This window comes from Vombatus ursinus, unplaced genomic scaffold, assembly GCF_900497805.2.
Source record: "Vombatus ursinus unplaced genomic scaffold, bare-nosed wombat genome assembly UNPS02014778.1, whole genome shotgun sequence".
In the NCBI taxonomy this organism is placed as follows: domain Eukaryota; kingdom Metazoa; phylum Chordata; class Mammalia; order Diprotodontia; family Vombatidae; genus Vombatus; species Vombatus ursinus.
Window position 1 is genome coordinate 23,409,737 of NW_020954556.1, and position 136,248 is coordinate 23,545,984.

At 36.9% G+C, this 136,248-nt stretch overlaps 1 long non-coding RNA gene and 1 pseudogene across 1 annotated transcript; one reads left to right on the top strand and one right to left on the bottom strand.

The window, feature by feature from the left end:
* Nucleotides 1-25,910: 25,910 nt before the first annotated feature.
* LOC114045435 lies at nt 25,911-86,107 on the bottom strand. The gene is made up of 3 exons (XR_003569373.1): nt 85,819-86,107; nt 31,391-31,473; nt 25,911-26,470 (listed from the first exon to the last, which is right to left on the bottom strand). It is a non-coding gene; the product is annotated as an uncharacterized LOC114045435 (long non-coding RNA).
* An 8,270-nt stretch (nt 86,108-94,377) lies between these two features.
* LOC114045143 lies at nt 94,378-112,236 on the top strand (annotated as a pseudogene).
* The last annotated feature ends 24,012 nt before the right edge of the window (nt 112,237-136,248 follow it).

The window sequence follows — 136,248 nt, forward strand, 5'->3', positions numbered from 1 at the left end:
GGAGAAAATTTGGAATCCAAAGTTTTAAAAACACATGTTTAAAAAAATGTTTTCACATGCAACTGGGAAATAAGAAATACAGGAAATGGGGTACAGAAATCCATCCTGCCCTACAGGAAAATTGAAGGGGAAGGGGACAAGAGAAGGGTGGGAGAGATAGAAGGGAAGGCAGACTAGGGGAAGGGGTATTCAAAATGCATGCCATCTTGTGCTGGGGGGAGGGGTGAGATGGGGTGAAAATTTGGAACTCAAAATCTTGTGGAAGTAAATGTTGAAAACTAGAAATAAATTTATTTAAAAAATTTAAAAAATATTACATTTGATAGACAGAAGCAGATAATGGTGATCAGTCAAAATGGTGGATAGAAGCAAAAAATATGGAATCCTTAATCTCACTGCATGAAATGTAATAAGTCTTTTTGACTTCATCTGTTATATCTGAGGATTGGACTACATGGTCTTCAGAGTCCCATGCAGTTATATATCTATTATTCCATTCTAAGTATCAAGATTGTTTGCAAAGCTGGCTACTGAGTGTTTGAAAGCAACATGCTCATGCAACAGCCCAAAGCTTCACAGAAACTGCTTTCCTTTAAACTCCTCTTATAGCTCTCTGAGTCTCCTGCTTCATTTTTTTGCAGATACATAAATACCCGATTGCTTTAACTTTATGCAAAAGTTGCTACTAAAAGTATTCAGAGTTGATTTCTGAAGAGAATGAGATTTTAGAACCCTCTGAAATAACAATAATGAATAGCCAGTACTTATATCAAACTTTAAGAGCTTTTGGAAAAAGAATTTTACATATGTTATCTCATTGGATCCTCACAGCAACCCTGTGAGGTAGGTGCTATTATTATCCCCATTTTACAGATGAGGAAACTAAGACTGAAAGAGGTTCAATGATTTGTGCAAGGTCACACAACTAGCAAGTGACTATGGCAGGATTTTAACTCATCTCTTTCTGATTCTAAGCCTAGAACATTTAGTGATAATATAAATAAGAGACTGAAAAGGAAACAATACATAGAGTAAGGGAGAAGAGAATCTTGTTTCCATTTTGGAAAAAAAATGTTATAACTTTTGCCTGATTCCCACAGAAGTCCTTCATTACCAAATATTAAATACATTTGCCATCTGTTTTGATGAGTTAAACAATAGTGTCTCTCTCATGGAGGGTATGGATGAGTTATGACATACACCTTTAGAAACAGTATCCATTTCAGCAAGATCACACACACACACACATGTATACACACATATGTACATATATATTGAAGTATCATGAACATCACATTATTATTACTACTTTATGATCATTAATTCTTGGTTAATTATTAATATAGTATTAACATTTTATAATATTAGTATTGATACTATTGCCATAACTAGCATTGTTAACTATTATTAATCATTATTACTGTCTTCACCATAACATTTTTTATCTTCATGTCAGAAATGGTAAAGAGACAAGTCACTAATCTACTATAATTCTTTATATACCTAGTGCTTTGCCCATCTTTTGTAAGGTCATTGAAAGCCTCCTGGACTTCAGTGACTCTGAAAGAGAGAGTGAGGCTGATGACTTTGCACAACTCAGCCTCATTTAAATCCAATTCAAATGCAAGTCAAGATATCACCCTGTGAGGTCATCACTCCTCTTTGAAAATGAATGAAAAACAACAAGAAGAACAGTTTTCTTTGTACAACTTCAGTAACAGGAAGGAAAAGAGAGCTCATATGCATCTCATCCTATTCTCACAGGATTCTGATTGCTTCTGCTGGGTCTCTATATTTTGAAAATATTTCATTTCATGTAGTATAGATATTGTGAATGTTTGGTATAGCATCACCTGTCAAAGAAGTGTTCTTAAATTCATATGGATCAATTTTATGTCCAGGAGATTGTGAACAGCAGTTGTTTGTGATAATGGTCAGTTTTCAGTGCTGTTTATTGGTTAAACAAAGGATACTTAGAGATCTGAATTTGTACTGTGATTTGTTGTCTCTTTATCTAAGAAAGATAGAGAGCTTTGGATGTATAATTCTAGTTACTAGTTCATGTCAAGCTAAGTGTTCAGGAGGTAACAATTTTTTATAGCTTTCTGTAATCGGTATCACAGTGTCTACCATTTCTTTGCATAATCTATGACATTCACTAAGTTTGAGATCCTTAAAAATAACCTTCCTGCAGTTTCTGGTAGTAATGACCTAATGTTGAATTGTCATCATAAAACCTCCCATTTCCCCTAAGAAATTTGTATGACTCAGTATGTAGTCAATATCACTTTTTCTTACTTCATCTTATATCACCAGTGGAGGGCCTTTTGATTCTCATTCTTGGATATTAGATATTTTATTACTTTCATCTAGAAGGAAATCACTTTTTGATCATATTTGACAAATCTGAATATAACCAGTAGTCAATGTTCTGTTTTGGGCCTTGATTATTGTTTGATGAAGTGATGTATATTTGTTCCAAAATTGTTTCTGTAGGTTTTTCGCCTACTTACATGCCCTTGAATATCTTCTTCATCCTTTCTGATGAGAAAGTATTAACTTTCGTCCAGCTATCTTAGAATAATGGGCCCTGTATTTAATTAATATCACTTATTTTGTGAGAATATTTTCCAAATCAGTTATGGTCCATTTTACAATTCCTAGAGTGTACATTAGACTAGTATTGCATAGGTGTCAATTGCTTTTAGCATGTTTTCCCATTGAGCTTTGACTTCAGCATGCCAAAATTACCTTGTAATATCCAGCCCAAGCATTCTTCTTGTTAGCTTTATGTTCTGTGGGTCTTGCCTAGAGGTAACTAAGGTATTTATAATTTTTGCCTTCATTCATTAGTTTAATTTGACATCTAGACTTAAGTCTGAAGACTTCATTCTATCTTTCTTTGCATAAATTAATAATTTTATTCTTATCAGTTCAAAATGGCATTTTATGTTACTAGAGAAAGATTCCATGAGATAAAGGAGCTATTTAATGTGTTTTTTAGCAGAGCCATATAGATTGATGTCATCCATGTACATCAAATGATTAATAAGATGTTTTGGTCCAGCTCTCTCTTTAACTTGGAAGCCACATTTATTTCTATTTTAGAGAGGTGATAACATATTTAAGGCTAGGCAGAAGCATAATGGGCTTAAACAGTCTCCCTGGAAAACACCGTCTATCATATAAATTATTCTTGACAATATGTCATTGGTGGCATGTTTAAAATAGAGGGCAGTTTTCTTGTGGACATCAAATAGACAGGGTGATAATATTCCTGAGCCTTTTTTCATATTTGCAGTAAATGAATAAGCCATAGATGTGGAATTGAGTCAAAGGCTTTGTGATAATCAATAAAAACTTTGTGATACTATCATGCTTCTAGGCCCCTTGTTCAGTAATTACTGAATCAACAATAAGTTGTTTATTACATCACTTGAATTTCTGGCATATCTTTCAAAGGGTATGTTTTTGGAGCAAAAACAGGGTTTTACATAATGTATATGAATATGAAACTGACTTACATTTGAAAAGGTCACTAGTATTTTCATCTTTGTGTAGTAGATATATGATGTGTTCTTTTAAAACAAGTGGGCTTCAACTTATGTCTGAGAGGCTGGTAAAATGTTTTGCTAATAATTGATGAACTGATACAACTCATTTGAGCTAATAAATATGAACCTGATACAGCTTTGCCACTTCTCCAGTTCTATAAAGAAATTAGAGTTTGATTCACCTCTCTTGATATAACTATTCTGTCATTCATTCTAATAAGTGTTCATATTTTCTGTTTCTTGTTTAATTCAAACTGCATTCTTCTTGTTTTGGACTTTTGTGGTTGTATAGAAGATCAGAAATTTCTCTATCAACTTTGTTGAGACATTCTCTCCTTCTTCCAACTCCTTTGCTTCTAAAGTCTTTGTAGTAAAGTTGTTGTTACTGTTATTGGGGGTTTTCTTTAATGGTGTTGAATAATTTGTTTGTGCTGCTTTGATTCACATTGCCTCAATTTTTTTTTTCATTTTTAATTTCTGTTGAAGTTTATCTAGAATTTTTCTTGATGTTTTTTCCAGATTGTGTTCTACTTTTTTTTTATTGTTGTCATTGGAGCCTTTAATTAGACAATATCTCACTCAGGTTTTACACTCTGTTTACCAGGTAAATATTGACATAATATTCCAGTGCCTTTCTGTAGGGCTTCAATAAATAGTCTCAGGCTGCTTCTCCCATTGTGGTATTTTGTATTAGGTATGCTTTATTAGAGGTATATTTTGATAGGTCTCCCTTTTCCATTCTATTTCTTACCATAGCAGGTGCTGTCATATATATGTGCATGTCTCGAAATGTTTTCTCACTTTCTGTAAAGTGTTATGGGAAAAGATATTTGTTCATAATGGTTATTACAAATGCCATCTTTTTGTATTATTATGTTTTAATATAATTGCTCTTCTAATTGAATTCACGCCGCCCAACTCATAAAAAAGGTTTTTCAATATTCCATTCAAAGTATCCCTATCTACTTTTCAATTTCTTTTGCAATCTGTTTCATTTTTAGGTAGCATTTACAGAGTTTGCATTAAATGAAGTTTTTCACTGACCTCATGTTAATCAACTTTTACTCTTTAGATTTTAACAATGGTCCTGAATTCATCTTATAAGATTAAGGATGAAGTTTTTTCCCCCTTATATTTGCTCTCCATTGGTTAGCAATATATTGTTATGTGACTGCAAGCAGAAGATACCATTGCCTATAACTAGCAAGACTTGTTTCCTTTTTTATGACATAATACCTGCCTGAAATGTAAATATTTGCATCTTTAGTCCATTTCATGTACTTTCATAGTTTTACTACTGTAGAAGTCAACATCATCTGTACTAAAGCATTTCCAAGAGTATTTGTATTTCTTTTTTGTTCTAATTTACCTTGCCTTTATCAGGGCACAAAAAAGTACAACCTACTCCACTATCATTTATCTTTCATTTAGCTGATCATCATGACAGTATCGAATTAAGTCCATCAAGCAACCTCATGCCACCTTGTCTATTTCTTTTACTTTTAGGAAGAGTTTCCTACTACTATTATACTAACCAGGATGCTAATCCAAACAGTGGTATCACCAAAGTACAATTTGACAGTGTTTCAAGTCTCCTACCACTTAGTCAATAAACATTTATTAAGTGTCTACTATGTGCCAGTCACTGTGCTAAGTGCAAGGGATAGGATAAAGAAATCAAAACACAGTCCTTGCTCTCAAGGAGCTCGTAGTATAATGGCAAAGATGACATATAAGCAACTTTGTACAAACAAGATGTATACAGGATAAATTGGAGGTAATCAGCAGAGGCAAACTAGTTATCATAACAGTCTCAGGTCACAAGTCCATGATGTACATCACATTAGCTGACATTTCCCTACTTTGCTGCTGTTTCCTTTAATGTGCACATGCATGCAAACAGAAACACACACATACAGCCAAGGTGGTTAGTTGGATTTCTAAGGGTTATTATTAATAATAGTAGTCTTTGGTTACTCTTCTACGTCTAGGATATTTCTGTAGATCACCTGGAATAATTTAGAAACTTAGAAAACATAGATTATCTCATAGTATTGTGTATTGATTGAAATGCTGACATTGATCCAACCATCCCCTTCTCCCCTCCTCTTTTTTCACTCATCATATAGAAATCCTTTTTAGTCCTTGTTGATAGCATCATTACTGAACTTACTTTTCCTCTTACATGATAATGAATTTCCCATCTAATAGCCCAAACAATGAAGCAATCTACACTCTTGTGTTCAAGATAAAAACTGGAATAGAACATTTCTAGGTTACTCAACCCATTATCTGATTTCTAAACAGATTATGATATCCTGCTTCTTTTGTCTTCTCTATGTGCCTAACACAATGCTGAACATACAGAAGGCACTCTGTGATTTCTTGTCAATTGCTTTGCTCATTCGCAACAGTATTGATCTCTTCTAAACAGAAATGACAGCCCTTTGAGATAAAGTGAATCACCAAGGTTTCCATTCCATCTTATCTCTTAAGATAGAAAAGAGACATGATAGAGCCTACATACATCAACTGAATGGAGAGAAGTTAGTTGCAGAGAAATTTGCCAGAACTCAGTCCAATGCCTGGCATACAATAGGCCCATAATAAATGCTTGTTAAGTGACTGATTGACTGACAGCATGGTTGAGTGGAAAGAACACTAACCTGGGAGTCAGGAAACTTGGATTCTAGGCTTGACGCCCACACTGTGCTGCTATGGGAGCTTGAGAAAATCATGATCTTCCCCTCTCTCTCTCAGCTTTACCATCTTTTAAATGTCTCATGCTAAAAGGATCAAAAGGGACAACATGCGTGAAAATATTTCAAAAAGAATGAAGTGCTATATAAATATAATGTATTAGCATGAAGTTTCTGTGTTACAGACAGCAATTCAGACCATTCAAGCTTTAATGTGTAGTTTTCTTTGGCCTTAGGAAATCCATTTTGGCTCTTTACACTTGCATTCCTCAGAAAAATACCAACAACTTCCTTGCCATCTGACAATGTGGGCACTACCAGAGTAAGATGTTCAACATTGGCCTTCAGCTCATGTCCTATTTGTCTTTTTGTCCAATCTAGAAACTAATGAACATGGTGAAGAATTATTGAAAATAGATCTTAGCCTCTTATTCTCTGAGCTCTTGTCCTTTCTGATGGAGCATTTCTAACCTGTCAGTTCTTTGCTGCTGGCTTCCCTGCTCAACTTTCCTCCCTACATGGCAGTACATTTCCCACCTATTAGTCCAAGAAGTGAAGTGATCCATGTCTATGTCTTCATGATTACACTCTCTAAAAGAGCACTTTTTGGAAGAAAAATCCCAGCCCCAGGATAGGCCCCATTTCTCCCGGACTTGAAAAAACTAATATAGAGGGTGAGTGCTGCAGTGATATGAACTCAGAAGAGGAACTTTTTAATGGCCCCACATACCTGCTTCTACAGAAAGGACATTTTTTTTAAATATTCACTACTATTTGCTTGACATAAACATGGTAACACACTACCACCACTACACAAACATACACACACACACACACACACATTCACATATCAATTAATATACAGTTCATCAGGTTTGAGAATGGGGAGGTGTCCGTAAAATTTTAAAAGCAGAATTCATGATTTTTAAAGAGATTAAATTAACAAGGTCACAGTTCTGGACCTAGAAGGACTCTTAGAGAGGATCTAGTGTGAATCCCTCATTTTATAGATAAGGAAAGAAACCAAGACCCAGAGAGTTTAAGAGACTTATCCAAAATCATACTTGTAAGTGGCAAAGCTAGGATTTGAACCCAGGTCCTCTCCTCCAAATACCATGCTCTTTCCATCATACCATGCAGCTCAGAGAAAATTTATGAGGAATCAATTATGTTCAAGACATTGTATTAGTGGAAAGGAACACAAAGATAGATACAGATCCTACCACAAAGTCACACAAACCTTGCTTCTAAGAAGCTCAAAAACTAATGGCAGAGGAAAATACATTTAGTTGTTGTTATTGATATATACATTCATTTATATATATTTATATATATACATTAATTTGCATTTTATGTACACATACATATATATGTGTGTGCATGTATACATGTGTCTATAGATAGATATGGATGTAGATATTTAGCTATACACACAATTACACATACATCTATAACTAGAATATATGGTAGAATGTGATATAATAACAATAATAACAGTACTTTAAGGTTTAAAGGCACTTCAAATGTACTAGCTCATTTGACCCTCACAATCACCCTCTGATATAGGTTCTATTGCTATCTACTTCTTTGTAAATGAAGAAACTGAGGCTTAAAGAGATTCAGTCACTTGCCCAGGATCACATAGCTAGTAAATGTCTGAGGTTGGATTTGAACTCAGATGTTAGTGATTCTAAATTCAGCACTCTACCATGATGCCACTTGGCTATGCTCCTAAAGATAAAAAAGGATGCAGCTCTTCATTCAGTCTTATTTCTCTTCATGGTTTTTCAGAATGCACATGAACCAAATACCTTTCATAGAGTATAGACAACCAATGGGAGAATATAAGTAGTGGGCATCTTGCTATTACAATAAACACTGTTTTACCTTCAATAATAAAATATGTTCTATGACCAGAAAACCACCCAAGGGGCATTAAACCTGGCTCATTAAGAATCACCCATGTGTAAAAATGTGGCCATGTTTTACCTAGAACATAGTGATTTCCCCTCTGGCTGAGTCAGAATCTTTGTTAGTTTATGGACCACCATCCACACACATGCATACCCACCCTCCTCAGTGGGACTTAATTTACACAAAGGTGAAAAGAGTTTTATTGAAGAGCAAAGAAAAAAAACAACAACTTATGAGTAATGTCTGCAAAGGAGTTGACATAAATGGGCGTGCAGAATTCTTAATGAATACAGCTCATGAGGTTTTAAGGTGAGAGGATTTTTTTTAAAATTTATATTTATATGGGGAATAAGTAAATGACTTGCTTATAAACTACTCTGTTGGTTGTTATACCACTTCTGAAAATATCACTTGGGAATGACTGGACCTCTTATGTTAAACTGTATTTCATTCTTTTCTCCTTTCAGCGTGGCCATGCAAAATAACCTCATATTTATGAAAGATGTGTTGATACTTAGTCGCTGATGATATGCAGAGACCTCAGATCATGGATTAGATTCTCCATAACACCCAATCCACAGTTTTAGTAAAAGAGATGCATGTCATCACAGAGAGTGTTAGCCAATCAAGAAAAACGAAGAAAGGAGAAGAAGCCTTTTTGGGGACAGAGTCATGCTAGGAAATCTGGTCAAAGGAGAAGAAGGAAGGATTGAATCTGCATGTCCAGAAAAAGGAAGTCCAGGGACAATAAGCAGAACTAGAACCAGGAAATCCAGGCAGGGAGGAGTCTGTCACAGTATGGAATCCAGTGCCTGGTCAGGCTATCCAATACAGAGAATCCAGAAAGTGGTAATGAGAATCAAGGCCAAGACCTAAGACTACAAGGAATCATTCATCTTACATTTAAAGAGGTAGATTCTAGAATAACTGGAGGCCTAATTTGCACATCGAACATGTTATTGTCTACTTGAAGTTATTATGCCCAAGAACTACCCAACAGACTCCACAATTCATTTATATACACACATGTATTCACACATACACACATATAAACACACACACATACACACACATACCTGGACTAATGATGAGGCCTGGACAAAGATTACAATTAAATTCTTCTCCTAAAGAATACTGGCAAGAGAGTGGAGGGATGATAGAAGAAAGGGCAGATTGGAAGAGGGGGTGATCAGAAGCAAACACTTCTGAGGAGGGACTAGGTCAAAAGAGAGAATAGAATAAACAGGGGGCGGGATAGGATGAAGGGAAATATAGTTAGTTTTTCACAACATGACTACTATGGACATGTTTTGCATGACTACACATGTATAATCTGTATTGAGTTGCTTGCCTTCTCAATTAGGGTGGGTAGGGAGGGAGGGAGAAAATTTAGAACCCAAAATTTTAAAAATGAATGTTAAAAAATTGTTTTCACGTGCAACTGGGAAATACGATATATAGGCAATGGCGTATATAAATCTATCCTGTCCTACAGGAAAATAGAAGGGGAAGGAGATAAGAGGAGGGAGGTGGTGATAGAAAGGAGGGAAAATTAGGGGCAGGGATATTCAGAATGTATGCCATCTTGGCATGTGGGGAGGGGCAAGATGGGGAGAAAATTTGGAACTCAAAACATTGTGGAAGTGAATGTTGAAAACTAAAAATAAATAAATTAATAAATGTTTAATAAAAAATAATACTGGCTAGTGGGAAAAGGGGGAAAATCTGTTTGCTTGTTTTTTTAAATGAAAATGTCAAGTTTTTATCTAGTACCACTTCTGGGTCTCACTCTCCTAACTAGGCATTTTTATTTATAAATTAGGGTCCCCAGAAGGCAATTGGTACCTCAGATTTCTAGGGGCTATCTCAGACATCTAGGAGCTGGAGGGGCAGACTGAGAGATCAGTGGGTTGTCCCTTTTATTAACAGGTCTTCAGGCTCTGTAGCCAATTAAAAGACTTTTTGTTATGACAGTACCAGCCCCTCAGTCCTGCATAACACAAAACAATCTTCAAAACAAAGTTCCATGTTTTGGATTGGAACCACACACTTGGAACCAGAGACTATTCAAATATACTTTGCTTCATCCAGCCTGAAAAGTAGATTTAATTATCTTTTAAGGACTGTATCCTCTTGACTAATCTTCCCACTGCACTTAAAAATATGGACTGGAGAAAGTACTAAAGGTGCCATTTATTTTTGGATGGAGGAAAGTCTAAAAGAAAGAATTGGAGAGGTGCTAGGCTAAGGGAGAAAATGCCCAACAACTGAACTGGATGGTAGCAATGGTAGTATCTGTAAATAGTTTATGAGACATGGTAAACATGTTCCAGGCAAAAATCTCCATCCTCCCCCTCTGTGATAATATACCATTTTTCTTTCATAGGATCTTCATGGAAATGTCACATAGTGCTTCTTTGAAAAGCAAGGGAAAGAGGCAGCGAGATGGTGCAGTAGATAGAGTACCAGCCCTGGAGTCAGGAGGACCTGAGTTCAAATGCAATCTCAGACCAGACACTTGACACTTACTAGCTGTGTGACCCTGAGCAAGTCACTTAACCCCAATTGCCTGACCAAAAAGAAAAAGAAAGAAACTATAGTTCAACAATATTTTCTTTTCTTCTATACCAAAGCAACCTGCAGAGTAGAACTTCTTCCCACCCCCTCTCTGGTTGAAATGAGAATATTTTGAAAAAGAGTACAAAGTTTGGGGCAGCATAAGGCAAATTGTACCAAAAGGGGAAAAATGCCCAGAAAACATACCCATCAGCAAGCTAAATAACCAAGCCACAAACCCCTTCACAAGTTAAAACAGAAGAGGGCTCCCCAATGAATGCAAAAATCTCTCTCACACAGATGTGCAAATGAGGAGAGAAATACAAAAGAGCATTGATCATTAAATATATTGCCCTCTAGTAAAGGTTCCTAAGGTTCATGATTTTTATGGAACCCCTTTATAATCCCCAAAGGCCACAGAGCCAGATTCTTCAGTCCCAAGTACCATCCTAGGCTATTCCAGAGCATCAATACCTTTCCTACTGCTGGAAGGGCTGGGGGTGGGGGAGTTTTTTCCCTTTCCTTTCTCTTCCTTCAATGACATTATTTTGCAATGAGTACTCAAGAAAAATTCCCTTATGGAAATATGTTTGGTCAACAAGAGCTGTGTCCAAGCTCAAATATTAAACATTTAAGCAGCTTTATTGTATTTTCCTACCTTCTGCTTTCCTTCCACCCCCACCCCCACACATAAAAGTAGACATATTTTATACAAACTAACTAGCAGAATTCTAGAGCCGTAGTGTATTTAATGAATGTCTTATGCAAGAGGTAGGAGAAAATAGAAGTGTCAAGTAAGAAGTGATCAGTGATCGCCTATGTACACACACTGACAGAAACTGTGTGTTCTTTTCATGGTGCTTTTATCCAGTGGAACAGGGCTTGAGGTCTTTGTTATTACCAACGTAACAGAGATATCGCCTCCAATATTATAAGGAAATTTTATCTAATTTTGAGCATAGGGTGAAGAACAAGGAGGAGGAGGAGGAGGAGAGAAGACAATCTTGAATAATGTTAAAAGAAATATTTCTTGAAAACAAACTGTGATTGTGGAGTTTTTATAATGATACTTTTCAGCTCAAGAATATAAAACATTTTTCTATAAGGTTTATTCCAAATTCCTCAGCTTAGCATTCTAGGCCCCATGTAATCACCTTAATTCAACAGACATTTAAGTTCCTACCGTGTGTATCGAGGACATAAAGACAAAAACAACCGAGTATCCACCCTCAAGGAACTTACTGGGCCCCATATTCATTCTCAACCTTTAATCACACCTCAAATCTCTCCAAACATCTCCCACTACTCTCCAATGTAGATAGTTCCTGTTCTAATCATTCTTCTTCCTGTCCAATACCCATTATTCATTCCCATTGTTTTTCTCTTTCTCTTCTTATCTTCCCCAATGGCAAAGTTTTCCATCTCTACTCTCTTCTACCTATTCCTTAAAAACCAATGTCAAGTTCCCGCTCCTCCAGGAAACCTTGTCCTACTCTCCCAATGAACAATGAGTTTCCTTCCTGAACTCCTATGGTACTTATCCCCTGTGCATTTGTTGAGCACTTAGATAGTCCTTGCAAAGCAGACAGTTTAGCATTTCATTAAATTGTCCTCTTTTGTTCCAAATTGTTTCATGTTTATCAATATTGTCTCCAACTCTAATGGCGCTGTAATTTTGATTTAAATTGACTGCAAAGTCCAAATTAGGAGATTAATCTCTAACTATATTTCTTAGTATTATTGTCTAAGTATGTTTATCTTGGCATTGCTAAGAAGGAAATAGCTGAGATTTTTTTTCCCCTTAATCTCCACGTCAGTCAGTCAATAATCATTTACCTACTTTGTTCTTTAAACAGATCCTAATGTTGTGAAAAATCATCCTACTTGCCAGAACTTCACACATGGAACCTTCATTCTGCTCTTCAGAGCCACGTCCCCTGTCCCTGTTTGGTACAACTAAGTCTCAAGTTTCTTACTGCTAAGATAGTTTCTTAAATCACAGCATCCATGGAGGAAGAATTCATGAATACCAAGAGAAATGCAGAAAAAGATAGAGCTATGAAATCCAACCAAAACAGAAATCAGTGGAAGGTAGATTTAGAGGTGAAAGAAAGCTTAGAAGTCATCTAGAATAACACCTTCATTTTATAAATAAGGAAACTGAAACATAAAGAGTTTCAGTAACTCAAGCAGGATCACAGAGACAGCAAGTGACAGAGATATTTAGAGTTGGAAGGAACCTTAGAGATCCATCCATACAGGAAAACATAAATGGATGAAAAATGCCCATTACATATATATACATATACGTGTGTGTATATATATATATATATACACACGTATATGTATATATATGTATATGTGTATGTATGTATACATATGAATGTGTGTATTTATATGTGCTCATACATATACATGGGTGCATAACACAGGCATTATAGACAGAAGATGAAGTGTACCCAAAACTGAACAGGGAGAAAACAATGGACTAGATTGCACCCGGGAAATTGTGCCATATACTCAATGAACTTGAGCTGATTCAACACACAGAAGTAATCTTTTCTCATAGGAATGTCGTCACAATAACACTCAATGGCAGTGAATCATGAAATATCACACTCTAAGTAGAATTAAAATTGTGTGTGGTCCAAAGAACATTGGAGATATGAGTAACGAGTGAAAGCAGGTGATGAAATGTTACCAAAGATGGCTCTTGTAATAAGAAGAGGCATAAAGGGTAATATGCGGCAAATGTATTATTAGAAAAAGAGGAGTCCTGAAGCAAAAGAGAACAGATATGCCACCTGAGCCTTGCACCGGCATCCACAAATTGTTCAGAGATTTGGCATAAGTCCTCCAGAATAGGAAGAGAAGCTGTGGGTGTGTTGAAGAATGCATTAATAGAGGGACAGGCCCTTTCATGGGATCACAGAGACTTTGAAGTGCATAGGTATTGAAATATATCATGAATGATCAATGAAAAGATCATCCATACACAGCCCATATGCAAAAGGCTTAATTGTGGAAATAAATATAGACTACTATGTCTTCACAATATAAACTATTAATCAAAAACTTCAATTTCTGGCACCAAATCATCACAAAGTTTAAAAACAATCCAAGTAAATGAAGGCATTTATATAGTCAGTTAGTCAATAAACATTTATTAAACTCCTAACGTATGCCAGAAATTGTGCTAAGCTCTAGGAATTTAAACAAAGGAAAAAGCATGGTCCCTACCCTTAAGGAGCTCAGAGTCTAGTGGGGAAAAGGACATGTAAACGACCACATGTGAAAAAAAGGGAGGACAGCTAGTTGGTGCAGTGAATAGAATGCCAGGCCTGGAGTTAGGATGACTCCTCTTTCTGACTTCAAATCTGGCCTCAGACATGAGTTGTGTGACCCTAAGCAAGTCACTTAACTCTGTTTGCCTGTTTCCTCATCCACAAAATGAGCTAGAGAAGGAAATAGCAAACCACTATAGTATCTTTGCCAAGAAAATGACCCCAAATGGGGTCAGGAAGAGTCAGACATGACTGAAATGATAACAGCAACAATAAATAAACATATGTCTATATATTCATGTATCTATAGATAGATAGGGTATTGGAGATGGTAAAAGCAAGGCATTACGTACAGGTACATATGTATGCATATGTGTGTGTATATAGTGCCTTTATAAAACATATAGCACCTTTAAAAGTATATTTTATGTATGTATATGTGTGTGTATGTTTTCCTACAAGGTCATATTTTCATTACTGAAGAAGAAAAAAAAAAAACAGCAATCATCTAATGAACACTGAACATAGTTTCCGCACAAACCATTTCTACGTGTAGCAACAAATACAACCTTGTGTTGCAGCTGCTGTTTGGGCGCATTGGGTTAGATTGCAGTTTCAAGAACCCTCCCCACTCCTGTTCAGTCCAACAGAACAGTGTGGCTGACCCTTGATGGTTCTTGCCTTTCATGGGTGCACTACAAGGCATTTCTTTGGAGTTAACAGTGGAAGAGACTGAGCAGGAGTCGAGGCTGCACTCAAACTAGCAAAAGGTCACAGCTCATTTTTATCAATTGCAGCTCATGTGGATGAGCCAGCACTTCTACCTCAATTGCTTACCATTTCTTTGAGAAATCAGTGCCAAGGGAGAGAGGAAAGTGATACTGGATAAATCGGGAGACTAATTGGAGGAGAGCAAGGCCAAAGGAGCAGATTTATTTGTTTTGTGAATTATCAGCAAAATCCCAAGGGACCCAACTGATAAAATGATACAGATAACAATGTTATGGACAGAGAATGACTTGTGGATACACATAGTTCTTAGGATACGTTATGAATATTAGTACTTAAGTTAACAGCACTTTAAATGTGCCTTCCTTAGTATTCAAACCAAGGCAAAGAACAAATCTTTAGGATGGGCTTGAATAGTCTTTCTATTCAATCTTAACCTTTTAAATGTTACCAAATTGCTCTCTGCAGGGACATGACAGCAAGATATGAACTTTAAATTGGGCTTACCCTAGAAAACAGGGTTTTGGGTAGAAAGAAGAGAAGTTCTTATTCAGGAAGGAGCTCCATATTCCAGTCCCTTTCCCTTGTCATTATCTAAATAAATACAAAGTGCTAGTTCAGAGATCATGGATCATAAGAACCCTCCTCCTGGCTTTGGGGAGAGAACTACAAAAGTTCATTCTTTCATTTCATTCAACAATATTTATTGAACATCTACTATGTGCAAGATATAAAGCCAAATGCCATGGAAAGCAGAGGGGAACAAATGACTAAAATGGTCCCTGCCCTCAAGGGGATTGTAATGTAATAAGAGACATAGAAAACTGGCAAAATGCAAGATAGACTTGAACTGTTTTATAAGAGAGTTATGGGTGTTCAAGGGAGGTCAGCATGCCATATAGTGGCAGCTAGGTGGCACAGAGGATGTGATGAGGGTCCTAGAGTTCAAAGAACCTGAGTTCAAATCTGGCCTTACTAGCTGTGTGAACCTAGGCAAGTCATTTAATCCTGTTTACCTTAGTTTCCTCATTTATAAAATGAACTGGAGAAAGAAATGACAAACCACTCCAGTATCTTTGCCAAGAGAACCTCAAATGGGGTCACAAAGAGTTGGAAGTCACTCAACCACCATAACAAGGCATGCCATGTGGGAAGGAGAAGAAGCAATCAGAAAAGACTTCATGGAGGAGGTGCCATTTGAATGGGGCCTCGACAGATAAGAAGTTTACAGATGGAGATGTTAAGGAAAGAAATCTAAATGGAGGGAATCGCATGAACAGAGGGCAGGAAATTGGGAGAAAGTCCTGAGTATGAAGGGGACAGCTCAGTGGCACAGATAATAGAGTACTGGGCTTGAAACCAGGAAGACTCATCTTCCTGATTTCAAATCTGGCATCAGAGACTTACTAACTATGGGACCCTGGGCAAATCACTTAGTCCAGTTTGCCTCAGTTTCCTCATTTGTAAAATGAACTGGAGAAGGAAATGGCAAACCACTCCAATATCTTTGCCAAGAAAGCCCCAAAATGGCACCCCAAAGAGTCAGACTTTATTGAAACAACTCAACAACAACAAAGCCAAGTATGAAGACTGCTACAATTTGTCTGGAGTATAAAGTACCTGTAAAGAAATAGCCACAGGTAAGCCTTAAAAAAAGTAGCCTTGGAGTGGTGAGTGGGGCAGGTAGTGATTCTAATGTGGCAGTAGCATGAAGGATGGATTGGAGAAAGAAGAAAATTAAGTCAAGAAAGCCAATTAGAAGGCTATTATAATAGTCCAAGACATCATTAAAGGAGTAGGATTAGGGAACAATGGAAATGGAAAAGAAGAATAGATGATTTTTTTTTTCTTTAAAGACTGAATAATTCTAAATTCACCCAGAATGGAATCACATGGGATACTCATGGGTCAAATCCCACAATTGATTATGATGGGATCAAATGAGATGCTATTTATAAATCCTTAGCGTAGTGTCTAGCACATAATAGGCACTTAATAAATGCTTATTCCCTTACCCCTTCCCTTGATCTCCTTATTTCCAACACCAGGCAGGTTTGTCCCTCTATAGACAACCTGACTGAGGCCTCCCCACTTTTGAGGACTCATCATATTGATGCCAAACTTAGAGTGGTCCCCCGACTGGTCTAGCACACTACGGCTTGGAACCCTCAAGCTCAAGAAATCTGACATCCTTAGTCTTCTTGTGAGCTGGTATGTGCCATCATGCCTAGATCGGATGATTATCTTAAAAGCAAAATACTGGCTGCATCTACCTTAAACAGACTTCTTTTTATTTTCATTTCTTATTATTCCATTATCTTAATCTAGAAAATGTTTCAGTGAACATTAAGTTTTCCTTCAATCGTTCATTTCAGATAAACCTGCCTTAGTATATAAGCATTGTCTTCTCCCTCAAACCCTTGACCATTACTACAAGATGTTTCATAGTCTTTTTTCTTTTGGTTGGGGGTTAGAGTTGGGGTGGGAAGATTACCATGAGCAAAACCTATGAGAAAAGTGGAGCTCCTTCAGTGAGGCTTTGTGATCTCAAAAGCAGACTTTCTTAGTAAAAAAAAAAAATGTCCAATAAAAAAAATTGCAAGTTACTTCCTAAACACCTCTTGAAATCTGTAATTTAGTTCACAATATCTTAACAGATTAAGTTAATGCAAATAGCAGATGTATTTTGTAGCAACAAGACAAATGTTCAGCAGAATTAAAGTTATTCATGTGTAGTCACACTGGGAATATTTGCATGATATTTTGCTAATTGCTCCAAAATCTGACTCGTAGCAAATAAACAAATGGGGGAGAAAATAAACCAGCAAAAATTAGCCCCAGGCCTCTCTGTTTCTCTTTTAAACTTCCAATGTCTTTCTTCAACCACTCAACTTTTTTCTTGGGAAGCTCGATGTTATTTCCCAATCTCCCAATCACTCTTCTCAGGCCCATTATCCTTCTGCAGACACTCACAGTTTTCCCCTGGTAACCAGATTTCTTCCAAAAGCACTTGATTTTTTTTCTCTCTTGGAGTCCCAATGCCTTTCTTCAGACTTCAAATCTGTCTGCTGCAGTTTCCCAACGAAAGGCATTTATTGAGAAGTTGTGTCTGCACTCCTTGAGAACAATTTAGGTTTGTCAGATTTTCTTAAAACATGTTCAAAAAAAATCCTTTGCTGCTCTAGACATGTCGGAAGTTCAATTCTTGTTTGGTGTGGTATTCTACACAATATAAAATAGAAAGCAAAGTAACTGAATGCAAGAGACCTAGATAAGATGAGGAATAGAGAGAGATGTACAAATCTGTCTTTGGGATTTCAAGTCACCAGAGATAAAATATATCACTAATAGATGGAAAAGGAGCTTTAAAAGAGAAATGAGAGTCATGGAAATGTGTTCATTCTAGTGGAACTCACCAAAAAGGGACTCAATTTAATTCAGTAAACCAGCATTTATCAAATACTTCTCATACACCAGACACTGTTCTAGGTGCTGCTAAATGGGAAGCAATGTACCTAGGGACAACAATCCCATTTCTTCAATAAGGGATTTTATGCACAGCTTGCTGGTCAGCTAGTCAACTAAATGGACAGCATGGGATACAGAATTAGCAAAAAAGAGACCAGGATTGCTGCTTGACATGTCATTAATTAGCTTGTAGTAGCCTTTGGCAAATGACAACTTCTCTTTGCCTAAATTTGCTCATCTGACAAATAGAAAGCATAGCTGTCCTACCTATTTCACAGAATTATCATTGGGTTTAAATGAAATACTGTATATGAAAGTGCTTTGAAATATATAAAACACTGTAAGACCTCAGGAGCATAGTTTTCAAATGTGAAAAGGACTAAAAGATCACCTGTCTCCAACCCACCAACATTTTAAGACCTCCCAAACCCCATTTATGTTCTTCACTGCCCTAACCATTTGAATGAGATGGGAGTCATCAACTCTCTTCCATCTAGTGAGATGGAGCACCATTAGACCTTACCATCAGCTCTCTTTCTATATGCACCAGATACCCAGAAATTATAATCTGACCTACATATGAAACCTAAGGATCTCTGGGCCCTGCCACTGTACTCTTCCTACTTCTAGACCTTTCCACCCACCCTACAGCTGAATTTACTTTCCTTTATATATTGTCTCCCTCAATGACTGTGAGCTACAAGTGTTTTTGATTCGTCCATTCAAGGAGAGGAATAGGCACCAGAGATACAAAGATTTTTATAAAACAGCCTCTCCCCTCAAAAAGGTAACATTCCACTTTGTTGTTCAGTTACTTTTCAGTTGTGTCCAACTCTTCGTGACCCCATTTGGGTTTTTCTTAGCAGAGATACTGGAGTAGTTTGCCATTTCCTTCTCCAGCTCACTTTATGGATGAGGAAACTGAGGTAAACAGGGTTAAGTGACTTGTCCAAGGTCACACGGATAATAAGTTCCCAAGGCCAGATTCAAACTCAGGAAGAGGAGTCTTCCTGACTCCAGGGCTGGCACTCTATCCACTGTGCCACCTAACTGCCCATCCATTGAAGGAATACAAGATATGTGCAGGCAAATATGATACAAGATAAGGAACAAAAAGGACAGAAGTAGGATCCAGTCAAATTGCACTAGCAATATTTGAGGAGGCAGGGAAGGTTGATAAGGTTGTCCCTTCCTTCTAATTTCCTATCTCTCCTCCATTAATTTCACCCAGGGGATCAAAAACTTTCATCAGTAACACAATGAGGCTCTCCTACAGATGATATCTTTGTGCATACAAATGAGAACACTGGCCTCTTACCTTGTCCTTATCACCAATACCATTCACCAAGCTAACTTTGTCTGCCTTAGTGTCCACCTTCCCACTCATAGCAGACATTTTGTCCCTTAGTCACTTGTCTTTCTCTGTTCTCATACTGCTGGACATTCTCCAAAGTATCACCATTTCTCTTTGATCCTCTTCCTCATCCTCTCTTCCAAGTACCAGTTAACATTATGTGATGGAAAGCTCAGAATCTGAAACTTGAAGAATTCCTCTTTAGCCTGGAGAAGAAGAGACTGAGGGGGGACATGATGGTTTTATTTAGGTATGCAAACATACAAGGAGAAAAAGGATAAGGCATGTTATGTTTAACTAAAGGGAGCAGAAAAAGGTGCAAGGGGTAAAAATCGTCCTCACAATTACAGCTATATAAAGGGGTAGTGGGCTACCTTGGGAGCTTGCTCCTAGTTTCCCCCCACCATTGGAAATCTTCCTGCAGAGATTTGATGTCCATTTATCAGTGTGGTAGAAAGCATTCATCTTGTGACAATTAAAAAGTTTCAAAAGACATGGTTTTTGAATTTAATCATTTTATTAATAAAGCCAGTAGTTTATTAATAAAAGGATGGTCACTTGGCTGTCTCTCTTAGACCAGAGCCCCTAATGGTGGTGGGGTCACAGTTCATATGCTCTTTGAAGAGGAGGTATTCCTGAGAGACACCTAATCACCTCTGATTGGTTAACACAATGGGAGGTGAGCAATCTTGGGGTACATGACTTAGGTCACTCAAATCTTAGTCAAAGAGATATCAATTTCCATATCACCTGTCTTGATAATAGTGAGAATTAACCTTTTCCCAGGCCTGTCTGAGCAAACAAAATGAACAGGAATATGCCCATTGACCCAAACTTAGAATTTCTTTTACTGTCTGATTAGATCTTGACCTGGGTAAAATTCTAAGAGATATTTCCCACACTCATTGGTTCCTGGATGAGGAAGTAGAAAATGGAAAAACCTTGGTCCTAATGCAATAATTAGTTATTAAAGATAAGAGAGGAATATTCATTTCTCACAATGTTCAGGTATGGTTTGAACTAAATGGTTTCTAGGGTCCCATACAGAGCTACAATCCTATGACCTAGGTTCAAAACCTGGCCCTTCTACATACCACTCCTGTCTCTTTCTGTGACCCTTCTGGACACATCATTTCTCTGAACTTGTTTCCTCATCTACATCAAATGGGGGTTAACCTAGATGATCTCTGAGGCACCTTCCCTCTCAAATTTCTATGAATTGACAAATTTCCATTTTACCACAAAAATGAGCTCTCATTCATTGCTGAAATACTATTAGAAATCTCACCTTCTCCCTGAAGTCTTGTTGAATCGATCAAATAAGAGCTGGCAAAATCTTTTCACCCTCTGCATAGCATTTCCAAACCTATAGTCCCCAGATATGTGCTTTCTTGTGTTTTACAAAACATGCTTACATTTTACCTATACATAAAAGCATTATTTTCTATCCATACCCTGGCTCGATGTTTATTTCTGCTGATTTTAATGTACTTCCTAATGAGAGCCACCATGTTATAGTAAAGAGAAAACCAACCTCAGATTCAGGAATAGCTGTGTTCAAGCCCCACTTCTGACACACACCAGCTGTTTGGCCTTTGGCAAATCATTTAAACTCTCAGGACCCCCAAGCAATTCTTTTAAGAATATAAGTTGCAGAACAGTTTTGATACGATTTGAAAGAGGAAGTTTCCTTGCCAAGAGTTCCCTCCACCAATTAACTCATAGATCTACACCCCTACCCCTACTCCCTAAAAATGTTCCATCCATGAGTCTGTGAAAAATGCTCTTCATATTACATTGAATGGGTGGACTTGTGTTCATCATGGGTCATTTTAATATGGTATTTAGTACACAACCATAGACAATTATGTACTTTTGAAATACTTTTTTTATTGCAATGGTGATGAAACTCTTGAAGCCTTTGGGTTACCCCATTAGTTGTGAGAAAACTTAAGTATACATTCTTGATGGAGAAAGAAAGAGAGTTGAAGGGGTATTAGAAATGCTTTTGGTCCAGTACAGCTATAACTTCATAAATTGTATGTTCCCTATCTAACTTCTATTGCTAAAAGTGGACAGTTTTCTTCCGTGACATTTTGTTGAGTCCACCTCTCTTCTAAAGTCAAATACTGTCAACTGAGACAGTACTTCATTATAAGTCTTCTGAATAGTAATGAATTCCCACTGGAAATCTTGGGTTTTGCCTGGACAATATTTCCTTTCCACTTTCCACTGACATTACAATATCATCGAAAAGGGAAGGTTTCATTCAAACTAATGATGGTAGGACTAGCCTGGCCAGCAAATAACATTCCTGAAGCCAAGTCACAGTATTGAACACGCAGAGAGCTACTTTTTTTTTCTTTTTGGAAAAGAACCCAAAGTAGTATTCTTTCAGGAAGCATAAATTGTATTGCTGGAAGTAATAGCAATCTCTTTAACAATATCCCTAAGGAATTACTCCCATCTATTTTGTTAAGTGCTGTTTTTATGGAGCTGTACAGTGTACCTATTCCCAGACAACATGGACTGGAGCTCTCCAATTGCAGAGAGGTCAGTCATGCACAGCTGGTGGAAGTGAAGACCCTAATAAGGAAAAGCTCCTTTTTGTCATCGTGGCTATGTGGCCCCAATGCCATTATCAGGAAACATCATTTTATTGGCCTGTCTTTCCTAACAAAAGAATTAATTGTAATAACTGCATTCTCTGAGCGGTTTCTACTCATGGTCTTCAACTCACTTCAATTAAACAAGAGTTTAAAAGTGTTTATGAAGATCTTACTATGTACTATGCTATGCACTAAAGGAGAAACAACGTGTGAATAGTGGAATAAGTCAGCCTGGATTTAGAGTCAGGAACTTGAGTTCAAATCTCACATCTCACAATCCCCTGGGACTTAATTTCTTCATCTGTAAAATGAGGAGGTCGTACATGATCTTCTCTAATGCTCCTCGCAGCACTAAATCCATGATTCTAGATTGCAACCCCAGTGCCAAAGCCTATTGTATGCACTCTCTCCTAATTGGTTAAGATCAGTGTCCCACACCTGCTTGAGAGGCAGGCCAGAGTTGGCAGGAACAAGAGAAAGCTTCAGGCTCTTCAGTCTTCTTTGAGTTCTCTTCAAGTTTCCAGTCTGTCCAAAGGAACTGAAGAGCTCTCCTTTTTCCTACTCTCCTTAACTCTCCCTCACCCCTCAAGTATGCCTGGGAGATTGATCTCTACCAATAAGGAGAGAGTTCAATCCCAGTGGGCTTTGGAACTGGTGTTACACTATTATCCTGAGAAACATTGCCTACTATCTGATTCTCAAATGGTCATTAGAAAGTGAAAGAAAAGACCCTAGTCAATTGTTTTGAATTATTATTAGACCAGTTCTACTTGGAAATATTAGAGCAGAGTAGAATTTGGGAACATTGTGGGTAACATACTGGTCATTGGTCATCACAGATGGAAGAAATTAACATGTGGAGAAAATAGAGCTAACAGAATAAGGTTAAACAGTAAATCAGCCAAAAAATATTTTTCAAGTAAATACTATGTGCCAAGCACTGTGCTAAAAACTAGGGGTACAAAGAAAGGCAAAAGACAGTTCCTGTCTTCAAAGAGCTCACAATCTAATGAGGAAATACCATGTAAACAAGCATGTACAAACAAGATATAGATATATAGATACAAATATAGAAAGATAAACAGGAAATAATCAGCAGAAGGAAGGCACTAGAATTAAGAGAGATTGAGAAAGACTTCCTATAGAAGGTGGGATGTTAGCTGGGACTTGAAGGAAGCCAGGAGGTGGAGATGAAAGGGGAGCATTCCACCCGTGAAGAACAGCCAGTGAAAATGTACTGGGGGTAGGGTTGGGAGTAGAAGGTACAAGAATATAGGAAAGGTGGAGCAAGGGACTAGGTTATGAAAGGCTTCAAATACCAACCAGGAGGTAATTGGGAGATGCTAGAGTTTGTAGAGTAGGAGGCATGACATGGTCAAACCTGTGCCTTAGGAAAATCACTTTGACAGCTGAGTAGAGGATAGACTTGTAATGAGGAGAGATTTGTGGCAGGCAGACCAACCAGCAGACTACTGCAATAAGCCACACATGCAGAGATAAGGGTCTGCACCAGGGTAGTGGCAGTATCAGAAGAAAGAAGGCGGCATGTTCAAAAGATTTTATAAAGGCAAAATCAACATGGTTGGCAACAGGAAATGGAGAGGGTGAGAAAGAAAGAGGACTAGATTTCAAACCTAGGATACTAATAAAATGGTGGTACCCTCAAGAGTAATAGGGAAGTTTGGAAGGCAGTGGGGAGGGAGGGAAAAAGCATTATATAGAATGCCTAATATTTTTCATTATTCATATTTCATTATTCATTATTCACAGTGTCAGGCACTGTGCTAATTGATTTTTAAAATATTTCATTTGATCTTCATAAACTGTGAGGTAGCTGTTCTTGTTATTCCTGTTTTACATTTGAGGAAACTGAGGTAAACAGAAGTTAAGCCTCTTGCCTAGGATTACACAGCTAGTAAGTAAGTGTCTGAGGCCATATTTGAACTTGGGTTTCCTTGACACCAGGTCCAGAATTCTATGCAGTATACTACCAGCTGCATCCAAATGTTTTGAAGAATACTAGGGGGAAATATGTTCAGTTTAAGATGTTTATAGGACGTAGAGTTCTAGATGTCTATTAGGCAATTAGGATGTAAGCTCCTTGAGGGCAAGGACAGCTTTTTGGTTTGCTGATTTGTTTTGACTTTTTTTATGTCCTCAGTGCTTAGCACAGTGTCTGGCGTATTTAGTAGGTGCTTAATAAATGTTCATTGACTGACAGATGAGAGACTGGAGATTAGCAGAGAGGATAGGGAGGTAGAAATATGCCTTCTAGAAAGAAAGATAAGCTAATAAACTAGGATTTTCTGACAAAACCACAGAGTTGTCAGAAAGCTGTCTTCCAGCATTTGAAGTAATGTCATTGAAAAGGGAATTAGATCAACTTGACTCCAGAAGGAAGATTTCATAGTAATGAGTGAAAGCAGCAAATTTACGCTTGAAATCAAGGGGAAAAGAAGCTTGTGAACAATTAGAGCTGTCCAAAAGTAGAATGGTTTGCCTCTGGGAGGTGATGTGTTCCCCTTCTTTGGAGGTCTCTAAGCAAAGGCTAGATGGTCACTTCAGATGAATTGTAAAGAAGATTCTTAATCCCATATGGATTAGCCTATGTGGTCTCTGGGGTCTCACATCTTTGGGATTTCATGATTCTGCAATACCCTTATCTAGCTTCCATCTTCTACCAAACCATTTCGTGGTACAGATTATATATAAACATTATATACCAAAGAGGTCCTAGCCAGCAATATCATATTAATAATTAAAAGATTAGCAGATTTTTAATGGAGAGAATGAAAAGATTGACTGACTGATTAGTACTAGGGTGGGAAGAGATTAGAATTGGAGATTTACATTTACTTACTGAGATAGTCATTTTTTCTGAGGAAATCATCTGCCAAGGAAGAAGATGCAGGTTAAATGAAAAGGGAGATCAAGTCCTATGAAACTGCTGATTAAAGCATCAGTTGAAAGATGACTGGTGTGATACTCTGAATTCCAGTCCAGGGTGTGTAAGCTAGAGTTGCTACAGGAATTGCAACTGATGACTCAGTTGGGAGTAGGATTAGCCAACTGACAATAAATAAAAAGGAGGTCTTGACAATGTGCAGAATGCTAAGCCTCTTTCAAGTCAGTTCAATCCAAATTCAACAAAAAATGTATCAAGGACCTACTATGCACAAGACACTATTCTGGGCAATAGGGGAAAAAATGCAAAACAATCCCTTCTTTGTAGGAATATACAAGAATTCCTCTCCTCTCCTTTTTTAATCAAGGATCCAGCATGTCCAGTAATAAGCATAACCTAGGTAATATGGAAAAGAAGACAGAAATAACAACTGGAAGAATCATGGATAGCCACAAATTGACTACATCAGGATGTTTTGGCTGAGGGAAATGCAGTTATAAACAGAATGAAGCCATCCAAATGGACTAAATTTTCAACATACCTTAGACTTTTTTGATCATGAAAAATATATCAGATGCATATATACACGTTAGCCAAAAAGACATTTCCTAGTGCTTTGTGTCGGGGGCCTTCAAAAAAGGCACATCTTATCTTGAATTAACTCTCAGAATATTCAATAAAGCAATGGCTTTTTCTCCTCTTCTCATTCCCATCCCCTGCCCCCAGTAGAAGTGTCTTAGGTAAAAATAATGCAAAACCAAAAGTCCAAAGATTGCTTTTTTTACTTCTACAACAGACTGGTAAGCACTACAGGTAATGGCCTGACATGCAACCAATCCACACTTCTCATCTTATGTGATATTTGTCCACATTTTCCTATAAATCTTCCATATCCTACTCCCCCAACTTAGGTGCTAAGGGTCTTCCTCTGAATTCCTTGAAATTGTGTAGATATTGATAGAATATAAAGACTGTCTGTCAAGCATCTCTCATTCTCACTTCATGATTGGCTCATCACTTTTTCCTGAGGATTGTCCTTCTGATAATATCCTTTTATTCACTTCTCCCCAGTTGCAACCTCCTTCCACCCATGTGCCTCTCCATTTCCCTCTGCAACTTTAATTCTTCAGAGACTGTAGCATTCTTCGACTCAAGGGCAGACATCATCACCAGATGAATCTTGGTATTAAAAACATAAAAACTTTGTTTTCTATGGAAACTTGGGGTCTTGAATAGCACTGTACAATTTCCAAAGGCAAACCAGTCCATCTTTCTCCTCCAATTCTGTTTTGGGCCAAGTTCACTGTCCTTTAATTGTGACTGTCCAGTATATATGGGGTGTCCATTCAACTTCACCTCAGTCTAGGCAACACGCATGTTTGATCCACTTGGTTTTAGCTGTGTGGATAGTTAGGGTTAGAGTTGTAACTTCCTTTTGTCTTCTGGTTTGATTATTTCTTTTTAGTTTTATTGATATGTTTTTATATTGCTAACATAATTACCAAGTTTAATTTTTACATTATTGACATTTACAAATTACTCTTATACTCCCAATTTATGAAAGATCAATTGTAATGATGTTAAAACAGTTAAGTAAAACTAATAATGCACTGACCATTTGAAAGTACATACATCATTTCACATTTATAAGACCCTCCCATCTCTCTTTTTTAATGAAAAATCTATTTTCTCTCCCACCACCAGCTCCCCTGAGGGAAAAAAAAGAAAAAGAAATTTCTTTTAACGAATATGAATAGTCAAGCAAAACAAATTCCCTCAATACCTTATATAAAAATATTTATGTCTCATTCTACACCCTAAATCTGTCATGTTTCAGTAATGGATCACATGTTACATCACTGGTCCTCTGCAATCAAGAATGGTCAATGTATTTATCAGAAGTTTTACAACTTTAGAAGTTGTTTTTTTTTTTACATTGCTGTCTTATTGTATAAATTATTCTCTTGTTTCTGGTCATTTCATTATTCATCAGTTTATCAAAGTCCTTAAAACTGTCCATTTATATAGTATTAATGTTATAGTAGAAATTGTTCTATCTCTGCTCACTTCTCTCTGTATCAGTTCTCTCCATATCAGAAGTAGTTCCAAAGAGTTGAAATGATCCCTTTCCTCCTTTCTTACAGGACAATAGTCCTCATGCTATTAAATATTTAACACCAAGCTCTCTGAACTTTTAATTTTAATCTTCACTATTATATTTTTCCATAATTTTATTAAGTCTAGACAACCATCAAACATCCAAGGTATTAGTAACCACACTGAAAATTTAACAACAAGCTTCAGCAGACACCTGGAGGTACAGTTAAGATATTGAATGAATCAGGATACAAAAATATTTGAACAGACAGATTAGATAGATAGATGGATAGATAGATTGATAGATAGATGGATAGATATAGATATGTGTATGTAAACATATATTTTTAACCTTGGATTACAAAATATGAGGAAAAAAAGATGATAGAGACATGGATATCTGAAAAATCACTGGAGATTTAGTGAACTGTAAGGTTATTATAAGTAATCAATGTGATATGGCAATTGAATAAGCTAATACAAACTTGGGTTGCATTAAGAACAGCACAGTAGGCAAGATTAGGGAAGTGATGGTCTGGCTTTAATCTGTTTTGGCCTGACCATATCTGAAGTTGGAGGTTCATTCAATTCTGAGTGCCACATTTTAGGAAGATTATTAATAAACAGAAAAGGAACCTGAAGATGGTGGCAAAGATGATGAAGTGAGTTTAGATCAATCATACCAGGCCAATTGAAGGAACTAGGGATGTTTAACTCAATGAAGAGATAACTAGTGAAGTTTGGGAGGCTCTTAAGGAAAATATTAGAGATAAAAGGTCTCTTCGGCTTTCTACCAAACTGAAGGTCTACAGAGCCATTATGCTGACCTCAGTGTTCTATATCTGTGAAACCCAGACAGTATACTAGCACCATGCCAGGAAACTGACTTGCTTCCATTTGAATTGTCTTAGGAAGATTCTGAAGATCACTCTCAAGGTCTCTCTAAAGAACTTTGGAATCAATGGTGAAACAAGGGAGACACTGGCACAGGATCGCCCATCATGGTACGCCCGCATCAAGGAAGGCTCTGTACTTTATGAACAAAGCAGAATTGCAATAGCTCAAAAGAAATTTAAGATGCACAAATTTAGAGACATCTCCACCCTAAATGTTCATGTGGACTATTTGCGCCTGACCTGTGGTGAGCCTTCTGAGCTCGTATTGGTCTAATCAGCCACAGTTTGTCACACTGGACCTTGACCCCAACATAGTGATGTCATTTTGGTCTTCTTAGAGAACAAAAGACAACCACCAGACTATCAGAACCAGTGGGGTGAATGATATCTGTTCATTTGAAAGTCTATCACATGCAAGAGATATCAGACTTGTTCAGCTTTGCCAGAACAGGTGTAATGAGGAGTAATGGGTGGAAGATGAAAAGCAAATTTAGATTTAATATTTTAAAAAAACTTCTTAATAGAGCTACCCAAAATTTTAACAGGCTATTACGGGGATGGGGAACCTGTGGCCCTCTAGGTCCTCAAGTGTGGCCTTTGACTGAATCCAAGGCCACACTTGAGGACCTAGGGCCACAGGTGGCCTCGGGGCCACAAGTTCCCCACCCCTGGGCCTATATAAATTTAGATAATTCATTCAGGAACAAAAACCGTTATTTAACCTTATTACTCAGCTGTTCCTTTTCAATCATAAACATTTTAGCACTCCATTAATGTCCTGCTCTGATGGCTCAGCATGGCATAGAGATGACCTTGGATTCTTCAAGATCATTCCAACAAAACAAGCTGGAAAGGTTTTGAGTGTGAGTCCAGTTGATGGACTGTGTCTGAAATCAAGGACAAGTCTAATTAAGTTTGGAGAACTTTATCAGTAGGACATTGGGCCTCTTGGTAACAAATCTTTAGGCCATGGAAATTCATAAAGACTGAGGTATGGAGCAGGTGGGATGTGATTCTGTGGGATCAATATGCACACCAGTGAAATCATAGTAATTTTGATGTACTGAATTATGAGAATCTGAACCCTGAATCTTGTTGTACCTGTGCATTGAAGCTCGCTCTCTTTCCACCTGTATATTGAATCTTGCATATTTAGAGATGGTGCTGTTGACTATGATTCTCTAAGTCTATGAAAGAGTGGCTCAGGTATTAGACACTGCTCAGACAATCTATCACTGTTGGGATCAATCCCTCTTTCATGTCAAGCTGTCCAGTTTCATCACTGAAGATTGAATCACTTCATTTCTGATTTACTGGGGAGCAATACAGCAAAGAAGACAACGTGGCTTATGGCAGTCAACGACTCCCTGGAATCCTCAGAATTCTGACTCATCAGCGAAGTCAAGACCAGCTCTAGATTTTAATGGAAGTAGTAGGAACTCATAGAACAAAGCAATTGTTTCTGAGCATATATCTAGTAAATGTGCTACTTTGTTAATGAAATTTCTCATTTGGTTTATAACATACTCTAGAAAGGGAACTAGGAGTAGGCAAAGTAGGCGATTACTTAGGAAGCAACATGCAGACGGAGACAGATAAGAGTAGGAGCACCAAGGATCATTTTAATAACAACATCTTTAATGTTAGAGAGCCTACCTATTTCGCACTCTATCGCTGGCTATTATTATCGTGAAGTTTCAAAGCCTCCAATTGACAGAAATATACAGCAGATGTCATTTTGAAACTTTTCCTGGAATGCTTAGAGGCCATTTATGCTGAGTCTGGGATGCAAAGAGATTTCTATGCCTGACAAACACTTATGGCAATATCTCTGCTGAGAAAGGTAGCATGTATAATGGGGAATGCACTGGCCCAATTTCATTTTTGTCATCTGTAAAATCTGAGGATTGGATAAAATTATCTAAAAATTCCCTTCTAACTCTAAATTTCAATATAGAATTGATACATAGAAAGTTCCCAAATATCATACTGTATTTTTTTAATGATTTAGAGATACATCACAGTTCCCCTTATTAGATACGAGTCATGGTAGTATTATACTTAGAAGAATGATTCAAAGATCATCTTGCCAAGTTCCACACGTCCAGGCAGCACTAAAATCTGCCTCCACAATGGAACCCAAGAAGAGCAGAAAAATAGGAAGGTGCTGAATACATCCTAGTGTCTACTCAGGTGGTGTCTACCAGCTGTGACCTGAATGAGAAAAAGGCTCTAGTCAACTGACTTTTCTTTTTCTTCCTATGAAAGCTAAACAGATAACTGGATATAAAACAAGGTGGAGGCTACTGACTCCTACAGCAGGACAATGAAAAGAAGTGAACAGTATATGAACTCTTACAAAAGAGAAGCCCAGCTTCCAAGTGCTTGTGGTTTCCATTGGCCCTAATACCCTTTCTCGATCAGAGCCCTTTACTCTCACTCACTGTTTTTTTCATGGCCCACTTCCCATTGGACAAATCACCATTTCCCCAGTATTCTAACCACTTACTAGCCCATATAAACAGAAGTGAGGAGGGTGAGACAGTAGTCTCTTTCCCACAGTTCTACCAGTCACATGTGTTTAGTGTATCCACTCTCTCCATAATGGAAAAGGCCATTTCTATCAGAACCATGGGTTAATGTATTTCCTTCCTTCAGTCCCCACCCCCACACACTAACCAGCCCCTCTGGGGGAAAAGCTTTCATCTTATCAGAGCCCCATACTTTTTGGATAATGCAGCGATGTTTTATTGTTGTTGCTAATATGCACATATGGCCATAGATGGCACAACAGCAATAGAGCTGCAACGGGTCTACCCTCTCAGACACATGTATGTTGCCCAGAGTAAACAGCATCTTCCTCTAAGCAGCTGCAAAAGAAAAGGTCTGGAATGCTGCTTCTAGTTCCAAGAGAAGGAAGTTGAAAGACATTTGCTTCTGCTGTAAAATATTTTGTTTTAAGTCTTCTTTAAAGTCCACTGTGGCTAAAATGACTACATCCCAACAGTTTGCCAGAAACCTGAGATGAGTTTCAGTCATTCTGAGTTTAAGAAGGTGACAAACTGTTAACAAATGAAAAGTAAAGGCTTAATAATGAGTCCCCAGTAGGATTAGCATGGAAAATATGTTTTTCTGGTTAAATCTTTGTCTCAGCTACTCCTCCACTCATGTCAACTGTGCCTCATAGTACAAAAACTTTGACCAGAGCACTAATCCATATTTATTCTATACTCTTAAGTTGTGTTGAAAGCAACTCAATTTACTAATCACTTGTTACACTCCTCCAGGCCTAATACCACTTTCCTCACACAGCCAGAACACTTACTTTGAGGGGCTCTGAATCAGAGTTAGACAGTCTCACAAACCATCCATTTCTATCCATCCCTTCAAATGTTTCCTTTCTTGGTCCTGTGTCAAAGAGAGAGAAAGACAAAATGAATAGACCATGTAGAATGTAACCTCTTTGCATATGAATGTTATTTTTAAATCGTTAAGTTTACCACCTTGCCAAACATTGACTTTATCCTCTTCAGTCATGAAAATATTTCATTGCACAAAAGTAGAACATTCTGATTGTTGAGAATTAACAGCTATTTTGAAAACACAGTGGAAAAATCTAAACGGGATGACAAAGTATACTTTAGACAGATTTTCCAAAGAGCCAAATAAATTCAGTTCTTTCAAATAAACTAGAAAAATCTTATAGCGCAGTGACTTGCCAAAGTTATCAAGGTTGCTTCCTACTACCCAGAGGGTTGGGCAGAAGGAAGTGGCAAAGGGGTGAAAGGAGATGCCATTTAACTGCAGAGACAATAGGACATGGGGGGGGGAGCAAAAAGACCTAACAATTGAATCCCCTGCCAACCTCCAAAGGTGATATTACACCTTTCTGTAGAGATAATGATGTCCCTTAGATTACTACACTGTGAGCAAAACATTTCTGTTATACTTTAATGAGGTAAACCAACAATGCTGATTCTTTGGCATTCCCAGCAAGCATGCTTATGGTTTCTTGTCTGTAAACTAAAAGTGTTTCCAAAAGGAATTTTATCGTCCAAAGTATCAGGTCATACCATATCTCAAGTTGTGGGTATGAAGCAAAACCCATTCATTATCTTCAAGGGGCCAAGAAAAGAAAATATTATAGGTAGGAACTTTGAAAGATGAATGTGAAAAGCTTAAGTGTCATAAATTTGCTCCATGTGCCAGAAGAGTCTGAACTCTCCATTTTGACTAAATCATATCTAATGCAAGCAGATTTAGTCTTTTCTTGTTCCTCATATTCCAATCAAACCATTTCAATAGAAATTAAATCTTGCACCAGCCCCGTTACCTCCTCTGGCAGCTCATATTAAAACAACAAAACATTGAATGACGGATATGTACAAGAAGCATGAATATGAATAGAATGATGTCATCTGGAAAAGCTACTGCCCCCCGCCCCCCAATGAAGCTAAGCTTACATACCAGGAGATTTAATTATTGCTTTTTTTCCCTGGCATCTCTAAACCTGGAAATATTGACAATAATATGGGTTCACCTTTTAGTAGTGGAAATTACTATCAGGAATCCTGTGCCTCTCTGCATCTTGGTGAGAACTGGTTTATCAGATGCTCTCTTCTCTTTGATGAACAATAACAAACTGACTATCCAGGAATAAAAATGAGAGAGCTAATATCACTGTAGCATATTATATGTCACTGAAAAAAATTGAGTTCCTTCACCAATTCCCACTTTTCTCCTCCTCCTCATCTCATACCATTCAGATGCCTTCTGACACTCTCTCCTTCATTCCTGTGTCACAAGAAGGTGGCCCTTCTCCTTGCCAGGACAAATCCTTCCAGATGGACAAATTACTTAATTCCATCTAGATTTCTCCAAGAGATTACCTGCATTCTCTATCATCCCCACTCTCTCTGGATTCGGTGCTCACCTATTTTTAGTTTTTCTCCTTCTACTGGCTACTTACCTATTGACTTTAAAGATGTTCATATCTCCCCTGCCCTCAAAAATCCGTCACTTGACCCATCCATTCCTGTTAGTTCTCACCTTGCCTTCCTCCTCCCTTTTGTGACTATGTTCCTTGAGAAAGCTGACTCTAATAAATGTCTCAACTTATTTTCCTCTCATTCTTTTCTTAACTCTATACAGTCTGCCTTCCAATACAGTCTGCCTTCCAACCTTATCTTTATACCAAAACTCATCCCTCCAAAATTACTAATGACTTCTTACAGGCCAAATTTAGTGGCCTTTTCTCAATCCTCATTCTTCTTGACCTCTTTGCAAACTTTGATACTATTGATCACTCTCATCTCCCTGATGTTCTCTTTCCTGCTACTCTATCCTAATTCTCCTCCTACCTGACTGTTCCCTCTCAGTCTCAGTACCCTTCAATGGATCTTTATCTAGGTCATGCTTTCTGATGGTGGATATCTTCCCAGGGCTCAGTTCTTGGCCATCTTCTCCTCTCCTGCTATATTCTCTCCCTTGATGATTTCAGCTCTTCCCATGGATTCAATTAGCATATCTAAGCAGATGATTCTCAAATCGATGTATCCAGTCCTAACCAGTTCAACATCTCCAACTGCCTATTGGGCATTTACAATTAGATGACACAAGAATCTTATAGGGAAGTTAGGAAATGGAAACAATTTTGGGGAGGGGGAAAGACAATGAGTTCAGTTTCAGATGTATTAAGTTTTACTTTCAATGGTACCACCTCCCAGTCATCCAGGCTTGCAACCTAAATGTCATTCTTGACACCTGACTCCTTCTCCATCCTATTGTCAAGTTCATCATCACATCTCTCCTAAGTGCACTTTTCTTTCCTCTGACACTGACACTACATTTTCATTGCTGTAGGGAACCCCAAAGTGAGGACACTTTACCCATGCAGGTCAGCACCCTCTCTGTACAGTTGTGTTTTAGGATTGCCTAGAGCATGAGAGGATAAATGACTTGCCCAGGGTCACACAACCGGTATGTGTCAGAGAAGAGGCTGAGTTTGAAGCCAGGTCTTCCTGGCTTTGAGCAGGGAGGTAGTTCAAGTATTACTAGCCCCATTTTACAGATTGGAAAACTGAGGCTTGGAGAAGTTAAGTCATTTATCCCTGGTCAAAGGAGCCAAGTTTGAATCTCAAATCTGCTACTCTATTACCTTTGACAATTTTATTGTAATATTAGTATTACAATATAATATACTATAAAGTATCCTGGATTTGGAGTCAGAAGACCTGGGGTTGGCTCTTTTTTTCTTCCATTTACTATCTGGGTGACTTTGAGCAAGTAACTTAACCCCTCTTGGACTCAGTTTCTTCATTTGTAAAATGAAGGGGTTTGATTAGATGACCTCCAAGGTTTTTTTCCAGCTCCAGATCTATAATCTTTTAAATTCACATCCACAGTCATACCCACACCCATACCCATAGCCCCCCATATATACCCCCCACACCCATACTTACCTCCCCACACACATACACACAGGACTGAGAGTTAATGCTCAGCCATTTCATTTCATGGAAGAAGAGTCAGATAGGGATACACACAGTGCCTGGCACATAGGTACTTGATAAATATGTTTTATTATTTGTTCATATTCAGGTAGGGTGCTCTGTAAGGGTTTCTCTCCTCTGCCCCTCTCACCACGTAGAAAGAGAAGAGAGAGAGACAGAATTAGATAATTTTTCATAGAAATAACCAATAATAAGTCAAGAGGTGTTTCCACAAGGCTAACAAGTGACTTTTGAATTTTTGTCTCTGTCCTGGCCTTGTGTTCCATTCAACAAAAGTCTACCTTCAGTTTTTGTAAATATTATCACCAAAGTGCAAATTCCATTACTTAAATTTGACCTTAAAACCTGACGCTTAGCTTCTGCAACATAAAACCAGAGACATTTAGCAAACCCATATTGCATATTCTTCACTTTAAGGGCAAGGGCCAGATTTCACTTTTCTTTTTTAATTTCTTATAATGCAGCACACATAGTGTGTGCTTGATAAATATTGATTGATTAATTGAGTTCAATTCATTTAAACAAATAACTGTTAAATACCTAAAATATGCAGAACACTCTTAATTAGTGGGGAACATATAATTTAGGTACGATAAGAGTACCCTTATATATCTTATAATAGAATAGAAGGGTATCATAGTAATACAAATAATTATTATAATAAAATAATGCCTAATTATATTTGCCATACAGATGCAAGAATAGAACCATGTGAAGTCCATAGCAGAAAAAGTCATATAGGAGTTCATTTACCTGGTGGCTTCCACCCAAAGAATAAGAATTAGATATGCTTGATAACTGAAAAAAATAAACTTATCTAATTTTTTTAAAGCAAAAAAACCAACATCATAAATACAGGTGTTAATATATGGTCCTTCTTCTAGGGGCCATTATTTATTTTATGCCTTTCTATGATCTAAGAAACATAAGCTAATAAATCATAGAAACTTGCCACTGGATGAGATCCTAAAATCAACCTCTACCTAAAAAGGGAACCCTAGGCAAAATTTTCAACAAGGGTTTATTCAACCTCTTAGTAAAGATAAACCCACTATGTCTTATATGAGCTCATTGAAGTTTGAAGCAGTTCTACTTGTTAGGAAGTTTTTCATTATTTGCAGATGAAATCTGTCTCCCTGAAATATGAGACCTCTTCCTTCTGGGATATGGCCACCAGTCTGATTCCTCTCCCACTGGACAGTCCTTCAGATCCATAAAGTCAAATATCATGTTCCCCTAAAGTCTACTCATTCCCAATTCTTTCAACCAATCCCTACATTGCATAGTTTCAAGTCATCTCACCATATTTGTCACCCTCTTCTAGGAATCCTCCAGTTAGTCAAATCTTTCCTAAAATACAGCAGTCCCAAATAACCACATTGGATCATAATTTAGAGCGGGAGGTTGGATCATTAATTTAGAGCTGGAGGTTGATACCTTAGAGAATATCTAGTCCTGTTCCTTAATCTATCAGCTGAGGAAAGTCAAAAGAAATGAATCATTTATCTAAGTTGATAGAATAAATAGCACAGCTAAGATGGAAGTTCACTTTCTCTGAGTACAAATTGATGATTTCCATTATGCCATGCTTCCTCTCAAATAATATTATGGGTGTGGTCTATCCAGTTAGGAATAAAGCATCAGTATCAACTCTCTGGTTCTGGACCCTATGTCCCCATTAATGCAGCCTAAGACAGAATTAGCTTTTTTTGGCTGCCAAATCACATGGTTGTTTCATTGCAAGCTTATGGTCTTCTCAAATCCCTGGATCTTTTGTTACGTAAGCTATTGTCTCACAAGATCTCTCCCTTCTTGTGCTTGTACAGTTTTGGGTTTGTTTGGTTTTTTTTTAACCTACATGTAGAAATTCATATTTGCCTACATTAAATTCATCTAATTCAGCTTGCTGAAATTTTAAGGATCTTGATACATTCATCAAAGATAGGTTAGATCCTGCAATGGTGCCTATGTTTAGTTGTCTAAACTGCTCACAAATGATTGAGAACATCCATTTGGGTGCCATACTTTAAGAAAACCTTGGGTAGAGTAAACCATCTCTGTGTATAGTTTCACCCAAACCCATCAGTGTCAGCATATTTTACTTATATAATGTAAATATAATATATAAGTAATATAAATATATATATAAGTATAATAAACTAAAATTTTAATAATAATAATAGCAAGGTATCACCTTAAAGAATAATGACATCTTTCAGTCAACTACAGACTTAGAATTGGAAGGGACCTCAGAAGTCACTTAATTCCCCTCACTACCCAAGCCATAAATTCTATTTTCATTATCCTGTACAAATGGTCATCTAACAGTCTGCTTGAAGACCTTTAGCAACAAGGAACTCATCACTCCTTAATGTAATCCATTCCATTTTGAAATAGTTTTTGTTACTAGGAAATTTTTCTTTAAAGGGTTGAAATGAAATTGACTTTACTATAACGTCTGTATTAGAGTTATCAGAAGTCTTAAGGCAAGGGTGGAGAACCCAACAACAGCAGCTTCTGAAACATGACCCAGACTTGTCAAATAATAAATAAAGCATCAATGAGAGCCAACCTCCACCTGCCCTGTGTAGCTTCACCAAAACTCATTAGCAGCTGGCAATGGCACAAGCCTGAGGTGCCAGCAATGGATCAACTGTGGAAACAATGAAGCTTTTTCTTTCAGGTCAGGAAGACACAACTAAATTGCCATTGCGAACGAACTTGCTTCCTAAACCACAAAGTCATATCAGGAAATACTGAGGCATTGCAACCAATGGCAGCCAAGTCTAGCATAAGTCAGACTTATGTCACTTGTGATTTTTGTCCCTGTGAATAGCAGCTGCCTAGTTTATTATAACAGCCTCTTAATAATTCTTTCTGCCTCCATTCTTCCCCCTGTTCCCTCTATATAATCCATCTTTCACATGGATTGAGTAGACTAGTTTTCCTTATGTATGGATCTGACCATGCCATCCCTCTATTAGAATCCTTCAATGGCTTAATCATGCTGTCCAGACATCTTAATTGAAGGCTTCCACAAACTGATGTCACCCTACTTTTCCAAACTTATCTCAAATTACCCCTCTCTACATGTTGATTCCATAGTACAACCAAACTCATATATCCACTGTCCCCTATAAATGGTCTTTCATTTTGTTGTTTCTGTTTCTTTCCTTTTCCCATGCTGTCACATAGGTCTGGAATGCACTTCTCACACCTGCTCCCAAAGCTGCTGAGTTCTTACCCATCATTTACAGTCTGAGTCAAATGTTACTTCCTCCATAAAATCTTCCCTAATTTTCTAGCTGGAAATGATGTCCTTCCAATCTCACCTGACCCTCAAACTTCATGTTGTTCTGTATTGTTTGTAGTACTTTGTACTATGAATTACTCTGTGTTTATATATACCTCATATCTCCTACTAGACAACAGAGTTTATGTAGATAAAATCCAGATTCTACCTAAGCTTTGTACCTTTCTGTATGCTTAGCACAATTTACTGTGTATGTAAGTACCTAATAAACATTTATTGTTCATTTTAAGTAGTTTAACAAATTAATTAAATATCCCGGTGTCATTGTGACCTCATACTTTTTCATGGGGCTCAAGACTTATTACTATTGCTCTCCTGGCACAGGGAAATGCCACAGCATTAATACAGTTGGGCCAGTTTGCTCAGGAAGGGTAGACAGTAAAGGTGGCATGGCCTGGGGCATAACTGGGCCATAGATATAACATGGAAAAGAAGAGATACTTAAGTGGGAAGTAGGGGAACTGACTTCCATATACTCTTCAATCAGGTAACATTGACCTCCTTGTTGTTTCATGAACAAGGCACTCCATCTCTTGGCTCCAGGAATTTTCTCCAGCTGTCCTCCATAACTGAAATGCTCTCCCTCCCCATCTCTACTTCCTGCTTCCCTGGATTCCCTCAAATGCCAACTAAAATTCCACCTTCAATAGGAAATCTTTCCTAATCCCTCTTAATTTTATTGTCTTCCATTTATTGATTATTTCCAATTTATCCAAATACCTTGAGAATCATTGTGAGCTCCTACTTTGTAAAGTGATGCAAAGTGCATCCCCAAGGTATTCCTTTCCAGAAGTGTTTGGAAGTTCTACAGTCACATTACTCCACACAGGAAGTATGTTTTTTTTCTTCTTATGGCCATATACTGGAACAGATACAGGGTATTGTTTGGGAGGAGACATGGGGCTCCTTCTCTTCCCATAAGCCCTGCTGCTGCTCTACCATGTACTTCTCAGCAAGACATGTGGCCACCATAACTCCAGTACAATGTGTGTGTACATATATATGTATGTGTTTACATATATATACATACACACACATGCATACATATATACATATATGTATATGCACACATATAGTAGGTTCAATAACTGTTTATTAAGGAGTTGATTGATTTTAAGAAATTATTCAGAAATTATATTAATGTATATCCCATAGCCACATACAAATGTATATACAAATAAAATATATATAATACGCAATAAATATATGTAATACATATGCTGTACTGTGTTTTTATAGTTTTTTAAAGCTACATTAATATTATATATATAGAAAAACATAAATAATTTGTACCTCAAAACTTTTTGTTCACATTAAAGAGAGACTAGACTTTCTCCGCACGGCTCCAGAGGGCAAAACTAGGAATGGTAGGTGGAAATTGCAAAAAGGCATATTTAGACTTGATATGAGGAAAAACTTCTTAACAATTAGAGCTATTCCAAAGTGGTATGGGCTATCTCAGGAAGTGCCCCCCCCATCTCTTTATCAAAGGTCTTCCAGCCAAGGTACAATGACTATTTGTCAGGTAGGTTGGGGAGGAGGAAGTGCTGTGATATGCGTGGAAGTCGATGGCCCCTGAGGTGATTTCTTATTCCAAGATTCTGGGAAATCCCTTAAAAAAATTGGGCCTCAATTTTCTCATTTCCAGATTGAGAGAAGGGTTTGGATGGGAAGACCTGTGATATCACTTCCAGTTCTAAATCCACATCCAAATGTACATTTTATGGTCCCTAGAAATCCTTTTTTTTTTTTTTCCCTGGAAATCCTTTAGAGCCAAGTGTTAAGGATATGATCTTCCTGTGATGTCCAAGTACTGTATGTGAATCCAGAAACCTACTTTTCCCGATCATGGTCCCTGATCTACTGGAAAAACATAAAAGCCTTTGAAATGGGATAATTTCAGCTTCAAATGCAGTATAAACTGCCTGTGTGTATTTACTAATAAGTGCCCCTCCAGCCCTCAATTTTCTGTTTTCACAAAACTACGTACTAGTTTCTGTGAGCAATTTTTGTTTTTCACCAGACTGCACATTTTTATTTAAAGCTTTTGTCTGGATTAAACTCCAGAAAACTATCTGCAGTAGTTGAAATCTACCAAAAGACTGGATTTGATACATTTTAGAAAAACATGCCATCATGTTGTTAGAGCAAACATATATTTCTGAGCTTATTATCTGATTAAGGGATGGAAACCAAGTAAGATGTCAGGTAAACTTTGTATTGTGATTATTTGGAACACCTGATCCCATCCACCACCCTGAGCACCTTTAGGTTATTCAACGGGTGCAGAATTGGATGACTCTTTGGCACTTTCTGCTTTCTGTGGCAGAGCATCCTATGTTCCAAACCAGTCACATTTCCCCAGAGGTTTCTCCACAGAACCATTTAGATTTACATTAAAAGTGGTTTAGCTTATGTACACTATATTGTTTGACAAGAAAGATTGATGTTCAATTATAATTAAGTTTCTCTGTAAATGACATCATTCAAAGAGGCATGAGAGCTTCCATATAAGCTTTCTGCTGTTTCTTTTATAAGATAGTCTAGGTTATATGCAGATTCAGGTGATTTTTCTTTGGGCTCTTTTTAATGGAAAGATTGGTATTCTTTGGATGCAACTCAAGTACATCTGAAATCCTCTGTATAAGTGGAGGGCAAGTTGGGGGAGGAAAAGAGTAGTTGTTATTTAACTCCCCAGCTAGCTCTGGTGATTTCCGTTTGGGGGATAGTTAGAGTACATGAAGATATCCAAGGTGAGCAAGCTGAGGTAGAGAATATTAAAGTTAGCAAGCTGTATAATTTTCTCAGTTCTTTTGGTCGTTCTCCATTAGGATAGAGCATGCCTTGAACATGAGCTACATAGCATGTTGGGCCTGGAACCAGGAAGATCTGGGTTCAAATGCTGCCTCAGGCAGGTATTGATTAGCTGTGTAACTCTGGCAGTCAGCTAACCTCACTAAGTTTCAGTATGCTCATCTGGAAAGTGAAGAATGAAAGAACTGATCCTGGCAATCTCTTGAGGTCTGTCCAACTCTAATTCTGTGATCTGTGATGTATAGTCCACACCTTCATCCTTCTTTCGCCAGATTTCGCAAGGATTCAATTCAATTCAATATTTATTAACTGCCTATTGTCTGTTAAGTATGATTCTAGGGACTATGACTACAAAGACAAAATAAAACAATCCCTTTTTGTCCTCAAAGGGCTTGTATTCTATTAGGAGGAAATGACAAGTACAGAGAAAATTGGTGCAGACTTACTATAAATGATATAATAGCTCATATATGTAATTTACACCATATATAAATAACATAATAGTCACACTTTAGTTTATATGTCCCTTTTATTTTTTCTTTTGCATACTTTATTCTCCCCAATTAAATTGTAGAGTATGTCTCTTCCACCGTTTTTCATTCAACATTAACTCAAAGATATTACATACTACATATAAGTATTGTAATCACTGTCCCAAGGGATTCAAAAAAGTATAAGATGGCTTCCCTTGTCCCTGAGAAGAAGAAGAATAGGGAGAAGACAAGAATATATAAAGTTCCAAAAGGCAATGTGGTGTAGTAGAAAGTGTGTAGGATCAGAAAACACAAGGTTTGAATCATGGGTTTGAATTCTGACTCTTACACTTATATTCTTTGAGAGCTCCAATTTTCTCATCTATAAAATGAGAACAATGACATAATTTCGACCATTGCTAACAAATAACATTTATTCATTTTAGCTTCATTATCTTTGTGTGAAATAGACCAGTATTATTACCTCTATTTTAGATTGGAATAACATAACCAAAGGAAAAAAATATCAACATGATTACAAATAAACCTACAGATAGTTGCAAGCATGTTTGACAGACATCTGTTGATTGAATTTAACATATATTGAACTCAGCAAACATGCCTTAAGTGCCTGCCTTATGAGAGGAAGTATAGAAAGGAAAGTCAGGAAGACCTGTCTTAAGAAATGCCTTTGATGCTAAGACATGTGACCACAGACAAAGCTCTTAACCTGTCTGAGACTCCAGCAACTCTCTAGAGTTATATCTAAATGCACAAATGGGCACATATATATAGATATATCTTTATGTACATGAATATACACATGCATATAGAGATAGATATACGCATATAGATATAGATATATATTTATGTGCATACATATATACATGCATATAGATATAGATATATGCATATATGTGTATATGTGTATGTGTGTGTATATATATATACATGTGTGTATATATATATATATACGTGTGTGTGTGTGTGTGTGTGTATATATATATATATATATATATATATATATATATATATATACACACACATATTTGAAAAAGAGCTATTCTAGAATTGACATCCTGCAGTGGTCAAAGGATATGAATAAGTCATTTTCAAAAGAGGAAATGCAAACTATCAACAACTATCTGAAAGAATGTCCAAAATCACTAATAAAGAGGAATGTAAATTAATATAACTATGAGGTTTTACCTTGTGCCATCAGATTGGCAAAGATCAAAAAAGACAAAAATGATAAATGTTGAAGGAATGGTAGGAAAAATAAGTATGCTAATACATTGATGGTAGAGTTATAAAATTTTACTATTCTAGACTAATACTAAAAATAGCAGCAATAATACACACTCCTTAAAGGCTTCATATCTCAAATATATGGAGAACTTTGTCATATTTATTAAAAAAATGAGCCATTCTTCAATTGATAAATGGTCAAAGGATATAAACAGGCAGTTTTGGGAAGAAATCAAAGCTATACATATAGTCATATGACAAAATGCTCTAAATCATTAGACTAGAAAAATGCAAATTAAAACTATTCTACGGAACCATCTCACACTTATCAGATTGACAAAAATATTAGAAGAAAATGACAAATATTGGAGGGGATATGGAAAAATTGGAACACTAATACCCTGTTGGTGGAAGTTTAAACTGATCCAATCATGTTGGAGAGCAATTTGGAATTATGCCCAAAGAGTTATAAAGCTGTGTGTACCCTTTGACCCAGTAATACCATTATTAGGTCCTTTTCCCAAGGTGATCAGGGAAAAAGGAAAAGAATCTATATGTTCTAAAATATTTATAGCAATTCTCTTTGTGGCGGCAAAAAAAACTAGAAATAAAGAGGATGCCCATCAATTGGTAAATGGCTGAACAAGTTGTGATATGTGATTGTGATGGAATACTATTATGCTGTAAGAAATGATGAGGAGGTTGATTTTAGAAAAAGAAATGGAAAGATTCACATGAAATAATGCAGAGTGAAACAAGCAAAACCAAGAAAATATTGTATACAGCAATAGCAATATTGTTCAAAGAGTAACTGTGAATGACTAAGCTATTCTGAGTAATATGATCATTCATATCAACTATGAAGGACTTATGAAGGAAAATGTGATCTACCTCCACAGAAAGAACTGGTATGTGGAACTATGCATTGTGTGGTTCCACAAATATATCTATATCAAATGATGGCCTTCTTTAACACAGGATTGGGAGGGAGGGAGGAAGACAAGGCAAAACTCAAAATGTACCAAAAAAATAAAATATTTTTTCAAAAAAACAAAAAATAAGCATGCTAATTCATTGCTGAGTTATGGAATATTATTTTAGAATAATGCTAAAAATGTCAGTAATTATTTACACCCTTTAACTTAGACCTACTGATGCATTTGCTTTTTTCTTTTGTTCTCTAGAAATTACATATATGCATAGATGTACACATATGTAATAAATATGCACACATACACATACCTATATATCAAACATGTGCATTGTTGTATGTGTTGCATACATGTACTCATGTGTATACTATATACCATAAAATTGTACATACTAATTACATTATGTATTATGTGTACATGTATAATAATAATAATATATTAATCTGAATAAATCTGTGATTCATGGATGTAGGAGGTTCCTTATAAGGAACTTCATTGATCCCTGCAGGCTGGCACTTTCTCCACAACGTACAGTGACAAAACCACAAACCTGTGGCTCTGGAAGATTAAATCACTTGCCCAGGGCCACGTAGCCAGTAAGTGGCACAGTCAGAATTCAATCCCAGGACTTCATGACTCTGAAATCAACTCTGTGTCATCACACCACGCTGCCCCCCTCCAAAAAATATTAAGTGCCTTCATTTTTAATTAATTTAAAAAGAAGTCCGTCTTCTGAAATTTCAGAGTTCAGAGAAGTCTGAACTGTACAATTTATCTAATATTCACTATTACTTCACTAGAGACTTCATTTTAACTTGAACTTGAAAGACCAACATCGTCAAAGAAAATCAAGGAGAGAGAAGGAGGAAACGTTTTCCCTCATTAAAAAAAGGAAATAATTTTAATGGGATTCCAAATTGGTTTGTACACATACTTAATTTATTTCCCTAAAGATTCTAATATTTTCTTCTAATCCTGATGAGCTTCCTAGGAGGGCAAAAATGCACATTTGATTTCCAATAATAATTCATTTAATTCTGCTGGTTTTTTTTCCTAGACTCTATGTCCTCTGTTCCTTATGACCTACACTATTTACGTGTATCCAAACAGCAGATACTGCTATGAGATGATGCTCAAAACCCAGTTCATCTGTCATTTTGCATGAATCATAATGTATTCTTGGAACTTTGGGGTGCCTTTTTTACATATTTTTAACTTTTGCTTTGCACATCAGGAGTAATATGTCCCCACGGAAGTATTTTACATCTCTCTGGCTATTACAGATGAGAGTATGTGTTTAATCCAAGTTTCGAACTCTCTAAAACGCCATAGGTTTAGAGTTTCAAACCAGCTTGAGTCTTTTGGTGTTAGGCTTTGTTTGTTCTTGGCAAGGCTCAAAAAGCTTGAAAGTGCTCAAAAGATTTCTTGGACATAGCGCTTAAGAAGAAAAAAAGTTTTGATGAGTAAAGCAGAAATGAACCAGAAACATGTGGATTAAATTTCCCTCAAAATGCACATGGGTTTAACAATTAATGGAAAAAGTGCTTCAAACATGCACTTTGGGTTTTATCAAACCCCAAATATTTGAAAACGAGTTTAATATGTTGAGGGAACCCAAACTCTCACTTGCCTCACCCACTCAAATCTCTATTGATATTGAATCAGAAGCAGGACGATTTAGGTACGCAAATGGAAAATAGAACCAGAACGCTTTCAAAATTATGTGAATGTATGAGAACAACATAATAAAGTTCATCTCTGTTCATATTTGTTTTCTTAAATTCTTCTATTGAGAATTTCTAACAATATCTTAACTATGTTCTAACTCAGGATGTTAACAGTTTTGAATGAATTTATTGATTGTGGCTGAAAAAATGAAAAAAAAAATAAATGAAATCCCTTGAGATGCATGTATGTCATGAGCTTTCCTAAGTTATTTGCAAGTGTTTCTGCCAGTATCAATAAATCTTTGAAATTTCAGGATGGACTTCACTAATTAAGGAATGGTTCTGTGAATTAAAAAGTTCTTGGAAGGTATGTCTTTTAGTTCATGGTATTTTTGCTGTATTCCTGAGCAAAATTTCTAATTTAGAAGTCTTCTACCAACAGAGCTTATAGAAATTCAAACTAATTTTAATAATTTCCTTAGCATATCCCTTATAATGAACATTTAGTATGAATATTTAGTGTGTTTGTATCCATTCCTTTTATACATATCCACCCCAAATTCAACCACACATCTAATATGTTTATTTCATTGGATACTTGAATCCTCTCTAAACCTTGAAACTATTAAAAGTAAAAATAGCATTGCAATATCTTTACTTATTCTTGTGAGCTACCTTAGAAAGAAGGACAGCCATGTGGCACAGTGGCTAGAGCACCAGCCCCAGAGTTAGGATGATGTGAATTTAAATCCAGCCTTAGACACTTCCTAGCTGTGTGACCCTGGGCAAGTCATTTAAGGCTGTTTGCCTCAGCTTCCGCATCTGTAAAATGAGCCAAAAGAAAATGTGAAACCACTTCAGTATCTTTGCCAAGAAAACCCAAAATGGGGCCATGAAGTCAGACATGACTGGAACAACTGAAGAACAACAAATCCATAAAAAGAAGTGAGAGGTAGGTGGAGCTGGGGATTGGATATGCAGCTTATTTTTCAGAAAGTAGAGAGAAATGAGATATAGAATTTGGTGAAGCATTATTAGAGCAAAGTTGAGTCAACGACATGAAATCAGAAGAAAAATCCTCTTAAAGTTAGTTTTTGGCATTTGCAAATCCATGTAGTTGACTTTTGCTCATATGGTTTCAACTTGGTATCAAAGGGGAAAGATTTCTCATCAGCCACGCTCATCTTTTAACAACAACAGCAACAACAACAACAACATTAACAACAAATAACAATAAAAGACATAGAGAAGAACCTTTAACTTTGTCAAAATTAATCTTACAGGAAGAATTTTCTGAAGACAAAGCCTTATAGGCATGAGAGAAGAAAAAAAAGATAGAGGAGAGGCCTTCTCAACAGGCATCACTATCATTTACCCTAAAGTCGCAATGTTGGTTGAAAGTAGAGTGCTGGCATGTGAGGTCTGCTCCATCTCTGACCTATGGGCTATAATGTCAACTTCCATAAAACCACAGAGAGCATCCTCAGTATGTTTACATGGGTATTGGATCAGTGACTGAAGTCCTTGCAAGGGCACAGATGGGCTCTCCGTGTAGTTGCATGATCCCTGCTCTACCCTGATCACAGAGTGGTTTGCACACACCAAGAGGTGCATTAGAACTAGAAAGATTGTAAGATCTTAAGATTATAAGTTCTAAGTGGCACCTATGCCCACTGCCAGCAACCCACTTCTCCCCAAAATCTATGTATAGACTTGGTTCTAAAAGAGGATATCAGAGTGGCCTCCTCCCTCCAGTTCATTCAGAGAGACCTCCAATTGGCATGGAAAAAAAAAGTAGAATTAATGCCATATTGGATGGCAGAAAATGTTTTGATTAGGATTTATTTATGTTTAGTGAAGTATGTTGTTGAAAATTTGATCATTCATTTGTTCTTTTAAAATAATATTTTCCATGTATTTATATATTTATTATTTTATATTGTATAATATATTCCAAACATTCCATGTAACCCCAATATATTGATTTTTCTCTATCCAGGTTTAAAGAAACAAATTTAATGAAAAAATAAAAAAGGAAAGAAAGTCTAGTTCACAGAAATGCACATGTCAGTCATCAAGACAAAACTTTGATTTCAGGGTTAGTCTAATGTTCCATGTGTATGTGTGTGTATGTGTGTGTGTGTGTCTGTGTGTGTGTGTGTGTGTGTGTGTGTGTGTGTGTAAATAGACAGTGAAACATACCGCAGGTATTCAATTCACATGTGAGGGAGAATCATAACAGTAAAGAAAAGTCTAAGTCTTCCAACCCCTGAAGAAACATAATCCTGAGTTTATATCAGATGGTTTATGGGAGTTTATTGGAATATACAACAGGGTTCATGTAGTGTGTCACAAGGTGAAGCCTGTTCACTGGTGATTTACAAGCCGCATGTGCCGGTGTTACGGTAATTTATAGAACACAGATGGTCGTGGAGTGCCCCTGCTGACTTGGAGCTGAATAGGAACCTAAACCCCGGGTGTCATCTGCTGTGGGTACCTCAGGTTCACTTCTCCAAATTACACACTGACATATTTCTCTTCTGATCTGGAAGATTCCAAAAACCCTTACCTTATGACAAATAGAGTCCTGAAACTGTTCTACTTTGGCAGAGCAGCCAAAGTGCCAAATGATTCAGACTAAGAAAAGGCAAAATTTTTACCCTACCCAAAAGTGAAGTGACTGACATTCTAAAAAGAGATGGGTTTCATAAATACTTGAAATATAAAGCAAAAAACAAAATGCCAGTCTCTTCTACATATTCTATAAAAGGATTCTATTGAATCTTACATTTCAAAATATACATACATCTCTGCTAAGAGTGCTTCCTTAAAATAAAATTATTATAATCAATGTTTATATTATATAATTTTTATAATAATTATATTGTGTTATCTAAAAATAACAATATAATAATAATAAAATCTTAATGATTTCAAAGCACACCCTTCATTTAGTTCCTAAATCACTTCATTGACTAGCTTCTGATATCGAGTTCCAGGAATAGTTTCTGATATAAAGTTCCCTGGCCATCTTCAACTGTGTTATCTAACTGCCTCTTTATTACAAAACCTCTTGATAACACTCAAAGGGCTGGCTAAATTCAGAAAGATGGCATAATAATGGAAGATGAATGTTTACAGACTTTTTAAATTTTTTTATTAATGCAAATGGACTTTTTTCCCCAAAAACATTAGCCTACCAGTGCTTTTTAATTCACAAATTAAGGCGCCCATATTAGTTTTGATGTAGCTTTCAATACAGCTGTTTGAAGTGCCTAGCACTCCTCCCTCTGGCACTAACTTATTTCATAGTATGTCTGAAGTGCTGTTGGGCAGAGAGCAGCAAGGGAAGAAAGAATCCTTAAAGTTCAAAAAGTATGGCTCAAGGATCTCCTTTCAATTCCTTTCCTAAGAAATAGACTTGAACAATCAGGCAATTGCAAACACATGCAGTAATAACACATTCCAGTGCCCATCAACTGGCTATTTCAATACCCACCACATTCTCCAATCCAATCCAACAAACATGTATTAAATCTACTCTGTAGCCAGGCATGGTGGTGCTAAGAGCCTACTATGTGCCCAGGTGTGGTAACAATCACCTGTTGTTTTTCTTGCTGCTGGGGGAGGCAGAGGCTAATCCTGATAGATTGCTTGAGATCCAAGGTCCTCAGTGTGGCAGAGCTAAAGTTGATGAGGATGTCAACACTAAGTCCAGCATCAATACAGTGACAGCCCCTCCCTTCACTGCCGGTGCAGAGGGACACCAAGCTAACTAAACAGGAATGAACCAGCTCAGGCTGGAAAAACATAGCATGTCACAGCTTCCCTGCCAATCAGTAGTGAGACTGGGCCACTCAGTGGCTATGGCACTTCCAGCTTGGGTGAAATTGGGTGACCCAGCCTAAAAATAAATAAATAAATAAACAAATGAATAAATGAATGAATGAATGAGCAAAAAACTAAATGAATGGATGGTTAGATAGATTTTGAAAAAAAAAGCTTACTATGTTCAAAACAGTGTGCTAAGCACTTGCAAGACTAAGAGGAAATCAATGCCTTTCCTCAAGGAGCTCATATTCTTGGGAGGAGGGGTTCAGGGAAGAGATACTAGATGAAGGAGAGAACACTAGCAACTAGAGAAATCAGGAAAGGCTTCCTGAAAGAGGTGACTCATGAGTTGAGCCTGGGAAATCTGGGAAGAGGAAGTACATTCTACACATGAGACTGAGTCTATGCAGACTCAGTATGGTACCTTTTTTGCCCCTGCCACAAAGATGGGGAGGTAGACAGAAGAAGCTGATGAAAAAATAAAAAAAGAGAGAGAGAAGGAGAGAGAGAGATTGTATCCCTGACATGCCATGGCTCACAACACACACACACACACACACACACACACACACACACACACCTCTTAGCCTTTATTATTCTTTTCTCTCTTCTCCCGAGAATGAACGAACTCAAAAAATTCTGGGATTGGGAGAGTTAAAGACCACAGTGACAAAGTTAACTTTTCCCTTAAATGGTTTATGTTAAATTTTAAAAATAAATAAATAAAATAAGTTGTTTTCTTATTAAGCAAAGGGGAAAAAATCTGAGAGGAGAACCAGAAGGAGAGCTGTAATGGAAATAAAATTGACAGCCTCTCAAAACTCAGGTGGCACTTTCCTTTTCCAGTTAATTACGGTTTTAATTACACGGCTTCTTGTGACTCCTTGATACCTAATAAACCAGACTCAGTGGGGCAGCCAAGTTGGGTTTTGCTTGAACTGCAGGTGTAAGACTCAGCATGGAAACATAAATCAACTTCTTAAACATGTTCCCAGGGTGTGTTCAAGCTTTTTCTTCCTGTTTGCTTGTAAAATCACATCTTTTCACCATTGTTGGTACAGAAATGATTGAAGCGGCTATGTGTTGAATAATAGCTTTGGGTCTTTGGCTCGCTTGGCCTGGTATAAAGCATTTTGCCTCCAATGAAATAGAATAGCAGAACACAAGATGTTTTTCCTTAGGTCTTATGAATAATATATGCTTCTAGATATTGACCATTTCATTTAGGAAAATAAATACCTGTTAGGGAACACAAAAATGAAGGCTCTGGGAATACACTCAGATTTCTGGCCTGAGCATTTTGAAATCTTAAGAATATGGGAGCTACATTTATTCCCCACAAGTCTTGTGTGAGGTCGAGCCAGTTCAAACGTGGTAGAATGTATGCCGACTTTGCCCACATGGTGGCAAGGGGGATGGGGGGGGCTGTTTCGATAGAAGGAAGGCAAGGGAAAATGCATTCCCAGGGTCCTCATTGGCTGAAAAGCCAGAAGCCTCTGGTGGCCTTATGAGCAGCTTGTAACTCAGACTCAGCCACAGGAAAATCTGCAGTTGATCAACTCTGCCATAATCAGTAAGTGTCACTATGGTAAATGCGGCTTTCAATAGAAGGTTTTGCAGTGCGCAGTGATAATTCTGCTGGTTCTGCCTCCCCACCTCCTCGCATCTATAAAGAGAAAGTCCCACATATGGCATTTGCATGTTATCACAAAATATGAGATATCGGGTAAAATAAATTACGTGTGAAGGGGGTTTTGCCCATAATTTCTGGTAATTTCAAAAACATGAAAATAGCTTTTGAAGTAATAAAGAGAGCCTCTGTCCCTTACGGAGACTTCAAAACCCGTCACTCGCCGTATAAACAGAAATGTCGTTATCTTGCATGTGCCCTTCCTCATTTTTCCTGAAACCCCAGCTAATTGCCAGCAATAGTTGCGTTCTAACAGGAGGTTTCTTTTTCAAAGCTCAGTGATTTGCATTCCTGCTCATTAAAAGTAAAATTTTGTTTAAGGAGGAAGGTGGGGGTAAGCATGTGGGAGAGATTGAGAGAGCAGGTCACAGATTATGAACCTTGGTTGACATTTTTCCCAAAAGAAGATCTGGAGGGTTTGTTTGGTTTTGGTTTTGGTTTTTTGTTTGTTTGTTTGTTTGTTTGTTTGTTTTTGGTGATCTATTCTTCTTTTCTGACACCCCGTTAGCAAAACTGGTCATTAATGGGAGAAATGTGGATTCTCATTTCCCTTTTATTTTTCTCCTCCTCTTGACATCTCATACTACTCAGCCCATTCTTGCAGGATCCTCAAGGATCAGGCCCATTGGTCTGGAATAGAATTTATAGAATGGAATGGAATTTGTGGAAAACCAAATGGTATGTGGTAAATAGATGAACATCCTGGCTCCTCCCTTCCCGGCTTCCAAATAATTCAGAAATAGATATTTAGAATGGTAAGGATGGACTTCTCAAACTTCTGGCCATATGGACGAGTTTTATTTTGTTTTCTTTGAAAGTATTAACAATCGATAAACGGAGATCATCTGTCCTAACACTCCCCCAAAAGAAAAGCATTACTTCTTTCCTCATGTGAAAGCAGTTTAAAAGGCAATGATGGCAAGGTTTTGAACAAATGGTGTAGTCCAACTCTGTTTAATCTAACAAGATAAAAGCACTAGAGTCAGTACCTCCATTCTTTCCTACTTATGTGGCCTTAGGCAAGGTGTTTACCTTCTCTGGGGATACACTTTCCTCATTTCTAAAATGAAAGGATTAGACAAGATGGCTTCAGGGGTACTTTCCAGCACTACCTCTTTGTTGCTGTTATACTTCCATGGGTTCCATGGCTGGAGTAAGAAATGGTGGAAATTTCAGGTACCACAGGAGGTGGGTGGGGGAGAGATTGGGAGGCAGCAGGGCCTGTCTGGGTTAAATTATACCATCTAGCTGGCAGCCGTAGTTACTGCATTCAGAGCTTTTGAACACTAGAATATTAAAATTCACCTTTTCATGCAGTGAAAAAAATCTCTTCAAACTTATGAAAAATCTAGAACTATCCTAAAGAAATGGAAAATAACTAACTATAGATAAGGCATATTTGTGTAGCTTTAAGATAACAGAAGTAACCTTTGTTAAAGCTAAGCACATAAACAATAGAAGAAATCAGCTGAATTTGGTTTTCATTTATTGGGTTTCTTCATATTTATTTAATTGGTTTAGATTTCTAATTGCAGCTCACTCTTCCATTTTTTGATCTTTTCATCTATTTGGCTCATAACTTAAATTTTTCTGAACAATTTGGCCCCTTTTTCTGATTTGTGTTTTCTTTTCATGATACCTAAAAAAAAAAAAAGCATGTTAGCACCAAAGGTGGGGAGTTAAGTCCAACATACTTTTCAGTATAAAAAATAAAGTTGCAGTTATACTTAGGAGACTTGGTTAGCTGCAACTATTTAAGCTAAATAATTTTATTCTAACTAAAGTATTTCAGAAGAATCTTGCCGGCAATTAATTGATTGATTGATCAATTAATTGTGCAATGAAAATTGAAAATAATAATTCAGCTTCTCATTCATCCATGAATGTTTAAAGCCATAATTTTATAAGTAAATTTTTGTTGAGTAACTTTCTCAGATATTTCAAGGACAAGAAAAAATATTTATTAGTATACTTTAAGGTAGATTATAAGGAAAAATTAAAAGGCAAATTATTGCCCAACTTGAACTCTTGAGTAAAATGAAAGTCATAGTCTGGACTGGTCCTAAATATGTATGTGCAAATGAATAATTGAAGTGGAAAAATATATATATTATATATGTATAAATGAACATATATACATACATATATTATGAAATACAGGCATGTGTGTACATGTGTCTGTATATGCCTATGTATAGACACATACATATTAAATATAGACATGTGTGCATATACATGTATATATGTATGTATAAATGTATATATATTTAACACTCATTAAATGAAAAGTGCTGTAAAATGAACTATTCATAATTGCAGTGAAGTAGTGGGAACTTGACCAGGGTAAACAACAGAAGAAATTGAGCCAGTTAAACAAATGCAGGAGGTACAGAGCTCGAGACTTTTAAAAAGAGCTTGAGGAACATAATGTTGTGGAAGATATTGGGGAAAAGGATTAAAGTCCAGGGAAAAGCCTATAAAAAATATTATATGATGAGCACGTGGAAACACCATGAAAGTTTGCTCATGGTAACATGAAAAAAGGATGAAAAGTTTTGGGATTAGGAGAAGAAAAAAAGATTTATTTTCCTGAACAAACCAGAATAAACCTGTTTCAGTCCAAAAAGAAGAATCTCATTATACGAAAGTAAGAAGAAGTTCTAAAAGATTAAAAGCCAACTCCCTCTCTAACATTTGTATAGTGCCTACTACATGCCAGACACTGCACTAAATAATTTATAATTATGATCTCATTTGATCCTCATTACAACCTTGAAAAGTAGGTGCTATGATTATACCCATTTTACAGATGAAGAAACTGAGATAAACATGTTAAGTGAATTGCCCAAGGTCCCACAGCTAGTAAATGTGAGGCCAGATTTGAATTCAAGTACTCCTGACTCCGGTCTTGGCTCTCTATCCACTGAGCCATCTAGCTACCTCCTCTGCCTGCCTTCTTTCATTTGAGCCTCATAACAATCCTGAGAAGTAGATGCAATAGCTATTACTATCTCCATTTTACATAGGAGGAAACTGAAGGTGAGATTATTTGTCCATAATTACCTTGTCAGTAAATGTAGGAGGCCAGATTTGAACCTGTGCCTTCCAGGCTCTAAGCCCAGGACCCTCCTTACTATTCTATTGAAGCTTAAAAGGGCCTATCCTTCAAGAGATTCTGTTTTAGAGACAAAGTAGTATCAGTCAGTCAACAAGCATTTATTAAGCACCAACTATATGCCAGGTATTTTGCCAGAAGCCCTGAGTTCTATCGCTGGCTTTTGAAAGTAGTAGATGTGGGACTGTAGAACCAAGTAACGCATCGATAAAATGGGGTGGGGGGGAGGGGATCCTTGTGCTCCCAACTTCATAATATCCTCATTAGCATCAAATGAGATCATGACTTTAAACACTGCTAAGTGAAGCAGTGTAAGGTTTCACTATTGGTGATGATAAAAAAAGGACAGGAGGAAAAGACCTTGGCTTCACCTGAGGGGGGAACTTAGTATGTTACTAAACTTGTGCATGGAACGATCTTCGAATATTCCTAAATATGTTGTATAATAGCTTCATGTTTTCTTTTCCTTTCAAGTTTACTATTTAATTTTGTCCTGTATTCCCTCATACACACTCCCAGGACCTGGAGAAAAGGAGCAACGAGATCTTAAAGTCAGAAAAAGGTAATTGCCTAGTAGTAGTCTTCGTACACCTAAATGGCAGCAGGAAAGGTAGATCTAAACAGATTTAGCTCTCAACTTCTGAATCTTCAAAAGCTTTAATGTTTCAAGGGGCCGGTAGTCCAAAATTCCAGTCCAGACGTGAATTATTTTGCTTCCTGGCCAGGGTTGGGTGCTCTCACCCTCACAGTTTTCTACTTTCCATATAGCAAAGCAGGAAATGGAAAGATGTAGAGAAAATCTAAAGAACAAATCACAACAGAAATATCCTTCTTCTGCTACTATAGATTTCTACAATAAAATCCTATCAAATGACGTTATAGATATAAACTTTTTGCACAACTTAAAAAAGTGCAAACATCAGCTATTGTTGTTGTTGTTGTAGAAGCTTGAACAGATTTTTTTTTCATTTATCTACAAATACAGAGAGGGTATTTGTATGTATTCTCTCTCTCTCCTACTGCTTTATAAGCTTCATCAGGAGTCATGTTTTACGTCTCCCAAAACAGTGTATTGCACAAGGCAAGAGCAAAAATGTTGGTGAATTGAATTGACTCAAGCACCCCTGCAGAATAGATCAGAGTCAGTATTACTCAGATTATTACCATTCTGCAGATATGAAAACCGAAGTGGAAAATGGAAAGGACATAGTGCAAATTATGAGCAGATATGACTAGGAACAAAGACTCGTGTTTCCTAATTCACCAGCCTATGGTTCTAACTGCTAGATTGCTTCATCCGTAAAGGAGCACAGTAACAGTGTCTAGAAGAAGGAGCTATATCCCACTAGTAGCAAATTAATATGTCCCAAAAGTATGTGGATATAGTATAAAGACAAGTGATAACCGAGAACAGATCATAGAATAATAACCCTAAAAAATTAGAAACTAAAGCTGTGCACATCAACTAGGTAATGACTGAACAAATTGTGATATTTGAATGTAATGGAATACTATTTTATTCATTTTGGGCAGCTAAGTGGCACAGTGGATAAAGCACTGGGCCTAGAGTCAGAAAGACCTGAATTCAAATTCAGCCTCAAACACTTACTAGCTGTGTAACCCTGGGCAAGTCACTTAACCTATGTTTGTCTTAGTTTCCTCATCTGTAAAATGAGTTGGAGAAGGAAATGGCAAACCACTCCAGTATCTTTGCCAAGAAAACCTCAAATGAGGTCACAAAGATTTGGACATGACTGAAAAATGACTGAACAACAATAAAAAATGAAGAAGGGGATAGTTTCAGAGAAACCTGAGAAGACTAGTTTGAATTGAAGAAGACTGAGGTGAAAAGAATCAAGAAAATGATCTATACAATAACAACATTGTGAAAACAAACCAGTTTGAGAAACTTTTAAAATTCTGATAAATACAATGACTAACCACAATTCCAGAGGCTCTATGATGAAACATGCTTCCTGCCTCTTGACATTGAGATGATGAACTCAAGCTTCAGAGTGAGATTTTTTTTTATATATGGTCAATGACCTTCTTTTGCATATTTATTTCAAGGGTTTGTTTTTCTTTTCCCAACGGGGAGAGGATTCAGGGAAAGTACATTAAAAATAAAATGTAAAAGAATAATAGTAGCTCATACTCATATAATACTCAAAAAAGTGCTTTCCTCACAAAAATCATATGAGTCAGAGTGAGCAATTATAATTATCCCGTTTTTACAGATGAAGAACATGAGTCTTAGACCTGGTAAATAATTCCTCTAGGATTATCATGCATAAAGTTGAATTTGAATCCTGGTTTCCTGACTGCCACTCCAGTATTTTTCATGAAAACAAATTAATTCACACTTAATTTTTTTTTCATTTTATTTTCATTTTTACACTTCAGGCTTATATCCTACTATTCACTAGCAACTTGTCAGAATTCTATTTCAATTAAATTATTGATTTAGAAGTTTATGTAAACTGGAGAGCTTGATGTTGATTCCTGGGCAAGAAGACACCAGATCACAACCACATCTAACAGCCCCAAACTATGACCGACATAAAGGTTTCACTCCTTTGTTTCAGAGGCAGTTAGTTCTAAGTGCCTTCCTCTTTGGTTAAATTACCACCCCACCAGTCACACACTCCAGAGCAGTGTCCCCAAATTATCCTTCCTGGAGCCAACTTTGAGCCCAACAAAACAAATGTACTTTACCTATTTTAGAAGGAGTTATGAAGAGGTATTATAGCTTCTTTTAAAAAAAAAGCATATTAGAACAATTAACTAAACACCAATAGATTGGGGACTTGGAACGCTTCAAGATCTAAAGGATAAAGAAAACCAGATCTCTGCAGAGATTTTGTTACTATGTATAGTAGTAATACCACTGCTTAAAAATAAGGAAAGTATTTACAGTAAAGACAAGGAAGGGAAAAGATCTAAAGAATTTGGCAGACATTGATAACAATCATTTTGAAAAAGCCCTGGAACATTTAAAGAGAATTATAAAGGATTTTGTCAGAATCAAAGGGAGAAAAAACTCCATAGTTGGAGATGTATTTGGGGGATCTACAAACCAATTACATCAGATTGAACGGAACAGCCTTGGTCGGGCAATCCGAGGGAAAGAAAAGAATTGGTCCATTTAAGGCCATTTTTCCTCTCATCCTTCTGTCTGCTTTCATCAGTTACTCTGAAAGCTTGGTAGCAAAGGAAATCATTTGGTGCCACAAAGCATGAAGTGCTTAGAGATCCTCTCAGATGTGCAGCATCCAAATGGAAACAGAGACAAGTGCCAAGGAAACCTAAAAGTTTCAATGCTTTGCTGAATACACTGAAGTCATCAGGGTTGGAGAACAGGAAAGAAGTAAAGGAACATTTATGCCTCCAGTGAAACTTGATGACTTTTTCACGATCTATTACAGAACAGCTGATTAGCAACATGCCATGACAATATACTGGGCTGGAACCTTACTGCTCCTGTCTTATAATAGTCAAAAAAAGAAATATGGAGGAAACTGAGGTTATGTATTTTATTTGACAAAGCAAGAGTTTGGAGGGGCAGGATTTTTTATTTTCAGCAATAGCTCAACCAAGGATTTATTTCCTATTCTTTACTAACATTATATTTTCAAAATTTAAAAGAAGTTTTTTGTGCTGTGGTTTGACCTGGTGCAATTTAAGAGACAGGTTGCAATTGCAAGGCTAATGAGAGGAAAAATGCCCCATTGACTTTACTCCGTTCACAACATGGCAATCTGTCCATGAAGCAAATCTTTGTTCGACTCCTGCCCCATGTTTGATTCATAGTAATTCTACTGTTGAGGTTATTTTAGAAAGAACTTAATGGATGTATTGAAACCTGGAGAAACTGTACTAAACTGTTTGGCTCAGGACCCAGGGTGAAAGAGGTACTCAAGGAGGTGGGTTTTGAAATGCTAAAGGGTCTGCCACTGTAGGATAGTGCTGGAGCAAGTTAGAACCCATTTATTCAACCTGATTTCTACAATATTCACAAACACAGAGCACACTGCTTCTGTAGCACAGAAGGTACATATAAATATATTATGTTACAATAAATAAGTAATATAATTAAGAGTAATCTTTTCCATATCCCAAATTCAGCACTAAAATTAAACAAGCCCTCACACATTCCAGAGACAATAACTGAGGAAGGGAGAGGGAGAAACAGATGAAAACAATATAAAAGACATGCAAAACTGCTATTAGCTTGGGATAGATAAAAGAATTTCAAAATTATAGCTTTTGGTAATGTTTAAGTTGAGAGTCTAGTAATCTGGGTGCAAATTGTACTTGAGGGCTTTTGTTCTTTGTGAAAGAAAATAGATTGGAGAGGGGGGAAATTGGAGTTATTAAGTCTGCCACCAGGAAAACAAATCTTCAGAGGCCAAGTCCAGCCTTTAAAGATGCATTCATATATACAATCATGTAGCCGCACATTGACCATCACACCTAGCACAGTGTCCTACATGTAGTCGGCGTTCAACATATGTTTGAAGATGTCAATGATATGGAGGAAATTGAGAATAGCATAACTGCCTTTTACAGGGAAGGATACTCATAAGAAACACCTCTCTTTCTGTATATTTTCAAGACGTATTTCTCTGTCAAAAGTAGGATCGTCTAATGGCCTTGAAGCCAGTGAGACTTGAGTTATCATTCTATTTCAGACACATACTGACTGTGTGACTCAAGATAAGCAACTTGACTTCTCAGTGTTTTAGACTCAATGTGAAATACCATACCCATTGCAATTGGGAAATATTTAATAAAATAAATAAAAATAAAATGGAATATAGAAGATGTTAATGTGTGGTTTTCTTAGTCAAGATGTGGCCACTGGGATCCTACTATCTGGTTTACTGCTTCCATTTCAGTCTGACAGCTGCTGCCATAGACAAAACTCTAAAAAAGATTGTAACCTGCCTAGGTACAGGAAGTTTCCAGACCCCAGAGTTCCTTATAGCAAGGAAATCAAAGACCCCAATTGCTATACCCTACTTAACTCTCAGAAACTTCATTGTCATGGAGAAGAATAATGCAGGAGGTATGAAGGTACATTCAAAGATTTTATTCCTTTTCCCAAATATAGCTCATGGAGTCACTTCCTCACTCTCTCCCCCTTCAGCCTAAGCCTGCTGGTAGTTCTCCAGCCCACTCAGAATATATGAGACTTTTAGAAAGGAGGATGCCTTCCAATGGCATAAGGAAGTACAAAAAATGATTTCAGCAGCTTCTACTAGCCTTGGAATACTAGAGTAGGGGGACTGTTTAAGCAAGAGAAAAAGCTAGATAGTATGTACCCTTTTTTAATCAATAAGCCAAAAAGTCTTTGCTAAGGAACTACTGGGTTATACTATGCTTTAGGAACACATAGACAAAAATGGAATTTCTCCTGCCCTCATGGAGGTTGAATTCTCTAGGGGGTTATATGATGAACATGGATATTATATGCTTCATACGAAAACACACAAAATGAAATTGCCGTTGTTTTTACAGTTGTAGCAGTCACGCCTTACTTTTTGTGACCCCATTTGGGCTTTTCTTAGCAAAGATACTAATTTACCATTTCCTTCTCCAGCTCATTTTACAGATGAGGCAACTGAGGCAAACAAAGATTCAGTAACTTGCCCAGTGTCACACAGCTTAAGGGCCTGAGGCTGGATTTGAAATCAGGATTTCCTAACTCTTGGCCCAGTGCTCTACCCACTGCACTACCTAGCTGACGAAGACTCACAGACCATAAATGGCTTACCCAAGGTAACATAGGTAGTAAGTGGTAGAACCAGAATTTGAACCAAGGCCTTCTGACCCAAAATCTGCTCCTCTTTCTACTTTATCATGAGATGTAACAATTGCATTTCCAATTGGACCCAGAGTCCATCACCAAGAGTCTATAATTAAGACAGGATCACAGATTCTTCTACAGCCATTGCCACCCTTGGCCCAGTGCTGAGAAGAAGCTAACCTTCATTCAGCTAACTTTCCCCTTTACAGAGCCCAACTTTGTGAAGATAAGCTTCAGTCCCAGATGATCTGTTAATTGCATTGTAACCTTGTATTAACCTGAACCCTTACTTATTTTAAAGGTATATGACTGCATAATGTAATTGGGAGAAAAAAGTTATACACCAGAAAGGAGTGATGAATGGTGTATACTTTCATCTACTTTGCCCAGGAAAGTTTGGTAAATCTGAATTTCAAAGTAGTATCATCAAGTTTGCTGGGTGAACAAAGGGAATAGAGTTTGGATCCTCAAACCTTACCTTCGCAGGAAGTCCTCCCTCCCTGGCATCTTTTAGAGTTGGCCAATAGAGGACCAAATGCACACCCACATGTACACATACGCAAGTCTCCTTAAAGGACAGAGGTATTTAATGAGAAACAGTACAAGCAAGTTCATGGACTTTGGGAAAAATTTCTCACTCAATATAAATATTAAAATGTTATTTTAACAATTTACAACTCTAATTTTTCAACACTAACGCTCAAAGTCCATGAGGTTACAATAGACCATCTCTCACCCAAATCCATTATCAGATGACAGGTATAGGAATGCTGAGTCATGCCAGTGGCCAAAAGAAAGAATTCAGGAGAGTGTACAAGAAGGCTTCCAGGCTTCTTGTTCTCCAGGAGCCACCAGAAGGAAAAGAATAGTCACAAAGAACAGAGCCTCTAGGACAAAAAATGTCCCAGGGGCCACTGGGTTCTCTGTCCCTGAGGTTGCTCTAGAATTTTCCCACTAGAGGTAAGTCCAACAACATTTAACATATCTTTACTAATGTCTCTATAACAGGTTCATGTGTTCTGCTACTCATAGAGTTAATGGATCACGATTTTCCCTTTTGGACCAACTACATTTGCAAAAGTTAATGTAATTTCAGGAAGTTCTTGCCCTCTCTGGAAATAATCTCTTCAATCTAACTGCATGTTGTGTGCCCTTTTCTCTGTTACACTTTTCTGCTAGAAGCAGAATTTATAGTAACCTTAGTGATCAATAGAGGTCCAAGAAAGGTTCAATAATACCATATTGCCATATATTGAAATAAATAAGCATTCAAACAGAGCAACAGAGTTGTACTATATGTAACATATTGGAGGCATAGCAGACTTGGACTCCTAGCCCAACATAGACTGCTAGTCATTTATAGTCCCTGTCCATACTAGCCATATTTTCAGCCTGAATTTTTTTTTTATCAGCCCTAGTGATTTTAAAATGGGAACTCTATCTTGAATCTTCCCCAAATCTATGGGTCTGCTCTATAGCAAAAGAGCTCAATGTCCCTTGATTTTTTGGTCCCAAGGTGCAGTCTTTAGTTAGAACAGTAGTTCTCAAACTTTTTGGTCTTTAAGATCCCTTTATGTCCTTGAAAATTATTGAGGATGCCCCCAAAGAACTTTTGTTTATGTAGGTTATATCTATTGATATCCATGTTATATTTTGGAAAGTCTCAGTACTATTATGAGAATACTTCTCATTTCTCAGACACTCTGAAAGGACCTCCAGGACTCCCAAGGGTCCTGGATCACAATTTGAGAACCACTGAGTTAAAAGGTAACAAGGAATCACTCTTCCTTGATGGGGTGGGGATCAGAAAAAGGCTCTGCATTAGGGTTCCTAAGATATAAGTCAAAGACTCTGAGGCATCAACCTGTTTTTATCTGCATTGGCCATGATATATAAAGTCAATGGAAGTTATTGGAACAATAATGTAGGAAAGGAGGAAAATGCGATTGATTACTCTAGAGGAAAAAGTGGAGAGTCTGGTTTGACATGTCCAAATTCTTAGAGATGACTACTCAGTTCCATTTTACTTTGCACATGTAGAACCAAGTTCTATGGAAGTTTTTCACTGGAACAGAAGACAAAAACCCTTCTTTTAGTAATGGTGAACTTATGTTCATTAACATTTACAGATATGGTACTTTTTAAAAATTATAATCTAGAAATCCTCTTTCAGCCTTTTAAATAAGTTTAAGTGACTGCTTTCCTCTCCCAAGCATATTTCTTAGAAAAATTAGATAATTAATTACAGAAATATTACAAATTAGCTTATTTTCTAATTTTGCCCTTATTTTCTTGATTGTAATGGTTTTTAAAAATATGAAAGATGCACCTTTTAATTTATAACTACATAGTCATATAGCCAAGTAATCATAGCATACTACATTAAAATAAGTACTTTAAAATTCACTTGTTTTTACAAAGCAATCAACAAAGAATAGGGAATGTGCATACAAAGTTAAAATTTAATCTTTAATGTGCTGCCAACCCACTGAAAATCATATGACAGAAATATGATGATTTCCAGGTCCCTCACTCTCATGGTCCTTCCCTGGAATCACTTTAGTTTGTCAATATCATTAAAATATAGCATGAAAAATGAAACAATATTCTAGGTGTGCTCTTATCACATAGTATATCTATCTAAACACTCTACCTCTATTCATGCAGTCTATGTTTGTGACAGCTTTCCTAGCATTAAATTTTTGAGTACTTGTTGAGATTGTGGTGAACTAAAAGCCCTGAGTTTTTTTCCCATGCAATGGGAACTCAAGCCTATGAAATCAAACCAGATTTACTCAATGTATACATGTGAATGTATTTGTTTTTCATTCAAAATGCAGGACTCTACCTTTATCCCCACTATATTTTATCTTGTTGGATTCAACTCATTATTGTAGCATGTCATTCATTTTGAATTTTGAATCTGTCAAGCTAATACATCATATTAGTATTCCTCCCAGCTCTGTGTCATCTACAAATTTAATAAGCCCACCTACTATATCTTCATCCAATTCATCAATAAAAAAAATGAACAGGTCAAATACCTGATATGCCATTAAGTGACCTCCCCTAGGTTGACATCAATCTATTACAATTGTTCAAATTCACATAACTATATTATCATCCAGATCTCATTCTTATATCTTATCCACATGACTATCAAGAAACACTCTCTCAAATACAGGGCTGAAGTCAAAGAAGATATATTATATCAACATATGACATTGTCTCATTTAGCAAGAGTAACTCTCATACAAGGAAGAAATTAAAATTTAGATTGACAAGCAAGCTACATATATTTGAAAAAATGCACAAGAGTGCCACCAAGTAAATTTTTTAATATAGTTTTGAGTGCAGTACCTTAAAATGGAAAGAGCATTGGACTTAGATTTGAAAAGCTTGGGTATGGTGTGGCTTTTATGCTGGGCTTTTTGTAGATTGCTGAATCTATGTCCAGTCTTTCCTTAGACCCCAATACAGAAATTATCTTGTGCTATTCTCAGGACGATGATAAAAAGATGGGAAATCCTAAACCCTCCAGACTCTTCAAAGCTCACAAGGTATTCCTTCTACCAAGGGGCAGGTAGGCTCAGGCTAAGCAGGATGTACTCTTTTCCTCCCCCTACCCTAAACAAGGCAACACAAAGCAACAAGCCTTATTAAGCAATTACTATGTGCCATTTACTATTCTAAGTGCTGGAGATACAAATAACATGCAAAAAGAAAGATAGTACTTGAATTCAAGGAGCTTACATTTTTATGAGGAAGACAATGCAAAAAACAAGAACTGAGCAACAGCTACAAGAGTGGAAGGTACATTAAGGGGGCACAGTCGTGAAGTCCAGAGAGGCAGAAGCACAAACGGGAAAGGAATGAAGCATGGCAGACAAGGAGTCATAGTGGTGAAGTCTAGAAAATCAGAAAAACCGCCAGAAGGGCAGGGAAGCACAATTGTCCTGAGCCCATTCCTAGAACTGAGGTCCTAGAAGGAGCTTACCTAGAGGAGAATGGGATCAGCAAGGGGAGGGTTGTTCCAGAGTGAAAAAAAGAGCTGGGTCATGGTGGAAAAGTCCAGAGTCAGAAGTATAGTTGTGAAAGAATGAAAGGAAAATCTTGGAATTGGGAGAGGGGGAGAGGGATTCCCAATCAGTGTAAAGGCACGGGAGTAGAAGATGCAGCATGTGAGAGAAATGGCAAGTAGGCCAGTATGACTGGACAGTAGAGTGCATGGGGGGGAGTTGTGTGTTGAGAGACTCAAAAGACAGAAAGAGGCCATGTTAAGAAGAACTTAAATGCCAATCAGAGGAGTTTATATTTGATACTAGAGGTAATAGTGTTTTTTCTCTTTGGTCTTTGTGCAAGACATCCTTCAAAATAGTGGTGAACCCATTTGGTGAACATATTCAGACACTTACTAGTGTCTTTGATTCTTTGCTTGATGTCATTTTCATTGGATCATTGAACAAAATTATTTCTGATTTAATATGTCATAAATATTGTATAATCCCAACAAACACAGGAGAAATCATGATGGAAGAAAACTTTTTAAATTTCTATTCATTGGGGCAGCTAAGTGGTGCAGTGACTAGAGCACCGGCCCTGGAGTTAGGAGGACCTGAATTCAAATCCAGACTCAGACACTTGACACTTCCTCACTGTGTGACCCTGGGCAAGTCACTTATCCCCATTGCTTGGCAAAAAAAAAAAATTTATTTTAAATTTATGGAATAAATCAAGCATTTCGGTATCATAGTATAATAAAAAAATGATTGCACATGAAACTGTAAATCTATTTCATACAACTTGCTATTCCCTTTAAATATATAATAAAGTTATCATGCAGATTCCTTTTTTCCTTTTTTCTCTCCCCTCCCCCACCCTAGAGATAGCTACCATTAGACAAAAGTATATGTGTATGTATGTGTGTTTGTATGTGTATATATGTAAAATTATTCTATACATACTTATCCAATTTATTCTCTGGTAGATAGAGATAATACGTGTGTACTTTGATATATGCACGCATGCTTATGCATATGTTTGCATGTACATGTATACATGTATGATATGTTTATATGTTTATTTATATGTATAAGTCAACAAATGGAGATGCAGAAGAATTTCATATTCTCTATATTTGTTCATTAATTGTGTTCAATATCATAGCTGAATAAACACTTACTAAGTGCCTACTCTATGCCAGTCACTGTGATAGATAGTAAATAAATGAAGATAAGAACAAAGTAGTTCCTGCTTTAAAGGAACTTACAATCTATTTTTTGGGAGTGGGGAGGAAGTACCATGTACACAGGTCAATAAATGTAAGATATACAGTTCAGGTAAGTGGCACAGTGGCACTGGGCATCTTCAAGTTCAGCTTCAGACACTTACGAGGTATGCAACCCTGGGCAACCCTTAATCACTATTCTCCCCAGTTTCCTATATCAGTAAAGTGGGGAAAGTAAAAGCACCTACCTCCTAGAGTTATTATGAGGATCAAATGAAATAATATTTGTAAAATACTTAGCATAGTGCCTGGCATATATTAGATCTTTATAAATATTAGTTCCTATTACTACCACCACCATCACCACCACTACTACTACTACTACTATTACTCCTTTGGAGTTGCCTTCTCTTTGTGATATCTTGAAAATCAATCCCTCCATGCCTGTACAATTGTGCCATTGTCAACATGACTTTCTTTTCTGTGTCAACTATACTTGCTCTTCCCAATTTCACATTCTTAAGTGCTATGGTTATTTCCTCATGTATCAGTCTTGAGTACTTTGGTACTGGCATTCAAATTAGGTGATTCCACCAGTGTTGAAGGTGAGACTCAATTGCTTTTGGAATGTTGGAAAATGTTCCATTTCACATGTGTCTGGTGTTCTTCCAGGTCCATTTACAAAACTTTTCTTGTTGATCTGGCTTAATTGAATCTCAGGCCAAACAAACTGCAGTCTTATTTTCCCCTCAACTACAGTTATAGTTGTTGCTGTTCTTATTTTGTTTTATGAAGGGTTCTTTTTTTTGCTATGAATAAAATGAAATGAATGAGTAAGCTCTTGCAATGTACCAAAAACTGTGCTAGGCACTGGAATTTAAATGCAAAAGCAAAGATGATGTGTCTTTAAGGAGTTTGCATCCTACTGGGGGAAACATTCCATCCAGAAGCAATGGTAGAGTTAATTTGACCATGCTTCATGGTTCTACAATTGGAGGAGTAGAAGAGGAAGAAAAGATTCACATGGCAGTAGCAAGTCTATGCAAGAACTGGTTAAAGAATAGAGTGTCTACTGAAGCATGATGTCTGGAGCTTTCCTGAAGTAACGGTCCCAGAGAGCCAGTCATCAATCAGGACAGTGGAGTAACAGGGCAGAAGTTCCTTGACAAAAGGTCTCTGGTGTGGGCAACAAGGCAAATGTTGAGACTATGAAGGAGATGGCCAACTATTAATTGTTGTTTGTCCTTCATTCTCAAAGAGGACCATGACATCAAGAACGTAATGCCATGACATGCAAGTGAATTGGATTTAAGAGAGGGTTTTACTGGGGCGTGACTTTTGTACATTCTATGGCTTCTTGGAATCTACATAGATTAGCCTAAATGCAAAGTCATCAGGCTCACTCTTTCCTCTGGAGCCATCTGGGTCCAGTGGCAAGATATAGATCAAGACAACTGGAGATGGCTAGTGATTCAATGCGATACCTTGACCTTTTTAAACTAAGGTCTTTCCCAGTTCTCAGCTTGACTGAGGCAACAGCTATTTGGTGATTAAGGCTAGGTAAGAAACGAGGCAAAGAATGGCCTCTTTTACCTAGTCCAAAAAACACAAAACAAAACAAAATCAGTCTGGGAGGGGAAGATCTTCAGGGTTTCTGGCCAAAGCAGAGATAATTGCTATTTAACACTTGCTCTGAGCTATCATAGGCCAAAAAATGCCCAAGTGAGGCATGGGCTGGGACCTATTTTCAGCCACTCATGGCTAAGTAGCGGGCTTATATCAAACCCTACCTCTCTTATGAAGTTTTCTTTGAAGATGATAACCCATGATGATTTCTACTTTTTAAATAATAATAATAACTTACCTTTATAAGATGATTTTAACTTTAAGATAGCACTTTCCTCATAGCCACCCAATAAATTAGTAGTACAATTACAATTAGTCCCACTTCACAGATGAGGAAATTAAGGTTTAGAAAGATTAAAAGACTTGCCTTTCGTAACACAATCTGAGCCAGGAATTAGAGCAAGAATTTGAAAAAAAATCCCCCAATCCTTGAGGGCTCTCTCAAGAGCCTCAAGAGAATATCATAGTCGTGGTCCAGGGACCTAGCTCATTCATGAGAGTGAGAGCTCAAAAAACAACTTCAAAGTACGTGCAATGAAAATCTTCTACATAGAAAAAGAAAATAGGTAAGTGATGCACATTACCCAGATTGCCATCTTTCTTCTACCAGGAAAGGTACTCTTTTCCCCATTGCTCAGGATCAAATAGTTAATAGTTGATGGGTTGGCAACAAAAACTCTGTAGGTCAGTGCTCCCTCAGTTTCACCATACCCTCTCTCAACAAAGGGAAGTTTATTGAATAACTGCAAAACAACCTAACTAGTTCTCCTTTCAGGTATACAAGAAAATGAAAAGCTCTATTCCAACTTGCACATATAAAAATTTTCTATGTTTTTCCTTTTGGAAATAATATAGAATGATCCTATTCCTCCAATCAATAGACAAAAGGAAATGATTCATTTTAAGAATGGAAATATTTTAGGAAATTGCTTTAAGCATTCTATTGAAAGCAAATGCCAAAACAGGTCATCTCTCCTACTTATGGTCTAGAATGTTGACTGACTCAATGCCTTTACTAACTTAAAGAGGAGTGAGCCCTCCCTGGCCTGTTGCTGCCTATTCCTGACCCAGTCATGATGGACGAGTTTAAAAAATGGAGTGGTAACCAGAAGTCAGGGGAATGCGTTTCTAGGGAAAAGGAGAACTAAGGGCAAAAATATAAAGTGGGACCACTTGGAAGTTAGAAACAATGAGGAATATCTCACCCCTGAAAAAAGGAAGGTGAAGACATTTACAAAATGGAACAGCACCCAAGGAAGGTGGATTTGTCCATAAGATTTAAAGATAGATAAGTATTTGTACTTGGGATGTGTTTATCCTCTTGGTCTGAATGGGAGGCTGTAAGCCTTCTTTTTTTCACACCATATGGGAATTTTTAAATTTGGGGAGTCGTGTTCCATTGTTCTCATCATTTTCAGAATCATAATTGGAAGTTAAAAATAGTAAAAGAAGTACAAGTAATGACTTATGCAGGAATACAGAAGCTTAAAATAGGCAATTCCAATACACAGTAAGGCTTGAATTTAATTTATATATGTTTTATAAATATTTATGTATAATATAAGTATGTGTATACCTATATACATACATGCTGAATGATTTTTGCTTATTATAGAAGTGATCATTTTGGTAGGTCAATTAAAAGAATAAGTCTCTTATTAATGTTTCAAAACTGCTAATGATTTTTTACTTGTAAGAATTGTGATTTTGTTAGGTTGTTGAACTCTAGATTTTCGTGATTCATCCTTCCTTTTTGAAGAAGACCAATAACATCACAAATAGTGTCTTAACTTGCTTATGAATTGGATTTAAGTGAGGCAGAATTGCACAAATTATCAGCCTCTCTCTCTGAAGTCTAAAGTCCAATGGCAAGACAAAAGTCAAGACAACTGGCAATGGCCGAGGATGCAGTGGATGACCTTGGCATCTTCGATGTCTGACCAAGCTCTAAGCGCCCCACAGTGCCTGCTTCAGTTGCTTTCATAGCCATCAGAACAAATTGTTCTCATCTGCCTATTCCACCGGGAAAAGTCTTAACATTCTTGGAGTTGCATCCACCTAACTTACCCATAGGTTTGAGGCCTGTCAGTTACCCTCAACCTTGTTTAGCCCATTTACTGAGAGGGTTTTACTGGGGTGTGACTGTTGTACATGCTATGGATTCTTGGAATCTACATAGAACATAGCAGGAAATGGATTTATTTGGTTTGGCCCAAGCTCAGTTTGCAACGGTTACAGCCTGTTCTATCCTTCTTCATTTGCTATATTTTTCTAATCTATTGCACATGCAACTAGAGCCTCAGCAATGAGAGCACTGCAAAAATCAAAACAAATAATAAACTTGAGCTACATGATACTCTATAAATGATGTAGCTCACAAAACAATGCTTTGAAAAGTGATGGTGAAATTATTAGATCTCTGTGGTCACAAAACAACTGATTTTAAGTTTTTGGTTCAATTCAGTATTGAGCACCTATGATTAATACATATGGGAGCAACTTGGCATAGTAGGTAGAGTTCTGTGCCTGAAGTTAGGAGACAATGGGTTCAAATCCCAGAAATTACATTTATTAGGTAGGTGACCTTAAGCATCACTTAGCTTTTATGTGCCCCCAGACAATTCCCTAGGATTTACTTACTAAGTTGAAGATGCGATGAGTATGGGAGAACTTTCTTATAATCACAGATTCTTCTACTATTTGCATATGAACAAATAATAATAACTCATATTTATACTATGCTTCAGAATTAAAAAAATATTTTATGCAGTAATACTATCAAGTAGTCAGTGCATCATTGTACCCATTTTACAAATAGAGAAGCTATAAGATGAGAGATTAAGTGATTTCCCCTAATCAATTCACTAATAAGTAGAACAACTGGGACTTGAACCCAATTTTTCATTATCTTAATCCAAAGCTCTTTCCATTACAACATTCCATCTTAAATTTCCATCTCCAACAGATTTCATTACAATATTCCATCCTAAAATAACAAGTAAAAAAATCAATGGCACTTTTTGAAACATTTACTGATGTTACTTTTATTTGATTTGATTTAATTAAATGTTACTTTTAATTGATCCCCAAAAATAATTTAAATAAGAAGCAAAAAATGTATCAAATAATTCAAAATATTGCCCATTTTACACTTCTTAAGTTATGCTCATACCCCATCTAAAATGATAGAGTTATAGATAATATGCAACATGGACACTTCAAAAGTATGGTTTATTGTTTAAATAAACAGTCAGTCAATAAATATTTATTAAGCACCTGCTATGTACCAGGCACTATGCTAAGTGCTAAGGATACAAAAAGAAGCAAAAGACAGTGCACATTTATAAACAGCTCTGCACAGTGGTCCAATATGAGGGAGACAGAGTAAAGTATTATGTATTCATACACACACACATATATGTGTATATATATATATATATATACTTACATGTTTCATGTGTGTATAGGACTTCACTCTGCCCCCACATATGTGTATGTATTTGCATATGTGTGTATGCATGTGTGTGTTTGTGTATACATATATGCATATATATTTCATTTTTCCCTCAAATTTTGCTTTCTACTGATATGACATTGGGGTTGTAATAAATTCCTTAATTGAAATTGAACAAATTGACTAAAAAGACACTCGACTGTACTACCCATCATGTGGTCATGTAGACATATGTTACATATGAGACAACTATTTGACAGGCTGACATTTTTGTCTTCAAATGATTATATTCACATTGTGTAGACAGCCTATTTTTTCCAGATTCCATTATCCTAAGGGCATACTTAAGAATGAACATGGATCTCCTTAACATGGCTGCTTTCTCTACTAGCACGAATTATGATGCCTCCATACCTTTCTACCTTAGGAAATTTTATCCATATGCTTTCCATAAATTTTCCCCAAAGGATCCACCCAACAGACTAGCAATCATCTTTTTTTTCCTTTTCTTTTCTTTTTTAAAAACTATCGCCAGGATACTAATGTAGCACTTTGGCAGTCTGGTGTTTCTCTTTCTTGCTATGGAATCAGCTTCTCTCCTTTGGTGAGCACACATATTCTTTTATTGCTTTGACTAATTTTCTACTGTATTTGGCTAAAAGTCTAGATGGGGTGGGGAATGTGTAAGTAGATCTTTCATCTCTACATTTGACAACTTGGAGTGCCAACTTCCAGATCAGCACAAATCTAGGAAGATTTGTGGAGAATTTTGTACTTAATACAATTTTAAATATGATTTCTGAAAGAACACAGAAGATAGCTTAGTGACCTTGTTCTGGGCAACATAAGAATAAGCTCCTTGAGGGCTCATTCAAGGAAAGAAGGGGAGAAAAGAATATGTAGAAAAATTAGAAGTATTATAGGACAAAGCAGATTGTTAGATGGAAGTTAGGGTGAATATGGAGAAAATGAATTTATTACAAGGGTTCAAAAAGAGGACAACAAGAGATGAACATGACTGATTGCATAAATAGGTCATCTTGTATTCATTGAAGGGAAATGAGATTGAAACAAGTTTATTGTGTCCATCTTCTTTAGTAGTCTGAAAATTAGGGGGCTTTAAAGTATTAATGCAAAGAGATTAGTCCTACTCAGTACTTTACTACCAAAAAAATTCCTGACCGACTTTAAATAACTAACCCTAACTAGCCTAAATTGAGCTAATTCATTGGCTTATCTGTACTTCCTCCATGGTTTATTTGTTTTTTGCCCTTCTTTGGTCTGAGGAAGCTAGAGTGACATAGTGGGTGAAGAAATGGACAGTCAGAAAGCCCTGAATTCAAATCCTTCCTTCCACACTTATTACCTATGTGACCTTGGGCAAGTCCTTTGACTTCTTCCAGCCTTACTTTCCTACTCTGAAAAATGGGGATAATAATAGCATTTTACCCAGAAGGTTGCTGGGAGAATCAAATGAGATACTCTATGTAAAGCACTTTGCAAACCTTAAAGTGCCATGTAAATGTTAGCTATTATAGTCTGGCCAAGATTAAAAACCCAAACTCTACCAAAAGGGCATGTTGAACCTAGTCAAATAATAAGGTTCTACATGATGAAATTTCAAGACATTAAATACTAAATTATTGCGAGCATATTTTTGTGTAAGCTAACTTTTGAAAAATTATGTAAACCTGGGCTCCATCAAATGAAATTCACTATTAGTCTTTAATGCTGTTTGGGAAAGATTTTGTGTTCTCAAACCAATGGCTAGATTCTGTTCATTTACATAAAAAGAATGATGAGGAGAGTCTTAGAATAATAGATTTAGAGCTGGAAGGAACCTACAACACCTTCTAGTCCAACTCTCTCAACTTACAAATGAGGAAACAGAGACCCAGAAAGTTGCCCAGGGTCACACAGGAAGAAAGTAGCAGTGATAAGACATAAGCCTCACTTCACTTTCATATGCAGTATTCTTTCCACTGTACCATGATACTACCTCATATTGAGAGTATAGCAACTGGGGACAAATAGATGGCCATGAAGATTTCCAAAACAGGGATAATCGGAGGAAAGCCAACATGAGCCAAAATTCAGACCCTTTGAAAAGTCCCAGCCCTGATACCCACTTTGGGGTTTAATTTGAAGCTGCATATTGTTCAACTTTCATTCTGTGGTAGTTCTAAACACAGAGTCATAATTACAAACTTTAAAGACAATAAAAGAATAATCAATAAAAGTCTGAAAATATTGAAAACAAATTCCTCTAGTATTTATATAGCACTTTTAAGTTTTATAAAGCACTATATGAATATAATCACATTTTATCCTTTCTGGGAGGTAGGTGCTATTATCTTCATTTTATAATTGAGGAAACTGAGGCAAACAGAGTCTAAGTGACATGACCAGTATTACTGAGTTAGCAAATGTCTGAGGCATTATTTCAGCTCAGATTTTCCTGATTCCATGTCCAACACTTTCTCCATTATGCCATCTCACTGCCTGTAAATACCATTAAACATCATTGTTTACTAGCTCTGTTGTTGTTATTGTTATTTCATATAACCAATTTGTCCATTCAATAACTGAAATGTGAACATGTTGAGACATAGATGATTTTAATGAGTTTATAACTCCTTGGTATCTAGCAATTTTCATGACAACTCCAAACAAACCAATCACAGTCATTTTTTTCAAAAACAAGAAAAAAAATGATTTATTGACCTTAAGCTCCAAAATGAAAAAAATTCAGTGTTGAAGTACTAAAATGAGTCAAGGCTGCCAAACTAGTTCACCATGATGTAATTGGGACCAGCGGGCTTAACCAATAATGCCTCACATTTTCTATTTCAGCAATGTAGTGGTAAATTTCATTTGTCTATCTCTTTATTAGGACTATAGTGTTTAAATATCAACATTCAGAATACTTGAAATTATCCTTAGAAAACTCAACTTTTCAAATTATTTCATTAATAATTCAGTCAAAATTTGTCTTACAAAGTTGCTTAAATAGGTAACACATACTACGAAAATCATAGCCCCTATAAAAGATTTAAATGGAGAACATGGAGAAGAGTTGCATAGGATGGGCAGAAATGGATGAGCTATGATCTTCATCACTGGCAGAAGTACCTGCAATGATGAGCCCACAGAGCTATCAAAACATTCACTTGGGAAATTGTAAGTGAACTTTTAAGTCATAGAATTTTAAACCTAGAAGGGACTTAAAGATCATTTAAATGACTTTATTTTGCATTGGGATTCAAAAAGATTTATTTTACAGTTCAAGATAAGGGAGGCGTGTTTAGACATCAGTTTGCCTAAAAAATGTCTGGGGATTAGTGAACTGCCAGCTCAGTAGGAGCCAATGGTGTGAATCCAAGAAAGTGATCTTAACCTGCATTTTAAGACACATAGCTTGTAGGACCAAGAGGTGAAGGAAATTATGATGTTTTGTATTCAGTTATAGCCATCACACTTTAGGAAGGACATTTTTAAGCTATACATGTCCAAAGGAGAGCAACAAGAATTGTGAAATAACTTGAGTTCATGCCGTATAATAATAATTATGATAATAATTAACATGTATATATGGCTTTAAGTTTTACAAAGTGTTTTACAAGTATTATCTTATTTTATCCCCACCACAACTCTGGGAGGTAGGTGCTATTATTATTCCCATTTTACAGATGAGGAAATGAAGGTAGGCACAGGTTAAGTGACTTCATCAGGTTCACATAGCTAGTAAATATATGAGGTTGGATATGAACTCAGGTCTTCCTGACTCCAGGTCTACAGCTCTACTTACTGTACCAGCTAGCTGCCTACGAGGATCAGTTAAAGTGACTGGGAATGTTTAACCTAAAGAAATGAAGACATGAGGGGAAGATGTCTTCAAGGACTGGGAGAGCCTTCATGTAGAAAGGCAATTGGATTTGTTCCATTTGCCTTCAAAGGGCAGAAGCAGGAACCACAGACAAAAGCTGTGAAAAAGCAAATTTAGGTCAATCAGCAAAAAGATTTCTAACAATTAGAACTACCCCAAATGGTAATGAGCTGCCTTGTGAGGTGGTGGGTTTCCCCACATTGGAGGCTTCCAAGGCCTCAGATGACCATTTTTCTGGTATATCATCATGAGAATTCTTTAGGGAATTTGGTTGGACTAAAAGACTATTTTAGGTTCCTTCTAACTCTGAATTTCTATGATTCTGTGCAAACAAAGCCCAGAGAGAGAAAACAACTTGCCCAAGATTGCTCAATTAGCCAAAGTCTATAAGATTCCACCCTTTAACCTTATTATGTAAAGGTATACCAACTTTAGGATCTCAGCCTGGCAAAAAGAATATTTCATAGATCAAGGTTGGAAAAAAAATTTCAATTCTACCCTCCGTGTATACTATAGACATTTGATTTCTACTCACTTCATATCTTCTACAGAAGGAGGAACAAGCCTGAAAAAAACTGACCCAAACATAAAATATCAGAGCTGAAAGGGACTTTGCAGGTCAGCTAATCTAATTCTTACTAGGCAGATAAAGAAACTAAGGCCCGGAGAAATTAATTGATAGATGCAAGGTTGGGATTGTATTAGTTCCATCTAGTTAGATAGACCTTGGAACCAGCCATCCTGTCCAATGGCCAAATTATGCATTTGAGCTTTATACCCCTCATAGAAGATGTCACCTCCATAAAGTTTTCATATTTTTTTCAATTCAAGAAGAGAGGGTCTTTGAAAAAGCATTTATTAAAGGTTTACTATGCTCCGGTGAATTAATAAGCATTAATTAGTAATTAATAATTAATTAATTAATAAGCATTTATTAAGATTTAATACCATGCACTATTCTAAGTACTGAGGATATAAAGAAAGATAAAAATGGTCCTTGCCTTCAAGAAGTTTCCATTCTAATAAGGGAGACAACAGGTAAATAACTAGGTACCTTATAATATATACACAGGATAAATAGAAAGCTATCTCAGAGGAAAAGGCACTAGTACCTGGAAACATCAATAAAGGCTTCCTACAGAAAATGGATTTGAATCAAGTCTGGAAAGAAGCCAGAGAAATTAAGAGGTGAAGAAGACCATTCCTTGTATGAAGAACAACCAGCGCAAAAGCATAGAGACAGAAGATGAAAGGCCTATATAAAGAACAGTAGGTAGACCAATGGTAGCCACATCATGGAGGGCATAGAAGAGAGCAAAGTAGAAGAAAGCTAGAAAGGGAGGAAGGGAGGATGCTATGAAGAGCTTAAATGCCAACCAGAGGATTTTATATTTGATCCTGGAGATAACAGGGAGCCACTGATGGCATGATCTGATCTACATATTAGAAAAATCACAATGGCAACTAATTGGAAGATGGACTGGAATGGAGGCAGGGAAAACAACTAGAAGGCTCTTGCAATTATCCAGGCAAGGTGATGAAGGCTCGCACAACGGTGGTGGCTGTATGAATGGAGATATACCTGTTCATCTATCTATCTATCTATCTATCTATCTATCTATCTATCTATCTATCTATCATCTATCTAGTTATATATCTATATAAACATATGTGTATGTGTATGTATAGGTAGGTATATATAATATGTGTGTGTATGTATGTATATGTACATATATATATATATATATATATATATACACACACATAGTGGAAAGATTTGGAAATGAACTGGACATGTGTAGTGGGTGACAATGGTGAGCTGAAAATTATACCAAGGTTTTAGCACTGAGTAGCTAGAAGGATGGTGGTGCCCTTGACAGTAATAATCACTGTGCTAAGCCTCAGGTACACAAATACAAAAATGGAAGTTACCAACTAAGATGCATACTTGTAAGCATGACAAGATTTCTATGAAGCATAATTGGGTGATAAGGGTCAGCCTAGATATGGTGAGCTCTTACCAATTAGGACAACAGAGCCACAGGACAGGAGCTTGTTGATTGATTGATGGGTAGGAGGAAAATCAGGAAGGACCAGTATCATGGCAGTAGAGGAAAAGAGCACCTAGGTGGACAGGGTGGTCAATAATATCAAAAGCTACAAAGAGAAAAGACAATCCAATTTAGAAGTTAAAAGATCATTGTTAACCTTGGAAAAGGTAGTTTGCATCTTGTGGTGAAGTTGGAGGCCAAAGTGTTAAGAGTTAAGAGTTCCAAAGAGTTAAAAGGTAAGGAAGTAGGGATGGTGGTAGACAACTTTTTCTAAGAATCTGATCATTAAAGAGAGAAATATATAGGATCATTTGAGGGGGGATGATAGGTTCAAGTGAAGGCTTTTTAAGGATGAAGGTGAGTTGAGTGTGTTTGTAGACTGAAGGGTAGAAGCTAGTAGAGAAGGAGAGAGTAAAGTTGTGAGAGAGAGGAACATTCAGAGGGTCAAACTGCCAAGGAGAAAAGAGAAAATAGGATGGCACAAGGGGAAAGGAGTACAATGGGTACAATGGGAAGATCATTGGATTTGGAGTTAGGACTTGGATTTCAATCTAATTTCTGCTTCTTCTAATCTATGTGATTCACCTTGGGTGAATCTGGGCCTTAGTTTTCTCATTTCTTTTTTTTTAAGACAATTGGGGTTAAGTGACTTGCCCAGGGTCACACAGCTAGTAAGTATCAAGTGTTTGGTCTGAGGCCGTACTTGAACTCAGGTCCTCCTGACTTCAGGTCCAGTGCTCTATCCACTATGCCACCTAGCTGTCCCTAGTTTTCTCATTTCTAAAATGAAGAGGCTAGATTAGATGATATCTCATCATGTCTAGTCTGTTGTAGTCTAAGCATCTTCCAATTCTAAATCTATACTTTCTGTGATCACCAAGATCACTATGGTGCTATCTTTGCCTCTTCCTTCTCCCTAAGCTCTCACATTCAAACAGTTTTTAAGTGTTGATACACTCTCTCTAATCTCTCTCATATCCTGACTTTCCCTCTGCCACCACCCTAGTAGGGTCTTTTGTTACCACTCTTCAGAGTATTTCTATTCTCTCCTCATGGGGTTTCTTGCTTCCATTCTCTTTTCAATCTGAGAAGTCCTTCATGCCATTGTCGGATCAAGCTTGTATATACTGCATGGAGAATTTGTCAAGTAATTCCTTTGTTCAAAGATTTTTCAGTGGCTGCTGGGTAAAGCCTTAGCATTTAAGACTTTCCATAATTTGTTGCCATTCTATCATTTCAGCTTTATTTTGCATCATCCAATTTACTACTGTACCCCACTCAAACTGGACTTCTCTCCACTCCTCTATCTGTACCCTCAACTGTTCTATATTTTCTCATTTCTGGGACATTTCTACTATTCTCTATGCCTGGAATACACTCCCTTTCCTTTAGCCTATTGAATTCCTCTTTCACACCTCAACTCAAATACCATCCCTTCTGTGAAATCTTCCCATTGCTTAGCATAGGGTTTAGCACACTGTAGGTGCTTAATAAATGCATAATGCCTTATTGGTCCTTCTAACTGATGACACCTCTTCTCCTTTCAGACCTCACTGAGAACCTTTGTAAAGCCCTTATTACATCTAACTCTTATTATTGTTTTCTGTGTATGTATAATAGCTCACTATTAGATTATTAAATCCAAGAGGGCAGAGAGTAAGTTTTACATTAAATTTCTATCTACCCAGTACCTAGCCTAATGTTCTGCATATTGTAGATGTTTAATAAATGTTTGTGGAATAAAATTTCATTTTAAATTGTAATTGTTTGCAAAAAATGTCTCACATTTCCTATTGCCTTATAAACCCTGAGTCCATAAAACTCCTTGAAGGCAAGAAGTTTTTTTTTCAGACATCTTTGTATCTCAGCATCTAGCTTATCCTTTGTCCATAGTAGGCACTTAATAAATGTGTGCTGCTGGGTTAATAGGCACTTAATAGATGCTTGTCAGATTTAATAGGCTTATAAACTGTGCCCTTTCTTAAACCTTTGCATCTCTCTTGGCACTATATAGTATAGATTTTGTGCATAGAAGAGACATAATAAACATGGAAGGGTTGTTTGTTTGTTTTTAATGCTGGATTATGCTCAGCATTAGCAATGGTCAGTTCATCCAGGAAGGATTTCTGTTCAGAGCTTACAAAGGTTCCTAAATTCAGTGGGTCCCAAAGATGAAAAGGGGGCAGCAGAATAAATACAATTCACAGTGCCTGAAAGTTATACAATGATCTATCATTTTGCCATCCCCAACTCCTACATCAATATTTTTCTTTGAAAATTGTCATGGTGACCAACAGCAAGGTTATTTAAGCAAAGACCTTGGAATTGAGTAACTATAACGGAGAACTCCTGGTACAGTGACTCTAGTTCAGACACATATACACACAGGTCAAGGAAGAAATACATATAAGATAGAAAAATACTATGTTTGAACCAAATAGCATTTTATTGTTTATTTTTACTGTTTCTAAATAATAACATATTAAGCAATGATCAATACGTAAGCAAGATTTTTAAAGGAAAGGGAGAGCCAATTGCAGCCTCATCCGTGAGAAACAAAGAAAGAGGTTTACAAGACAAGAGATCCTTTTCCTTCCCAACAAGATTTCTTGGCTTTCTCATTTTGTTTCTGAGAACATGGCTGCTCTGCCACAGACTCTGCTTGTTCATGCTCCTCCCCCACCCTTACCTCCACCCTACCCTACCCCCTCTCGACATTGCTTATCTGAATATATAAGCTTGCCCTTTGCTCAGATTTATGGGTTGGGGCAGTGCTATGTGTATTTACAGTCTTCTGACCCGAAGACCTAGAACTGAACAGAAAAAGAGGCAGCCAGGACCCATTCCATAAACAGAGACAGATATGAGAGGACTGTAGAAGGCATCGCTTGCACTTAACGTTTTTAACTATTTGGCCAAGCTAAGGAATTACTGATTAGATTAAAGTAAAAGAAATATAAGGGACATGGTCGAAGATTTGGGGGGTCGAGTCTGTATATTTGCTTTCACTGTCTGCAGGTTCTGAGTTTGGGGCTGGAGTAGGTAGGGGTGAGGGGTTAAATTTAATGTGTAAATTTCTCAAGAGAGAAAATTGATAAGTGAGTTACAGAGGGAGCTGTAAAATGCTTTCTGAAGGCAGAGGGTCTTGGAGGATGAGGATATAAAAAACATTTAATAAGTCAGAAATGTGTTCCAGCCACAACTGTAAGCTTGCTGGTGTGGATCAGGACTACTTGCAATTTTTAAAATGTAATCTGTTATGAGAAGAAAAGTCTCCTAATAAAGAACATACTGCTTCAGATTAAATAAACTCCATTTGGTCATAAGTCATTTTTCTTAGGGACATTTCAAAGTAGTCATATTTTCAAACAAGGATGTTTCTTAACAGGCCACCCTTTGCATAGGTATTAGTCAACAGAGTTCATGCATCGAGTTCAGTGGAGAAGTAAAGCGCAGTTGAATCATGAGCTGTGCCTGGTACGGGCAAACCGGACCACATTTCCCAAGGGCCTTAGCATCGTATACAGGCAAAATGGGAAAATGTAGCTTACTACTTGGCTCCTATCTGCATCTTGCAGGGTCCCACTCATCTGGACGAATGTCAGTGTGGGGCAAACAAATTTGCACATAGATATTTGATGTGTTTGGAAAAAATAAAACAAAATATGATGTGTAGGAATAAATTCAGCATGAAAAGTCACAATATTCTTTAGAGAACTCACCAACATAAAAACTGAACATCAAATAGTAACCAAGCCACTCCAGCTCAATTCACAATAGAACAGAGCAAGGAACTTTTTGGAGGGAACACTTCGAGTATGGAGATATGTTGATGGAAAGAGCTCTGGCCTTGGAGTCAGGGAACCTGAATGCAAATCCTACCCCTAACACTGACTCTGTGAATGTCCAAATCATGTAATAGCTTCCCCGGGACCCATTTCCTCATCAGTTGGAGATGACAGCCTCTGAGGTCACTCCCCACTCGAGATCCAATGATTCTATGACACAAGTTACCTATTAGACCTTCAGCGATGGTGCTGTTTCCTTAACTGCTCATATTCTAAGCAAACCTATAATGTGGATAATTCACTGAAAAATTCTTGTCCATTTTAAGACTGGTCATTTCAGTTAGTGTGGCTAGTGTGCATTACTAATAATATATGAGTTGGCATGCAAATTAGAAATAAAATTGATAATACCGCTCAATTCAATAGTGCAAAATTCAGATTGAGGCTTTTTTTTCTCTTCCATCCATTTTTTGCAATTTGAAGCTCTCAATTAATTAAGGAATTTAGTAGTAAAAGAGCTAAGGCAAAGACAAGATTGTCCCATCAATATAAACTGATTATAGAATAGTAAAAACTGACACTAAGGGGATGAATGGGAAAGTGCTGTTACAACAGGGCTGGCTGCATTTCTAAATAAATAACGTCATATTCTAGAAAACAAAATTTTTGTCGGCATCATTCAGAACTTTTTTTTAATTCCAAAATAATGGAACTTCCACTACTGCAAAATAAATAAAGCATGCCCCAAATACGTGTAGCCAGTAGAACATATTTAGAAGAATGGGGAGGAGGAAGGGTAGGGCCATGGCGTGGCTGCTAAAATGTTTTTCTTTATTGCTTCGGCTGAGCTCCATTTGCCAATCAAATAATTTTATTTTCTAATATGTTGCAGTTCATAGCAACAGTGGGTTCGGATGTAACCATTTCGAATCAGAGGCCTAGATCAGTCTGCCAGGGGGGAAAAAAGGCACCACAAAGAACATTGAGATGAATGGCTCTATTTTATGAGCCATAAAAGTTTTATTCATCTTGACACTGAAACAGGTTTAGGCAGTGAGTTGACACGCCTTAAATAAATAAGTGGAATTAATTCCCCAGCTCTTGAAACAATAGAAGCATGCATGTAGCACGGAGAAATGCCCCCATTGTTTCCTGTTGCGGCTTGATATTGATATTATTTGTGTTTTTCTGTGCATCCTCCTCAGGGGCCTGGTTGATCCACTTCAGATTCACCCTCTGTTTTATTAGAGGTTGAAAAAGGTTCAGGACCTGGTTGTACCATTGCTCCCACCGACAGCTAAGGAACCAGTTTGGCGTCTGGTTTGTCTGTTGTTTTACTGCTGACCTTCAAATCAACTTTAACCCCTGACCCTTGGAGGCATCTATCATGACAAGAGGCTGTTTAACACAAATGGTGCCCATTTATAGGGGAAGAGAGTCAGAAGATTTCCTTTTTATGAAGAATTTGGTTTTTCACCCCTCTTTTCTCAGTCACCACAGGTGAAATCCCTCTTAGCAGCTGGCTTATGAAATAATGTGAGGGGAGGCCTTAATGAGCTGAAAGCACCCTCAGCTGGAGATAAATAGATGCAAATGAGATGCACAAACAAAGGAGCTTGGACAGAGAAATATCTGCAATTCCAGCAAAATGCTGCCTGCAGCTCGGGCTCGAAGATGAAGAGCTTTGATAAAATGGTAACAAAAAGTACCTTTTTATCCTCGGGTTTGTTTTACATTGCAATAGACCATTGTCATTGTAACCCATTGGAGCATGCAGAGGGTTTTCTGCACTGTCTCAGAAAACTGTTCAAACATTTGTTTTAAGGCATTCATGAAATATAATCAATGTGTAGTTTCTGGGCTGGGGGAATTTTTGTTGTTGTTATTGCTGTTTGTTGTGTTTGTGTTTTTCCTCTTGTGAGTGTTTTCGGTTTGGCTGTCATCGTTTTTACCTGTTGGTCTTTCTTTGCATTGTTAATGACATCCTTCCCCAACCCCCCTTCCCTGTACTATTTCTCTGTGCGAGGACAGTGTTGGGGAGGGGGGAGTTTTCCAGAGACTACATTTTTTTTAAAGATTTTAAAGAGAGAAAATATAAGCCGAGAACTAGTCAGAATCAGCGTTGAGCGAAGGCTGGAACCAACATGGAGCAGCACCCAAACAGCCCGTTTTAATGAAGGCAATCAAGTCAGTAGAGCTAATTCAAAGACAGACATGTAACATGCTGATTTTAATAAGCTTTTAAAAGGCAATCTCTAACTTTTAAAAGTCTCTTTTTAATTTAATTGTCCTTGGTTCATATGATGCCCAAACAAACAAACAAAACCATTAAAATATGTTTTCGATATGTGACACTTCTTGGACAGTGTTTTAAACTCATCTTGTATCTGTAAAAATACCATTTCAATGCCTTTTTTTTAAAATCCGGAAAACAGAAATCACCAGCCAAATGACTCATTTGTTTTTGTTTTTTTTTCTTACAAAGATGAATTAAACCTAACTCAGAAACTTTAACAGTTGTAGGCTTGTGTCATGACACTTAAATTGGTACATTTAAACACGTGCATCATGGGCTGATAACCAAAGCCCATATGGAGAAACACTAGATTAGACCCTTTCAGTGTATCAGCATTTTTAGCTTCTCACAGCTTAGCTACTTAGGACTATTTAAAATTTTTAAGACAATTCTAGCTTTCCGAGTTGAGATATACACTGATCATTACAATGATTTTATCATGGCCCCTGCCTAAATTATTTCATCCTTGTAGTAGATATTTGGGGTGGAGTCTTGTTTTATGAGAACTGTATATAGCCTTCACACTTTATATGCATTTCTTCAAACTAATGTTTTATTTGCTTATAACAAGGCAATGTTCTCCAATTTCAATATACCACTCCTGTTGCATTGGAGGATTAGAAATTTAGGCATAAGGGAGGGCAGATTAGGAGAAGGGGTATTCAGAATGCATGCCATCTTGGGGTGGGGGGAGGGACGAGATGGGAAGAAAATTTGGAACTCAAACTCTTGTGGAAGTGAATGTGGAAAACTAAAAATAAATTAATTAATTAAAAAAAAAGAAACAGACATAAATGCTCTCTGGCCATGCAGGGGGTGAGGAATGAACTTTGGACTTTAAGACAACACATACCTGTTTATGTCAATGCCTGAATCAGAGCATCATTAAATTCAGAATTTTAAGGGTTAATAGAAACTTGGTTATACTGGGGAGGTTTTTTTTTTTTTTTTTTTTTCCTAGCCCAGGTTTGGAGCAGCATAATTACGTTCAACTGCTGTTGTTTGGAAAGGGCAAACAGCATCTTAGGCACAGAACAATGAAATTACAGCTGAGATTTAGGTTAGCAAAAGCCGTCTTCTCTAGGCTTTTATGATTCATTATTTCCCATTAAATACAGTATTAGAAGTGTACACTAGATAGCTCATGGTTGCTGCTCTCCGAGCACATTATCTATATTACACAGGTCTGGGGAGCAGAATTAGAAAACTTTGGGGGAATGAGCAATATGTGTTTGCTGATAGAAGTACCATATGGCTCATCTTCTTCAATTGCTTTCATTGCGACTCTGATGCTGGAGAAATTAAAGTTTTATTTGATGTGGCACAGCTTAATGAACTGTCTTCTGTTAGGAAAATTGAATATGTTTCCTGTTATTTGAGCACAGAGCCTCCATGGTTTTGGCTGATGAGGGATGCATTATGTATTGTTTATTTAGCATTTTGAAAACAAAAGCAAGATATTGAGGGTAAAATTGATTACTGCTGGATTGTATTATATAATCAAATCTCTCTTTAAATTTCCTTTTCTAATATTTTGTGATGTTTTAATATAGGAATATTCCAGATCATTTTGGAAGACTCAGAGATCTTGTTTTTGGGTTTGTTTGTTATTTTATCAAGACACCTATATGGGCAAACAAGCTACATCACAACTCCAAAGCCATCATTGTTCTATTTGTAAAGTTCAAAGGATCATATCTGGGAAGAAAATAAATTTCCATTTGCATTCTTCTATTCATAGAACTTCTAGTGGGCCTCCTTAACAGCTTTGGGAGAATGCTACAATATTTGGATAGCTGAAAAAGGGTTGTCTTTTTTTTTTCTTTGTTTGAATTGGACCACTCAAGAAAATGCTGGGGCAGGGACAGGAGGGAAAGAAAATACATTGAATAAATAGGAATACAAACCTTTAAAGGTCCATTTAAAGATTAAGTTTTGAGCTAACTTTTGGTGTGTAAAAAAAAAGAGTTCCACTTGAAGATTTTTTTTAAATCAAGTCTATATTCCATGAATTTATTTTAAGGTTATATAATGGTGATGATTTAAAAAAGGAACATACCATAAAATGCATATTTGTAATGAATAAAATAAAGCTTTGATCCATGGCATGTACATTCTCTTTACTACCTACAAAAATTGAAGGGAGAGAGAGAAAAAACTTTTATTTAATTTCATTCTTTTAGTTTGATCCTCTCTGATTTTAGAAATTTGAAAGAAAAACCTGAATAATCTCAAAAGCCTTTGAAAGTTATGCCTTTACCTTTCTAACCACTCAATTTCTCTTTCTCTCCCTCTTTTTTTTTCCAGCTTACAATACTCTTGGAAAGTGCTAATGATACAGGCATAATGATCCTCAACAAGCCACTATGATACAGCATAGTTTAGATGAACCAACTTCATTTTCTAAAATACAAGCAACTCAAACAAAAAAAAAAGTCATTTATCTTCTGGGTCCTGTGATGTTTTGAGAATTCTGGCAAAGATGGCAGTTAAACAAACCTTTCTTTTAATCTAAATACTGCCTGTTAGAGAGAGGCTTCCATTCAATATGTTTATAGATTTTAAGTAAAGAAGGAGTAAAAAAAAAATGCTTGTATTTCACCAAGAAAGTGCTCTTGAAAATGTCCCAAAACAAAGTGCTTAAGCAAAACTTCCAATATAAATATTTTCCATGGTCCATTCTCCTTCTAAATTATTCACAGAATTTTAATACACAAACACCTTACACCCTTTTTTGGGGGGGGGCGGAATTAACCCACACACGACAAGTCAATCTGCATCAATGACCAAGCCACACAAACTTATTTAGCCAGAGTTCCATTTCCTTGAGAAGAGAGCATCACATTTTTATGAAACACTGTTTCATGACAGGGGACTCCACTGAGGAACACCATTATGCATTGTTATCAGCATGGTGTAATTTGACTGTTGACAAAGTATCTGTGGCAGTGAGAATGAAAGCAGTTAGAAGTGTGGCGGATTGTAATCAAGAAGATGCTTAGCTGTGCAACACTGCATCTTGAACAGATTTGAATCAACATTGCCTTAAGGGGACACACACATACAAAAAAAAAAGTCCATTAATTTTTAGTGGGAAAATTAGAGTGGCACTTGATGAAGTGAAATTTGACATGCGTTAATTGCTCTGCAGCTCTCCTAATTAGAGATTTTCAAATTCTTTTACTGCTGTCAGGCTGATGGCCCGTTGTCTTTCTGGACAAATACTAAAATTGCAAATTGGTTTGATCGGGAAGTTTCACTTGGGGAGGCCAGGACCGTGTGGTGGGGTCCACTGTCAAAAGGTAGAAACCTAGTTAGTGAAGAGGGTTTTTGTCTCTCCCTTCACATTAAATAGGAACAGTTCTTTTTGTTGTTCTTGTTCTTGCTGATATGTAAGACATAATGCAAAGGACAGTAGCAGGTGCAGATGGGACTTTCTTAGACAGAAGTAAATGTTTCCTAGAAGAAAAGAGTTCTACTCCACATTAAAGAATTACAAAAAAAAAAGAAAGAAAGAAAGAAAAGAAAAGAAAAAAGAAAAGAAAAGAAAAAAATCCAATTAAGAGCTACAGAATGCACATGTTCTCATACCTCCAGATATATCCCACACAAATTGGAGAAGGCAGGTTTGGTACTCTACATCACATTTTCACCAGGTCTGAAGTGTAAAATAGCAACACTCCATGTCCCCCGCTTCGTATCAAAAAGCAATTATAGTGCTGTAACAACTACCATCCCAGCACTGAATATGAAACAATCATAATTTGGGCTCTCCTTCCTCTCCCCTCTTGTCTAGCCCTTGAACCCTCTTAATTCATTAACATATTGAATTTTTTCAATTTTCCATTTTCTTGCAATAACAATATTAATGCCAGGGTGAAGGCTTGATTGGAGCTAAATTACGTGTTACCTGCTGGCATTTATTTATATGGCATTGAATTATAAAGCTTTGCTATTATCATGCCTTGGGCGAATTGTTTATGACACCAGTAATAGGAGTAATTGTTATTGTTGAAATTACCTGTCAGCTACCCATAGCAGTGGCCCTTGTCCCACTGACAAATAGTGACAAGGGAGAGGGATCCTCCATGCGTCCTCCTGATGACTTCTCCTCTGATAATAAGAAGTGCAGGGCCTCTGATAATTTGCCTGTCACTGTTGAGCGCAGCTCAGAGAGAGTTGGCCAAATTGTTGTCATTCACTTTGACAAAGACAGCAAAATGCTCCAGTGTTGGAGGAGGATTATCAAAATAAATGAAATCGCTTACACATCCTTTGTTTGTTTGGCTCAGAAATTGCCTGGCTTTGTATGAGAGTTGTAAAATTGGAATACATTTCTTATCAGTATTACGACCTATGTTCTCTTTAAAGGTGGGTATAGAGGAGGGAGAAAAGGAAAGAGAGAAAGAACAGGCAGAGAGAGAGAGAGAGAGAGAGAGAGAGAGAGAGGTTTAAGGTTGTTTTTTTTTTTCAATTTGCATTTGGTTGGTAAAACTAATAGAGAAATATGAAAGAAATCCAATGATTGTGAACATCTATGATTATAACAAGGGGAAGGAAGCCTGTAAGTGTTTTGGAATAAATTAGTTTCAACACTCATCCTTATACTTCAGCCTTTCCTTTTTATTTGTGTGGTTTTTTTATCTTACAAAGGTAAAACAAACATTCAGAAACATAATGATCTCTCCTAATGTTGGGGGGGAAGGGGCTGGATTCTTCATTATATCAATAAAATCATTTCTCCAAGTCCTACCACTTTATATTGCTTAAAAAATTGTCCTAATAGTTCAGAGTGCTGATTGTTTCCCAAATCTATATAGGCACTTCATTGTTTGAAGAGAAAACCTCAATGTGTTTCTAGGTGTGGATTAACAATCATCACAAGGTTTCAGAAGAATCCAAAAATAGCCTCATTATTTGCCAGAGCTCAAACATAAACATATTTTTAAAATTCAGTACCTGTGTCCAGTAACCTTTTTGACTAGATGGGAGAAACGCCTTTTCATACCTGAAAGAGGTAGACGTTAACCAATCAGATGCTTGCATATCTGAGAACCGTCATCACTCTACCCTTTCCACAACAGGCATTGCCACGTGTTGGAAAAATTCTCAACCGAAGATGCCTGTGAAGGCATTCCAAAGAGATCATCTTAACAAACATTTGTTGTTCTCCAAAGCTTTTAAAAACTATGATATAATGTAAAATATTGACTCCTAATAGACTAACGTCTATTAGTCCCTACTAATCAGATATTGACCAACTCCAGTGTGAAGGGCCATCATTGTTGCCTAGGGCCCTTCCCTCTAAGAGTCAGTCATTATCTTATTGGGAGGGCCTCCAAAGAAGTCACCATTGCATAATTTGATTGGTTTTAACAGCACAGGTTGGTTGACAGGAAGAACTACATAGGGGGTTAGACAAACATCACTGGAAAATTATTTCATTTACCTCATTTCATGATTTCAGAAAAACACATGTCCAGACCCTCATGACTTCTCAGTAAGTAAATAAATCACCTAAAACTGGTTCAAATAGGAGCAGAGGTAAAAACCAACAACAGGCTACAGTATGTCAGCTGTAGCAATTAGCAACATTATCCAATATATTTTGACCCTTTCCTTAGGTGAGTGCCGTGTAATGTTTTAAAAGCAGATAAATAAATTTATAGAAGGGCTGAACTAATTAATGCAATAATATGAAGATAGAAAAAAAAAAACCCTGATGTTTCTAATCACTGATAACTATATATTCTTTTAAAGGCACCCACTTTATGGTTAACTGTTGAATGTCCCTGATTAACAAGTGGAAGGCAGTGACATAATTAAGAGGTTATCTTCAGTAATAAAAATGCTCCAACATGTCTTGGAATGTGATCTCCTTCACAGATAATTTTTAAGAATGTAGCGTGTCCCTGCTTTGTCTGTAGAAACCCAAGTTAGTGGTCCCAGGAGGAAAAATAAACATACGTTTTAAAATGGAGATATTTAAAATGTACCTCATATTTCAATGTGTTGCCATAACCTGGTATTTTTTATGTTCGTCCTATAAAACCTAAATTAAGCCTCTTAGGAGTGGTTTTGCTGCTGGTTTCATCTAAAAACACAATGGATTTTAAATGGTTACAGTAACTTGAGTGCACTTTAACATGTAGTCACAATTGGCTGTTTTCCCTCCTCCCTTCCAAACACAGCCCGGGTAAACGGGTGAAGTCGCTTCACAATTTTAGCTTCATTTAGAAACGTAAACTTTTAACAAATAGTAATTGCTCCCGTAGCTGAATTGCTGAAGTGACTGGCAGCAAATCTCTCTCCCCACCCCGCCCGCCCCCGTAACATTTTGAACTACCCATCAGCGTCAAAGGAAACTGCACAAGTCTCTGTTGCCACTCTAAATAAGGTACAGCAATGTTAAGAAAAATGTCAGAAAATCTCAGTGGATTAAAATAACATTCCTGCATCATGTCAGCGTGGACAGCTTGCTTTACTGTTTTGCATAATTTTGAAGGATATTTTTTGTAAAATGGTCTCCCTGTAAACAGAATGAGATGCTATTTGGAGAGATTTAAGACCACATTTGATCGTTTGCAGCATTTAATTGTTTTTCTAAATCCTGTTATTCTTTAAAATACATTGGATGGATGTTGGTTTTTAGAGAATACCAGGCAGACTTTTTTTGGTGAGCCAACTCTTCCACTCACTGGCAATGTGGAAATAAAGAAGGCAATTTCAGGGTCTTCTGTGCATTTCTTGCTCTGAAATTTCTGAGCTATTAATTTGGTGATATAAAGGGAAAAACCTTTTTCTTTTTTGGCTCTCAAACATATAAATTCAAACACAGTGAATTAATCTGTCCTCCCACTCTCTTTTAAAATGAATAAAATAAGCATACAACTTTTAAAATGTTGAACATCAGGTTAATTGACTAAAAATTTAACTAGAGGACATTTGTAATTTATGTGTTCATATATTACAATTACTATGGTTTTCTTTAGTTTTCTAAGGAATGTTAAATAAACACAAAATCTATTAATGTCATTAAAAGGTCCAGTAGCATTTTAAATATTTATTATAAACTTTATGGGCAAAATAAGAAATAGCTTACGAATGTAATACTATCAAAAAAATGGTCAGATTACCATTAAAAAGTTAGGTGAGTCTCAACCGATTTTACAGTGGGGAACTTTCTCAAAACAGGTTTTGAAAAAAGATGAATTTAGACAAATTTGTCTCTTAACCTTTAAAGATTTCCTGCCCATTTCTGTATGTCCTTTATTATATTAATTTTTTATTTAAATTACACCATTAACTGGATATGAATTTATCAAGAATACATATATTGATTTATAAAACAGTATCATTAATTATTATAATAGCTAGATGTAGCTGATATTACAAAGCCATTTAAAGGTTTTTAATATAACTTGGACATACATAGATAGATAGACATTATGGACAAGACTACAATTTAAACTGGCTACCAGCAGTTAATGAAATCCTTGATTTATATTCTAGTTTAAAGATTGATTATATTGTTGCTTTGTAAAACTACTTATATTATGTCATTTTTCAAAGGATGTCTCAATAAAAAAAGCGAAATAAAATATTCAGTCAATTCCCCAAGCAGATTTTGTTTTCTATATTTTAAGTGCTAGTGAAAATAATTGATTGTATGGGTTCTGAGATTTGTCATTTCCATCCCAGGGCTGCTTTTCCTAATGGGAGCTTTGTTTGCATATGCACAATTCTACACCATCCTCCTCATCCGCTGAAAAGAAACACCTTCATTTTATTTCATTGTTCACAGCCACACCCCTGGATATTTCAGAACACCCCCAAATCAGGCCACGGAAGCCCTTTTGGCAACTGTTATGTTAGGCATTTCTTTAAGGTTGTGCAAAATTGGGACTTACCACAAAGCCGCAAAGCAGGCAATCACGAAGAATATTTTGGTTAAAATGCAATCTGAAGAGGAGAAGAAGAGAAACATGAGGAAGAATATAAGCAAATAACAGTTAACACTTTCAAATGACTTTTCAAATGGTAATTAGTCAACAAATAGATTGCAAGTTAAATTCTTTTCACATTGTACTTGGGTTAGGTCTCCTAGGCTCTTTATTTATATCACTTATCCTTGTCTGGCAACATATGTTACCGATTTATTATAGGATTTTTACTGTTAGCAGACAAATCTAAGGGCTAGCTGAGAAGGCTAGTTTCATCTGATGAGTTTAACAACAACTGCAGGGCATCCTTTAGGGTTAGCCAATAGGCTCTTTTGAAGCTATAATACTCACTATTAACCATTTTGATGCTGAAATATTTATTGCTAACAGTCAGTTCTCTTATTGGAGGGCCTTAGAGTATTATATGTACAAATGTTAAATGTAAATGATTTGTTTTGTAAATATTTCAATAGACTTCCAAGCACTTTATTCCATGTGTCTTAAGTTCTCTGAAAGCCATATGCATTCGACGGCGCACTCGCACGCGCACACACACACACACACACACTCATTTCTGTCTTTCTTTCCATCTCTTAAAGAATACTTAAATCTGTAGAACACATTTGAATAAACAGTTATCAAGCTTCAAGTCAAATTGCGAGTTGACCCTCCCCCTTGCCTCCACCATGACATTAATTCTCTGCTATGCTACTAAAACAAACAAATATCCTTTAGAGTTTAAATGATAGCATTTCTTAGATATAGGTGAAGCCTAGAAAAGAAAAGTTCAGAGGTTTTTTTTCTCCCCAAGAATTTGACATTTTTTTCCAAGTTGTAGATACCGGTCAATTCAGATAAGTTTAAAAAGATGCAATGTCAGACGTGTGTGTGTGTGTGTGTGTGTGTGTGTGTGTGTGTGTGTGTGTGTATGTGTGTGTGTATTTCTTCAAAATTATTATTGATGCTAAATGACTAAAACTGTCCATGAGAAAATCCAAAAATGTTTTCAATTTTGATTCTGTTCACCTGGGATTCAACATAGACCTAAATACATGCCCATTATAAAATAAATATTTATCCCCTTTCAAATTCCCATCAGGAGTCCTTTTGACCAATTTGGAAGGACATTTTTTTTATCAAGTTTGCTTTGCAAATCCAAGTCTTAAAAATCAAGGTACAAAATCTCAAATTGTTGAAGTCAATTTGATATGTGAAACTACTTGCTTGAGAGTAGTTATAATTTTGACATTAAGACCTCAGCTTCTAAAAGGCTGATGCTAAAACTAACAAGGAGCAAGTGAAAATTACCTATGATCAGAAAATGGAACTTTAAAGGTTTTCGGTAACTTGTGAGAGCCAACAGGTTTCAGACCTCTGTTCAAATCCATTTAGCAACAGTAGATTGCATCTGGAAATCCTAATACTAAGATACCAAGTAGTTAAATTATCCCTGGACTTTGACATTAGACATATGAAGGAAAGAAAGGTCATCACTGTTCCTAAAGTCGACAATAATATATAGAGAAAAAAATATTTCCCTTGACAGACTTATAATTTTCACTCTGATCTTATTTTATGTTAAAAGTAGTAAGTTCTCATTCATCATCTCCATATTAAACCTTTCCCTATAAACAGGTATGTACTGCCATCCCATTTTAATTAGGACAAACAATTAATCAAATTGTTTTTGTGTGTTATGTATTCAAATTATATTAACACATAATATATATGTAGAGAAAACTACCAGTAAGTCCATAAGATGGTTTAAAAAGAAGACTTTGCACTTCGGAGAATAAAGAAATCTTTTTTTAAAGGCTAATTGCATGGGAATCCTATAAATAATGATTCAGGGAGTAATAGAAAACAATTACAAAGAAAGTTTTGGCTTTGTGTTAGGGAATTGCTTTCCAATTCCCAAGTGCCTAGAATATAGATCTCTCATTCCTAAAATGTGTTAGTCTCTGCTCAGTATTAATTATTTAATCGACAAAATTTTTATTCATTTTTATTAGTGTCTTCTTTGAATACTAGTAGAGAAAGTAGCATTGTAAACACAATGATTCTAGGGATTTTTTCTGAAAAAAAGTATTGAAGTTAAATTAATTCTCTGGTTCAGCTTTATTCCCAAGTTTCAATGTCATAGAAGTCTTTCAAACTGGGTTCAAAGTAGTTGTAAAATTGGCTTCTACCCTCCGAAAAGCCTGCTAGGCCTTCAGTTATGCTGGCAGTGTATGCTGTATTCTAACAGGGATAAGGTCTTGAATTTTTCCTCTTTTAGTGTCATTTAAAGGATTGAGTCCAAAGACATGGGTTCTGTTGGGTTCTCAGAGCTTTGTCATTACCAGTTTTTTGATATATTTAAATGGGCTTTTATGGCCACCTCTCTGATATTCAACTGGAAAGGTTGTGCTCTATTTTTCTCCTCCCTCCCCTTCTTTTTCTGTTTTGTCCATCACCTTGGTTTCTTTTCCCCCATTTTTGACCTGCACTTTTTCTGGATCAGACACAGGCAGGTTGAGACGTAATGAGAACCAGATGGACATAGTACAGAAATTGCCCAAATGGGTATGAGAATGTGGGGAGCTGTCAGGCATGGAGAGAAGCTGGAATTTTTCAGCAATAAAATGGGATTTATCGCCACTCTACCACAGTCATTGCCGACAACCGTTTACCTTGACAGAAACCCTATTCCAATAGGCCACGCCGATGCAGATTTTTTTTTTCCCAAAGAGTGATGATTGGTATTTGTTCTAAGGCTCAAATGGCCTGCACTAAAGGTGAAGCATTAGGCCAAAGTCCTGTATTCCCCACTGAGGCAAATGAACCTGCTAAAATAAGTTCCTTCCACAATAGCTGTGTAATTGAAACCAGAAAGTGAGAGAATTTGATAAATTGCTTGACCCTGAAGGAATGTTAAGGTCATAAATTTTCATTGCATTTTTTTCTCTTTTTGTATTTTTATATATTGATTATATTTAGTATTTGTCTCAGAAATTTAACAAGCTTACAGATCATCAGTTATGGCCTGAGGGAAAGCACAGTAAATCAGCAATTAAGAAGGCAGGGGGGATTCACCCCTTATATTCAATCCAGTGATGCACACCTCTACTCCAAGGACAGCAATGGAGTGCCTTACATCTCAGAAATACCCCAACTTGGCACACAACTTGTCCTGAAATAGACAAAGTGGAATCTATTAAAAAGATTTTTTTTCCTTAGAGGGACTGCTTCTGTACTTCCTCTATTGTTTATGAATGATGAACTGCTAAAAGACTGGAAATCCATTTGCAAACACCACCAACCCAGAGCTGATTTTTCCTATAGCCTCAGAACTAGAACAGTATTTTACCTGAAAATGGGCGATCCTACTTTTATTAAATAAAATGTATACATAGCTGTGAGAGTGAGTTTGTATATTGGCTTTAGGTGTGTTTATTTTTAAATAGTTCAAAATTCATTTTTTTCTGGATGATCTTGGTTTGGAAATAGAAAATGTCCCACAAAAAAAAAAAATACAGTCCAATACAGACAAGCTTTCCTTCACATTCAAAACAATGTAAAAATGGGCTAATACATTACATTGTGCCATATTAGAAAATTCTTGATCATTATGCTGCTGGGATAAGATGGCCTTTTTCATAGTGAATGAAAATAATTTATCAGTATTTTAAGCATAATCACACAATAGGACTTTCTAACTTATCCCACACTCTATCATCACATACACATATTCATATATATACATATGTGTATATATGTGTATGTAGATACACATATACATGTATATATGTGTGTATATACATATCTGTATATATGCATACTTAACAAGCAACAAGATAAAAAATAATTTGCTAACAACAACTTCTTATCCTTTAAAACTTAAATGAATACGCCCATCTCCCTTGTCTTCCGTGTACATGTGTGCTATGTGTTTGTCTTGTTTGGTACCATTAAAGAATGAAGTCAGAGACATTTTATCAGTAGTAGATCATTTTTATTTGGGGCACTGCAAAATTAAAGAGACACAAAATGGAGTATTGGATGCCATTTCTGAACAGTTATCTGGATCTATCCCACTAATTTAAAATTCATTCTGATTTATTTTCAATTACAATTCACCAGTTTTGATGTGGAAACTAGTACTAGCACTAGGATGCAAAAGTATTTGTAAGCCAAGTAATCTGGGGAAGTTTTCCCACCCAAAACATCTAAGCTGTAAAGAGAGAAATGTTTCATGCTGCATTTCATAAAGCATTATCAGCTGTAGCAAAGCTGAGTCATTTTTATTCCTATACCCTTCCCCCCATCTTAGAAGTAAGCAATGACAAATTTCTCAGTAGGCATAGTTCCCCCACCTCTTTGAAATTTATTTTTGGAAGGAAGGGTAAGTGACAGGGAATGGAGGGGGTGGGGGTGTCCTCCACCAGGAAAAAAAAATATCACCAAACAATTGTGATTGGTACAAAGTAGTAAGTAGTACCAGTCCTGTTAAAATTAGGGGTAAAGTCTTGGAATGTGTCACCAAAGTGCAGAGGAAGATGATATTTTTCATATGTTCTTGCTTACATGTGTGTAAATATTTTAATAACAATTCTGCAACAATATGCCTTCATCTTTAAGAAAGGGCATCTCGTGACATGCACGTGATGATCTATAGTTCTGGTTTGACTTTTTCAGGGTTAAAAATGTGACTTCCTTCTTCTGGCACTCAGGAATTTTTGTTGCAGGGCTGTTTCAAACAAAAAAAAAGGTATAAATCTCCTATAAACATAAATAAAATATGAACAGAAAATGGCTTTAATCACTAATATTTTTGCAAACTAATGTTCAGCTGATGCAACTCAATTTTATTTTGCATCACATTAGTGCCATAATGGTAATGACTGGCCTTCATTCACTAACAGTTTGAGTCAGCACTTTGAGACGTTTTCAAATTAGGTCATACTGCACATTTGTGGCTGATACAAAGGTTGATTAAGAGAGCGTCACCGTTTTAAAGTGATGTTGTATGAGTGGAATTAAGTTCTCTGTGATTGTTCCGGGAAAATGTGAGCCACCATAACTAAGCAGAATTAATGTATGGGCTATAGGGGAAGAATATATTTCCACAGAGTGCTTGAGTATTAACTCATTTACAATTTAACAAAGTCCTCTCTATGTTATGGAAGAATTGTATGATGAGTCTTAGAAACAAGCAATGAATTACATTAAGGACACTAGATATGTGGTCCCCACTTTTGTTTCAGGGAAAACCACATTTTGCTGTCATGTCCCCTTTTGGGCTTTGCAATCAAGAAACCCTCCTCTTTTTTTGAGAGAGAGAAAGAGACTGTCTCTTACTTCTTTTTCTAAAGTAAAACTGATCTCATGTCACAATCAAGTCATTACCCAAGATGTAACAATTCTTAGGGAAGGCTAAAATGCTATGCAAGCCAGACCAGGATGAATTTTTTTTTTTAAATTAAGAGTATTTAAAGGGATATTATATTGTCAAATCTAAAATCTCATTGAAAAATTGAAGACAATAGAATGTATTTTAAATCCACCCAGCATTTGAAAAACACATTAATGACTCATATGGCACAGTATACATTTTGATAAATTTTAGTGGAAAAAAAACTAAGCTTGCTACTTGACTAGTTCATTTGAAAAGGCAAAGATAACTGCTACCCCTAATATTATATTCACATTATGCTTGACACTCCAGAGAATAAAAGAAATGAAACCATAAGGAGCTTTCCTACATTTTTTATTGTGAAAATGCCATAAGGGCCCGAGAAAACTGAAGGGGGACATGAATATTCTGTGTGCTGAGCTGAACAAAAAGTTCTTAGGCTCAGGAGTTTGACCTTGAAGACTGAAAGAGTTTTCACATTCTTTTTCTTGCCTGTTTTTGGTTTCTTTATATTGACATCCCTGAACTTCTATTCCTAATGTGAGCAATTGACTTTTTATTTCATGTTTTTGATGTTGTGCCACCCACAGCCCTTTTCTGCCCTCCATCTATATTTCTGGATTCAGTCACTGCACCCACAGGCCTCTGACAGAACACCACCCTCACAGCTCCAGCCTGGCTAAGTCCACTTTATTCTCAGTCTCTTTCAATTTACATTGAATGTGTCCCAGAAGTTTTGAATGAATGTGATTCCTAGGATAAAAATGGCTAGGGAAAAAGTTATGCAGGTTACTCAGAAAAAGGTGATCCAGGATAGCCATGGTTCATGTGTGAAATTTTGTTTTAAATCACCAAATTAGAAACATAAAGTTGTAATAGCCATAATTGTTTGTAATATTTCTAAGCATGTTTATACTTCGGACTCCTTAAGGGTTTCATTGGGATGAAAGAAAAATGGCCTTTAAGTCTTGAAAGGAACATAAACAATAACAGTTTTAAAACAAAAATAAAAGATTGATTTCTGACCTATCACAACAAATATCCCTTAATGAGCAAACCATCCCTGGCTGCTGTCTCTTTCTATCTTTTAGCTTTGCTGTGATACAACCCAATAGTGATAAACAGAAATGGTACCTTTTGTTACAGTTAGCTTTCTTCTGATTGTTCCTTTCTATAGCCCCATGGAAGAAATTTTGTTTTATTTTCTTTTTCCAAATAATTCAGTAATTACAGAAATCTGCTCAACAAGGAAGACCCTCGTCCATGGTGAACAGTAGGGGTCACTTCTTGGATAGATTGGCCTGAACTGTGTTCACAAAACATAAAAGCAAAAGCCTTATACATATGCTCAAAATGATGACTGTGTCAATCAGGTCAAAGAAACATCTATCCTTAGATAGACATTCTGCCGATGTGATAAGTGGAGGAATTGTCAGAAACCTTTTCTCTTTAAGTGTGCACTCAGTCTCTTTAAATCAAAAAAAAAAAGTTTCATCTCCTCCATTCCCCCAGTGTTTGGACTGACTTCATTTACATTTCTGAAAGGTCACTTAGGCTGTTATATAAGATTGGTTGTTGATTCCACTTGCAGTACACTTGGTTTATTTTTAAGTACGCTAATTTGAACACTATAGAGAAGCTTCTTTCCTGCTACTGCAATGACTTAAATTTAAATCAGTCAAAATATCATGTTGAGTAGGTGAAAGTATTTGGACTATTTTGTTAGGCAATTATAGGGATACTCAAATTTCTCCATCAGTTTAATTTAGGACATAAGAACTGCATCTAGTTAGCTAAATTTATTAATGCGTAGGTTGCTTTTTTGTTTGTTTTTTTTTTTTCCTAGAGTGGCTACAGCTACATTACAGAGGTGAAACATGACTTTTGATGATCAAGCATGCAGTGATTAAATAAGGTTAATCCTCATTTTATATGCTAATAGGATATTTATAATCTCAACAGCATATCCAATTTAGAGATTTTATTCTCTGTTGTTAAGAAAGTATTTCTTATTAGTGAAAGAGAATACCCCTACATTCACCACAGATGCTATTTTAATTGGACTCAAGTGTATTGTGGATAATTAGTCCACTTCTTTAATATTTCATCTATAATTACACAATGAACAATGTGCTTAAATTTCAGAAAGTTGGTGGGTTCAAAAGAGAAACTTCCAAAAAAAAGAAGAAGAAGAAGAAGCAACTTTATATCCATGCTTTCCCACACCCTGTAGGAACCTAAAAAGTTTAGAATCCAGGACAATGGGATAGATTAATCAGAAAAAAGCATTTCTTAAACACCTACTTTGCATCAGTCACTATGCTGTGCACTAGGAATTCAAAGAATGAAACAATTCCTACTCTCAGAGAGCTTACTCTCTCATACGAATCCCAAAGTGTTTTTCACTGACCTCAGATCAAAAGTAGAAACTATTTTGCATACAGCTTCATGATAATCATCTTATAAAAAGCTCTAGTAGCAGAACTCTTTGAACCAGGTCTGTGAGTGTCCCAGTACCAGATGCTCATTGTTTCTTCTAAGCCCAGTGCTCAAAATGGCACATTAAACAGAAAAAAAAAATGGTTTGGTGTTTTCTCAGTACCCAGAGTTTACTCAGGCAAACTAATCCCAGACAGAGCCTACGATATCTTAGCATGTGGACCAAAATTATATTTTTGTGATCAGCAGTGCCAAATTAAACAAAAAAGATTAATTTGTGATTTCAAGAATCCCTGCTTGATTGAAAGCGGATGTGCTTTCCACCTCTTTGTTCAACAAGGATACTTTGTGTTTAGCAGGCACAAGATGTGACCTGTTGAAAAAAAAAAATAGTACTTTGAGGTGGTAAGAAGGGGAAAATGCATTTTGGTGTGTTAAGAAAGAAATCTTTTTCAAAAGTGACAGATCAAAAATACAGCCGGGGGGAGGACGCAACTTAGGCAAGCATGATTCCCCAATCACTCTTGCAACGTGTCTCCACCCTGACCACTCAAAGAACCATCATGCAGAGGAATAGGATTCTTCTGCTTCCCCACTTCTTCCAAAAAAGAGTTTTTCCATTGCCTATCACTTTCCCTGATAGGGTTTGTGCTTATCAAGGTGGTTAGTCTGCCTTGGGACAGTAGACACTTATCCAATCAGTGACTCTCAGCTAACTTTAAGCAAGGTTTTGTCCTTTTTTTGAACAGGTAGTACAAAAGTAAATTAGTACCTAACCTTATACCTGAAGACGTTTAAATTCTCTGATTATTTTTATGATGTCTACATTTTATTTCCCCCAAACCATTATCTGGCATGTTTCTTTTACTTTAAGATAAAGTTAGAAACCTATAATTAAAAAGCCCCTAGCTAGATATGAGGGAAGAAAAAAAATGACACCAATGTGAGTTTCAGATTTCGTAACAAAGAGGAAAGCTGTTATGAAATGTATGAAGGGATAAACTCTAGCACATGCTCTAAATGCTTTGAATGCACTTTTTTAAAAGGAGCAAATACAAGAAAAATCAAGCCCTCCCCCAAACTGCCCCAACGGTGTCCCAAACACTTGAGATTGTTTCGCTTAGCAGACCAACATTCTGCTATCTCTTTACACTGTGGGGGCCCCTATATGACAGTGGGAGTCACGGATAGACTATCAACCTTGACTTCAAATTTCCTGGCTGTCACTGACTTTGCCACAACTCAAATTTTGTTTAAATGGTGATAAAGTGATTCTTTCAGAAAAGGGCTGCCACAGTGACAGAAGAGCAATGTGGCCCCTCACCTCAGTTCATGTCACTGCTGCCTGTGGAGAAAGGCTAAGCCCTTTATAATTTCAGTTGCCTCCTGATCTCCCTCAACCTATTCTCCCCTGATGCCAGGGTAATGCTAATAGATTTTGTTTGTGCTGATGGACAATGATGTAAGTGTCTCTGAATTCCTGTTCTAAGTTAAAAGTGCAATATCATATTGTTTTTCCTTCTTTCTTTTTAGCCATATCACCTGCCTTTTTAAATGTGAGATTCTACAAAATGAGACGTGTATTTTGTCCTATAAAATGAAAGACTTTATAAGTTGACTTTTTTTTTCTGACCAGAACCCATATTAGTCGGAAAGGGAAAGGCCAAAGGGAAATTATTGCTATTTTAGACAGCAGCATAAATTTTCTTCCTATTTTTAACCTAGCTTTTAATTTAATAAGTTTTATGACCCTTATATTAAGTACATATGTTTTACAAGACATTGTGTCCCTTGAGTCACCCTGAATTTGCTCTACGATACGAGAGTGTAATGAATGAATACTGTGTTCCTGATTTCAGTTCACCCATTATTTGATTCTTATATGCTATCTAGTAAACCTGAGTAAAAATAGAGATCTGCCTGCTCGGGAACTTGGATCTTATTCTCTAAATGAAGTAAATGAATTTGTCCCTTTGCAAAATCTCCTACTTTCAAATTGTCTCCAGTTGTTATTTAAAATAAATAAATAAATAAATAAATAGTGAGAACCACACACTTTGAAATGGTTCTTGGGCTTCAATTTTTTTTTTAAATGCAGCCACATGAATATATTTATATGGTCATTTCTTTGGGTAATGGCAAAGGCATTTCCCCTCACAAATCAAAGAAAAAATAAATTCTTGCCATCAGTTAGGGGAAGCCTGAAACCTGAATCTATTTTCTTACTCAAAATGTTTCCCATCACATTATGTATCAGTTTGTTATTATTGGGCTTTTGATGGAGACCTGAGTTTTTATATTGTTCACAATATAGGATACTCCTGAAAGTTCATACACGATTGCACATGTCCTGGTAAAAATTTGAATCAGATGAATCCAACAAAACTCTAAGAAGATAACCTTGTTGAACTCACCATTAGCATAAAAGGCCCAAGTGCCCTAAAATGTTACATTGGTATAGGGCCTAGCTTGGCTCATGCTGTTTATCAAGGTAAGTGTGAAATGCAACCCTGCCACACTCTCCCACATATCTGTAATGGTGGCATTTATTTTGCATTATTATTATTAATAATAATGATAACATGGCCTAGAACACATTTACCTTTATATCGCAAGGTAAAACATGAGCTCTGGATGCGCTAAATAGCAACCCAGAATACCTATTTCATGTAATAAGATTAAATGTGAAGTCTACATTGTAAATTGGGTTCTTCTAATCTGATTTGAGTAACTGTTCCCCTTAACATGCCAAAGTTCAGTAAACCCTCAAAGTACAGTATGTACACTTCAAATCTATGACACAATACAGGAGGGAAAAGCCAGATTTTTCTAACACAGTTTAAGATTTTGTGCCAGATCTTGTGTTTATGTATATTTAAAAGTTTATCAATGTATGAAATCCAGTTCAATGAGCTCCTTTTCTCTCTTAAAAAAAAGCAGTTGTCATTTCAATGACCCTAGAGGATAAGACCTCAAAATGTGACTGGTTTTTAAAAGAATCTTAAGCTCTGCATAAGACATTAACATTTATGTCAAAAGGAAATACACAGTCATGTGTATGTAGTGGTTATCTATATGTCAGCTGGTAGACTTTTATTGCAATAGGAACCCATCCAATATCTCCAACAGGAAAATTCTGAGCCTCCCCCATATCACTCCCCCTTCTACTCCATACGATCTGTTTTACACTGGAATGACCAGAAGTTAGGAAATATTTAAACTTTCTTTGGTAAGTACCTTAGCATCTCTTGGGTTCTTTCCATTAAAAAAGAAAAAGAAAAAAAGAAAAACAAAACAGAGTCGCCTTAGTCTTTAAAAGGTGAGGACCAGCCTCCAGTGGCTATGAATTATGGTGCAGGACACTGCACTACTAGTTTGGATAGAACGTTGGCATTAGACTCCACAGAAACAAGGAACAACCATTTTAGCCAGTCACAGAGAACTCCTGGTCACCTCCCAAGGGGCAAATTGATGTCAAGTTCTGCTGTCTGTCAGGATTAAGTGCCTGTTTGCTTTTTCACTAACATGTGGTTTGAGAACAAAGCAGCTCAAATCTCCTCAGTTCTTAACAAAGCATCTCAAATTGCTGAGTAAAATTCCTTAATCCCCCATCTTAATCTGAAAACACCAGCACCACATGGTAATACACTGTGGTCTCTTTTTGGGCCACCCTCAACCAAAATGTATGGTACCCATCCTTTCCTATCTACTCTCTGAAATTACCATTAACATATACAGTTAGTTCTCCACATCACCAGCACACTTTCAGATAGGAAATCCAGGTGCCTCATTTCCAAATAAGGTCTGTCTTGGTTGTTTTTCTTCCTTATCTACTTCATTTCTAGGGTGAAAAAAAAAAAAAGTACAAAGTAATGACAGGATAAACTTGCCCACTTGCAAAACCTTGAAGATCAGGGCTACATGGTAAACTCTCAATCATAAGGCTAAATTGACTGGCATAAATCACTGATTTGCGACATTTGTTGAATATTTGTCTCAGATGTGGAGCCAAGTGGACATTGGCATTTTGCATAAGAATTCTGAGTATTTCTACTGAGGTAAGAGGACAAACTAAAGGAGATGAAACATAAAACCTCAATGACTGGTTTGAAACTATGTATGAAAAACATCTTTGTTAATGCCTGGCACTTGCTTTGCTCAAGACTTCACAAAGCACACAGGACAGTTGAAAAATATTGTAAATTATTTTCACGATCAGTTACATATTATGGATTAAGATTTTCCTCTGTCCATTGCCCAGAGTGGATGAGTTCCAATTTTTTTTTTGGAGGCCATAATTTGCCCAGTGTTGAATTCTGCAAGTTGAATTACATTAAACCTTACTTCCTCTCAAATAAATTATTCATTATTATTTCAGCACATTATTTGGAGTCTCTTACTTAAATAAGTTTAGTTGTAAGTTGATTTGGGTGAACATGGGAGGTATAGTAGGCTGAAACTTTTATGCCTGAGAAACCAAAATATATAATTTCTTTGTAAAGGATTGGATTTTAAAAGAGGTAAACAGATTAGCAAAACCACCGAACTCAAATATCTTATTCCAAAAATTTCTTACAATTCTGCACCATTTTGGAGACATTCTCTGATATTTTTATTTTTTTTAAAATTCTCTTTCCACCTCTCTCTCTCCCTTTCTCTCTCTCTGTAGCTAAGAGACATGAAACAAATAAAATCCTTTTCTTCACAATAGTGGTAGTCCTAGCATCCCTGAGTAATATATAATGAAGCTACCTAGAAAACAGAAAGGACTCTGGAGCTAAGTTAAAACAATGTTATAACAACATGGGCTGTTTGAGTAATAACAAGGAAAATTTAACAAGAAAAAATGCTTTTAAAAATCAGAACAATAAATAACCAATTGAAAGGGAGACACATTGTGGAAATATCTGGATCTTGAACAGAAATCCTGTCAGCAACAACTTCCTTGACCAGTGGTTCTAGCCTTAACTTGAGAATCTCCGATAAAGATGAGCCCATTACCTTCTGAAGCATCTCCCTTCACTTTTGTGCTAATTGTTAAAATTTATCTTTTCTTTATATCAAACTGAACTTGGACTTTCTGAAACTTCTATCTTTGGCTTTTCATTCTTCCCTCTCTTGCTGAAGCAAGCTTTACATACAAAAAATAAATAAATAAACAAACAGAAAACCCTCTCCTTTTTGAGGTTATCATCTCTTCTTATTAAAGAGCAGTGACAAAACTAGGTGTTGATCAATTTGTCTTGAATTTAGATTGCAGCTCTTTTTTACTTCCTTCAGTATTTTCATTCAGTCCTGTAAAGTTATTTTTTAGAGTTATTAAGAAGAAGTGTTTGCTTTAAAATTTCCTTTCCTTTTCAGAGAAAGGAAGGGCCAGACCATTATTGCAGCTCCAGCTCACTGTCCATGTTTTCACACAGGATTGGAATTATAGTTAGGCAAATTCCACAACCTCCTGTACCCAGCTAACCCAGAGGATGCAGACAAAATATAGCAATAAAGCAGTAGAGGTAGCTAACTAGGTGGGGTTAGAAAACTGAGTCCTGATGGGTCTATCTCTACCTAATCAGGTTTAGACAAAGTTTGCTCCTTTGTGTACTCTGGCAAAGATAAAATCCATCTCACTCAGAGATGTCCCTTGTGGCATGATTACTACTTCGAAGAAGAATTAAAATAGTGGACAACAATCTTATTTTTTCTTTATTTTATTCTCAACATAAGAGAATCTAGAAAAGGAAAAACAATGTGCAAGCTAGGTGAGAGATGGGAAGAGATTTGGAAAGAGATATGAAGCTTTTTCTTATTTAATATCCAGTTCATCTCTCTAGCACAAACCAGTCATGATGAAAAGCTTTTTTTTGATATGCTTAATAATTCTGAAAAAAAAGCTTTTATGGACTATGCTTACAGATATTTAGGCAACATCTCCTTTGGCAAACAGTTCACAACTAAGAAACAGTCTTAGGAAAGCAAATACGGGTAGCATCCTAACATACCAATCTGAGACTTCAAAAATAAACATCTTTTTTAACATCATTTTTTAAAATGAACCAGAAGACATACTCTTTTCAATCATTACAATATAAAAGAATTCAATAATTTAGATCACTAAGATGTATGCGTATGTCCCAAAAGGTTCTCCAAGTCAGCTGCCCACCTCTCACACCCACCCTGCCAGCTTTCCTATCAATCAGGCCTTCTGCAGTTGCGTTATGGAAACATTTATAAAAATATTTGGACTGTTAGGACAGCCCAAATCTTTTCAGAAAAAAAAAATTTGCTTAGGAAAAAAAAATCACTGACAGTTAAGTAATAACAAGGCAAAGATTTAAAAGAAATTGCATCTCCCTATCATACCATCTGCGTGCTTGCTTGTTGATCATTATTTATTTGTTTATTTGATTCATTTATTAGCTATTCTCTCATTTAAAGTAAAGAATGTAAAATTTTGAATGACTAGGCCAATTTCTGAATGCTGAAGGTTCAAGTGTAGTGATTTAAGTAACTTTTATATGCATTAATCTCACTTTCAAAAATATCATCACTGGGCCAGGTGCCCTGAAAGCTTAATATGGGAACTGAAAAAAGAAAGGGAGGAGAAAGGAAAAAGGAAGAGGAAGGAGAGAAAAATAAAAGAGGGATAATAAAACAGTTTAAAATAATTCCAACACAAGTGAAGGTCAGAAGAAAAGTCAAAGTGAGGAGTGTGCTTTCCTGGTGGACTGACAATTTGACATCTTGTTGGTCTTGGCATCCTTAAAGTTTCCTGCTGAGCATAAGGTGCAAAGCCAAAATGCCACAAAGCACATACGGCTGCAATAAACTGTATTATAAAACTTCTTTTAAAGGTGGGTTTTGCTTAACTGCATTCTTTTATTACAAAGGAGAGTTCAGTGGTGTGGGAGAGCAGGAAATATTGGGAAATGATTGTGGTGTAAAGACCAATAGACATCAGTGAAACTTTTCAAATACACAACCTAAAGCTCACTAATAATGTTTTTATTTTTTCCAACCTTGCCTCCACACAAGTGACATATACATACAATTTCTCTAATTCCTTACTAATGAGGTCGGCTTGAATTTCTCTCTGGGCCAGTTACCTTTCCTTTGTTCCATGGCTATGAATTGCACCTAAATCTAACCAGTCATCTTAAAAATGTATGTCTCTTGTTACATGTGAATCCAATAAGATGCTGACTTTTCAACCCAAATCTATCCCCAGGACTGAAAAATTAATTCTCAAAACACACACACCATAAGGACAATGCTCTAGGAGTACCTTTTATGAAGGGCCTACACATCACTGTGACAAAATATAAGTCTTTCCATCATATAATATTAAGAATGTTGGCATGACTAGCCCCTAAGTTGACCTTGCCTCTCTCTGAAGAGGGAGACTCAGGTTGCTTGGTGAAATTGACTAAAGCAATGAACTGGTACTGGGAGCCCTTTGCAAAATTGCCATTGAAGACTCAAAATTCTTAATTGGAACAAAACCTTTTCCTCTTTCCTTATCACTTGTCTACAGAATCAGGCAATAAGAGTATTTAAGATAATCACTTGGAATCAGTTTTCCTAGACTCATTAAAGATAGGCTGCACATTTTACTAAACAAACATGTTCAAATCTTTGTTCCCCCCCCCAAAAAATTCCCCACAATCTTTACTTCTTCCTTCCATCCCCTCAATCCATCATTCCTAACCTCTCCTTCCTTTAGCAACCAAATCCCTAGAGAGGAGTTGATGGCTGGGGTGGGGTGAGGGTGTAGAGTGGTGAAAATGGACCATCAATACTGTCTACTTCTTTGTATGATGATGAGGATGATGATGATGATATCAGCTCCACTAAATTAATTATTATTTCTGTGCACTTGACTCCCATAACTATATATTTAGCCCTAATTTCTCTGTGGAGCTATAGATCTAGATCACCAGATGCCTACTCAAATTTCCAACTGAATGTTTTAACTCATCCCAGGGATTCTTTACCTCTTTGTATACCCAGCACCTATCACAATGGTCATCATGTTGCATGTAACAAAAGCTTTTTGATTGAAATCCAAAACAGAATTCATTATCTTTCCCCCAAAACCCCAAAACTCTCTAACTTCCTTATTTTTATTTAGGACATCATCATCCTACCAGTTACCTAGGACTACAGCCTCAGAATCATTCTCAGTTCTTTGCTTTCCCCTCATCTTCCATATTCAATTAATTGCCAAATCTTGTCTATTCTATATCCATAGAATTTCTCAAACCCATCTCTTCATTCCTATGGTCAACACCCTGGTTGAGGCCTGTTGAGCACCTGTGGCCTGAATTATTAAAACTGACTCCTAATTAGACTCACCTCATCAAATCTCCTCCAATCCATCTTCCACACAGCTCCCAAAGTGATACTCCTAATCCACATTGCCTCCTATTGCCTGCAATGTAAAATACAACTTGTTTGTTTGGAGATTAAAATCCTTCACAATTTGCGTCCTCTCCACCTTTCAAACCTGATTACTAATCACTCCTCCTTCACACATTATGTTTTAGCTAAACTGGACAGTTTATTATTACTTTACCTCATATACACTATTCCATTTCCAGTCTCTGTTCCTTTGCAAAGTCAAGAGTTCTCCATGCCACTCCTGCCTCTTAGAAACTTTAGCTTCCCTGAAAGCTCAATCCAAGAACCACCTTCCACAGGAAGCCTTTCTTAATACCCCCAGCAATACAATCCTTCCCAAGTAACTTTGTATGCCATTGGTGTATATTAAGCATTTATTCATGTGTGTATATACTGTTTCTCCTTTATAGAATGTAAGCTCCTTAAAATCAGGGACCAATTTCATTTTTGTTTTTGAACTTCTAACATCTAGCACATTTGATAAGTGTTTGGTAACTGATTAGTTGGTTAATACAATTAATTTTGAAAATCTTTGATAAAAGCAGATGTAGAAGGACTTGGACCAATGATATCTTTTCATTTGGCAATTGCATATGGCCCATTGACAATCAGTCATGGGATAAAGACCAAGACAGAGAAAAAACTTATTTAGAAAAGGGTCAGTATCTGTGATTTCATCTGTATAGGGAACTCCCAGTATACAAATTTCACATAGTGATAAATACTGGCAATTCCTCTCCAAATTGTTGCCTTAATTAGCCACTACTTCAAAGTTTTATTAGGAAATTTTCCTTCCCTAACATAGGGCCCCCAAACAGATTTGAAACAAATGTTTTGATGAAATACCTTTTTAGAACAGACTGTTTCAGTGCCAAGAAACACTAAAATCCACTTCTGAATTAACTAGTTTCTTCTTCTCTTTTTCTCTCTGTTCTTTCTCTCTATGTATAACACCAAGTTATGCTGGCTTTGGGAAATATTCCAGAAGGAGATTATTTTTACGGGCCCATTCTCAATACCAAATTCTTTAGGGACAAATGAATTCTCTAGTTGCTCTGTGAGAAATGCAATTGAACTGTTAAAAGAATTTTTGTAATGTAGACAGAACTTCAGACTGTTAAAATTTCAATTCTGTTTAACTAGTCATTTTCATTTCTTGAAATTCACATGGAAACTTGACACAAAGGGAAGCTTCCCCTCTCAACAAAAGCACATAGATTATTATAAGGATACTCCTGTATGTGTTCCATTAATGGAAAACTCTATAATAATTAAAAGAGGGGGGTTCCTTAATTTTTTTTTCCTTTCTAAGAAGCTCAAAAGTTTCAGACAAAATCTTGCTTAGGTAATACTCTAAAAGTTTGTTCTTGGGCAACACTTCAATTATTTTTTTTCTTTAATGAGGCATTTAAAAAATATTCCATTTCTCCATACAGTCAGAAAACTCTTAAATTTCCTCAGTTGACTTTCTATTTTTAAGTAATCAATCAGCCGGGAACATAGTCCAGTAGTGTCCATAGGACTGAGAAGATACCAGCAAAAACTCTTCATTCAAATCCATTTTAGTGGGAGTAGAAAAGAGAAGTTTTAGTTGGGTTTTTTTTAAGGCCAACATGGAAAAACACAAGTTCGATAAATATGTGCATACTACAGGGACACACAAATCAGTTTGATTGTAAGACACTTAAAGGCAGAGACCTACTCTTTTTTTATCTCCTCTGCATTATTATACTGTAATATCTCCCATGTTTGTTTGTTTGTTTGTTTTTGAGGGTGAGGCAAGGGACAATGAAACTGTACAGTGAACAGTCATAGATGATTGTTAATAATAATCACCTGGGCCATTTTTATCACCTGATCAGGTTATCAAATCATTAGGAATGTTATTTTGTCTAAGGGGGTAACATCACCTATTTTCAGGTACATGAATAGGGGCAGGTAGGTGGCACCAGTGCATAGAGCACCAGTCTTGAAGTCAGGAGGACCTGAGTTCAAATACGGCCTCAGACCAAACACTTGACACTTACTAGCTGTGTGACCCTGGGCAAGTCACTTAACCCCAACTGCCTTTAGAAAGAAAGAAAGAAATTCAGGTATGTGAAGGACTATTCTTTAGAAGATGGTCAAAGGCTGCTTGATCTTGGAAATGTAGACAAACAGATGAAATGGGTTTAAATTGCAGCAGGAAGAATTTAAGCCCACTCTAAGGAAAAGCTTCTCATATGATAGTTAACTGAAATGGATTCAGAAGGTTACTGAGGAAGCTTTTATAATCTCCTTTCCTGGAGGTAGTTTTGTTTGTTTGTTTTGGTTTTTGTTTGTTTGTTTGTTTGGCAGACTATACATGAAACAGGGAAAGAGAAAAGGAATATCTTGAAGGGCAAAGATCCATCCCACTTGCTTTCAGGACAAGAACCCAATCCTTTGCCAGAATAACACTGATACTGGGGAGGGGGAAATCATTCTTATTATTTAAATACACTTATGTATCCTTATGTATCTACTTCATTATTTTCCTCACTGTAATGTAGAGTATAGTGTAGTTTCCCCTTTTCCTCACTTCAAATGGGAATTTAATTATTCTTCTTACTGAAATAGTTAATTCTCACTCTTCAGAGAAGAAGTGGAGTGAGCCAGATGGTCCTTATAACTATTACTTTCTTCATGTAGGCTTCTGTGTTACAGACATGCCATAGTTCACTGTTGCACCAACTTTGAGAAAGGCACCTACATGCCATCTCCACAAAATGTTACTACAATGTTGCATTTAAGAATGTGAGCATAGTTTCTGGAGACTAAGTTTAGAGAAGAGAAACAGATTCAGTTTATTTAGCTACCTACAAGGCTTGCTATAGATAAACTTTGTATTTTTGACTTTGCTGCCAAATCACTCTAAAAAAAAAAAAAAAACAAACCAACCCCAGTTAATGGCTATTTATCTTCCTTCCATTTACAAGTGGGTTTTTTTCCATGTTCTTGGCTATGAGTTGGAAGACTGAAGGTGTCCAGTCTTGAGTCCCCACAGTCCCTTCAGGGTGGTCAAATTATCTGAGCAACTTTTGAACTCTTCTTAATTTTGATTCCAAAGGACCTCTGCTCTGGAATCATTTGTTAAACTAATGCTAATTTAGTCCCTCTTTGGTTGGAAAGCAACATTTCCTCAACAAGTGCATGGGAAGTGAATTTGAATCTCAGCTTTGCCATTTACTAGCTTTCTGCACTTGAGCAATTCTAAACCTCCCAAAACTTCATTTTCCTGATCTGGAAAATGGAATTAATTATGCTTGTACTACCTACATTCCTCATTGTGTCATTTTAAGGAAAGTGCTTTGGGTCTCCCCTCCCCACCCAATTTGACATAGACAAGGAAGGCCCAGAATATATTCAGGAGATATTAATGAAGAATTCGACTAACTATAAAAGATTACCCTGGTACTTTTTGTGAGGTTCCAATGCCTCTCTGATTGGGTGAAGAGGGGAATGGTGAGATTTCCTGAGCAAACAAATTGGCCATGACTCAAGAAGCTAAGCTATATGCTAAATTATGGATGAATTTCAGTAACTCAGTTCAAGAGCAGGAGAGATGGCAAGGCAAGAGCTGCCTGTGAATTAGTCCTATGCAGAGGGAAGGGCTATCTCTCTTCCCCTTTTCCTTCTGGCCATATTGGCCATATAGCTCTGAAGGGGAGCAGTTACTGGACAAATAAGAAATATCACATGGAACAGAGACACACATTCCAGGCAGAAAGAGATACCCAGAACAAAGGAAGAAAGAAGCTCAAGGAATGTGACCCCCAATCAGCAACTCACCCAGAAGACATTGCAGCTAAGAGAAAGTTTTAAGAGAACTACACAAAAAGAAAAAGGAACTCTAGTTCCTGCAGTTATCAGTTGTTGTTAGTTTCATTTGCCACACATGTACTCTACATGTGGGCCTCAAAGCAGTTTAGATTTATATATACTCTATTGATGTTATTTATCCGTAGAAGAGTGTAGCCCATATTTATGGTAAGAATAATTCTGAAGCAACTGTTCTTACTATACCATTTTAAGAGGTGCCTTTTTAAAGAATAAATTGTGCCCACTGGAGAAATTGTTATTGGGAAGAGCTCCAGTGGGGGCTCATAAGCTATCAGATTAGGAATGTAGACCCTAGAACTTATACCTAGAACTAGAGGTAGCTGCCACCTACTGGGGATCCAAATGTAAGTTTAAGTTTGGGAAGTATGCCAGGCTAGATGTCACATACAAAAAGGAATTATTGCTAATTTAAAAAAAAAAACTTATCAAGAGTCCTTGTGGTTTCAAATTTGTTAACTGATCTGGTAACAATTCTAAATTACAACATTTGAGGTAACAAGGCTGCTAATAAAACAAAATACCAAGTTTTTCTTTGATGACCTAACCAGGAGAAAAGGGATTAAATTTATTCTAAAGGAGAGAGGCAGTGGAAACTAAGAAATTTGGTAAGTTCTACCTCACATTCTTTTCTCTAGTGGTTCCCCATTTTGCTACCTTAGTTGGACATTTTTCCTCACTGTTTCTTTCTTCCCTTTGGATGTCCTATACCCTGAATATGTCTCCTTCCTTCTCCCTGTTTCATAATATTGACTTTATTTTTTTTTTGTATTTCTACATATTATTAAAGTCTCTGAAATCCAGGCAGCTAATAGAAGATAAGGTGTAGACAGCATGAAGTTGTAAGAAAAGCACAGAGTTGTGGGATTCTTATCATATTTCAGATAAAATGTAAACTCCTTGAGGACAGTGAATGTTTCTTTTTTATCTTTATATCCCCAGGGCCTAGCACAGTTTTTGGCATATAGGTGCCACTTAAAACTGATTGTTGATTATTTCTGATCTGTTACTAAGTATATGAAGTTGGACATGTCACTTAACCTATCTGAGCAATAACTTTCTCATCTGTAAATGAAGAGGTTGTGCTAGAAAATATCTAAGATTTGTTCCAGCTCTGACATTGACTAAATCATTAAACTACAATTCCATTCAATTCTCCAAGCAATTTCATAGTATAGACTATGTGGAAAGCATTATACTACATGCTGAGAATACAAAGACAAAAAAAACAAAAAACAAAAAAAAACAACACTCTCTGTCCACAAGGAGTTTACATTATTACATATGAGGGAAGGGTACAACATTTAAACTGATAAATACAATGTAATTTCAAGAAAGAGAGAACACTGAAAGCCAGCAAAGGAAAGACTGGTGGCACCTGAATAAAAGCTTGAAGGAAATTAAGTTCTGAAAGGCCAAGGGTAAGTGAATAAGTCTATAGGAAACTTGGAGACCATCATTAATGATAGTCATGCCATTGTGTTGACTTTGGTGGGATCAGAGTATTAAGTCAGTATTGTTTGTAGACAAAGATCTTCTAGAACAAAGCTTTTTCTGTCTTACTCAACCATAAGATTCCTGCTATGATAGGAGTTTCTGATGGATGACACAGATCCCTTCATTACAGGGAAGAAAGTTGGAGAAAACTCCACAGGAAACATATGCTGATATTGGTGGATTGAATAACTGATTAAAAAAAAAAATTAAGAAAATCTGTGGAGATTTCCTTCACTCATGCTCTTATAAGGAGATGGGAATTAAGCTACCCAAAGGAATCATTCCATATGGCACCTTGCATTAGTAAAACCTTGTTAGCCAAACCTTGTAGCTAAATTTTCCTCCAAGTTTTTTTTTTGTTCTGAGCTCATACAGACGTAATTAGGAGAGGGTCCAGACTTTTTCATGAATTGTTCCAAATAGCTGAAGAACATGCTTTGTCAATTGTCTTCATTGATGAAATTGATGCCATTGGAACAAAAGGCATGACAAATTGAAGTGGAGAAGGAGAAATTCAGCAAACAATGTTAGAATTGTTGAACCAGTTGGATGGGTTTGACTCCAAAGGAGATGTGAAAGCGATTATGGCCCCTACACCACATCGAAACTATGGATCCTGCACTAGTCAGACTAGGATGGACCCAGAGTTTCCTCTTCAGCTAAAATACCTAGGAGGACATCTTTATGAGTCATACAGTGCAAAATGACTTGGCAGATGATGTAGCTTTTGATGATTTGATCATGGCTAAAAATGACTCCTCTGGAACAGATATCAAGGAAATTTGTATAGAAGCTGATCTGATGGCACTGAAAGAACATAAAATGAGAGAACAAATGAAGATGTAAAAAAATCTAAAGAAAGCATATACTTTATAAGAAATTAGAAGGCACCTCAGAGGGACTATATCTCTAAATGAACCATGATGTCTTCATAAAAGTTGCTAAAAAACTTTCCAGACCTCCTGAAAAAACAATGCTGGGTGAATTAAGGAATACATACTCCAGTTGGCCTCGATCACCAACACATGTTATATATTTTACTCAGATATGATGTGTGGGGTACCCATTAAACTGTGTTAGACTTCTGTTCCCTGTGCTACACTGTATTGCAAAATAAAACTCAGAAAGAAAAAAAAGGTGATGAGGGACTGAAATTCAAAGCTCTTTATAACCTAGCCCTCTCCTACCTTTCCAGTCTTCTTACACCTTAACTACCTAACATGTACTGTTTAACATTGAGTTCCTTACTGTTTCACAAGCAAGACACTCCATCTCTCAGCTCCAGGCATTTTCTCTGGCTTTTTCCCATACCTGTAAATCACTCCTTCCTCTCTGACTACTAACCTCCCTGGCTTCCTTTAAGTCCCAAAGAAAATTCTAACCTTCTAAAGGAAGCTTTCTCCCAATCCCTCTTAATTGTACTGCCTTCACTCTGTTAATTATTTCCTATTTATCCTGTATATGGCTTGATTTTTATGTATTTGTTTGTATGTTGTCATGCTTATTAGATTTTATGTTCTCTAAGGTCAGGGACTGTCTTTCGACTCTTTTGTATCCCCAGCACTTAGTGCAGTGCCTAGTCCATGGTAGGTTCTTAATAATTTTTAAAAATTCAACATTATTTTCAAATTTTGAACTCCAAATTCTCTCCCTCCCTCTCACCCATTGAGAAGGCAAGCATTATACATGTGACATTATGCTAAAGATATTTCCATATTAGCCATGTTGCAGGAAAAATAAAGTGAAAAAAATATGCTTCAATCTGCACTAAAGGTCATCTGTCTCTAGAGGTAGATAGAGACAGGTAGGTAGATTTATTTATCATAAATTCTTTGAAATTGTTTTGAACCATTGTATTGATCAGAGTAGCTAAGTCTTTCACTATTGAGTGTCATTATAATATTACTGTTACTTTGTACAAAGCTCTCCTGGTTCTGTTCACCATAATTTGCATCAGTTCATATAAGTCTTCCCAGGTTTTTCTGAAACCATTCCCCTCATTATTTCTTATGTTGTTGTTCAGTCATTTTCAATCATGTCTGACTCTTTCTGACCCCATTTGGGATCTTCTTGGCAAAGATACTGAAAGGGTTTGCCATTTCCTTCTCCAGCTCATTTAACAGATGAGGAAACTAAGGCAAACAGGATTAAGAGAGTTGCCCAGGGTCACACAGCTCATAAATGTCTGAGGCTGGATCTGAATTCATGAAGATGAGTCTTCCTGACTCCAGGCTTGGTGCTCTATCAAGTGCAACACTCACTTGCCCCCATTATTTCTTATAGCAGAATAATAATCCACCAAAATCATACAATACAAATTATTTAGCCATTCCCCAATTGATTGCCATCCCCTCAATTTCCAATTCTTAGTTTTTCTTTTGTTTTCTTTTGTTTTTTTTATTTTTCTTTTGGTTTTTTTTTTTTTTTTTTGGTGAGGCAATTGAGGTTAAGTGACTTGCCCAGAGTCACACAGATAGTAAGTGTTATGCGTCTGAGGTCAGATTTGAACTAGGTCTTCAGAGCCAGTGCTCTATCCACTGTGCCACCTGGCAGTCCCTCAATTTCTAATTCTTTATCACCTCAAAAAGAAATGCTATAGAACTTTTTGTACGTATAAGTCCATTTTGTTTTTTATCTCTTTGGGATGCAGACCTAGTAGTAGTGATATTGTTGGGTAAAAGAGCATGCACAGTTTTATAGTCTTTTGGACATAGTTACAAATTATTTACCAGAATGCTTGGACCAGTTCACAACTACACCAACACTATTAGTGTTGTTTTCCGTATATTTCCTCCAGAATATATCATTTTCCTTTTCTGTCACATTAGCCAGTCTGATAGGTAGTACCTCAGAGATATTTCAATTTGCATTTGTCTAATCTATAGTTATTTAAAGCATTTTATATGACTATTGATAGATCTGGTTTCTTCTTCTGAAGATTTCCTGTTCATATCCTTTGGCCATTTATCAGCTGGGGAGTAGCTCTTGTATTTTATAAAATTGACTCAGTTCCCTACATATTAGAGAAATGAAGCCTTTATCAGGAAAACTTGCTATAAAAATTTCTGCCAGTTTCCTGCTTTCCTTCTAATTTTGACTACATTGTTTTTGTTTGTACAATAATCTTTTAACTTCTTGTAATTAAAATTTATCCACTTTACCTCTGTGTTCCTGTCTATCTCTTGTTCCATCACAAACTCTTCCCTTATCTATAGATCTGACAGATAATTTTTCCATGCTCATTTAATTTGCTTATTATATTATCTTTTATGTCTAAATCATGGACCCATTTTGACCTTATCTTGTTATATGATGTGAGATGTTCACCTGTGCCTAGTTTCTGCCAGATTACTTCCCAGATTTCCTAGTAGTTTTCATCAAATAGTGAGTTCTTTCCCCAAAAGCTTAGGTTTAAGGATATATCAAATGCTAGATTACTGTGGTCATTTCCTTCTGTATGTTATGTACCTAATCTATTGCACTGATCAACCACTTTACATCTTAGTGAGTACCAGATTTTAATAAATGTTTATTGATTGATTGATTAATTGATTGGGCCCCAGAGTAGAATTACAAGAGGTGCTGTGCATACAGAATTGACGAGGCTTAGCCTAACTCACTCCATAATTTTCCTCTATTTTTTCTCCTCTTCCTCTAAAATTAAATATTACTGACAATTTCTTTTCTTTCCATTGTATTCATATCAACAAAACAGTTCACTTTAAAATACATATTTTTGGACATGGTCAATGTGGGAATTGTTTTGCATGACTATGCATAATTATTATAGGGGTTTTGTTTTTATTTTTAGTTGCATGGATACAAGGGAGTAAAAATAAAATGTTGTTAACTGAAAAAAATTAAATTTATTTTTAATAAATTAAAAACATTTCAAAATATAGTAAGACATCATTGTGCCTTAAATTTCTTTCTTTCCACTGGAGCTTTGTTTAAAAATGCATTTATGGGAATCTGTGTTTGTGAGCAAACACTTAGTGTATTTTCTATTAACACATTTGATGCTTTCTGAATTTATGTCCAAACTGGGTAAAGACGAACCCCAGATAACAACATACCCAATATCATATATGTTAAGCATCATGAATTGTGAAAACCACCAATGTGAATTTAGTGTGATAAATATCACACCCTATCCTAAAGCTACAGGAAAAGTGAATAGGAGTTGAATTCCAAATATGCAAATATAATAGATAGCACACCCATTTGTCAGGTGCATCATTTTATAGCCCATGGTTGAGTAATAGGCCAAGGCTAGATATCTGCTGCCTCTTCCAATGATATTACTTTCAATCACGCTAATTAAATTAATATGACCTACACTAATGAAACCACGAAAACCTATTTTGGTTTCTACCAGCACATACATTTTTATAATTTAGACTTGTCATACCAGTATGCTATGCAGGAGCAAATTCAGCGATAATTAGGTAAGCACATTTTAGTCATTCACCTAGGTAACTGACAAAGAAAATAACTTCCTCAGCAGTGAAGCAAATTCAGTTTTATTTGAATAGCAAACCAAGTCAAGAAGCAGAAATACATCCTTTACGTAGCTCTCTTGTTGCCTTATCTTCAGCTCCTTCAACTGTCTCTCGTTTTAAAGTATATTCTTCTCCAATATGTTTTCTAAATGATTAGTCACCTGAGAAAACATTAAATGAACAAATCACAAGGTTTAAAAGATTTATGACCCAAATTATATTAAACAAATTCAATATGCTCCATGTATGGAAATTAGAAGTCTTTAGATCATATTTTGATTACTAAATTCCCGCCTTAAAGTATTTCGCTCCTATTTGCAACAGTAAGTTTTTTTTTGTTTTTGGTTTGAGGTGTTTTTTTTTCTTAATCCAATGTCAGATTCTCAGAGTAACCAAGTTAAAACAGATTACTTAGTCCTTGCTTCAAAGAAATAATGGATTACTAGCATAATTAATTTTATGTTTAATTACTGTAGAATGAAACAATTCAACAATATCCAATCAATCCTTAGAATGACAGAACAGAAGGTCAGCGGTTACCAAGTCAATTGTTTTGAAAGAAAAATTTATGTCAGGTTCTCTTTTATATGCTAGGGAAAGAAATTGGATAAAAGTGGTCAAGCAAACATTAATTAATTGTATAAATGTAATGTTGTTGTCATGCTAAATCACACAACCAGTGGCTAAAGTCAGCAGACATGCATCAGTTACAAATTTCCAACAATATGCTACCAAGCCACACATATACAAATGAAAGCCAAAGAGTCAAATGTTAATATCTCCGGATTTTTTTTAATTCTGTTTGATGGCTGTTGGAAGTGAGTTGGTGATCCTAATCCACTTTATTATGTGTGGTTACCCAACTCAGGAAGTTCCCCCATGACAATTGACACCTTTGTGCAGCCACGGCAGGAATGCCAATGATAACATAAAAAGGATCTGACTCAGGAGGAGGGGTCCCCATACTGCTAACATGAATCATGGTTTGGGCCTATGTAGGAAATTAGGTTACTGAAATGTAGGAAGAATCTAGTTTCTTCCCAGAGAGTAAATGGACCAATTATCAAGTATTTTCTCATAGCTTTAGTTTTCCCTGACATTTAATTCAGCAAAATACCTTTCTTTGCTTATCCAACTCTCTGAAATTATATTATTCCACCTGCTGTAACTAACGTCATGACCTATTAAAGCTACTGATTGCTAGGTTTGCAATAATCATACTACTTGACTTTCTCCAACCATTCTTTGTAAGTAGCTAAGGAAAGAAATAACACAAAATAGTTTTCCTTTACACAAGGTGTCCTTTTCTGAAGCCAGTATGTAAAGTACCATGACCTCTAGGACCAGAAAAGAGGCAGGAAATACCTTTGCATCCTTCCAGAATTCTCTGTACTTACTGGACCTATGCCTGAATCCAGCAGAGAATGTCTTTCCCGCAATAACTTCTCATAAATGTTAGAGAGAAAGGTCAGAGTGGAAGCACTGGAGCTCAGTAGGCAAGGAACTGTCCAAATGGTCACACTATTGATGAGATCCCTCTAATTAGGACACAATAACATTTACCAAGCTCAGAAATAACGCTATCATCCTGTGGTGACATATGTGTGACTCAGTATAATGGGGAGTATAATGGGGAAATGCCTCAATAACATTCACTGTAAGTCTATAAAACTTGTTTTTCTCCCAGAAACTAGAGAAACCACAATGCAAAGATATTAATAAATAATGCATGTAACTTGAATTTGTATGAATTAATAAGAATGTATTTATATGTATAATATATAAATATATGATATGTTGAAATAATTTCTAGACAATATCGTGGAGTTAATAACTATTCTCTGAGCTACTCAACAAAATGGCAAAATCCACAAACAATCCTCAGTACTACCGAGATACCTCCAGCAGCCCTGTGGCACCTCCAGGAACTGCAGTAATAAGAATAGCTAACATTTATGTATTATTTTACATGCGTTACATCATTTGGTCTTCCCAACAACCATGGGAGGTAGGTGCTTATGCATTACTGTCCTCATGTTATAAATGAGGGAACTGAGGCACAGAAAGGTTAAGTGACTTGCCCAGGGTCACACAGCTATTAAGAAGCAGAGCTGGCATTTAAACCCCAATCTGCTGATTCCCATTCCATTGTTATTCTACTCCCTTAAGAGTGAAACATGATTACAAGAAGTCAGAATTCTTTCACATGACAGAGCAGTTGCAAGATTCTGGTCAAATCTGGTGGTGCTCTAAATTAATAATACTTTCTTCTAGGACTCTGAAGCAAGGAGAACCCCCTAGATCTCTAAGCTGAATTGTAGATATCCATAGAGACTAGTCTGATTTTTTGAGAAATGGCTACTGTCCCCTACCCACACTAAAATTACATGTTACCGTGTCGCTGCCTGATGCAGCCAAGTAGTCCATGTGGACTTCTTTTGTCTGTCATGCGAGAGAAAGAGCAATACGTTCTTTACAATAATACCTCAAACATATATTTTTCATAGGAGAGACTAGAATTGTTCTAAATAAAGTAGAAATTGTACATAGTTTCCCATGTCTGACTGTATAAAGTAGGCCCACTAGACCAGAATGGGGTTTGAGGGGTGGAGTATTCACATACAGCACTGATCCATTGCATGGAATGTCATCAAGTTACTCTGGGTATGTAGAACCAACCACAAAATGGAAAAAAAAAAGCTTTCTTGAGTCATTACTAATATTTCTGATAAGAGCATTCAGCTCATGTGAATTTCTCTTAAATACACAGAAACAACTGTGACACAAATGAAGTGACATCAGAACAATCTTAATCAGTTTTCTACGAATATAATGGGTGCTCTCTTTACCAAAAGCCATTCATTCAGCCAAGATAGTCTTCCTTACCTGTAAACAGACAAATCATTTTGTTTTGAAAGTTATTTTGAAAATATGTTATTCTGAGGCACTTCTGGCCAAAATGGCAAACTGAACAGAGGCAAATTGCCTAGCTTCCCTACACCTACTCTAGCAAAAAACTGAAATTCACTGGAAATCAAATAATGATCTAGAAATCCGATGAGAAACTACACTAAATGACTTCTTCCACTCCAGAATTATACAAAAAGTCAGTCAGCATCCCACAGTCAATAGGAAAGGGGGCAGTAAGGAAGGCCAGTAGCATCTCAGACAAACCCACAGCCTCCCACCACCACCAAAGAAGGCCTATAGCCACGTGTAGCCTGAAGTTCTCTGGGTCTGGGAGCAGAAGAAACAGTTATGAGTCATTTGTTATTGACTCATTTTAAAAAGTCTACTAATGTTAAAGATAAAATCACAAATTAAATCCAAGTAATTAACAAATTCAAATAAATGAATGAATTTTTAAAAATTGAAATAGCCAACACTGACAATTGAACCTTTTTTACAAGTATTATTGTGCTTCTAGGTAAAAAAAAAAAGTTATTCTTTCCTACCAAGGGAATATAAAAGGGCACAGTTCACCTCTTCTATCATCTACAATTGCTTTTGCACTGCTAATGAAAATACCATGACGTAAAATGCAGTCCATAGGATCCATGCTAACTGTGATTCATGAAATGAAGCTTACCATCATTTCCTTTAAATGCAACTCTAATACCAATTATACAGTCACTTTAGATGAACTAAGAACTGTGTTATTGCAGATGAGAAATACATTTAAAATGCTGACATTCATCCATTTCCTCACAAAACTGGTTCCCCAGTGTTCACTCAAATATTTCTGTTTAGAGTGTAACAGGAGTTTGGTGTATGTTCAGATTACCTAAAATGGAGGCACCCAAGTAAGAGATATTAGGGACCTGCTTTTGTGAGACAGGAAAGCTGGTACATGTGTCTACATTCTGGCTGGTTGGGAATAGCCTCTTTCAATTGATTGTATATCTGAAACTGACTGCATTTTAAAAACTATCTGATTGGAATAGTTTCTCTCTGTATATCCCTTTCTTTTCTGTCTCTCTGTTTCTGTCTATCTGTATCTTTGTCTCTCTCTTTGTCTCTGCCTCTGTCTCTCTGTCTGTCTCTGACTCTATCTGTCTCTGTCTTTTTCTGTCTCTGTCAGTCTCTCTGTCTCTGTCTTTCTGTCTCTGTCTCTCTGCCCTTGTCTCTCTCTCTCCCCATCCCTCTTTTCCAAACTTAATCAGGCTGGTTCTGAAGCAATAGAAATACAAACAATCTCTGGATGTACGTAACCAAAGCCTTTCCAGCTTAGTGAGTCCTTTCCAGCACTTACATTCCTCTGACTAGGCCCCGGAAACCTGCAGCATCTCCAGGCTGTGACGAGGACTTCATCTTCTGAAATGCCTCTACACAAAGACATAGTTTAGGCAATGAATGATGAATAATCAGGGATTGGGTGCCTGCTATATGTTGAGTACACCAGTCACAGTGCAAGACACTGAGCATACTGACAAAAAAAAAATGAAACAATCCCTCCTCTTATGGAGTTTACATCAAGGTAAAAGATATCAGGAGAGATAGTTCTCTGCCTGTGTGACCTTGGGCAAGTCACAAGCTCCCTGCACATCAATTTTCTCCACTGTACATACAATGAGGTAGTTAGATGGTCCTTGAAAGGCTGTCCAACTCTAGATCTTATTGCCTTTAGATATATGTATATAAAATGAATACAAGGCAGTTCAGCAGGGAAAGACACTAGCATCTGAAAGAATCAGAAAAGACTTCATATAAGGGGCAGCACACGAGCTTAACTTTGGAGGAAACTAGGAGCTGTAAGAGGTAGAAAGGAGGAAACAGTGAAAAGGAATGGAACCAGGAGTTGAGTGTCATCTATAAGTAATGATAGCAAACATAAAGCACTTAGCATGTGCAAGGTATTATGCCGAGCCCTACAGAATCTCCATTTTATAGATGAGGAAACTAGGGAAATTCCATGACTTGCCCAGGGTCACACAGCTAGTAAGTATATGAGGTCACATTTGAACTCAGGTCTTCCTGACTCCAGGTTCAGTGCTCTATCCACCGCCCAACCTAGTTATACAGAATAATAGCAAGAAGGCTAAGGAATCACAACAGGGAATAACGTAGAACAAGGCTGGAAAGGTAGGTTAAAGTCAGGTTGTGAAAAGTTTTAAATGACGAAGGGAGGGGTTTGTACTAAAAGAACAGCATCTAAAAACTTCTTGACCTGCCTAATGAAAGAACCAAATGGCAAAAATTGTATTCTGCATCTGATTTTCATTAATAGCCAGGAACTGTTTTCAGGGGTAGAAATCATGGAAATTTTGTGGGAAAGTGAATGCTGATTAATGCAATGCACAACTGTGATTCCAGAAGACTTGTCAGGGCTGTGCAACTCACCTCTGGACAAAGACATGATAGACCCAAGATTCAGTTAAATAAGACCTACTTTTTTGAATATGAACAATGTGGGTATTTGTTTTGCTTGCCTATGAATATTTGTAACAAAGATTTTGTTTTTCTTTTAAACTGTGGTCATGGGAATAAGACTAAATAAATATTTATTCATTGAAAAAAATTAAATTAAAAATAGTGTTAAGTGCTAAATCTTGGAATGAGTTGCAGCTGGTGGAGATACCTAAGCACAATGAAAATGGTTAGGTTTTGAGCTATACCAGGTGAAATAAAAGGCTCAAAGAAAGACTAAGATCACGGTTCGGGGAGGGATAGAACGATGATAACTGACAACCAAGAGAAGGCAGAGCTGCCCAATATTTATTTTGCTTCTGTTTTCTCTGTCAATGAAAATTGTCTTTGGACTTGGAAAGACAGGACAGAGATGGGTCCTAAGAAGTTGGGAATCAAAGCAAATGGAAAGTAATCAAGCATTTATCTTCCCTTGATGAATTCATCATCTGGCCCATTTGAGCTACATCATCAGACAATGAAAGAGCTAGAGGATTGATGTACTTAGTGAGCCACTGTCAGTGATATTTGACAGCTTTACTAAATTGGTACATAAGGAATTGCTGTTGTGATGTTGGTTAGCCTAGATTTTATAGCAAAGTGTTTGGAAGAAAAGTACACTTTGCTCTTCTTATGGAAAACATGGGGACATATGGGCTAGGCAAAAATATAATTAGCTGGATTCAGAGCTGATTAAATAGTCAGACTCATAGAATAATAATTAATGGTTTCAGGTCATCTTGGAAAGAGATCTCCATTAGATCATCTCAGGGGTCTGTGCTATTTAACTTTTTATCAACAATTTCAATAAAAGCAGAAAGGGCAGAATTATACATTTAGTGATGAGACAAAACTGAGAAGGATAGCTAATCAGCCAATCATCTGATGCAATTTTAAAGCACTTACTATGTGCTGGGCAGTTTTTTAGATGCCAGGGATACAAAGAAGAAAATTTAAGTCTCTTCCCTAAGGGATCTTGCATTCCATTGGAGGAAAAAGGAAAACAGCCATCTATAAACATATAAGATATATAGAAAGTAAATACCAGATCATTTCAAGGGCTGGGTACTAGCAGCTGGAGGAGTCAGAAAAGGCCTTAAGTAGTAAGTGTTGTGTGAACTGTGCTTGAAGGAAACTAGGGATTCTTAGAGTCAAAACTGAAGGAGGAGTCCCTCTAGGCCTGTGCAAAAACATGGAGATCAGAGATGGAAGGTTGGGTTGTGTGTAAGGAACAACACAGAAGGCCAATTTGGCTAGACTATAGAGTGCATAGAGGGACATAATGTATTACAAGCCTGGAAAGGTAGGCTGGAAGCAGGTCACCAAAGACTCTAAGTGACAAACAGTGGAGTTTGTAGTTAATCCTAGAGAGAACAGAGAATTACCAGAGCTAACATAGAATCAAACACAGCAGGACCCAAAAAGATCTTACTGGGCTGGACCATTGGAAGACTCAAGTAGAACTTGAATAGTTACATGTAAAATATTACACCTCAATTCAAAAGATTAATGGCACAAGAATAGCATGACTGAGACAAGGCTAGGCAGACATTTATGTGCAAAGGATTTAGGAGTTTAGGTGTCTGCAAGCTCAATAAGAATTACCAGTTTGATATGGTAACTTAATGTGACCTTGAACTCCATTAGGAGAGGCCCTACCAGGAAGGAAGAAATAGTCTCACTATTCTCTGCCCTGGTCATATGACAAGAAGACTATTGTATTCAGAACTGGGCTTGACAATGTGTGAACGTCCAAGGACATTGGCACACTGAAGTATGTCTGAGATAGGTCAAGCAGAAGAGTGAAGAGCCTTGAATCCATGATATATGAAGATGACTTGAAAGAATTGGAGATAGATGTAGCCCAGGGACAAGATGAAGGGGTCATGATAACCATCATCAAGGATCCCAAAGGCTGTCACAGGAATGATGAGCTAGACTTGTTCTGTATGGCAGAAGAGAGGGGCAAAAGTGGAGCAAGGGGTACCAGGAAAAACTTCCCCCCCAAATTCAGCTCTCCCAAAGTGGAAAGCTGCCCCAGTTGAGGGTGGCAGGTTCCCTCGCAGGAGGTCATGAAACTGAGAATAAATAACCACTTAAGTCTCTGCTGTAGTATGGATTCCCTTTCAGCATGAATAGCTGCTGAGGCCCCTTCCAAACCTGAAATTCTGTGTGATTCTTCATATGTAATATATTCACATTTTAATTTCCACTTCACTTTCCAGACTCCGTGTCTTTTAAAAAATGCATAAACACTTTAGAAGAATCCTCATTTGAGTAAAATTGAGCTCCTGTAATTTTTCTCTCTTTCACCCCATTATAATAGTTTATTTTAATGTATGCCTCACAGAGACATCAATAAAATACTTCAGAGAAGGTGACAGGTCAGTATGCCTTGTTTTAAGTTTATGAACTGACAGCCCACTTTCAATAACAAAAGAAAATGTAACCTAGGCCCCATTTTAGAGCAATGATTGTCAGATCACATGTTCGATGTGTCATACAAAGTACACTTCATTAAGGAGTGAATTACTTTACTTGAAACATGAACTAAATTAAAGTCAATGTCAGGTGGCATAAATCACTAATTTAAATATATCACTAAGTACATTTAAATAGCCAGCACCACCCTTTGGCCTTCAAATATACCCCAAATTTGGGCTTCATTTCTACAGATTTTAAGAATAGCAGATAGTCTCTCTCTCTCTTTTTTCTGTTAGAGAGGATTCAACTTTATTGTCAAAAAATCTCAAGCTATCATGCTTAGCTATAGTGAGCTATCATCTCTGCAGTTGGTGGTTTGGGGAATTAAGAATTCACTGTGTTCAGATGCTCATAACACAGGAGATCAAAAATCTCATCCTGGTGGCTGATTTGGAAAGAGGAACAATCTCTTATCTATGCAGGGCTGATGCAAAAAAAATGGTAAGATGTTTCATAAATAATCATAGTATTAAACCAAAAATTATAGAATGAGCATATTCTATTTAAATGATGTCATATGATATGTCTACGTAACTAAAATACATTTATAGCAATGTAATTTCTGGCATCTCATTTCTATTAAAAAGGGTCTTTATTTTGGTCCCTCTGCTCTGCATGGGCATTATCAACCAATACAATTTTCCTAGCTGGGTATACACTAGATATATTGATGATTTTGAATCCAACAAATTATTCCAATCTTGATCTTTCATGGGGAGCTCTGGGATGAAGAAAGAAGGATCAGTCCCATGATTTTCTTCTGCTTCCAGTTTAGAAACTCCCTCCACCAATATCAATCATTTCCTCCACCAATGCAAATCAGCAACTCAGCTTGTGGGCTTAAAATGTTGCATGGTGGCACTGAGACATTAAGATGCTTATCCATGGTCGTAATTTGAACCCAAGTCTTCCTAACTCCAAGATTCTATCCACTGAACCATTAAAGTACACTATATAAATATATTGGTGTTTACATGAAGGTGCTCAATTTCAAAGTGAAGTTATTGTGTTAAATGAAGCCAAGTCTAAAAACCTCAAAGTGGAGTGAAGATTTGGCCATTCCTGGGGAATTGGATCATCCTGAACAGACAAACAGGAGTCTGGTTTATCTAGTATGGCAGAGTGCTCTGACGAGAATAACCTGTCAAAAGCCAAGTCTATACTTCGTTTTATATAACATAGAAATCTAGAAAGTCAGGGATCCCTAACCTTTTGGTGAGAAAGAGATTTTTTAATTATCTGAAGTGTTGGAATCACTAGAATTCATATGGGGGTGTGTGTGTGTGTATGTGTGTGTGAGCGCACGCGCATATGTGCACCTTGAGAGGATAGGGGTGGGAGAAAAGGGAGAGGAAGTAGGAGGGAAATGCTGACAGTAAAGCTCATACGAGGCACAAGACAGAGAAGGTTTGCTATTGGCAGCCATGGCAAGAATAGTTGGTAAGGGGTTGCTATGAGGGGAATGTTGAAACACCAACCAGATTATAGGACTATATAAAAGACTCTGTCCTATGTCTGTTGGAATTTAAAAATGAAATTACTTCTTTCCTGGTAGAAAATATATGGGCAAATGATTTCCACCTTGATTTCGTAGAATTGCTGCCTTCCTACTACTCCCCTGTAGATGCAAAATATTCATTTGGTAGTCAAAAAATGGCAAAATTAGGAAATGGGCTCCTGGCTTGCTGTGTTGTGGTCAGAGAGAGGAATAAGGAACCCAGTGTGATACAGTGATTTTCCTTTTTCTGTGATAAGTTTCAAGAAGCAATATTTACTTACTATTTACTAATATTAACCCAAAAAAACAATCAAAAGAGAATGACTTAAAGATACTTCAGAAGATCTGTAATCATCAATGTGTGTCTTCCCTCAAAAGATGTGAATCACAACCCACTGTTTTTAATTCATCCTGGGTGACCTGGGTCCATGACCTCTCATAAATCCACCACAGGAGTTCCCCCAATGGGGGACTTTCTTTGAAATCTCTCATCATTTCATGGATATTGATAGAGCATGTAGGTTATTCATTAGTTCCTGCACAAAACCTTCTTCTGATGCTTCATCTTGAAGTGAAGGTGAACCTGAGTTCTTGAAGGCTGTACTAGTGCAGTATAAGCTGTGGCAGGTTTTTACCATGATGCAAAGGTGAGAGGGCCCAAACAACAGGCTATATCTGCTTTCTGAGACTTGTCCTACCTAAGGATTTAATTTTAATTCATCCCCCATAAAATGGCAAATGATGATGAACTCTTTGCTCATGGCATCTCATGAAACAATGAAAAACATGAAACAGTCCTTCATCCTACAAGGACTCCCTTCTCTATCTTCAGGGACAATGGTACAGTGTCAGAGGAGAGGGTAGAGAAGGAACTGAGCAAAATATGTGGCATGAAGTACTTGAAAATACTGTCTTATAGATCAGTTTTTAAATTTCAAAGTTGTTTTTAAAAATCTGATGTAGATTTGGAGGCCAGGACCATGGGTAATGAGCACCTATACATAAAATAAAGAAAATGCATTCCTTTAATTCCATTACTATTTGTTAGCTTACCCTTGTGTTTAGTCATAGCCACTGTGCGTGAATTCCATTTTATTTTCCAAAATTGAAAAACAAAATTAAAAAAAGAGTGGGATATTGTCAAGTGAACTCTGCGGGCTGTGTATTTTAAATACTCTTCTGGATGTGTGAATGAGGCAGTATGATTAAGTAGTTCATACCTCGATCATCTGTCATCTACATATCTTTAAGCCCCAAGGAGTAGTTTGTGCCAGACAGGGAAAGAAGTATACCCCAGGAGACTAAGGGGAGATCTACCTGGTAATCAAAAAAAAAAGAAATGAACATGGCATTGAAGAGACTGAAAGAAGCAGGCACAGAGCTCACTTGTTTATCCTCTAATATAAATTTTCTTGCCTATCTATTTTGTTTCTATGATCTTTCCCTTTCCCCTTAGCTGGGGATGAAATGGCATTATTTTTCTTTCTCTTGCATTTCCATCTTCACTGTCTCATTTTATCCATATTCCTCTCAAGTTTGCTGGCTATAAAGATCAACCCTAGGCTCCCAATTTCCTCCAACCTGACATATGTCCCAAAGTAACAGTCCAAACCCAGGGATGAAGCCTAGGTCTAGAGTATTGTCTGTTGTTGTTGTTCGTCCTTTGTTCTTGGAGAGGACCAACAACATCAGGAGGGTGATGTCTTAAATTGCCAGTGAATTGGATTTTAGCAAGGCAGGGATGCACAAAGTCATCAGCCTCACTCTCTCCTCCAGAGTCATCTGAGTCCAGATGCATGACATAGGTCAGGATGACTGCAGATGGCCCCAGATGCAGTGGGAGACCTTGATCTTTTTAAGCGAAGGTCTTCCCCAGATCTCAGCTTGTCTGAGGCAATATCCATTTGGTGATTTAAGGCTAGGTAAGAAATGAGGCAGAAGTGGTCTGGTTTGACTACTCAAATAAAAAAATCAATCTGGGAGGGAAATCCAAAGCGTTTCTGGCTAGACCACCACCACCTCCCTGCCAACCACTGGGGAAAAGGGAAAGAAGTATACAGAGTTCCCATCAATGTAGCCACCACTAGGGGGATTAGAATGATGAAAATCAGGAGCTCCCTTGGAAATGTCCAAAACTTTTCAACTCAATAGCAGTCACCTTCAGCCAACAAGGAAATAGGTTTGATGCTAAGCTAGAGGCAGGGATCATCAGTTAGTCAATCCTTAGGAATTTATTAAGCACCCACTATGATAAGCACTAGGATAAGTGCTGAGAATACAAAGGGGCAAACAACAATTGCTACCCTCAAGGTTGTTGCTGTTCATCCTTTGATCTCAAAGAGGACCAATGACATTGGGGTAGGGGGTGATGTCTTGACTGGCAAGTGAATTGGACTTGAGTGAGTCAGAGCTGTGCAAAGTCATCAGCCTCACTCTCTTCTCCAGAGTCATCAGTCTAGTGGCAAAACATAGGTCTGGATGACTGGTGATGGCCAGTTCAATTGCTGCACCAAAAAGAAAAATCGTCATTACCTTACAAGTAGTCATTCAGCCTTCACTCAAACACTTCCAGGAAGAGGGGACTTACCATGCTTTTCAGATAACCCATTACATTTTGCACAGTTCAAAATGATAGGAAGTCTTTCCTGACATCAGGCTTTAAATTGGCCCTTTGGAGACTTCTACCCACTGTTCCTGGTTCTGCTTTCTAGGATCAAACTGAACAAGTCAAATCCATCTTCCATGTGACAACTTTGGAATGGTGGAAAGTAGGTTGGACTTGGAGTCTGGAAGACCAAGTTCAAATCCTGCCTCACTCACCAGCTGTGTGACCTGGGTAAACCACTTAGCCTCTCATAGACTCAGCTTCCTCATTTAAAATAAGGGGTTTGGAGTAAAGTCCCTTCGAGCTCTGTATCTATGATGGTAGGAAATACTTGAAGATAGCTATCATATCTCCTCTGAGTCTTCTCTTCTCCAGTTCTTTCAATCTTCTTATGACAAACTCAAGATCTTTCACCAGCCAGGTTGCCCTTCTCTGGAAATTCTTCAGTTCATCAATGTTTTTTCTGAAATTCTAGTTCTGCAAATTGAACACAGTACTGCAGAAGAGATCTGACAAGGACAATAACTCAAGAAGGCTCCAGAAAGTGAGGTGAGGGTGAGAGATTGGGATCTGGGTAAGATTCATTCTAGAGCTGGCATAAGACAAGATGGCTAAGGCAGAACTGAAGATTCCATGTTCTAGGCATGCGCACTGGTCATGCTATTCCTAGATGGGTGGCACTGTTCAGCATAGTATAGTGGATAGAGGGCTAGACTTGGACTCAGAAAGATCTGGGTTCAAATCTTACCTTAGAAGCTTATAATCCAGTCATCTAATAGAAAACCAGTGCCTCATTAGACCTCTACCATGCCAATGCCTGTCACTCCCCAAGGGAGTGAATGTAAATAATGACTTTGGGACCCAGACCAGTGGAAAGAATACCACATGAATGTATCCGCAAACATGGGTGCGCATGCACACACACACATACACACACACACACACACACACACACACACACACACACACACACACAACACACACATTTTTGGGAGAGGTAATCCAGTCAGCTTTAGCATTCACCAAAAACAGAGCTGCCTCAGATTAGATGGTGATTAAGTCAGTCCTTACATCAGCTCTCTAGATCAGAAGTGGCCTGGGATAGCCCGCAACACTCCAAAGTGCAACCTGAATCAAATTAAAATGTAACTGAGAAATGTTAAACAAAATAAATAAAAATTAAATAAATCATAGATAGTATTACATTTGAAAATTAGTCAATATGCTCCCCCATCTTTACATATAGATCAGTAACCCCTCTTTTATAAGAATTGGACTCCTTTGATCTAGATCTTATTTACCTCAGACAATTCTTTATCCCATCATCCACCAGGGCACCAGGATCTAAATATCATGGGCATCTTGACATCTGCTCTACCACACAGATGTGCATATTAATATCTCCAGGTAGAAAATAAACTCCTTGATTGAAGGGAATAATTCATTTTTGTATTTTTCTCTGCAGCATCTAGCACAGTACCAGACAAATACAAGGTGTTTAATAAATGCTTGTTAATTGATTAATTGATTGACTTCTACTCATATCTTTCTTGACACATCATTTAAACTCTTCAAGCTTCAGTTTCCTCCTCTGTGTTTGGGATAATAATAGATATATCTCATAGGGTTATTGTGAGCATTAAATAACATATTTTAAAAGAATTTTGCAAAAAAAAGTGCTACATAGATATAAGCTATTATTATACTTTGCCACATTTGTCTGATTTAGAAACTAATGAGGATCTGTTGTCATTTTATGCTATTTTGTTCATTACAGATTGCATTTCATAAATGCTGGTTGAGTAAATTAATGAAAACACCAGAAAATAAGTCCCAACCAAAGTCTTGGAAAATCATAAATACAATGCCATGTTTTTGTTGCAGAGCTTGAGATAGCTCACTAGGACAATTTTTTAATATTAAAAAGGTTTTCAAAGTAAAGAAAAAAATCCAAAGAATTTGTACACCACCATTGACCCCCATTATTTTAATACTAAGCACTAGTCAAATCTGGAAGCTTGGAAATTGGTGAAAATTAATGTGTCACATTTTTTTAAAAACTTTCTTAGAAACTTTGGTTTCGAGGTAGATAAAACTAGTGTGAACCTCATTTACAAAAGATGGGACATAACCTTCAAACTAAGGCTTTACAAAATGGAACTGAAACTTCAAATTCTATAACATTGCAACTTCATCCTCTCACCAGGCTACCCTATTCCATCTCTCCCTAGGGGGTTGGTCAGCTATATAAGTGCAGAATAGAAGCAAGACTATTAAGGGGACTCATTAAAATGGTGCAAGACTAGTAGTGATAGGCAAGTGCAACTGACTCATCATAGACTTCTCTCCCCAGGTACCAATAGCATTTTTCATTACACCAGGAATACAAAACAGTACATGTATTGGGCTACATCAGGTAACTGGACCCAACCAAATTACTCCCTCCCAATATCCTTTCTGATCCTTTGGGAAAATTTGTTATTTTATTGTTTTATTAAAATTGGATCTTTGGTGTGTCTCATACCTACTCCCCGCCAAACAACAAAAACAAAACTATTGTTGTTGTTCAGTTGTTTTTCAATTGTGTCCAACTCTTTGTGATGCCATTTGGGGTTTTCTTGGCAAAGATACTGGGGTGGTTTGCTATTTCCTTCTGCTCATTTTACAGATGAGGAAACTGAGGCAAACAGGAGGATTAAGTGACTCCTGTGGAAGTAATTTTATAATTGCTATCCTGAGTTACATCATCTTGTTCTGTTATTGACTGATCAGTAATGCAGAGCTATTGTCACTCTTAACCCAGCTCTAGCATTGGAGTCTTCTCATCTTTCCCTCACTCCCACTCCAGCGACCCAACAGTGTCTACCTTAGCACTCAACTCTGCTCCCTGGGCACGAATCAAAAGATCATAAGAATCATTTAAAAAAAAAAAGCAGTGATCAGAGAGTAATCAGAAGGGAAGAAAGAGTGCTGGGAATTTCTCCTGGTCATGGTCCTCTTCACCTATTTAAATGTAAAAACAAACACCTGTGTACCAGATATATCCAGCTGAATATGTGTGACTGCCGATAGGAAAAGGAACCAGCAGGTGGCAGGGACTAGAGAATGGATTGCCCTCAGTAAGAACAGTTAGACTTATCTGCCAGCATCCAGGTTGTGGGGAGATTGGATTAGCTGGTAGCATTTCTAGAAGATGAGGGATCAAGCATGTTGATCAGATAAGGGATGAAGGAAGAATCTCATTGACAACACACATTTGGAGTGACCTGATATTAGCAGGCCTACACTGCATTCAATATTCTAAATCAAAGATCTTGTTATAGTAAGGATTTCCCCAGAACAGAGCTGTAACTAGGTCGGGGCAATCAGGGCTTTCACTTGAAGCACCAAAATTTAAAGGGTACAAAACTTTAAATTAGTGATTTGAAAGATTCCATATTTTTGAGTGCAGATTGAAGTACGCTTTTTTTCATATTAGTTTACTTGCTTTGGGGCAACATGGCTAATATGGAAGAATGTTTTACATGACTTCACATACATAATTGATATTGTATTGCTTGCCTTCTCAATGGGTGGGGAAAGGGCTGGAGAGAAGAAAAATATTTGGAGCTCAAAATGTAAAAAAAAGAAATTAATGTTACAAATAAATGAATTTTTTTCAGAGAAAGACTAAATGTTTTTAAGATTTGTTACACTTACATTTTGACAATACTTTTATTCCATTGTGGCATAGTAGAAAGGGCCCTGGAGTTAGGAAGGCCTTCAGTCAAATCCCATCTCAGATATTTATTAGTTATATGACTGACCCTCAGCAAGTCACTTAACCTCTCTATGCCTCAGTTTTCTCACCTATAAAATAATGGGGTTGAACTTGACCTCTAAATTCCCCATTTCAGCTCTAAATCTACTGTCCTACGATGTTGCAATATCTGAAAACAACAGTGCTTAGCACCCAGTTTTCAAGAATTATTATACTTCCTTTCTCCAGTGTAAATACACTAGGTGAACATCCTATACACATGCACATACACACACACACACACACACACACACACACACACACACACACACTTGGTCCTACCCTGCTACCCTTGGTGCAGCAGAGACCTCACAATATAGTCTCACAGGGTTCCATAATCTCCCTGCTGTCATCCCAGGATCTCCCCTCCTACTCAATTTATTTTGTCTGCATTACTTATTGTATTATATTCACACCATAAGTTGCCGAGTTCATTTCAGAGCTTACTAGAAGAGACTTTGGCTCAATGATCCCAGATCCAAAACTGAAGTTATCCAAAATGACTGACTCCTAATAGGCACAGAGCTTTCCCATTTGGTACAAGTCATAGCTAGCTGGCAGAGTAGCTAGAGCACTGAGCTTCCAATCAGGAAGATTCACCTTCATGAGTTCAAATCCAGCCTTAGATATTTACTAGTTGTGTGATCCTGGGCAAGTCACTTAAATCAGTTCCTCATTTGTAAAAAATGAGCTGGAGAAGAAAATCGCAAAACACTCTAGTATCTTGGCCAAGAAAATGTCAAATGGGTTTTTGAAGAGCCAGACACAACTGAACAACAACAACTTATCTATTTGGGGAGTATTATAATCAAAATACTTTACTTATAAGGAAGGAGGAAAAAAACACAAAAATAATAAATCATAAAATCATAGAAATAGAAGGGGCCCAGGAGTCCAAACACCATATTTTAGATGCAACTGGAGGCCCAGAAAGATAAGTGCCTTATGGTGGTCTCAAAGTTAGTAAAAGAGACGTGGCATTTGAAAACAAACAAACAAAACAACAACATATTCTCTTCATTCTAAATCCAAACGTGTGTGTGTGGTTTTTTTGGTTGTTATTATTAACCTTCTGACTAGTTATATAGAGGGCTAACCTAAAACTATTGTTAGCCAATGGGATTAACATTAAGTACATTAATGTTATCCTCAAGAATACTTTATATTTTACATTGAAATCATATAAACCAGGTCAGCAGAGCTGATTTAAAACTCTCCAAAGAGAAAGAGTAAAATGTCATTTTGGGAGATTGGTGTCACTTGAATTTCTTCTCCTTTGTCTTCTATTTCCATATAATACTCAATTTGTTCAAGCAAAATGAGTCACTTACAGGGAATTGGATGCAAGGATTATTTTAGCTGGTACACGAATAATATTAAATATTTCTACTATTGCTTTAATAGTTATGACAGAGAACCACCATAGCATAGAGAACAAAAGTGCTGGACCTGGAGTCAGAGGAAGTTGGAGTTTTCTAGAGGAATGGTGAGCTTAAACAACATGGAGATGTGGAATCCCATCTCCAACACTTAGTGACTATGTCTGTCCAAGCAAGTAACTGTACAAGTTAATACTCTGAGACTCAGTTTCCTTATTTGTAAGATGGAAATAATAATATCTGTAACACATGCCTTGCAAATTAGTTGTGAGGCTTAAGTAAAATAATGTATGTGAGGAACTTTGTGCAGTTAGGTGATGCAATAGACAGAGCTCTGGACCTGGAACCAGGAAGATGTAAGCTTAAATTCCACCTTGGACATATGTGTGACCTTGAGCAAGTCACTTACACTTCTTTCTACCTCAGTTCATCTTTAAAAATAGGGATTGAGGTATAGCACCTCCCTCACAGGACTGTTTTGAGGATAAAATGAAATGTTTGTAAAGCATTTTGCAAAGCTTAAAGTGCTATAGAAATGCAAGTCCATTATTAAAGTACCTTGTAAAACCCTAGAGTGTTAAATAAATGCCAGTTATTATTACTTTTTTTAATGTAGATTACCAGCAGAATCTAATGTCTCCCACCCCTGCTCATTTTCCACAGTAAGAATGATTTAGTGAGCTAACATGAACAACTATTTTTTTACCTAATGGGAATGAGAAATGCAAAAATAAAAATTACTATCTGTCTACTCCAGTTTCACCTGTTGTCTTTGAACCTTTCCCTTCCATGTGATGGCCGTTAACAAGATATTTGCATGAAAGCCGACTTCATTCCACTAAAATAACCTAAAGTAATTAAGTTTGACTGGGATAACTCCACTAAGAGAATTAGCAGTGGTAATGAGGACCCAGAAATGTGCTTGGTGCTGTGAGAAATTTCCCATCAGATTTAGTTTCAACTCAGAAGTTCCCAATTTAAAAGGAGGACTATTGTTTAAGCAAAAGATGAAATGTCAGAAATGATGAACCTGGAATCTCTATATTTTTATATCACCTTGAATATAGCTTCAAAAACTCAAAGGCTTTATATCATCGAATTCCTGATACCCTTAACCATTTGTTTCACTACAACCTCCACCCCTTTGAAAAGTGAAATATAAGTTGTTTGTTCTATAGTCTTTACCCTGTTCTTAGATTTTTCTAAATGAAACCTATATAAAGGGAGTCTCAAAAGTCTTTGTGCAGTTTTAAGCCTTAGCAGCTTAAGTAATAAAGGGCTGCTAGGTGGTACAATGGTTTTGCCTGACCTGGAGTCAGGAAGACTTCAGTTCAAATCCAGGCTCAAATACTTATTAGCTGTGTGATCCTGGGCAAGTCATTTAACTCAGTTTCCTCATCTATAAAATGACCTGGAGGAGGAAATGGCAAATCACTCCAGTATTTTTGCCAAGAAAACCCCAAATTCGGTCATAAAGAGTCAGACAGGACTGAAAAGATTGAACAACAACAGCAACAACAAAGCTTAAGCAAACTTGCTTAAGTATAAAGGAATTAAGCAACTTATTTACTGATCACATTATGACTAGTAGAGCCAACTTTGGTTCAAACTGGAAGGCTTAAGCTTTCTAGTCAGCTACTTAGCCCTGACACCCAAAAACAAGAGTTGTCACCAGGGTAGAGAAGCCAGGGCTTTGTCAAGGGGTGCCAAATTTAAAGACCTTAACAGCACTTAACAGTCCTTCATCACTCTAAAGTAAGACCCCTTCCCTAGTTAGGTTTTATAATTCCATGGTAACCTCCCCAGGAATGGTGTCAAATTGGTGTCCTCTGACTCAGTTAATCAGGTGGTATTCCACCACCATACCAGCTTCAGGAGTGTAATCTTTTGTGTTATTTTTCCTGGTTGGGAAAAAAAAAAACTCCTAGGTATAACTCTGCCAGGAAATGAATTATAGAATCCTAGATCTAGAGATAAAAGGGACTTTAGAGGCCATCTAAACCAATCTCTTTACAGAGGTCCAATGAAATCATGTGACTTGTCAAAGGTCAAACATGGGTATTTTCAACCAATATATCAAGTAAGTTTAAGGTAAGCTACACTGCCCAAAATGCTTCCATTGAAGAAATAAACATTTAGGTGCAATTCTTACATCAGGAACTTTCATATAGTGGGAACCCAGTTATACCACTCCAATTTCACTGAGGATGTTCACACACGGGAGACCTAGGAGAGATCTGTATGATGCCCCTCAGTATACTTAGGCCTATTTCCCACCATTATCCACATTACAAAAGTGAAGACATTGTATCAAAGGAAAGAAAGCAGAACAAAAAGCCTTGAATGAGGTACCATTAGTTCCTAAGATTCTGCAATTAAATCCCCAGAGTCCCTAATAGCTCCAAATATGAGAGTAGTGGGGCCCCAATAAGTCTTGTCTTTGTGCGCTTCCTGCTACTATTGGCCAAATGATTTCCCATTGCTCAGACACAAAAGTCGTACGTGTCTCGGTAGTGTCATTGCTGTTGTTTGTTACTTTTTTCCCCCAAGCAATATGCTTCTTTCACCAAACCTCTAAAATGTAGATAAATAGTTAACTTTTCTTCTAATTTAACTTTGAAAATTGAAATGACTAAAAGCCTGACACTCAGATCAACAGCACCCCTTGCTAAAAGTGTAGAAGAAATGGAATTCCACACTTCCTTCTGGAGTAAGGGATTGAGATTACCAAAAAAAAAAGAAAGAAAAATCTCCTGTTTTCTTTTCTGTTCCATAGAAAATCTAAGAGAAATTGTGTTTGAAGGTGAGCTTTCTAACTACAAATTGAGTTTAACTCAGAATCCATTTCCTTTTCTACCCAGTCAAGAGCTAGGAAAATGATATTTCAATGACCAGTGACTTCTAATCACTGGAGTACTGTTGTTCGCCCTTCATACTCAAGGGGGACCATGATATCAGGGAGGTTGTGCCATGACATGCAAGTGAATTATATTTAAGTGAGGCAGCACTGTGGAAAGTCACCAGCCTCATTTTGTTCTCTGGAGCCATCTGGGTCCAGTGGCGAGATAGAGATCAGGATGACTGGAGATGGCCCTGGATGCAGTGAGACACTTTAACAGGTCTCAGTTTGACTGAGGCAATGCCCATTCAGTGATTAAAGCTAGGTAAAAAATGAGGCGAGAATGGCCTTTATTATCTAGAAAGGAAGAAAGAAAGAAAGAAAGAAAGAAAGAAAGAAAGAAAGAAAGAAAG